Genomic DNA, 144,179 nt, shown 5'->3' with positions numbered 1-144,179 from the left:
CTCGTGAAGCAACACAACATGTGCCATAACATACCCCTGTGATGCCAACAGCTATAGAGTCTAGTGTGCAGGTGTCTCAAATAAAAGAGATAGCTATTGTGTCTCAAGTGTGCAATTAGTGACTGCATATAAAAATTGGATTTTTAATTTTATTATTAAAGTTTGCATTGACAGTGAATAATTTTTTATTGCATAGGTGGAGCATTTTTAGAGAGGTCGCAACAACCTGTTCACACCAAGGAAAAAAGTAGGTTGTATAAACATTCATAGAAATGTTGAAGAGTTTTCATTGTGTAATTGCTATCTTTCAAAATTTGTTCAAGAAAAAGGTTTGGAATGTTTGCGAAGGAAATAATTGACTTTGCTACAAGTCTTGAAACAAAAATATTGGATGTGTCAAACTTGCCAATAGTTACCTACTCATCATCCGGTAGGTGTCTCCTAAAAAGTGGTTTTTATCTGTCGTGTGGAATAAGGTTAGGCTTGGTCTGTTGACAAAGTGTGGTGTTGGGGATTATTGCAAATAGTAATGGCAATCGTATTCAGGTTGCACATTTTAGTTTGGACAAGACAAAGGAGAAAATGAAGGATGCCTTATTGAGCATTGTCAAGCCACAAATTGTAAAGAAATTCCTTTGTCCGTTCGTGATGGGTCGGCCGTTGAGTTTGCAGTGAATGAATTGACCTTATTTCCACCATCCAATACTCATGTGCATGGACTTTCAAAATTTGAAGTGCCGCATTAGGAAAAATGGAAGTATGCCAGCTTGATCGACTCGTGTATGCAACGGCCGAAGACAAAGACATGTTTCGGGTTGTCTATCAAGCTGATAATTATGCCATGGTTCGTGACATCTTGGGTGTTTTTGGGTGTTGTTGGATAGCATGAGGACCATAGAAACGTAGAAATCTTGGTTCATGACATCTTGGGTGTTGTTGGATAGCATGAGGACCATAGAAACGTAGTGTTATGCAAGACACCAATCTACAAGAAACAAACCATGATTGTGTACTCATTGTTAGTCTCCGTAATGAGGAAAGAGCTGCCTTCATTGACACAAGCCATAGAGTTTCCAATGGATGACACTTGGTTTGATACATTGGAGGAGGAGGATTAGACAAAACAAGAAGATGGCACACCATTACGATGTATACTTGGCATTTTGAAACTGAAAAAATGGTATCACAACTTTGTTTGACCATGTTTGGTTTTGTAGGAGGTATGGAATACGGGCATGACTTTGTTTGGCAATTTTTTGCACAGTACACAAACAAGCATGATGTTGTGGTCTCGTATGAAGGAGAATCTAGGGCATTGGCATTGTTGGGGAGTTAGATGGGTTGAATGGTTACAATATTTAAGAATAATGAGGAATTTGCCACAAAACTTTGTTCCATTTTGAATCTGCAATCCCTTCGCCTTAGAGAAATGCATGAGCTTGAAAAAAGGCACGTAAATGAGATGGATCTTGCAACAAGGTAAGCATCATTGGTGGGGCAGAAGCCAAGAATCATGCAATTAGAAGCACCAGCCCATGCCTTAGAGTAGGAATGTCAACCTGAGCCCAGCAATATGCAAAATGTGGACTTTTTGTAACTCAATGAAACGGTCGCTTTTTAGAGTTGTGATGTAATGGAAATATGTTTTTGTCAGGTTGTCTACCCTTGTAATATATGGATTTCTTGTCTTCTTAAAGCTTTTAGCAAATTGTGAGAAAGAGAAAGTCTGAAAGAGATAGAGGGAGAAATTCAAACGAAATGGAGATAGAGAGAAATTCACAGAGAACGAGAGAGAGAGAGAGAGAGAGAGAGAGAGAGAGAGAGAGAGAGAGAGAGAGAGAGAGAGAGAGAGAGAGAGAGAGAGAGAGAGAGAGAGGGAGAGAGAGAGGGAGAAAGAGAGATAGAGAGAGAGAGAGAGGACAAAAACGATTTGAGAAGAGACTGAAAAGGGGGATGGAGATAGTTATGTGTGGCTTGACTTTTTAGACTCGTGCAAATAGCTACTAGATTTTTCTTGATTGGTGTAGCAGGTGCACACAACTAGATAGACATATATTTAGAAATAAATAGTTTGTAAAAAAAAAGAGCAGGAGAGTCAAGATTACGAGGAGAACACCTCTAGAGAGCTTTACAAAATTATTGTGTGAAGCATGCTATTAGAAATAGAATTGTCGAGTCAAGATTTTGGGGCGAGCTTTTGGTGAGAGCTTTTTTAGGTAGTTTACCATTAGGTTCAATTTCCATGAAATCTCTCTCTAAATCTCGCTCCAAAAGCTTGCTCCATACCTCAACTCCCTAAACTCAAGTGCAGCTTTAGATTTAAGAGCAACATGGCAAGTCATGCCTAGATACTAAGTGCAGGTAGATGTCCAAGAAATTGATTTAAGTTGTTATCCAAGAATTTGCACAGTTCAGCAAACCGTATAGTTGGTACACATGTAATCAAGATTGTTGTACATGGACTACATCGGTCAAGTCTACAATAGAGATACACAAATGGTAAATCACATGGATCACTCAATTGAAGCAAACCTTATTGAGGAACCAAGTCAAAGGGAGTATCAAGGTCAAGAAAGAGCATTTTACAACTTAATGTTAAGAATTCTATAAAATAGTACCAACAATTTGGCGAGCCAAGAAGCTGAAACTTCTCAACAAGGGCTTTCTATGGATGAGCACATTGAAGTGCCACCCATTATGGTATACTATTTAGATTATGGAAGAAAAGGAGGACATTATTTAGAGGATTCTCCCAAGAATCCAAACAACAAAGACACATCAATTGTGGAGCAATGCAAAGTACAAACTGAAATGTAGTTATCAATTTAAGTGCACCTAACCCTCTATAGTTTTCCTCTCTCCTCTCCTCTCCTCTCTCTCTCTCTCTCTCTCTCTCTCTCTCTCTCTCTCTCTCTCTCTCTCCCCATAGGATATGGAGAACCACCTTCAAAGCTTAATAGAGTAGTGCTAAGGTGGAAGCTACTAGAGGAGCATGGCAAGCCCCAAGGTGCAATGTTGCACAGGCTAGACAAGGTGTACGTGTGGTTGAGAATTATTAGTAAGGCAAAAAAATGAATAAGAGAGAATATTTATGATATGTATAGTATCTAACTCTTATAATTGAGAGAGATAGATAATGAGGGCATTGAGAAGAGGAAGAATGACGGCTTGAGATACTCAATGTGTCAGAAGCCTAATTGTTGAGTGATGTCGATTTTTAAAATTCACAAAAGGGTAACATTCCTTGAGATGGTGTCTATTCATCTCTGAGACTCTTAAAATTATCGAAAGCCTAATTGTTGAGCCCTCTTCTCCACGAGAGAGAGAGAGAGAGAGAGAGAGAGAGAGAGAGAGAGAGAGAGAGAGAGAGAGAGAGACAGAGAGAGAGATTAAGAGGTCATAGTACTCTTGAATGAAAAGATCAGTTTGTCTTACGTCCATGTTACACTAGGGCAGGGAAGCGAAGGCCATGCGGAGGTGGTAGTCAGTCATTTGTAGATTGAAAGAAAAAAGTTGGCTTCCACCCCTTATCAGAGGGATGGCCTCGTACCCTCCTCCAAGTTCTCAAAGTAACTTCAAAAAGTGCACGTGGGAGTTCATTTTAGAGGCGTCAACCATGATAGCAGACAACGTCTAAGCTGGAGGTTTAATACACAAGTTCTAGTGTCATTACTAGCAAAAACTTCAAATTTTGACCTAAGAACCGAGAGAAATCCAATTTTTCCCTTATTTTCATCCGTTAGAGAAAATGTATTTTTCTAGCCCTACTCTCTCTCTCTCTCTCTCTCTCTCTCTCTCTCTCTCTCTCTCTCTCTCTCTCTCTCTCTCTCTCTCTCTCTCTGTAGTTGAAAAAAAACATTTCTCAAAGGGTGTGCCCGATGCGCGAACCTTTGTGGAAGGTTTTTTAAAAATACACATTGTAGTGCTTTAAAAAAGAAAATTTTGTTCACTTTTGCAAATAGTACAAAGAGTAGATATACCCATGCATGCCTGGAGTAATCATCAATCAAAGTCACAAAGTAAAGGCAATTTCCCAAGAACGGAGTTTGCATGGGCTCGCAAACATCACTATGCACAAGTTGCAACCTGCATGTGGCCCTAGCTGAACCATCTTTAGGAAACTTCGAACGTTTCATCTTACCGAAAATATAGCCTTCACAAACATGTTTGACAGGTGCTTCAAAAGGCGGTAAAGAAGCAACCATATCAAATTTTTGCAAATGCAGCAAACTAACAAAATTCAGGTGACCAAAACGTGCATGCCACAATTTTCTCATCTGAAAAAAGCCTTTAAATCTACAACTGCATTTGCAAAATTCTACCCACACTTGTCATACAAACTGAGCTTATACAGTCCACGACATAAAATGCCAGATGCAACAATTTTATCACCAAAACTGAGATCATGTATAGTACATCTATCATCCACAAATTTGACTACAAGACCAAGTCTAGCAAGTGCAGATACGGACAAAAGATTCCGCTTGATCCCAGGTACATAAAGTGCATCAACAAGTATGAAAGAACTGCAATTTGCAATAGTAAGCACAATCTTTCCAACCGCCTTTACCTAAAATTCTCCCACTAAAGGCACACCGCCTTTACCTAACATTCTCCCACTAAAGGCTGTGTGCCGATAAGTGGTGAGAAGACTAGCCTACAACTAGTATATACAAGAGGTGAGAGAAAATGACTCTCAACCTATGCCCACTGGCTCACTCCAAACATGCTCTAGTGTAGATGCAACATGCATACCACTAGGGCTAGAGCTACGATGACACTCATGATGCAGGTATGGAGTGACGACCTGCATGGCTCCACAATGCACAATGCCAGTGTCAGTCATCGCACGACTGACAACTCCCACTGCAAATGCACCAACCGCATAAGCAAGATCAAGTCTCGAAACCAAAAGGTCAGACATGAGAGACCTGAAAGCCGACAAAACATGCTCTATGTGTGTCAACCTATCCCTGTCAACAACCTCAGTGCCATATGCATCCTCATCAGGAACCCTGACTATGCATCACCATGTCAGCATCCTGTGGCAAAGGCATATCTGCTAAGAATGACTGCAAAACCAAAAAATCAGCACCACTGCAATCACACACAACTGTCTGAAGGACACTGTCGCCCTCAAACGTATCAGACGCATCATAGAACAATGCATCGGTCTCTGGCTCAACTAATGTCACCTCAACTAATGACTCGCCAAGCTGTGCATCCCCAGAGATACCACTGTCTGCGTGAACGTCACCACGAGACAAATGCACAATCTGCTCTCCATGCAGCAGAAAAAATCCGCAAAAGAGACACGCCTCATCTCTCGCTCCAAACATGGTTGCAAATACAAAGAGACTACACCGCCTCGTGTGTCAAAAATATGCAAAGGGTATACCAGACCACTCCTAGCACCTCTGGCTATCACCAGTGATCCCTTATGCATCTGAAATGACTGCTCTCCAAAGAGTACACAATGTCCACTACTCTGCAAACTGATGCACTGAAATGAGACTCTGACTGAGTCCTGGTACATAACGTACATCTCGTAGCGTAAGCAATGCATCTCTAGGTAAAGACATGCATACATCTCCAACACCCTCTATGTCATATGTTGAACCATTAGTAAACTACACACAACCAAGTCTCCCACTAGAGAAAGAGCAAAACAAATCACGATGTGGCATCGTGTGAAAAACTGCATGCTCTTCTAGTAGAAAACGCATAGACAATGTGCTATCCCAAGACACAAAGTAGTCTGAAGGCAAGCTAGACTCAAAAGTGACATGCCCGTCACATGCATACTCTCTAGCATCTGTCACACTATCACCATGCATCTGCCTCTTTTGCTGCCTCATACGCCTGAAGCAATGGCACCTAATATGCTCCTTGTGGCCACAATACCAACATGTAAGTCGTCGTGAACAAAAATCGCCTCTCATGGCCATGCCAAACAATGGCAAACAATGCTCGAGATCACAAAACTCTCCCACCTAAGAGCAAACCACTATCTCAAGTAGACAAAGTGAGCAAACTATTAAGCTCACAAGTCTCTACAAAAGGCAAACAAATTTGACAAAATTTTGGTAGAGTCTCACTTGTAACTGGAGCAAAAACTCAATAGTAAACCGCAAATGGAAACGAATGTAGTCGTCTGGAATCACCTCACAAAGTCATACAAAGAGCAAGCACGCTCTAGTCGAAGTACCACTCAACGGAATATTGACAAAACCTGTCAACCTGTTTGGATGCGCATAAACAAGTGCTCAACTGCGAGCATCAACCATGCATCCAAAATACTTAGCCATGATGGCTCCACATCTGTTCCCACATAGAGCATACATCAATACAAAACCATGTGCCGAGAAACTGCATACGGATGTTTCTTAGTCCAAGGACCACATCCCAAATCAACAATTGTAAGTTAAATCAGCACCCAATGGACTCCACAATGTGACATACATATCCCCATACGCAATCTACACAACGATTTGTAGTATACAAGCCCTTAACTGTCAAATCTTTTGTGTCTCAAAATAATGCAGGTTGCTGCAAAAAATTTAGAGATCAAAATTTCAAGATTTTGATATCAACATTGCATCCGGAACATCGACAAACCCTAGGGTAGACCCCTAGATCATATAGATCTGAGTCCGAGTGTGCAAGATATGCAAAAACACTCTTTTCAGTCAAAAAACGCAGCAAAAACTTGTTGCTGCTGCAGAAATTTCAGAGGTCAAAATCAGCTCAAATGGACATTACCATTGCGTCTGGAGCATGCCAAAACCCCAAGTTACACCCTGACCTTGCATAAATCTCATTCCGTATGCAAAAGTTATGCAAAAAACATTGTTTTGGAGCCCGAAAAATGACCTGCGGAAATGAAAATCTGTATTCTTCCTGCAAATATGATTGAAAAAAAGCATACACACTTGCAATACACTCTTCCCTCAAGCTTGAGAATGCCCCTCAAGCTTCCATGAGCACAGATCTGGTGGTTGCTCACCGATCTCAAGCTTCCACCGAAAGCAAGCTCACCATAGCCAAAAGCTCACTTCTTTGTAGCACTCCATCTGTCTCACGAAGCCAAAGATTTGATACCAATTGTAGTGTGCATATGCGGTGCACGTGCCCAAAAAGTGCAAAGGGGAAAGAGGGAGAGAGAGAGCACGACATAGGATGTGGGGTGGAGCTCCCAAATCTCATTGTGTGAGCATCATGTGAGAATGTGTGAGAGCTCCTTATTCTTTGTATGTATAAAGAATAAGGAGACAAATGTGCAGCCGAACACTCACCGACGGACACGGGCAAAGCACGGTGAGGCACATCGCCTTTACCTAACACCAACTCCCTGAACAGGATAAAAGGCATTGTTGGCACAAGTAACTGAATTCCCATGAGGGACAGAGAGGTGAACAAATCATGATGTGAGGTAATGTGCTATGTAGCACCACTGTCAAAATACCACACATGTGAATCTGCAGCAACTGACATGCATGCATCATGGGCAATAGGATTATAAGTGCTCTTTGCACTGAAAGCCCATTCTACATCAACATCAACATCACAGTCTCCTTTCGTAGAAGACTCAACAATAGTTGCATTTGTAGTGGAACCAGCAAGTAGTGGAATGAGCCTCTTTCTTCTTAGCCTCTTTGGCCTTCAACTTAGGTCATTGCTTGATCAAGTGATCATTAGCTTTACATTAATTGCAATGCATCTTCTTTTGTCCTTATCACTAGAATTTCCAGACAAAATGATACCAGTAGAAGCATTAGGAACATGTGATTTTCCACTCACAAAAGGACCATGAGAAGTGGTCGCATTACTGTTACCACCTTTTCTTTAAGCAGCAATAAAGGCATGTTCAACTGCATGTTATCTAGTCCTGTTTTTTCTTAAAAGCCACTCTTGTAATAGCAATGTGCATAATGCATCAAACTTGACAACTTCAGGATTTCCTTGGGTCATAAGTCTCCAAGTACATAGCAAAAGTCTGGTAAGAATCTGGCAAGGCATCAAGAACAGTCTGCACAAGGGAACTTTTTAAAATGACTTCACCGAACGAATGTGGGGAGTAATAGTGCACTGCACAGACAACGCAATCAATGCATCAGCCTGCGCATCTTTTACATCCCAACAAGATTTTTATATCGTAGGCAAAACAACTCTAACAGCAACAAACCTTGCAGCAAGACCTGCAACATCCTCAACATCGCCTACATCCTCAGAACCATGATGTATATCAATGCCCTACACAATATTCTAGACGCCCTTTGACACAAGATCATATAAGCCCACATAGGGTAATTGTCCCCATCCAATCTGTCCTAAGCAGCAAACATCTTGAACACATATGTGTTGTTGTGAGCCATGGTAAATGCCACACTTGATGTGAAAACTTCCCGAAAAGAGGAGAAACGAGGCGAGAACAACACATGCTATATAGCACAAACCTTAGAAGGCTGTCACGGACCTGTTATGCAAAAAACGGCACTCACATAAATTCTACAAAAATGACAAAATAGCTTGTGTAGTACTACTTGTAGTGGAAACGGAGGTCGAAATGAGCCCGAATAAAAAATCTGAGCAGACAAAGCTCTTTGAGCTTATCCAAAATATTTGTTGACCTAAAACGCTCGCCAAAGCTCATTGAATTCGGAGAAAGTGAGCAGGCATGTGCTGAAGCTGCTGATGACTAAGCTCGAGAGGACGCAACCTGCTCTAATACCAATTGTTGAAATTAGGGTTGTACGAAAACACACACAGCTTGGAGAAGATGAAGGAAGCTCAAGGCACACAAGATAGAGAGTGGATTACTTAGTGTGCAATGGAAAGATAGATAGCCCTAGAATGATGGGCGTAAATACAATGCACATGGGAAAAAGCATCCTAAAGAGGGAAAAAATACCTCGGCGGTCCTAAGTGTGTTCACGCACATCACTATCACATGTATATGGTAACAAGTAGAGAGAGTATTACTTAGTGTGCTGTGGAAATATAAGTTAGCCCTAGAGTGATGGACGTATATGCAATGCACAGGGGGGGAAAAACCTCCTAGTGAGGGGAAAAATGCCCCGGCGGTCTTAAGTGTGTTCACATACATCACTACCACATGTATATGGTAACAAATCCCTCCTGGAGTGATGCAGTTAACGAGAGTTGGTACATAGAGTAAAGGGAAGTGCCATGCCCTGACGACATGATCAATCCACAAAGGGGAGTAGGCCCAAAGCTTTGAAGAAAGCTTCGAACTTCTCACGAGACAATGCCTTTGTGAAAAGATCTGCAAGGTTGTCATGTATTGGCACATAAGCCAAGTTGATCTCTCCTGTTGAGAGCCTCTCCCTGGCAAAGCGGTAATGCACCTCAATGTGCTTTGTGCAAGCATGAAAAACTTAGTTCCTCGCAACTGCCAATGCGCTCTGACTATCAGTGTGAATTTCCAGACGAAATGCTGCCAACAAAAGCATTAGGAACATGTGATTTTCCACTCACAAAAGAACCATGAGAAGTGGCTGCATTACTGCTACCACCTTTTCTTTGAGCAGCAATAAAGGCATATTCAATTGCATGTTGTCTAGTCCTGTTTTTTCTGGAAAGCCACTCTTGCAATAGCAATGTGCATAATGCATCAAACTTGACAACTTCAGGATTTCCTTAGGTAATAAGTCTCCAAGTACATAACAAAAATATGGTAAGAATCTGGCAAGGCATCAAGAACAGTTTGCACAAGGGAACTGTTTGAAACGACTTCACCTGCAGAAATAAGTTGCTCATTGATATCCTTGACACCAGTAAGGAAAATGTCCATATCATCTTCCTCATGCATAATCTTCAATTTCAGCTCTATACGTAGCAATGCAATTTTAACCTCTTTGCGACTTGCATAAGACCAGCTAGAATATCCCAAGCCTTTTTTGCAGATTTCGTTGAACAAATGTGGGGAGGAATATTGCAGTGCATAAACAACACAATCAATGCATGAGCCTTTGCATCTTTTACATCCCAACAAGCTTGTTATGTCGTAGGCAAAATAACTCTAACAGCAGCAATCCTTGCAGCAAGACCTGCAACATCCTCAGAACCATGACGTATATCAATGCCCTGCATAATATTCCAGACGCCCTTTGACACAAGAACATGTTGCATCATATAAGCCCACATAGGGTAATTGTCCCCATTTGATCTGTCTAAGCAGCAAACATCTTGAACACATCTGTGTCGTTGTGAGCCATGGTAAATGTTGCACTTGATGTGAAAACTGCCCCGTGCTATATAGCACAAACCATAGAAGACTGTGAGGGACCTGTCATGCAAAAAATGACACTCACATAAATTTTGCACAAAATGACAAAATAGCCTGCGTAGTACTGTCTGTAGTGGAAACGAAGGCCGAAATGAGCCCAAATCAGAAATCTGAGGAAGTGAGCAGGCGTGTGCTGGAGCCGCTGGCAACTAAGCCTGGGAGGATGCAACCTGCTCTGATACCAATTGTTGGAATTAGGGTTGCAGGAAAACACACATAGCTTCGCGAAGACGAAGGAAGCTCAAGGGACACAGTAGAGAGAGTATTACTTAGTGTGTTGTGGAAAGATAAGTTAGCCCTAGAGTGATGGGCGTACATACAATGAACGGGGGGGAAAAACCTCCTAATGAGGGAAAAAATGCCCCGATGGTCCTAAGTGTGTTCACACACATCACTACCACATGTATATGGTAACAATATCTAGCATTGTTGTCACCATGTATACATAAGACTGCCAACCGTTGAGGAAAATAGTTTTCAACATATGACTCGGGAGAATCTTCTTTGCTAAGTCACACGTATGCCGACACTAGGAATCTCAATGTCTTCCTCCCCTGCATATTAAAACAATGCAGAACCTTCTAAATGTATGCTTTCTTAGATAACATAAGAATCCTTTGTCTAGTCCCGTTCAATCGCATACCAAGAAAGTAACTAGCTTTTCCAAATCCTTTGTTAAGATTTTTGACTCAACATCTGCTTTAAGTTGGAAATCTCGTGGGTGGATTTCCTAGCTGTAAGCATGTCATCCTTTGCTAAAAGTTTTGACTCAACATAGGCATAGCAGTCATGCATCTCCTTGTTCTCTATTATCCACAAAGTATAGAATAACGTGTTAGCGATGGGTGTTAGCAAGGGGATGGGTAGCCGACAATGTCTAGCCGCTTGACCATAGTGGCCTTCATCCCAATAGTATCACCAAAACTCACATCATACAGAATGCATATGTCATCCACAAACTTGGCTACAAGACCAACTTTTGCATGTATAGACAAAAGGTTCTTCTTGATCCTAGGCACATACAAAGCATCCCAAAGTGACGAGTGTGAAACAACTACCACAATCTTCCCAACACCCTTGACTAGATAAGAGGCATTATTGGGACACATGATAGTATTCCTGTTAGGGATGGTCTTTACAAATCACGATGATATGTATTGTGGTTAGTTGCACCACTATCAAAGTACCACACATGATCCATAGATTCTGCAATGCATGCATCATGAAGAACATATGAATTATATTAATAGTGTGCACTAAAAGCCCATTTTGCATCCTACACAACAATTGTCGAATTTTCATTGGAAGCACCATTTGCAATGGTTGCATTTGCCACTTCCTTTTGAGCCTCTTTAGCCTTTAGCTTATGACATTTCTTGATGAGATTATCATTTGTCCTACAATAATGACATTTCAATTTCTTCTTTCCTTTATTGCCCGACTTCTCACGGTTATTGTCGTTTAAAGAAGCAACGACTATGAGGGAAAGCTTGCCACTTGGAGAAGCATTGGAGGTGAAAACAGTGATATTCTTCTTTTGTTGTGCAACCACAAATGCATGTTCAAAATCACACTACGTAGCCCTTTTTTTGGATTGGGCTTTTTTAGAAATACAAGATAAGACCATCAAAATCTACATCATTGGGTTTATTCTTTGTCACAAGCCTAAAGGTGGAGGCAAAAGTCTGATAAGAATCTTGCAAAGCATCAAGAACTGTTTGCACAATAGGACTGTCAAGAATGACCTCAACAATGGCAATTAAATGATACTTAGGATCTTTAATTTCCATGATAAATGCATCAATATCATTCTCCTCATGCGTAAACTTGGACTCTATGAGACGCCTAGAGCCAGGGAGCCGAATGCTCCACCCAGCCATCCCTTTCTATTCTTATAGAAAGGCCCCACACTGGTTCCCTGCTAGGCCATGCCTAGGCCCTTGGTCTCACATTACTCCCCCTTGCAGAAGCATTTTCGTTCTAAAAAAAAAATTGGAGTATTTCTTCTTCAGAATACTAATATTTTTCCAAGTGATACCTTCTTCAAGTCTATCTTTCCACTTAACTAATGCTTTTGGCGATGCAAATGATGACAAGTACGCAAATCATAATAGTCAAGAATGCACTGAGGTTCATATGATTAGTGTGGAGGTTCAATGAAATCAACCAAAACTTGTTGACCAACTACATTGTCATCTTTATGCAAGCGTTTACATAAATGACTTACATAAAAAGCTAGATGAATACAAGAGTGCACATGTAAAGGCCGTATCTCCAACTCACTTCAGTATTTTGAATGGGCCACAATATCTAGGAGATAACTTAGCTGTAGGAAATTTTTAAAGACTTTTTGAATGCTCTCGAACACATAACTATACCTCTTCACCTTCTATGAAAGTGACTTGCCATTGTAGCATATTTCTTGTATCTGTCTTATGCTTATCAAACATTTTGACGAGCAATTTTTATATGGTCTTGGATAAAGTTCTTGACTTTTTGAATTTCCTCGATAGCCAACCCAATCGTAATTGGTGACCTAGGTTGAAAACCATACATAAACATGAAAGGATTAAACCAAGACATAACATGCTTTGCACTATTATAAGCAAATTCTAGAGTAAGGAGATAATCGTCCTCAATCGGATTGCTTTTTGCTAATGTATGCTTGTAGCATGTCCTCTAGCACTTGATTAATTTGTTCAGTTCAACCATCCATCTCTAGATGATCTACAGTACTGAGGTTGAGTTATGCTCCCAACCATTCAAAGATAACTCTCCAGAAGTGACTATTAAACTTTGGGTCACACTATTGCTAGGCAATCCATGTAATCAATACAAATTGTCAACAAATAACTTGGTTAAAACTAAAGTTTTAATGGTGGACTTGATTGAAATAAAACTAAAAAAGTTTAGTTAGCCCCTGTCTACAATCACCCATACCAAGTCATTACCTCATACGATGGTTTGTAGACCCACAATAAAATCCATAGAGATATTCTCCCATTTACCATTGGCAATCTCTAAAGGATGTAAGAGACCTCCTACCTTCAAGCGATCTACTTCGTTACCTTGGCAATGACATAGTTTTGAACATATCTATGTAATCATGGCTAGCAAAACCATTGTCGTGCGAGTTCATAAGTCTTCTTTATAATTGGGTGCCCTACGCTTGGACTATCATGACATTCATAAAGAATCCCGCACCAAATGTCTGCGTCCATCGATACACAAACTCTTTCCTTGTGGAGTAGGTACCCACCGTGACTGGAAAAGTTCTTTTATCTAGTCAATTCATAACTCAAAAGAGGAGAAGTGGATGTAGAGGAAGTAGACACACTACTAACATTGGAGCGAGAAGGATCCCTTTTTTTGACATGACTCCACACCTTGGAGTATGCATCATCATGCTCCCTTTTGCCCTTAAGAGACTAAAAAAAACTCACTTTTAAGTTCGGTGAACAAAAGAGACCTAATCTCAGGCATTTGATTGAGAGCATGACCTCTTGAAGAATCTTAACCCACTTGGCCTTTCAACCCTTCAAATAAAACTATTGTGTAAACCATTTTATACTTGCATGGTCAAACACTATTTCAAATTGAGCACCCATACAAGTATTGTTGCCACTTTTTCAAACCGTACATTATTGCATATAGCTCTCTTTCATAAGCATAAGTATTCTACCATGCAGAATCAAGTTTCTTGCTTTCAAAATCAAGTGGCCTTTTCTCTCTCGAAGAACTACTCCAATAGCTTGATTGTTGGCATCTATCTGAAGCACAAAAGGTTTCATTGAATCCACAATAGCTAATATGGGTGTAGTAGCTAGAGCAACCTTAAGTGAATCAAAACTTTTATATTGATCCTCTCCCCAATGAAATGCTTTGCCCTTGGCTTTCAATTGGCCCATCATAGGAATAACAATTCTTGCATACTTTTTAACAAACTTGCAATAAAAATATACAAATCCTATGAAAATTTGGAGCTCTTAATTTTTTTAAGGAGGAGGTAATTCATGGATGGTTTCCACTTTGAATTGATACATATGAAGGCCTACGATAGAAATTATATACCCCAAATAATGAATTTTGGTCTTAAAAAAATCACAGATTCTTTAGCATATAATTTGTGTTGCCTAAGCAGGTCCAACACCTACTTCAGATGTTGTAAGTGCTCTTCCTCAGATACACTATAAACTAGGATGAAAATCAATAAACCTATCCATGAACATCATGAAAGTAGCTGGCACATTGGTTAAACCAAAAGGCATAACCAGAAATTCATAATATCCAAACTTGTTCACAAAGTAGTTTTACATTTATTAACAAGTCAAATTTGTACTTGATGTTACCCTGATTGGATATCTAATTTTGTAAAAATAAATGCATGGGTGAGTGTATCAAACAACTCATCTACCCTTGGCAATGAATACTTATTCTTAATTGTAACCGTGTTAAGGCCATGATAGTCTATGCAACTACGCATACTACCATCTTTTTTCTTCACCAATAGAATGGGAGAAGCCCATGGTGAAGAACTACATTGATTAAACCCTTGATTGAGATAGTTAGCAAGATGATGTTCCACCTCAATAGCCTTAGAATGACTCAATGTGTAAGGTGGTTTACAAACACGCTTACTACCTTCAACCACATCTATGATGTGTTGCACAGAATGTGTCGGTAGTAACCCAAGCGATAACTTGTGGAATAACATCATTATATTCCACCAAGAGTTCCTTAAATTTATTTGCAACATTTGCTTGTTGTGATGATTGAGAAGGAGGAGAGAGTTATAAGAGGAAAGAGAAGCATGGCACTGAGGAATCTTCAGATATAATAGAATCATTATTAACATTTGATAACAAATGACAGAAGTCCTTTGGAATAAGAATCATAAATGCAAAAAAATCAACTTTGGATTTAGCATCTAAAGTCTTCTTCTTTGATGGCGCATGAACATGAACGCCCTGAAGATGCGAGAAAATATTTTTCGACCTATAATTACCTCTTCTAGGGTGAACATGAATGCCATGAAGATGTGAAACAATATTTCTCAACCTATAATTACCTCTTTTGGGGTGATGTCGTCCACCACTTTTGTGAGAGAGTAGTTGAGAAGTTAAACTAATGTAGCCACAATTCCATCCCAAAATGAAGGAGGTAGAGAGGTTGATGCAAGAGAGAGTGTGTCATCTCCATCATTATCTTGTGTTTTTTGTCCAAAAAACCATGTTGTTGAGGAGTGTAAGGTAGAGAAGTTTGCATGCCCTTACAAGAGAGAAATTAATAAAAGGGTATTGATTTCCCTCCATTGTTAGTTCCCAAGATAGAAACTTTAGAGCTAGATTGGTTTTCAACTTGACTTAGCCAAATATGAAAGGGAGAGAGATAAAAAAAACAATTGCGGCAAGTCTTAACTTTAGTGATTGCAAACTAGAAGAAAGAATATACATGGCCACCCATGCACCCCATTACAGATGCCCTTACCTCTAAACCTTGAGCATACACATTGCTACGCTCCAACAATCAAGGACTTGAGGCTTGATAGCCATTGCTGGCTAAACAAAATTGTATATCTAAAAATTGTAGCTTGTTTTTAGAGTTTTTTCTCTATGCATGCTCCCCTTATAAGTTTTTCCATCAAGTTTTGAAACCAACCCAAGTACATTTGTTAGCAATTAAAAACCACTTTTTGATGGTTCTAGTCTCAAAAAAACATGATGGAATCTCCAAAAAAAATATGAACATCATTCATCCACATTCTCCTAATTACACGCACATGTTTGGGTCATATGTATGAAATATAAAGTACATAATGATATTTAATTCTCATAGGCAAGAAATATGACCTAATGCGCAATTGATTTTTGTGTGCATGTGAGTTGATGTGGATTAGGACTCATTCACTTCAATCTACGTTCACTCTACAATAAAGCATAAACTCTATTTAGCTCTTAGTTCATAAAAAACCTCTCATAAACCTGGAAAGCTATATATGTAATAAAGTAGATTCTATTTTATCCAAAGCGGAATTTACCTCTTATTTTGAACTTGCCTTTTGAGTTAAAAAAAACTCTCCATTTTTTATTGAGCTTTGAGAGAGAGTGGGGTCCATATTGCCAGTATCTCCTTTGCCATCAAAGATGTTTCTTCAAACCTTGGAAAGGGAAAAGGGAGGCTTTTGAAACAACTCTGAAAAATAGCCTACTACTCTATATTCTGCTCAAATCAGAACTGGATCAACACATCCTTGAGAAATTTGAAAATGATGAAGCAGTTGATCTTTGGAGAGCCAGACTCCCTCCTCCTTCCATGTAAGGACATGGGTCCTATGGGCAAGGCCACCGACAAGGCCGGACAATGTGTACGCTAGTAGGGGGAGGCTATAAGATAGCACTGTTGGCTGGAGACTAGCACACGCATTACCACTGCCCTTTCACTGGTATCCGAGCTATTTTTGGAGAAGATGAAAAGCGGGTTGCATGTGCATGCGACGTGTTGCTTCTCTCCCACGTTCCGCAGATAGCGACGTCTCCTCGTGAAGCAAAAAGAAAGCAGGCACAGTTTTCTGTGAGAAGAACACACAGACAGACAACGACTATCGCGGCCCCATCTACGTCCTCTAAGGCAGACGACCAAGGCAAACTCGACCAACAACTCGATGGCACCGAGGCTTCGAAGGCTTCCGCTGGCACCGTTGGCTACGCGCGTAAGAAGGCCCACTTAACCCTTGCATGAAGGAGGGTTGAACCCACCCCATGAGGGTAAGAGGCCAACACTTTACCATCAAGCTATTGACCCTTGTTGTGTATAACAAGGATATAAAGACGGCTATGGAAACAAGTCTATCTCTTAAAGGCAAGGCCTATAAGTGGTGGATGACATTTCCAATAGATGCTCGTCCTTCGTCTTGGGCTGCATTTTGAGCTTCTTTCTCCAAAGAGTTTTTGGACTCCAATGAAAAAGATTAGAATTGGTTAGCATGGGATGCCGCATGTCTGGCCTCTCTCTCACACAGTACCTTTCTAAGTATCGGGAAATCTTATTAAAACTAGAAGGTCTAAATGAATACCAAAAGATACGGGGTTTTAATAGGAGTCTTGACAAAGACTATCGTCTTCATGTCAAGACCCAACATCCAAAAACTTTGGAAGAAGCCATCAGTCATGCCCAAAGATATGATGATGACCAAGAGAGGAAAGGAAATGTTCCCTACTCTAAGAATACTTTTGCTAAGAGCAATGTGGCTAAGAGCCAATGGTGAGGTAGATCTCCCACACATTCCAAGAGGAATAAGAGAATCTACCTCTCCACGCCCACAAGAGGCTAAGAAGCCTAAGCAATCACGAGATACTCCACGTGGGTCTCTCAGCACTGCTGATTTTGAGTGTGCAAAGAAACACAATTTGTGTTTTAGATGTCTTTCGGACCAACATAACAAGAAAGATTGTCCTCTTTTGCAAGGCAAAGAAAAGGCCATGCACACGGTGCAATGCCTCACATTAAGTTCATCTCCTAAATATTGTGTTGTAGAGGTTCTTCATATGGAAGAAAAACACAAGTGTTGTGTGCCTACTTCAATGTGGTAGTCCACCTTTGGCCCCCATGATTTGATTCGCATGCATGGCACTATTAACGGACAACATGTTCTTATTTTAGTGGATGATGGTGCAACTCATAACTTCTTGAACTATAAGCTAGTCAAGAAATTGAAGCTTACACAGACTCCCTGCTCTCACAAGTATGTGGTGGAGCAGATGTCTAGGAATGATAAAAAAGTATGGGACATGGTAGTTCAAGGGGTTGAGCTTATTGTTCAAGATCATACGATGACCCTTGACTTCCAAGTTATGAACATGGACCGTGTTGATGTAGTTTTAGGATGGGAGTGGCTGCATGGTTTATGAAACACATTGCACACTAGCTATGAACACAACTCCTTATCCTTTATGGCCAATGGTAAACATGTGCTTTTGCTTAGTGAGAAAAATATACCATCTGCACCTCTTAATATGTATAGCCGAGCTTTCTATTTTGCAGAAAGCAGATTTAATAGATGAAGTCTTTTTGTGTTACTGCTTGTCTCCAAGTCTTGTGAATTCTCAAGAGCAAAGTGCAGTGAATTCTAGTAATGGTATGCAAAGTGCAATGAATTCTACTGATAAACAAGTGTTAACAAATCTAACGAGCAAAGTGCTCTCAATTTTAATTCTATAGAGCAACGTGCAAGTGTTGTAAAACAAACATTACAGGAATTGCAAGATTCTCCATTCCAACATAACTCTAATTTACTTTCTCCTTTTGCACGGCAAAAGCTGACTCACTTACTCACGGAGTATAGTGATGTGTTCTCAAGTGATTCATCACCGAGTTTACCCCCTACACGTGATGTGCAGCATGGCATAGATGTCTTGCCATGCACTAAACCGGTGAGTAAACCACCTTATCGTATGAGTGCTAAAAGAAGCCAAAGAGGTTGAGAGTCAGTTGGCTGACTATCTTGCTCGTGGTTTCATTAGACCTAGCACTTCGCCTTGCGCGTCACCAATTCTATTGGTAAAAACGAAAGATGGTACTAAGAGTATGTGAGTAGATTATCGCGGATTAAATGCGATAACCATCAAGAACAAGTATCCTCTACCTCGAGTGGATTAGTTGTTTGATCAACTCCACAAAGCAAGATACTATACAAAGCTAGATCTTCGTTCAGGATACCACTAGGTACGTATCCTACTGCAAGATAACACAGTTCGGGCATTTTGAATTTTTGGTTATTCCTTTTGGTCTAACCAATGCTCCAGCTACATTTATGACACTCATGGATAGTGTCTTACGTCCCTATCTTGGAAAATTTGTTGTGGTTTTCCTTGATGACATTCTCATTTACATTAAGACTGAAGATGAACACATAGAACACTTACGATTAGTTTCTGAATAGCTACGCGCTCACGTGCTGTATGCTAAGCAAAGCAAGTGCGATTTCTTTAAAACACAGATACATTACCTCGATCATGTGATCTCTTATTCTAGCATCAAGATGGACACCGACAAGGTCGCTGCCATTCTTTGATGGCCACATCCCAACATGGTTGAGGAGCTTCAAATATTTTTAGGCATGTCTGGATTTTATCGACAGTATATCCGTGACTATGCCAAAATTACTACTCCTATGACGGATCAACTTAAAGCAGAAGGTGACCTTTTCTTGGGAAGAAGCCCAAAAACGCAGTTTCAAACAGCTCAAGGTAGCTATAGCCACTGCTCCCATCCTAGAAATCGTCGACCCACTTAAGCCGTTTGTGGTAGAGACTGATGCTAGTGATAAAGCCATTGATGTGGTACTTCTCCAGGAGGGAAGACCTATAGCCTTTGAAAGTAAAAAGTCAGATAGAGCTCAACAGAATTATTCTGTTTGTGAGCGAGAGCTCTATGCCATAATGCACGCTTTACGAAAGTGGTGACACTATTTATTTGGTGCCGAGTTTGAAGTAGTTTTTTGACCATGAGAGTATTAAACGGTTTACTACTCAAGCAGACTTGAAGGGCCATAAAGCTAGATGGGCAAAAATCCTTCGAGATATTGATTGTAAGCTACGATATAGCAAGGGGTGATAAATGTAGTAGCGGATGCACTAAGTCGGATGCCTCAGATTAATTCACTTGCTTTCACGAAACTAAAGAGTGGATTTTTGGAGTCATTATGTAGCAAGTGTGCACACGATCAATCATATGCTAAAGTGTGGAGTGTAGTTTTAAAAAGGGATCCCTCACACTCACATGTCTCTGAACAGCCAGATCAACATGTCTCTGCACGCGCAGATAAAAACTCCAACACACAGAGCTCCACCCCTACTCAGGAAGAGCTAAGCGATGGAAGAATTTTGCCATTGACGATGGCTACTTACTCCACAAAGGTAGAGTATGTGTGCCAAAGGACTCAGACACTAGGCGCCAAATCTTATTTGAGTGTCACGATAGTCCAAGTGCTGGTCATCCAGGTATTCGTAAGACGTATGCCTTAGTTCGACGGCAATTTTATTGGCCGGGCTTACATCATGATGTCCAAGAGTACGTACTAAACTGCCAACAGTGCCAAGTTAATAACGGTTGATCATCCAAAAACGGATGGTCAAACAGAACGAGTTAATCAAGTGCTAGAGGATATGCTACGAGCGTACATTAGCAAGAAGCAAACCAATTGGGAAGACTACTTACCTATATTGGAATTTGCTTATAATAGTTCAAAGCATGTGACTACAGGGTTTAGTCCATTTATGCTTTTGTATGGATTTCAACGTAGATCACCCGTTACGGTGGGGTTGGCTAAGGAGAAGATACAGCAAGCGAAGGATTTTCTCCAAGACCATTTTGACATGCTTCGAGTTGCTCGACAAAATGTTAAGCAAGCTCAAGATCGATATAAGAAATACACAGATGAGCATCGTCGTCTTGCTACTTTCGAAGAAGGAGACAAGGTTTTTCTCAAAGTTCCGGAGCATTTAGAAAGTCTGAAGACGGGAAAAGTTGCTAAACTTTCACCATGCTATTGTGGACCGTTTACCATTCTCAAATGTATAGGTCAAGTGGCCTATAAGTTAGCTCTTCTAGAGCACTCATGAGTTCATCCTGTTTTTCATGTTAGCCATTTACGAAAACAGCTAGGACAGAATGATAATGTCATTGACATAGGTGTGTTGGTTGACCTTATCGCACGGCCAAGCATGAGCTTCGCACCAGACATCATGTCAGACGACAGGTGTTGGTAAAATGGCTAGATAGAGATGAAGAAGGTTCTACATGGGAGAATGTCTCCGCACTGAAGAACCGTTTTCCTACGTTCGTTTTCGAGGACGAAAATGATTCTCCAAGGGTGGGGTAATGTAAGGACATGGGTCCTATGGGCAAGACCACCGGCACAGTCGGACAGTGTGTATGCTAGGGGGAGGCTATAAGATATTATGGTTGGGTGGAGACTAGCACACGCATTACCACCACCCTTTCATTCCAACTTCCCCAACCTGCCTAAAAACATTTATGAGACCTTCTGGACAACTGTCACCCATTAGCCTTTTCATGCCAGCCAAATCAAATAGATTCATGCATCCAAAATGAGCTACAATAGGTCCACTCCTTAAGAGAAAACCAACTAGTTTTCTTTTCCATTCTAAGATTTCCAAAACCTGCAAACAAGGTCATAATCCTTGGGGGTAAAGTTAGCATTAGAAATCAACAAATCTCAAATGAGAGTCCATTCCAAGCTTTGTACTCTTTCAGGTGGAATTATTGAGTATTTCTTTTGATAAGTACTACCCAAAAATCTGAAGATGACAAAAATCCATTCTCTTGCTAGCTTACTAGATAGGTGTCCAATGTTCAGAATGCCCAAACCTCCAAATTCCTTGTTTGTGCAACATGTCTACGAGGCCACTTTGGGTACTTTGTTTACATATTCAAAACTAGCCCAAAAAAATCTTATAGCCAGGGTAAAGGTCTATTAGCTGGTATTGAGAGGGCATCCAACAAGCTAGAAAATAATCAAGAGAAGAAAGTAGATAGTGATTTAATACAAAAACCCTTGTAGAGAGGTTAGGTTGGTGGTTCTGCCAGGAAAATAGCCTTTTTTTGAATTTATCAAGCACCTAGTTCCACCTCTGACTGAGAAACACCTTAAATCCCATGGGGATCCCTAGTAGCTTGAAAATCTGCCCATCCACAATAGGCTTGCAACTAGCTTGGATTACAATGTCTGGACATGTACCCTTAGAAACTTTGAATTCTGTATTTGAATGGTTTAAAAAGAGGTTTAAACATTCCCAAAAAAATTCAAGTGATTGAGCATCATTTCTAACCAAGGCATTAGTGTCATCTGCAAATTGTTGGAGACACAGTTGGCTAGAGGAGACAGAGGACAACCTTGCGTGATGGACTTATGAAGAGAGGAATTGCATCAGTCAAAGTACCATTGACATAAATTCTTGCAGAAGCATTTCCAAACAGTGAGTGCACAAATCTAATAAACCTTCTATCCAATCCCATATCCTGCAAACTCTGAAGAATAAGCTCCCACTCTATTCTATCATATGCATAGTCAAAATCAATCTTAAAGAAGATAAAGCCCTGATCTATTTCTTCAGCACACTCCATGCCTTCCCAAATGGAGACGATGGCATCCAAAATGTACCTTCCTTTAATAAAACCTTTCTGTTCTTTGAGAATGAACTAATCCATGAGAGGACTTAGTCTTCTAGCCAGAGTTAGAGAAAAAATATTATAAACAGAAGTCAGACATGTTATAGGCCTCCGATTTGACAATTTCCCCTTGAGCCTTTCTTATGACTTAGCTTTATCACTCCAACATTAATTGAAGGGGATAGAGTTCGAAGAGCCATGGCTTCTTGCCAGACTAACATAAAAAAAGATACCAAAAAGTATTTATACAGGGAATAGAATTCATTAGGTATTCCATCCAAACTTGGGGGTTTGCCAATTTCCAATGGTTTCTCACCCTCTATTAATGGAGGATCTAACAACTTTGCCACATGAAGAGACATTGTTTTTTCCCTTACAGAAGCAATCTTTGCTCTAGCAATACTTTATTCCCTATTCCTCAGACGGGGATTAGAGAAACAAGTGCTGAAAATGTTGGAGGTGCCTCTCATCGCTTTATCATAGATCCACCTACAAATTTGTAGCTGGTGGGTCTAGTGGGATGTTACCTCGTTTGGCTTGCTCCTATGGAGGAACGGACCTCTTGGATGAAAGGTATTAATTTTTTTTTGGGTGTGTGTGTGCAGCTTTGTAGTAGTCGACGGTCGCCCCTTTGCGTTTCAGTCGTTGGTGATTAACAGGGGACTTGCAAGGTAAAAGATACATGTGGCCCGTGGGGGTCGTCTCTTCCCTGTGTTGGGTCACATACTAACTTTCGAGCCTGCCTCTGCTGCACAGAGATTTCCCTTGTTCAGTTGTTCCTCTCTGTGTTGGATTTGTCTGTGCGCGCGCGCGCTCTTGGTGAAGTTCCTATCATACTCACTTTTCCTTCCTCGGATCGATCGCATTCGCCCTTCACAGCTGGTTTTCTTCTTTCCCCTGCCTCTTTCACTCCACAGATCCTCTTATCGCAAACCATATTTCGTGTCGTTGCCGCTAACTTCAACCCTAATTACGCTTGCAAACCCTACTTTTTATTGGGCTCTGCAATTTCGTTGCCTTTTGAGTGCTGCGGAAGTGCAAGCGTTGGGTTGACCATTGGATTGGATTCATAAAGCTGCATCACGGCCTCACACTTCAGCTTGGCATCGAGAGGTTTGCAGAATTCCGCAGCTGCAACTCCAAGGGCGATTTCTTCTGTGCAATCCTACCTCAGAAAGATGTTTTGGCGTATGGCAGGGCTGTCAACGACCTCCCCTGTAAGTTATAGTCGTTTGTTTTCTTAGAAACAGGTCTGTTTTGTACCATCATTTAAAAAAAAAGAAGGAATTCTTGTGGGCCTTTGTGCCGCTGTATGTAGAGACGCTTGGTGGCTTTGTTAAGGTCAGATCTAAATTCAGGTTGTGCCCAGCCCATTTGATTTTTTCGATTGATTGTTAAGGACTTTGGGGGTGTACAATCATTGTTTCATCACGAAGTTTGGATCTTCTCAGGAATCTTGGCCTCCTGCTCAAAATCGAAGAGTGATTAGCAGTGCTCCATTGGTAGTGTTATTTGCAGCATACCCACTGGTTGTCGGCAGCTTACCTCACGGAGTTTGCTGATGCTCTTACAGTCGCTTGGAGTCTGCTTGATCTCTTAAGCAGCTTGTTGTTTTTTTGCATCATGTCAATGTTAACACTGTTTTCCCATCCTCATGTTATTAGTGCAAGTGTGCAGCTGATCAATATAATAAATCCTTGGAGACTTTGCTCCAGATTTTGCATTTCAGGAATTTTAATGAATCTGTTTGAAGGTCTAAATGACCTATGAGACACATTCATGTTGATAGAAGCAGATTATAGTGAGGTCTTCTAAAGCTCAAGACGGCTTTTTACCTATGAGACACTTTATGAAACAATTATGTTTCTCTTAAAATCAAATGAATCAGAAAACAAGATAATGAAGGATAGTATCGACTGAATAGAGAGGTGCATAGATCTTGTACAAGGATTATGTGTGGAAATGGATCACTCGTACATTGCTCAGAGTGAGTGAGGATGTGATTTAATAAATGCAGATGCGTCCAAGAATTTCACCCATATGTTGGTCTTAGACGATAGGCCTGAAGTAGGATATCACACATTCGATTAGGAGCAAAATATTCCCAAGCTGTTTCTAGATTCAATGTTTTTGCTTTTTAGCCCAATTATGTCTTTTAAAGATGTCGTCAATCTGTGTCTTATAAAAGCCTGGGGGACAAGGGCGGGCTAGCATCTCATAAGGTCATGAATCAAAATGTTTTATGGTGAAGCCGTAAAGGTTCAATTGGTCATGACAATGATTGAAGACGGATATTTGTTACTTGAAAGATAATGTGTGTGCCACTATACTTATCTTTCCCTTCTTATCACTATATGGAAATGAAATTGCGACAAAATGTTTGCCCATCTCATATGCTTCTCAGAAAGCATGTTTTGGGACAAGAAATATCTTAAACTCTGGTGATTTATGTACACTGTAAAATTTGCACCAAGCAAGTAATGCCTCCATTGAGTCAAAGCGTGTATCAGTGCTAAGAGCTCCTTGTAAATTTGTGCAACCCTCTTTGGTTGGGACACATCCTGCTTTGGTAAGCAATGACATGGACATCCTGCATTAAGACCGCTCCTAGACTACTTCCATAAGCATCACAAAAGATTTCAAATGTGGTACCTTCAATACTCTGCTCTTCATCTCTCGTGGGTCGACTACTCGAGTGAGGGCCCATGGGTCATATTTAAAGGCCCTTGGCCTCTAAAAGCAATTTTCATGAAAAGATAGTGTCTCTAAGAGGTACCCCCTACACCTATATAGGTACAAAAATTGGTTGTACAACCCAGCATCTGCATCCCACGACCTAACAAATAGGGAAAAGAACATAGGAAAAGGGCAACAGAGGGTACTAGTGCCTGGGAGAAAATATCCCAGGCCTATAAGAGCTCTGAGCCTATATGGCCATGAAAGGAACCAAAAAACCAAATCCACATGAATGGAAAATCCCGATATGAGAAACTATCTCACTTTGGTGGGGCACAGCCACAGAACAGCCCTCACTTCCTATCACCTCTTCCCCGGAGATACCGGGAGTGACTCGACAAATCAAGAGAGTGCCATCACTCTTAACACCCCCTCTCAACTCCTGGAAGGAAGATGGACAAGGAAGTTGGAGTGAGCAATTTACAAACTTTAAGGTGAGGATTTCGTGGACGTGGATATTGCAACAAGATTGCGAGATTGAATAATACGTGGCCAGTATACCAGTCAACCACTACCCTTGAGGGAAGTACAATGCCCTTCCTTTGGAGAAGAACCTAGCTCTAATAGGAATCTTCTAAACTCAACCGACTCACAAGTGGCACAATGAGTATTTGTGGGTTGCTGATTTCTCTAAGAGATAGCATCAAAATTGAGGGTAAAAGGCATAAACTATGGTATCGGGATCATTTCACAACTCACAAATGCTCCACCCTCGAGGAAAGAGTCAGAAACTTGCCCCTCTGGTTACATACCACATGCCATAGTCTCCAAGCTACTACAGGAAGTCCAAAAAATGTTGACAATCGAGGCTATTGAGAACATAGCAGTCACGGTACGGGATGGGACGTTTAATGCGCGGTGTATATATGCGTACTAGACCTATTTTTGAGAACCAAAAATAGAATATGTCAACTTTTTTAGATTTGATACTTTATTAAGGACAAATGAAGCGGGTCATGCACCTCCTCAATGACTCTTCAACGTTTAATTATAGCATACATAAACAAGCACCATGAAGCTCTAAAACACACTTGATCAACTAGCAAAAGACCTTAGAATAGAATACGTTTTGAGCAAAAAAACCATAGTTACCAGGGAACGGACCGGACAGGGCCTGGAACGCCAGAACGGCGTTACGGCTAGTTGCAATTACCGGGAACGTCCCCGGACGGACGGGCGTTCCAACAGGTCGAACAAAACCGGAATGGGCAGGGTGGAACGGGCCGAAACGGAAGCAACGGCTAGAAAAAATGGCAGCCTCCAGGGCCCAACGGTCATAAATGAGCAGCCCTTAGGGCCCAACAATTGTTTTTTGGCATGGGCAGCCTTATAAATTGCTCCCTCTTCCCCCCATTCCTTCACAAATGCAACAAGCCTCAAGGCTCTCTTTCTCCCTTGCTCTCAAGCTCTACCCTCGCCGCTCGGGCCTCAAGCTCTCAAGCTCTCTCCCTTGGGCTTGCCCTCGAGCTCTTTATCCCTTGGTCTCAAGAGGTGAAGCCTCTTCTCTCAAGCTCACGGAGTCGAGCCTCTCTCTCTCAAGCTCTCTCTCTCTCTCAAACCCTCAAGGATCAACTCTCTCTTTCTCGGATAATCCATGGCCTCTTCTTCTTGTACAACCCCCTCCGTTCATGCGGGCAACACTCAAAAGGTGAAGGAATGGTCGTGGTGGGATAAAGTGACCTCAGAGGGCACCTTGTCGGCAACGGGAGGTTCTCGTGCATGGGCATGCAAGCTATGCTCTTACACGCGGAAAGGGGGACATGACAAAGTGAGGGCACACTTTCTTCGAGTGTCGGAACATGAGGTGAGATTTTGCACCAAGGAAACATTGAGAAGAGGAAGGAGCTTGAGGAAAAGGATCGGCAATTCAATCATAAAGCCAAGGCCGCACTCAAGGGTATCGACCCAAAGACCCTCATTTTCCCTTCTTCTCTACTCGGTGCCGGTGGCGGTGGATCTTCGTCGGGTCCAATTCATTGCCAAAGGACCCTTGCCACCTCTTGAGACCCAAAGAAGAAGGAAGAGGTGGACGTCATCGTGGCCCGATTCTTCTATCACAACTATATCCCATTTGTTGCGACGAAGTATGCTTTATCGATCTTCTCTCTCATTTCTTCCGTTATCTTCGTTTCTGCCACTATGATCTTCAAAGTTTAAACCATGAATAATCAATTATCATACTAACCTCTTCTGTGTGTGATCAAAATAGGTCGGAGTATTAAAAAGTTATGGTGCAGGGGATAGGAGAGTATGGCACCGGCTATGTGCCGCCATCTTTAGAGGCTCTCCGAACCACTTTGCTCGATCGAGAGAAGGCGATCGTGGAGCAAGCAACACTATATTCAACGACTTTGGGCAAAACACGGCGTTTTCCTCATTGCCGATGGGTGGAGCGATACAAGAAGAGATCTATCCATGGGCTCGTTGCATACTCGAGTGGAGAGATGTACTTTGTGCACTCTCATGATGCCACCGAGTGGCAAGTCGGTCGATGTCCTCTCTGCAGAGTGGACAGCCGCCATAGAAATTATCGGTGAGCAACATGTGGTGGCCTTTGTCGTAGATGGGGAGGCATCAAACAAGGCAGCATCAGCTATTGTAGAGGGCCACTATTCGCATGTGACTGTGTGCTTTTGCATGGCACATTGCTTGGAACAACCTTCTAAAAGACATTGGTAAGCTAGAATGGATCGCTCTAGTCCTTGCTGATGCAATGAAGATTATTACTTTCACTAACAATCACAACTTGGTTCGGAGCGAGTACCTCAAGAGGTCGGGTGGTAAAGTGCTTCTAAAGTATTCAGACATCTATCTGAATGTCAAAATGTGGGTAGACAGGTTTTCATCAGTGATGAGTTCACCACCTCCCCCTATGCAAAGACAGTTGCAGGGATTTTGTGCAAGGAGAAGGCAGAGGATCTTGAGTTCTGGAAGGAGCTCAAGAGTCTAGACGCACAGGTAAAATCGGTGGTTCATTTGCTTCGAGTTGTGGATGGCATGGACCCTTGCATTAGCAAGGTTTATGAGGCAATGGATCGCATGTTCAAGCAGCTTGTACAACTTGAGCCGGATACAGAGCGATATGAGGAGATCCATGCGCTTTGCAGCTCGAGGTGGAATTCATATGCCTCTCCTTTGCACGGGGCAACGTACATGGTGGATCGAGAGTTCCAAGGTGCAGGGCAAGAGACAGATAGAGAAGTCATGAACCAATTTATAGAGATCTTAAACAAGATGGTTCTAGACAGAGATGGGCGACGCATTGTCAGAGATCAAGTTGAGACAGTACAGAGAGATACGGGGGTCATTTGGCAGTCCCGATGCTCAGATTGATCGCAAGAAGATTGGTTCAGTGCTATGGTGGGAGGACTATGGCTATGATGGTGCTGAGCTTTAGATTGGCGATCCGTATTTTCAGCCAGTCAGTTAGTACCTCATGCTTGGAGCAATTGTGGAGTATCTTTAGCCTCACTCAAGAAGAGATACCGGCTTGGATAGGAGAAGGCAAATGAATTTGTCTTTGTCAGCGCAAATTTGAAAATGCTTTGCAAGAGTGCAGGTAAACATAGAGATTCTTTTACATAGTGGGGGATGGAGCAAGAGGCTCCTATGGCAGGTGAAGATACAGAGGCACCGACACGTCATTTCATCCATGGCTGAGGTTGAGCTGGGCCTATAGCTTGATGATGAGGAATAAGAGGATGTGCATGACGTATAGCCGTCTATACTGATTGGGAGGTTTCTCACGCTAGTGACACTTGAGTCTTGAGACTCGAGAGTTGAGACTTCAGGACTTCCATTATCCATACCTTTTGTATTGAGGCTTGCCCTATCACAAACTGGTGACGTGGCAGGCCCCCGGACACTCTGAGGAAGTGCGCTGACAGGCTGCAGCGGAATATCCGTCAGAAATCACGTTGATTGAATGCTGACGTGGCGGCCTGGATTTCGGGCCACAAAGTACGCTGTTGACGTGGCAGTCCGTACGGAATTGCACAAATTACACTGGCTGCTTTTAACAGCTTTTGGATGAGAGATTTTTAAGAAATTGCTTTTGGGACATAAAGCTTTTGAGTTAAAAGATTTTGGGGCTCCTCTTTTGGGCATCCCTTGTACCAATAAATAAGTGGGCTAGGCCTCATGACTCAGAGTATCTGGACGTAGAGTCTGAGAGTGAGCACGTGCCTACTCTCTTGTACTTTGAACACATATTAATATAAAAAGGAATACCGAAAGGGGCGCCACTCTTTGCGGCCAATACCTCTGGGCACGGAACTACGTTGGGCCATGTCGTCTTTGTGAAGTGTTTTGAAGCGAATCTCTGTTTTGTCGCGATAGAATCTTGACTTGGGGTGTCCAAGTTTGTTACAGTGGTATCATAGCATAGAAAGATTCCTCTTCTATGGAGGATCCGATTTTTTTTGCAGCGCGCATAGCTTTTGGGAAAGAATCTTCGTGTCCCGACCCCGGACTTATTAGCCACTCCCACCCTTCATACATCGTGCGTCGGGCGCGCCCCCGTCTTCATCGCTTTGTCTTACAGGGCATAAAGCCATAAAGAATCCCAGATTACACATGGGTTCTCATGAAGAATCTGAAAGAGATGACACCTCTGAGCGGGAAGGCAAAGAAAAGTTGAAAATCCAGCACGGAAACTGAAGAAAAGAATAAAGCACGGAAACTGAAGAAAAGAATAAAGATTTGGGCCTTTTTTTAATATTTCAGACAAGTTTGCCAGAAAGAAGTACAAACGTCAATTGCATATTGGCATATGTGTGAATAGATTGATTAAGTACTCCAGGAACCCGAGATTGGCGAAACACCTGAAGGATTACCTGATTGATAAGATTTACTCGAGATAGCATGTGGCCATTGCTTCTCCTCTCAGGTAGGGAGGAAAGCCGAAACGACAGACGAGTGCAGAAAAGCGGAACCTGGACTCACAGAAAGACATGGACAAGCACTCTTGAAAAGCAGCACTTCTACAGAGCCAACCAATATGACTTCCTCGAAGACAAGAGCAAGAAAACAAAAGAATTTAAAGAAAGTGGACAATTGATTAAATTTGAATCCTTTTCTGGGTTTCGAGATGCTCCGAGGGCTTTGGCCTCATTCAGCAGTTTGACATAGCTTTCTCTGGAGGGCATTACTCAGAGCACCCCAGGATTAGGAGGGCTACATCTTTTTTCAAAGGAAATGCTCGAACATGGTGGTCCACTCTTCTTGTGAGGAAGGAAGCTCCTGTTACATGGTTGAAATTCAAAAGGCTCTTTATTTCTTCTTGGCTGATTCGGGAGTATGAATGAGATATACGAAGTGCTTGGAATCATCTTCGAATGACCAAGGGAGATTCTTTGAACGCTTTTTGCGAGAAATTTTGGAACTCTTTTCTACCAACCTCTTCATTTAAGGTCTCGTTTAAGGAACAGATTGAGCAGTTTTGCTGCGCACTTTCTACAGAGATCCGAGAAAAGAAGCGTGGACCACCAAGTTCGAGCATTCCCCTTATAGTAAGAGGCAGCTCTCCGAGTGCTCTGAGTAGTGTCCTCCCGCAAAAGCGATGTCAAACTGTTGACAAAAGACAAGCCTTCGAAGCATCTCTATATCCCGAAAACGTGTCAAATTTAATTGACTGTCCACCTTCCCTAAACTCTCGGACCTTCTTGCTTTTATCTTCCAGAAAGTCATATTGGTTGGCTTTATAAAAAATCTTCTTTTTTGCATAAAAGTTGTTGTTGTCAGAGTTTGAACTGTCTGTAGACGAGTCCTCTGTAGAACTGTCACTCACTGGGCGAGATTTAGACTTCTTTGTCTTTTTCTTGCCCTTTCCGAAGCGTTGTTTCTTGCTTCGCTTTTTCCCTTTTTGGTCTTCTTCGCTCGAGTCAGATGAGCTAGAAGAACCGTCAAAAGAAGAAGAAGAAGAAGAAGAACCGGATACTCCTTCGAATACACGCTTCTTCTGTTTCTTTGCCTTTTCAAACGTCGACTGACGACCCAAATAGCTCGAGAAGCCAATGCCTTTCTTCTGCTCTTTGCCGTGCTTTTTAGCTTTGTTTTGCGTGTCAAAAAGCTGAGCAATCCATGCATCAACCACCTCTTCTAATTCCTTCTTTGAATATTTCTTGTGAGCTTGAGAGCTGGTTTGGGGGGGGGGGGGGGGGGGGGGGGGGGGGGGGGGTGGCTTTCTTCCACTGCGCATGCACTTCCTGAAAAGAAGTCTCGCTCATATATTTTGCAAATTTTGGGTCCTTCGCAAAATTGAGCATCATCGTTGTTGCATCGCCGATCAATTGACGACACTCCATCTCTCGACGCTCCGCCTGAGTAGGCCGAGGCGGGCCATACTCCTTGCCGGAATCTTCGTTGTGATCCCTTGCCGCATCTCCGGATGTAGAGGGAGTCCACTGATCCTTGCGTGAAGCCATAGGTGCCGCGGAAATTTTTTTGGGATCGGATTTTCCGTAGAAGAGAAATTGGCCATGCTCTGATACCACTGTAACAGACTTGGACACTCCAAGTCAAGAATCTACCGCGACATCACCAAATAACCACTTCAAAACAGTTCATAGTTCACAATTGATTGAACACTTGCCCGACGGAGTTCCGCGCCTAGAGATATTGGCCCCAAAGATTGGCGCCCCTTTCGGTATTTCTTTTTGTATTAATCTGAGTTCAAAGTACAAGAGTGCGGGCAGGCGCTCACACTCAGACTCTGCATCCAGATGCTCTGAGTTGTGAGTGGCCTACCCACGTATTTAAAGATACAAGGGATGCCAAAAGCAGAGCCCCAAAAGCTTAAAAGCAAAGGCTCAAAAGATTGTGCTTTTTTTTTCTCTCTCAAGTTCTCTCTCTTTCTTGCCCTGAAAATTAAAGCAAAAGAGTTCTCATTGTCTCTCTTTCAATTTGCGTGGGAAAAGCAATGTCCAAAAACTGCCGTATAGCCATCGTAAATTCCGGCGCAAATTTCGGACGTCCGTATTGTTGCCATGTGTCATGCCAGGGTTAGGGTTTTTGGCAGATTTAGGATTTCAGCAGAATTAGGGTTTCTGCAGGTTAGGGTTCGGGCAGCCACGTCATCACTTTGTGATAGTGGCAAAGACTGGTTGCTGATGGTAAACCCACACCTTCTTGGGATAAGCTCCGGCGTGCTATTCGCAAGGCGTTCGAACTTGCCAATGCAGATTTTCATGCCCGGTTCTCTCTTCGCCGCCTGAGCCAAACAGGTTCCTTGGCCGCGTATATCTCACAGTTCCAAAGGCTAACTCTGGAGATAGAGACCCTTCGTTCCTCTGATAAACTTCACAGCTTTATCGACGGACTTGAACCCAAACTGAAGGACGATGTGCACAAATACAACCCTACCACCTTGGATGCTGCAATTGCCTATGTGGAGCGTCTTGGCGATATTTGGCACCCTATATGGAATTTTCTCCCTGGTGCCATGTCTTCTAACAACGCTCGCTTTTCATAGCGCGATCGCAGAGACAACTATAGACAAAGTCAGCAACATCAATCTTAGTTCAGACAGCAAGCAACAAAGTTTTATTCAGCTTCAAGGTTCTATTCTCAAGATCGACAATCTCAAAGCAAATCTTCTTCAAATGCTCCACTTGATCGTGGTAAAGGACGTGATTTTTCTCAAGATCGGCATTCCAATACTCAGCAAGGCTCTTCGTCAAATGCATCTTCAACTACCAAGAAGGATGGTTTATGTACAATTTGCGGTGGTGACCATAGATGGTATCAATGTCCAAAGAAACCAAATCCGTCTAATTTGATAAGAAATTCCAATGCGGAAACATTATCGAATGTTGAACAACCAGATTCTGCTAAGGATAAAGGAAAATCAGTGGTCAACACAATTCGTGTCTCAGAGGGTACGACTATTCTTATGAAGCATGCTCAGTGCAATTCTTCAGTTTTGGAGCCTCTCTCAAAGCAAGTTTTGAGTCTATCAATGGTCGCTCCATCAATATTTTGGTGGACAGCGGACGCTCGAATAATTTTGTCAGCACTCAGATAGTTCGACAGCTTGGCTTACCAATCGTAAAAGAAGTGCCGATAGACCTGCAAGTGTCCTGTCCAATAGGATCTGTGGTGTCTGTAGTCAAACCGTCTGGAGAAAATTGGGAAGCCCAGGAACCGTCATGAGATCGGAAGCCTGTCAATGCATGAACTTGCAACCCAAGGTGGCTAGGTGGCTAAGCTGCGAAAAACTCCAGGAAGGCCAGATGTAGCAATTTGCGCCGTAATCGTCCTCTGAACAAGGAAAGCCAGACTAAACAGTTTGCACTGTAGAAGCTATCGTAAACTGGTAAGTTGCAACAGTCATTGGGAGACTGCATGGACCACCACTGGATGGTGTCCTGTCAGTAGGTAGGGTAATCCAAGATGAGGGGAAAGCCAGACTCAACAGTTTGCCATGTGAAGGGCCTTTGAGAAGAGGTGTGGTCAGACCAAGCTGTCTGCACCGTAATCATCCTGTAGAAGTAGGGAAGCCAGACTGAGCTATCTGCGCAGTGAATATTTTCTGAGAAGAGGAAAGGCTAGATCAATCTGTTTGTGCCGTTTTGCCTCCTGTCTCCAATCCTCCGGTGTCAACCAAAACAGAACCCGCACCAACGATGCCACCAAACCGCATCTCGGTGTGGCTCTCAATGCGAATGAGCTGGGAGTGGCCTACTGCCTAGGTCGGGGGATAAGTCTGCTGTAAGGTTACCGAGGGTGAGTGTAAGCAACTTTGAAGGTAGCAATACAAATGATCAGAAGTGTAGAAGAGCAACTGCACTACCATCCAAGCCAAGCTCCAGGTTACTCAAAAAAGTTGCATGATGCCTGATCTCCCGCATCTTGCGGGTAAACTCTCCAAGAGAGTCCAAAGCATTGAAGTCCCACTCCAGTCTGTTGATCCAAGCTATGAACCTGTTGAATAAGAGATCCAAGATCCTCTCCCTAAGTCCATGTAGATGCTTTTGTGTAAGCAAGTGATCTGACATGTCGAGGTCAAGTGGTAAGTGTTTGTCCACCAAAAGATGGTGGTGTTGTAACAGACTTGGACACTCCAAGTCAAGAATCAATCACCACAGCACCAAATAACCACTTCAAAACAATTCACAGATCACAATAGATTTGCAGTGGCCCGGCGGAGTTCCGTGCCTAGAGATATTGGCTCCAAAGACTGTGCCCCTTTCGGTATTTCTTTTTGTATTAAAATCAATGTCAGAATACAAAGAGCGGTTAGGGTTTCACTCTCAGACTCTGCGTCCAGATGCCCTGAGAAGTGAGGCCCTCACTGCGTATATAAAGATTACAAGGGATGCCCAAAAGTAGAGCCCCAAAAGCTTTCAGTCAAAAGCAGTTTCTCTCTCTCTCTCAATGAGAGCAAAATAAAGCAATCCAACTCTCTCTCTCTCTCTCCTCCCAATTCTTTGCATGGTTAAAAGCTCCCAAAAAAAACGTTGCTAGTTGCTTTTTTTTTAGCCTCCGCAAATTCTGGGAATCCGTACCTGTTGCCACGTGGCACTGGTGACAGCTTTTTAGGGTTTCCAGCCACTTAGGGTTTCAGCCAGCAATTAGGGTTAGGCCTATGTTTTCAAAAATTAGGGTTTTTGGCAGAAATTAGGGTTTTCGCTGTCGATAGCCATGTCATCACTTTGTGACATACCCCCCTCTTGAAAGCATTGTAATTGACCGTGATTACGCTTGCAAAACCGACAGAAGCCATAAACCGTCTTAGCAGACATTGACTGTTAGTGCCTAGGTACTAGGAACACACATCTAGCACATGTACCAAATCGACAGTCACATCACACGACATCACATGACATTCAACATTCATTCGGATCTTAGACCATGATTTATCGGCAATGTAGCTAGCAATCACATCTCGGTCCAATCGAGACCTCATCGATGTCCGATTGACTAACCCCTATTGCAACCATGTCTATTCGAGATCAATCAGACCAAAATGCTGCAGTCATCTCGTCTATCAGTTCCTGCACTTAAAAGAAGTCAAGGACAAATCAATATCATAGTCAGGAATTCCATTTTGTTAAAGTCATACATTAGAATACTGTCAGCTTTCAGTATCCCTGAAGCTCAAAGAGACATGAGTGACTCTAGTATCTAAACTAGTCTTGCTTGGTGGGCCTTGCTATACAACATCTATAGAATATAGCAGGACATACAAATTGACATTTAGCATCTAGCATTGGAGCATGACTAATTTGGCAAGGGCCACACTGAGTGAAAGGGATATTTATCTGAAAAATGCTATAATGTTTATGGGAGGAGACATACATGCTACATGTAAATTCTTGCAAACAAAAAGTATTTCAAAAATAAAATTTTCATCGAATCTCGTCTATAATTATACTATATGCCTCTTTTATGTCCAAATATTGCTCATTGGTCTCACGAATAGAGAGGGGATACTATTGATTTGTGGTTGGTATTTTGAATTGGTAATAAATTGTAGATGCAATTCTGCTACTAATAGTGTCTTGTTGTTGTTGCTCCAATGGCAAAAAGCACCCAATAATAATATAGAAGTGAGGATAGCAGGAGTGTATATCATGTGTCTGTCAACCTCGTTTATCGCTATATATGTGAGGTATGCCGCCATGCAGGAGAGACATATTTCTAGATTGTGAGCAAAGATGTCATGTTGCATGCTCCAATCTTTATACAATGCAGTAATTTCAAACCATGACCTAGCATATGGACGATAAGTTAGTTTCAAGTTGGCTACAGTTTGCTCCTCAGCTTATTGACACATGTTGGAGTGTAATCTCCTAGGTCTTGAGAACTTCATACTAACACCTAGTATGGAGAAACGAGGACATATATAGTATGGCATCAATTATTTAGACACCTAGTATGGTATCAATTGTTTAGAGCTGAAGTAAAGATGCACAAGGTGAATTAAGAGTTGCGTGTGTAACTAATATGTACAGATGTTGATCGACATTGAGTGTATGGTTCTGAAAATGAGATCCAAAGAAACCGAAGCAAAGGAAATAGTACGGAAAATTCTTAAAAAACTAAATAGATAAAGCATGAATAAACTGCAAAAATAAATGAGGTGCTTTACTGACCTGCAATGTTGTATTGCTGCTTTTCGATTGTTCAATCTAGTACATGCCGATATTTGAGTCAAGCTACAAAAAAACAATGTGAATAGTTAAACATATCGTCTTGCAATGAAACGTCACAAACTGAAAGTGCAAAGCATATGGTGCACGTCATACAGAGGTGCCATACAAGAGTATGGTGGAGAGCTGGCTCTGTGGTCTCTCCAAAAATTTATAAGAAACGGAAGCCGTGCCCTGCCCCGCCCCGTAGCGTTTATGTGTTGCGCCAAGCAAACGCATGCGCATGGAAAATTGGATGCAGATAACGGACCTTGTAGTGCTGTCCAGCTGGAGTCGTGCTTGCACAATTGGAACATGCAGTGTTGTGAATATATGTCCTCCCTGCCATACATAAAACACGCAGATGTAGCTTTATGTTCTATGTCCTGTGATCAGTATAATCTTATCTCTGTGTGTGTGTGTGTGTGTGTGTGTCTTGTAAGCTACTTCGATCATCAATTATATCTTCTTACCTCGTTGATGACTAAGCCACGTTATGTATCGTGCTTCCTAACTGCACATGATAATAAGCATCTTGAGGTCAACATCCTCATAGCAGAAGGCACCATATTCAGTCCGCTCATCAATAATCCAAACACGCAGCTGACGAACTACTATTATGTGACGCTCATGGACATTAGTACGGGTGGCGTTCCACTCGATATCATTCACCTTCAAAATAGAGCCAGAAAGTGGCAGGGACGTTGTCATATTTAGTAGTTTTATGAAGCCCGTACTACCTTGCATTCAACTGCCTACTAGGCATAGTGGCAATCTATGACCAACTAGAATTTGTAAATGCCTAATCTTATACTACTCAACACATCAACCTGCGGTTCAATGCAACATGACGTCGAATTTGTCAGTCCATTTGACGTGTGCTATTTCCAAGGGGTTTCAATCAGGTCTCAATCGAGTAGCAATTCTCTTCAACACTGCTCGAAGGTGAGGGTGGAATGAGTGTGTTTTTGTGGCCATAGAGACGATATACTCAAGCTCGTCACCAAAAACTGTAATAGATCTATTGATTCTTTTGACAACGATCTCACTTTCAAGAGCAATAGATTTGTTTTTTGCATTGAGCATCTGCTTCTGAACTTCCATGAGTCTCGTGCTTTGAGCAATAATGAGAAAAAATAAACTCTAAAGATCCAATAACCACTTTTCGCGTGCAGGGGGCGCAACAACCATCCATTAGAAACTAATGTTTCTAGTCAAAAGATGCAACTTGAAGGCTGTCAAGGTACAATTCCTCCAAAAGATGCAGAAGCCAGTGCTTACGACAAAGGGAGGTACTAGTAGTTATGTTAATGATACAATTGAGGTGGCGGCATGAAGCCTGCGAGAAATCTAGCCCTTTTTTGCATACAACCAGATTCCATATGTTTAGTCCAATCGATGTCATCGCCACTACCCCACGTGGCCAACTCTTCTTCTCAAGCGCTAGCGGCCCTCTAACCCTCAATACCCCAACCAACCTTGGCCAGACAACCCTCCTTGAATTTTTGCCGATGTAATGGATCTTAGGCCATGGTTACATGAGGCTTAGTTTCTAGTTATTTGCACTAGTTACTAAGCCTCGTTTCTGGTCACGTGGAAATAACTAAGCTTGCTTATTATACAACTATGTATGCCATAGCCAACTATGCAGATTATGGCATAGTTGCCAAACATGAACGAGAATGATTTTAATGTGCACCCGCCAAGTAGAGTTACTCCAGCTTTGCTTCAAAAGGGCCACCCAGAGCGAAGATTCCATAACGCGCTCGCCACGTAGGGCATGCAAAAACGTGCAGCTTTATGGTTGCGCTCAAGTGTTATCAAATTCTATCGTGTCACTGGCCAATCGATCCCCTGCAACGTCAAGTTGGCAGTGCTGTGGGTACCGGCAGCTCTCGCGTGACCACAGAAACGTTCAGCTACATGGGGACCAACAACCTGACCAAAATCTTGTTTGGGGTTGATGCGCTCATGTCTAGGAGATAAGCAACCACTAACATTCCTGAATGAAAAGGGTTTCAGAGGAATGGGTTTTGGGTAAGTGCAAAGTATTTATAAAATCATAATTGGATCCCATGCCCTTGCTTACTACTCCTTGATTAAGAGCTTTGTGAATATTTGCATATACTTTGTCCCTATTTGCGTATATTTTTCACAAGCCATAGATAACCCAAAACCCTTGAAAATCAGTCAAAAGAAATAGATACGGCCATGGATCTCTCTCTCTCTCTCTTTGTCTCTCTCTCTCTCTCTCTCTGTCTCTCATGGAACATGTATGTTCTAGTGCTACTGAAACAGAAGATATCAGATTTCAATTGATGATCAATTGGCATAATCTGGAATCAAGTCAACAATAAATAGATACGGCCATGAATCTCTCTCTCTCTCTCTCTCTCTCTCATGGCACAGTTCTATTCTAGTGCTATTGAAACAAAAGATATCATATTTCTATCGATGATCAGTTGGCATAATCTGGAGTCGAGTCAACAATAAATAGTTACGGCCATGAATCTCTCTCTCTCTCTCTCTCTCTCTCTCTCTCTCTCATGGCAGAGGTCTGTGAATCGGCCATGAATCTAGTGCTACTGAAACAGAATCTGGAATCGAGTCAACAATAAATAGATACGACTATGAATCTCTCTCTCTCTCTCTCTCTCTCTCTCTCTCTCTCATGGCACAGGTCTATTCTAGTGCTACTGAAACAAAAGATATCATATCTTTATCGATGATCAACTTGCATAATCTGGAGTCGAGTCAACAATAAATAGTTACAGCCATGAATCTCTCTCTCTCTCTCTCTCTCTCTCTCTCTCTCTCTCTCTCTCTCATGCCAGAGGTCTGTGAATTGGCCATGAATCTAGTGCTACTGAAACAGAAGATATCAGATTTCAACCGATGATCAATTGGCATAATCTGGAATCGAGCCAACAATAAATAGATACGGCCATGAATCTCTCTCTCTCTCTCTCTCTCTCTCTCTCTCTCATGGGACAGGTCTATTCTAGTGCTACTGAAACAAAAGATATCTTATTTCTATCAATGATCAGCTGGCATAATCTGGAGTCGAGTCAACAGTAAATAGTTACGACCATGTGAATCGGCCATGAATCTAGTGCTACTGAAACAGAAGATATCAGATTTCAATCGATGATCAATTGGCATAATCTGGAGTCAAGAGTAAATAGTTACGGCCATGTGAATCGGCCATGAATCTAGTGCTACTGAAACAGAAGATATCAGATTTCAATCGATGATCAATTGGCATAACCTGGAGTCGAGCCAATAATAAATAGATACGGCCATGAATCTCTCTCTCTCTCTCTCTCTCTCTCTCTCTCTCTCTCTCTCTCTCTCAACAAACCTGTGAGAATTGCGAACTGTTGTACTGCTGGGAGCGAAGCTGTGGAACCGGTGTCACTGCTGCGAACTGCTCCTAGCTGCTGAACCTGCGAACTGTTGGAACTTCGTACCTACAAACCTGCGTAACTGCTGAACTGCTCCTAGTTGCGAGGGCAAAGGTGATGGCTGCGACAGTGCGCGAATTGTTGTACGTGCAGCGCTTTTATTTTATTACTTGGCTTTTTCATTGATAGCATGAAAAGCTCCACTGAATTAATGACACGTGGTGTCTTGTGCGTTCAGATACGTGGAAAAGTACCTTTGGCTCACCAAGTAATCAAGGCATCTGTTGAGAAAGGAGCGGAGTGACTCCCCTCTTGTGCATCCCATTGCATTAGATCTTCGGCCAAGCTGAATTCCGGGTTCCGTTTGGAGTAGGCTATGCTAAACCAAAAGCATCGAGGTAAAGTTTCACAATCTGAGGAGTATCTGCTAGGTCCTCCTCCTCCATCCACTTCGCATCCAATGCAAGATAGTTCTGAACTTAACCAAGAACCGCCTTCGGACTTTACCTTAAGTCTTCGTATCTTTATGTGCCAAAATCTGTTTAGGAACAAGGATCTTCTCGTTTTCTTCCACTTCGGGTTGCTCATCAGGCTTCCCATCATCAGACATATCACCCTTAGAAGGTTTCAAGAGACTCACATGGAATGCATTGTGAATCCTCCAAGTATCAGGCAGTTTCAATCGGAAGGAGACATCATTTATCTTTTCAGTGATCTGGAAAGGTCCATAGTATCGCATACTAAGCTTTCGAAAAAGCCTCTCCTTTCCTTTTTTCTTTCTTAGGCGTGCCTTCTCAGAACGTAAGAGCACCCAATCATTCTCCTTCAATTTCAAATCGCGACGATGGCGATCTGCTCCCTTTTTTTGTCGTTCTTGAGACTTCTGCAAAGTCTCGCGAACCTTGGCAAAAGCCGTATTTAAATCTCGCGTATATTCATCTGCTTCAAAGATCTTATCTTTCGTGCTTAGGAAGGGTGGAACCTTCGCAGCACCTTCTACAATCTCAAATGACGCCTTCCCCGTCGAAGAGTGTATCGTGTTATTGTAGGCAAATTCCTCAACAGGTAAGTACTTTTTTCCATTGAGTCTTCTGATCAGAGATATAAGACTTCAATAAATCTAGAACCACTGAATTTGCAATCTCAGATTGCCCATCAGTCTGCGGGTGGGACGATGACGAGAACTGCAACCGCGTGCCAATGTTCTCTCAAATTGCCTTCCAAAACAAACTCGTAAATTTGGGGTCTCTGTCGGAGACAATCATCTTAGGTATGCCATGTAATCTGAAGATGTGGGCCACAAACAGTCTCGCTAAGTGATCCGGCTTGACTGTTTTCTTTACTGGAATGAAATGAGTCTGTTTGCTAAATCTGTCAATACAGTCCAGATACCATCGTGACCACTCTGTGTTCTCGGGAGATCAAAAATGAAACCCATTGCAATACTTTCCCAGGGGCGGGTGGGTATGGGTAAAGACTGTAACAATCCCTGTGTCTTATACCTGTCAAACTTGACCTTCTGGCATACTAAGCAACTGCGCACAAACTCTTCCACATCCTTTTTGAGTCTCGGCCAAAAGAAATCTCTCTCTACCCCCTTCATGGTGGTAGCAATGCCGCGGTGACCCGTAAAAGGTGGACAGTGGCATTTAGTCATAACCTTTTATCTCAATGGTTGTGTAACGCACAACATAGTCTTTCTCATCAAGTAGCCTTCCCGAAGGGAGTATTCAGCTACTATCTCCCCATCCCGTATCCGTGTGAAAATATCTGCAAAATCTGTATCTGTGGTTGTCACAAATACGAAAGCGTAGCTGCTCACTCAGATAAATATCATGCGGAATTTAAGAGAGACAATTCATCATGACGAGTAGAGAGAGAGAGAGAGAGAGAGAGAGAGAGAGAGAGAGAGAGAGAGAGAGAGAGAGAGAGAAAGAGAGAGAGAGAGAGAATTGACACAGTATTGGGGACCAGAAGATGGGCTGGTCCCCCCCCCGTCAAGAGTATTCTTTATTCAGGGAGAGTCGTATACAAGCACAAGAACCCGAGGAAACTCCTCCGTTCTGTAGTCTTAGACCCGAAGGTCGTTCTTTCCCGTAAAGGGCTTGGGCACAAGGCCGTTCCTTCCCATAAGGGACTTAGGCGCGAAGCCGTACTTTCCCGTGAAGGGCATTCTCGTGAGACGGGAGATTCTTGCAAAACAAACCACACAAACACGCGACAACAATTCGTATGGCGAATCCACAATAGATACCTGTCGCTCTTGCGCGGGAACAGCGACTTCCTTGCTTCGTAGTCTCGCAATCTCTTGCGGCAGAGTCTTCTCTTGCTGATGTTGGTACCTCCCGTGAGCGAGGGCATGTGGTGCTTTTATAGCTCCCTGGCCACGGCACGAATAACTGCTCGCGTAGAGATCGCGGCCATTTTTTTATATTTTTTATTTTTATGGCGCTGTTCTACCCGAAATAGGGAGAGAGAATTCGTTGGTTGGTTTTGTTGCTTTATCTTCTAAGTGACTGCCCGCTTATTAAGTGGGCGGCCGGCATATTTTAAAATTGGTATGAACCTGCCCTAAAACTCAATAAAACCTTATAAGTTAAAACCAATGCATTTAACAACACTTCCCGGGCGTCCCTGGATGCAACCACATGCACAGATGCAATGCAAACATAGATTCCTCGCAGGAAAGCGTCTGCCTTCTCGTGATTGTTCCTACTTTTCGTAAAAAGCTTCATTGAACCCATCTTTATTCTTGTGCTTGCGTTCTTACGCGTATTTTCTTACTCAGTTCGGATTTCCTCCTTAGACCTTTAGTGTGTCCCCTTACCGATGAACCCGTCACCCATCTTGTGACTCATCAGGGACCACCATTACCTGGTCTTCTCCCACCGAACTAATAGGCCAACTCCTTCACGGTGCTTCTTGTCACCCATCATATGACACACCAGAGTTGTCCGTTTCCTGATGGCTTTTCTTACAGACCTGTGATTCCTTAACTTATCAGTTAACTTGTGCACATTTCTTATTAAAGTCCTAATTCTAGAAAATAGAAATTAGAAACAAAATAGTCAAATTAGTTTCATCCCTCTCACTTATAAACAGTTGTCCTCAACTGTAGAGGTCCAACTGAATTGTCGGGGAGAAACCGGAAAGATTTCAAATCTTACTCAATGGTGAGTTGAGCTAGTCCTTTCTCAAAAGAGAGCTTAAAAATTAATTTAAATAAAATTCAAGAATTCAATACTTACCTTACCGGTTCATGTCCTTTCTCTAGTACCTCGAGGATATCCTTCACCATTCATCAAACTTACGAGCCATGTAAGAACTCGTCATTCGCGTCTTTCCAACAGATTGGAAGTTTCCTTATCCGAGAATCTGTTAACTCAATTCCACCTTCTCAATCCCGAGAAGAATAATCCTCCTAGAAATCAATCTAGGCATCTGTCCTTGTGCATAATCCTGCGCTGTTAGTCCAAAGGGTATTAAAGCTCTTGTGTCCTCCCACATAGGGAATGCACAAATCATAAGAGTATTAATTTCGATATCTTCCTTCACAAACAAGGTCTTCGATCACCTTAAAGAAGGTTCTTGTTTCGGGCCGTCGCTCAACGTAGGCGAGCGGTTCCAATCCGAAGATTCCTTGTGCACGACGGCACTTCCTTCCAATCTTTTCCTCCTGTAAGTTATTACCACTAGCAGTGTTCTCGTGACGCCTATTAGCGTCTCTTCCTTGCAGAGGCCATCCTTGCAAGCATCTAGGATTCCTCGCAAAATCTTAGGCAGATAAAATTCTAGCCATACCATTCTGTGAACATAAGTTCAAACTTGGCCCACTTAAGGGTGAACCTGCTTTGGATCTCAAGGATGTTCTCCCATATGTGGTTAAGGTAATTCTTACCATTTTAAAATGGTTGGCAAATTTTACTCTTACGAACATAATAGTTCGAATTTATTCCAGCAGCGTGTAAATGCTACTTGACTTGCTCATGGAGAAACATATACTGCAACCAAAAGTTGCTACTGTAATAATAAAAGCACATAGCGTACTCAATAATCAACGACCATCAGAAAACCTCTTCTCTGTAGAGAATCCTTCTACCGAACACATCTCAAATAGAGATTCTCGTGTCGGAATATCCTTGCGCATAAAAAGGCGCTCAAGAGAGTATAACAAACTCTCGTCCAGTTCCTTGGCATAGGTCTGCATCTTCGTGTGTTATCCATGTACCCAAAGGTGTACATAATTCTTAAGCTGTGTTAGAGTTTTGGTGAACCTGGGAAATTACCTTCCCTTCATAAGATCCTTAGAGCGAAGACGCTCAACTTGACGATCCCTTGGCTCGATCTTAGAGCAAAACCCGCTCATTAAATAACTAGGATTTCAATCCTTGGATTCCTCGAGCACAGGCCGTAGTCGTCGCTTGTTCCTTCTCTCATAAAGAGAGTGTTCATTCATTTGTGCGAAAAGCACTATCACGTCCTCCCTGACCGGGTAGGGGGTGTGGGCTTAAAGAGTATTCAAGCTTAATGAAAGCTTTTCTTTGCTTGGAATCTCGGAATGGTTCCTTCCTTTCTGCCGTCCTACTCAGGGCATGGCATCCCTGCAACGCTTTTCCGACTCTGTTTCCAGAGTCCTGTTCCTGCAGAGTAACTCCGCTTTCTTGGACACGAAGTCCTTTCCTTGGGAATTTCAACTTCCGGATCACATCTTGAGAGTCTACCTCTCTTCAATCCGTGGATCTGCTTCCCGAACGTGGGTACGAAACCCTTGGGCTGATCTGGCTCTAGTTCCTCAGAGCACTTTTATCCTGCAGAGGCTCATGCCTTCCTCTGCTCCTACTCCCTCACGAAGAGGAAGTACACCTGCAATCAAATACTTAGAGATCATAACATAAAAATCGTACCTTCAAAGTCACGACGCTCGTAACGCAACTCGGTTCTGGAAAAAGCAATTCCCCGGAAGAGATCTCTGCATAGAAAATCCTCTCTTCCAATCCTACACACAAAAGAGGTGTGTTCTCGGGTTCCTTCTCGTAAATCAGCCTACTCTACGACGTTTATGGGCTGAAAACAGAGAAAAACAGCAGCTTGTTGCGATGAAAACACGCTCCGTAGGCACTTCTTCGCGAGGGAACTCGCGCACTGGGTCTTGACGACATCTGGTACACTTGGGGCAGCCATGGGCATCACCGGCAACGTCTTCTTTACGGCTGAAATCTGCAGCAGCATCTCTTCCTTGCAAAGATTGGTCTTCCCTTACCGGGTAGGGAGTGTTGGTTTGTAAGGTACTTAAGCTTGATAAAAGTTGTTCTTTGCTTGAAAACTCAGAATGGTTCCTTCATAATTTCCTACCTGCACTAGCAGGCAATTTGTTGGAGAACTACCGGATACCAGATCAATCATGGGTCTTCCGGATGGTTAAGCAAAGTAGTTCATCGTATAAAACAATGTTCTGACTCAACCCTACTCTCATAAACACTCGAGAGTGATTGTCCTGGTTAGACACATGCATATGTCGTGCATAAAAGCAATACGCATTTTATGAGTTCCTCAAAGATTTAACTTTGATCAAAGATCTGCCCTCTCACTTAAAGTTTGAGGGTCAAAAATTCAGGAGTTAGATTGAGTTCTGTTACTCCAAACTTTCTCCGGATAGCAATGTATCCTTTGAGGAGAGGTAACAAAAATTCATTGTTTCTGTGTTCAATGGTTCTCGTCCCACTGCGGGGATTGTATTTTATGTACATCAAGGTGTACACTTTCAGCTTTTATTGTTGACTCCACCATCTGCTGCAAAGTATCTTGCAGATGGGTTTACAAAATTTGGGCAAAAGTCCTTCGTTAAATTTGTTCATCTTTCCTTCCTCAGAGAGGATCAAGAATGGACCTACCTTGGCAAGAGTGAACCACTACTTGCTTTGGCTCGCTTGTGTTCCTATTGGGCAAACCAATCCCAATCTTCTTGAATGCCCTCCTCAAAGCGTAGAGGAAAAAAAATTTGTCGGAGAATTGAGCCTTGAATTGTTGTGGTAAGTTCCTTGCAGAGCTGTGGTATACCACCAAGTACTTGCAATCCCCTGGAGGTGTTTGGTCACATGCCTCACCTTCGACACTTCTCAGAAATTGCCGTTTGCAAAGGCAACTTCAAACTGTCGAATAAAAGCAGTAGCTTTCAGGACATCTTCCCTTCCGTCAACAGTATCAAGCTTGACTGGAGTGTTCCTAGGTCTAGAGACCTTCTTCATATCCTTCCCGAAATGACGGGATTTCTTGGCTATGGTTCTCGATTGATGTTCATGGATATCTTCTGGGTTCTGAAGTATCTTGAGCATTCCGCTTCTCAGATTCTCTAGTTTCTTGAGCATCATGCTCTTGTCGCCTTCTCAGAGAATCCCAAGTCTTGTGTCGCCTTTTTGCAGAGAGAAAAAAGAAATTCCAACTCTGCGAGTTTTTCTTGCAGGACTTAGGTTTCCGCCTGCTAACTTCTCTCTTGGCTTGTCATGGCTTCTTCCCGTATCTTCCCAGAGTCGTCCTCGTTTACAGAGAAAGAGAGGAGACCATGCTCTAATACCATTGTCACAAATACGGAAGCGTAGCTGCTCACTCAGATAAATATCATGCGGAATTTAAGAGAGACAATTCATCATGACGAGAGAGAGAGAGAGAGAGAGAGAGAGAGAGAGAGAGAGAGAGAGAGAGAGAGAGAGAGAGAGAGAGAGAGAGAGAGAGAGAGAGAGAGAGAGAGAATTGACACAGTATTGGGGACCAGAAGATGGGCTGGTCCCCCCCCGTCAAGAGTATTCTTTATTCAGGGAGAGTCGTATACAAGCACAAGAACCCGAGGAAACTCCTCCGTTCTATAGTCTTAGATCCGAAGGTCGTTCTTTCCCGTAAAGGGCTTGGGCACAAGGCCGTTCCTTCCCGCAAGGGACTTAGGCGCGAAGCCGTACTTTCCCGTGAAGGGCATTTCCGTGAGACAGGAGATTCTTGCAAAACAAACCACACAAACACGTGACAACAATTTGTATGGCGAATCCACAATAGATACCTGTTGCTCTTGCGCGGGAACAACGACTTCCTTGCTTCGTAGTCTCGCGATCTCTTGCGGCAGAGTCTTCTCTTGCTGATGTTGGTACCTCCTGTGAGCGAGGGCATGTGGTGCTTTTATAGCTCCCTGGCCACGGCACGAATAACTGCTCGCGTAGAGATCGCGGCCGTTTTTTTTTTTTTAAATTTTTATGGCGCTGTTCTACCCGAAATAGGATTCGCTGGCTGGTTTTGTTGCTTTATCTTCTAAGTGACTGCCCACTTATTAAGTGGACGGCCGGCATATTTTAAAATTGGTATGAACCTGCCCTAAAACTCAATAAAACCTTATAAGTTAAAACCAATGCATTTAACAACACTTCCCAGGCGTCCCTGGATGCAACCACATGCACGAATGCAATGCAAACATAGATTCCTCGCGGGAAAGCGTCTGCCTTCTCGTGATTGTTCCTGCTTTTCGTAAAAAGCTTCATTGAACCCATCTTTATTCTTGTGCTTGCGTTCTTACGCGTATTTTCTTACTTAGTTCGGATTTCCTCCTTAGAACCCTTAGTGTGTCCCCTTACCGATGAACCCGTCACCCATCTTGTGACTCATCAGGGACCACCATTACCTGGTCTTCTCCCACCGAACTAATAGGCCAACTCCTTCACGATGCTTTTTGTCACCCATCATATGACACACCAGAGTTGTCTGTTTCCTAATGGCTTTTCTTACAGACCTGTGATTTCTTAACTTATTAGTTAACTTGCGCACATTTCTTATTAAAGTCCTAATTCTAGAAAATAGAACTTAGAAACAAAATAGTCAAATTAGTTTCGGTGGCATACTGATCGACCATATCCTCGAAGCTCCTATGATGTATCGCAGAAATAGCCAGAACTAACGGCTTCCGAGACAAAGCATTTGCCACCACATTCTTCTGTCCCTGCGCATGGACAATCTGGAAGTGAAACTGTGACAAGATGTTCGCCCACCGCATCTGCTTTTCCGAAAGCTGCTTCTTTGGCAAGAAGTAGCGCAAACTCTGATGGTCTGTAAAGACAGTAAAATCTGCTCCGAGTAGGTAATGCCGCCACTGAGTAAGAGCATGGATAACCGCAAAAAGCTCTTTCTCATATATCTGTGCTGTCATCTTCGGCCTAGAGAACAATCGGATCTCGTAAGCAATGACATGGCCTTTTTGCATCAAGACCGCACCTAGACTACGACCACAAGCATCACAATATACTTCAAATGACTTCTGCAAGTCCGACAAAGTCAAAACTGGTCCCGTAGTCAATTTCTCTTTCCATGTCTGAAAGGCAGTCACCTCTGTGGATCCCCACGAGAAAGGGACTCCTTTTTGTGTCAAGATATGCAAAGGGGAAGCAACCTTTGTAAACTTTCGTATGAACCGCCTGTACATTCTTCAAATCGGGCCAATCACGGATAGTCTCTATCTTGGCCGGGTCCATTTGCACTCCTGCTGAGACAATGTGTCCCACAAAGTGTATCTCTGGTAGGAAAAATTCGCTTGTCTTTGTATTAATCACTAACTTGTGATCTCCTAATGCCTGAAAGACCTGAAGCAGATGATCTGTGTGTTCTGCCTCATTCTGGAGAAAACAATGATGTCGTCAAAAAAAGTGGCAACAAATAGTCTGTACTCTCGAAAAATCCTATCCATCATCCGGTTAAATGTCGCAGGAGCATTGGTTAAGCCAAAAGGCATCACCAAAAACTCAAATAACCCAAAAGTTGTCCGAAAGTCTGTCTTGTAGACGTCTCCCGGCGCGATTCGGATATGATGATATCGACTCTTCAAGTCAATCCTGCTAAAGCAAGAGGATCCCTGTAACCTGTCGAGCATATCATCGATCCTAGGAATCAGAAATCTGTTCTTGATGGTGATTTTGTTGAGAGCTCTATAATCGATGCACATTCTCCAAGATCCGTCTTTCTTCAAAACCAACAACATTGGAGAGCAATACGGTGAAGTAGTAGGCTGGACAAGACCCTTTGCTAAGAGGTCTTTCACTTGGTTCATAATCTCTTCATTCTGTGCTCGGCTCACATGGTAAGGTGGCCGGTTTGGTGGTGTGCTTCCAGGTATCAGATCAATGGTATGATCTTCATGACGAGCAGGTGGTAACTCTCCTGGTAGGCCCTCTGAGAAGCAATCGGCGTGAGAGTGGAGAAAATCTTTGGGTTCTTTATCAAGTTTAGACATATTTGTCCTATCCTTATCGCTCAATTCTTTCATAAAGATCGAGTAAACAAACAGACTGGATTTCATTAATTTTGAAATGGCCGAAGTTGATACAATAGGGACAGACTCGCCCTTCAGTTTAATATCAAGTACAATTGTTCTGCTCTTTTCTGTAGTCAAAGTCACTTTTCTCGCCCGATAATCGACCACGTCGTTGTTCTTGCGGTACCAGGAAATCCCTAAGAGAACATCACAACCCTCCAAAGGCATTATGAAGAAGTCCTCATGCCCCAAATACCCCTGACAATGCAACTGAAGTTTACCAATGACAGGTGTAATGGCTACGTCCCTGCCGGGTGCCGCTAGAACTGCCTCCGCAAGTGGTCCCATCCGATCGGGAGTGATCCTGAGCCGCGCCGCCAATTCCGGTGAAATGAAGTTGGCCTTGGCTCCTCCATCAAAGAAAATCAGGGCCTCTTGATCTTTCACTTTGCCCCAAGCTCGGCAAAGTTCTGTACTCTCGGCCATGGTGTCGGGATCGGTACCCACACAATCTGGAACCAGTCCTGTTTTCATCTTGCCTTTTCGTCCACGTTCCTCAGCTGCTGTCGAACTCTCAGGCCTGTCGCCGTCCTTATCAGTCTGTTCTTTCAATGCCTTTTTAGGGCACTTCGCAGAGATGTGTCCATGTTCCCCGCATCCAAAGCACTTCCCCTCCTTGATGAATCGAGCTCGCTCGTGAAAAGTAAGCTTGGGTCGTGCATCCTTTTTCTCTGGGTTGCTCTTTTTCTTTTTACTTTCATTCCTAGAAGTCTGTTCGGCTCGTTGTGTCATGGCCTCATTTGTGGGGTAGGTCAGGCTGCCAGAGTGAATGGCAAAGCCCCGCTTCGCATGACTCATCAACTCCTGAATAGAAGCTGACTTTTGCTCCAAGCAGTGATCTCGGATCTCTGTAGGTAGACCCAAGGTGAACCGCTCAATCTGTTCTCTGAACGAGATCTTCTTTAATGAAGAGGCATCCGAAGATGGTTCCAAGCAGCTCGTATATCTCGTTCATATTCTTGCGTTAACCAAGAAGAAATAAAAAGCTTCTCAAATTTCAGCCATTTAACTGGCACAGTCTTGTTTAAAAGAAGCGTGGACCACCAAGTACGAGCATTCCCCTTAGAGTAAGAGGCAGCTCTCCGAATCTTGGAGTGCTCTGAATAGCGTCCTCCCGCGAAGGCGATGTCAAATTGTTGTATAAAAGACAAAGCCTTCGAAGCATCTGAGTATCTTGAAAAAGTATCAAACTTGATCGAGTGGCCACCTTCCTTAAACTCTCGGACTTTCTTGCTTTTATCTTGGAGAAAGTCATACTGGTTGGCTTTGTAAAAATTCTTCTTGTTCGCATAAAAGTTCTCATCATCGGAATCTGAGCTGTCTGTAGACGAGTCCTCAGTAGAACTGTCAGTCTCTTGGCGAGATTTAGCCTTCTTTGCCTTTTTCTTGCCCTTTTCGAAGCTTTGTTTCTTGCTTCGCTTTTACCTTTTCTGTCTTCTTCGCTCGAATCTGAAGAGCTAGAAGAACTGTCAGAAGAAGAAGAAGAAGAACTGGGTACTCCTTCAAATCGAACACGCTTCTTCTGTTTCTTTGCCTTGTCAAAAGTCGACTGACGACCCAAATATCCCAGGAAGTCAGTGCTTTTCTTCTGCTTTTTGCCGTGCTTTTTGGCTTTCTTTTGCGCGTCAAAAAGCTGAGCAATCCGTACATCAACCACCTCTTGTAATTCCTTCTCTGAATACTGTGATCAGAAGGTTTCTTGAGAGCAGGTTTCAGGGGTGGTGTAGCGGTTTTCTGCCACTGCGCATGCACTTCCTAAAAAGAAGTCTCGCTCATATATTTTGCCAATTTCGGATCCTTCGCAAAACTGAGCATCATCTTTGTTGCATCGCCGATCAATTGACGACGCTTCATCTCTCTTTGCTCTGCCTGAGTAGGCCGAGGCGGGCCATACTCTCTGTCGGAATCTTCGTTGTGATCCCTGCTCGCATCTCCAGATGCAGAGGGAGTCGACTGATCCTTGCGTGAAGCCATAGGTGCCGCGGAATTTTTTTTTGGGGATCGGATTTCCCGTAGAAGAGAAATCGGCCGTGCTCTGATACCACTGTAACAGACTTGGACACTCCAAGTCAAGAATCAATCACCACAACACCAAATAACCACTTCGAAACAATTCACAGATCACAGTAGATTTACAATGGCCCGACGGAGTTCCGTGCCTAGAGATATTGGCCCCAAAGACTAGTGCCCCTTTCGATATTTCTTTTTTTATTAAAATCAATGTTAGAGTACAAAGAGCGGTTAGGGTTTCACTCTCAGACTCTGCGTCCAGATGCCTTGAGAAGTGAGGCCCTCACCGCGTATATAAAGATTACAAGGGATGCTCAAAAGAAGAGCCCCAAAAGCTTTCAGTCAAAAGCAGTTTCTCTCTCTCTCTCTCTCTCTCCAATTCTTGCGTGGCCAAAAGCTGCCAAAAAAACGTTGCTAGCTGCTTTTTTTAGCCTCCGCAAATTCCGGGAATCCGTACCTGCTGCCACGTGGCACTGGCGCCAGTTTTTTAGGGTTTCCAGCCACTTAGGGTTTCAGCCAGCAGTTAGGGTTAGGGTTTCTGGCAGAAATTAGGGTTTCTGCTGTCGGTAGCCACGTCATCACTTTGTGACATGTGTCTTCTCTAGGAATGTCGGAATCCCATATGTTATGAGCATGGTCATATCTCGTGTGAACTCGTGTGATGAGTGCATAGGTGTGTCCATAGCAAACCACATGGCACAAGTCACCTCCCCCTTTGGAGTGCGCAACCGCCGAATGATGGCTGGAATGAATGGATCTCCCAAGGATCATACGCCCGTAGATGATCAAGGAGGAAAACCTCATGCTGATGGTGGAGCGTTGGTCCCATGGAGAGCTTGAAGCTGCTGATACCATGTGTACTGGCGACTGATACCATGTGAGATTGTGTGTGTGCGGAAAAAAGAGGAGAGAGAGAGAGAGAGAGAGAGAGAGAGAGAGAGAGAGAGAGAGAGAGAGAGAGAGAGAGAGAGAGAGAGAGAGAGAGAGAGTAGACACAAACGCTATGTGTGGAAGAGGGGGTGATTAGCCCATATATATGAGTGCCCAATGTGGGCGCTCAACTCAAGTGGGCGGCTGGTCTCAAACTTGGGCGGCCGAACACCTATGCTATGGGTGGCTAGCCTGGAGACACTAGCTGTACAAGGAAGTGCCCTAGACCTGTGTGAAGCAGCATAGTGGTGTAAATCTAACAGAAAACACATCAAAGTCTGGATTTGAAGTGTATAGCTTCCTCATATCATCAAAGTCATGATGAAACACTGTTGTGACGGTGGAAATATGTGGCTTGTGAGATAGAGCATTTGCAACCACATTCTTGTTGCCCTCAAGATATACAATGTGGAGGTGAAACTATTATGAAATGTTTGCCCATCTCATCGGCTTGTAGGACAACATCAATTGAGACAGGAAGTACTATAGACTGTGAGGATATGTGTGCATTTTAAATTTAAAGTCTACACTCAAGCAAGTAATTCGTCTACGGACTTAAAGCATGAATCGCTTTTCCTTGGAATGACACATATAGGTATATTTTTTAGTCGTATAGTGTACATGCAGACTTCATTGTGAAGTTTTCGTCCGAGTTACGACCAATGGATATTGTGCTGATTCTTTCTATCTTTTGTGGTGCGTATACCCTATGAACTACCTCGTTTTTGTGCTAATTTTTCCATTTTAGTGCTTCTTTTAGTGCTAGGCTTCAATATGGTTGAGTTTGCCCTTGATCTCCGGAGTCATGACAGAAACTTAGTAGATTGAACTTTGTGTTGATGTGTGCTCATGTGTGTGTGCATGTGTTGTGTTGTGTTTGGGAGCGTATGTGAGTACCTAGTTCTACACCCGCTATTGGGCATTGACGACATTAGTGGGGATGTCGGTTATTTAGTCAATACTATGCATGATGGAGCTGATGGCTATATTGTCTTTTGGGTGACTACCATGGGTCTATACCTTGCACTTACGGGTGAATCTGGGCTTATCCTGGATTCATCTAGGTCGCTGTATGTGTTGATGTCTGCTCAGTGTTGAACTTTGTGTTGATGTGTGCTCATGTGTGTGTGCATGTGGTGTGTTGTGTTTGGGAGCATATGTTAGTACCTAGTTCTACACCCGCTATTGGGCATTGACGACATAAGTGGGGATGTCGTGGTATTTAGTCAATACTATGCATGATGGAGCTGATGGTTATATTGTCTTTTGGGTGACTACCATGAGTCTATACCTTGCACTTTCCTTTAAGGGCGAATCTGGGCTTATCCTGGATTTATCTAGGTATATATAGATCGCTGTATGAGCATGCCTTGGCATTTATCACTCATGTACCATGAGACCTTGCAACTATTTTAAGAAAATGTAATACATTCTGTATTATCAATTAAACAGATCATGCTTCATAAATTTTCACAAAAGTAGGCTTTGATGGAAGAGATAAATTGCTCATTTCTGAACATTGCATCTAGTTTTCTAACTTCAAATCGTTTTAGGTGGAGTCGTTGCTTGACAGAGATGGGTTTACACTTGAAGAGCTTTTGGATGAGGATGAATTGATTCAAGAGTGCAAATCGTTGAATACCCGCCTAATAAATTTGTATGTAACTTTTTCCGTTTCAGTGCTGATTGCCAATTTGTAGAGGAAAATACCAATGTTTGATCAGTTATGGTCCTTGTGTAAGAAGATTTCTTTTGATGCAGCCTTAGAGGAAAGACGCAGATTGAACAGCTTGTAAAGTATGTTACCGAAGAACCACCTGAGAAAGCTGATAATAAAAGGGCTTTCAAGTGAGTATAATTGTCTGATATTTTGTAGATTAGTACAGACCATTCAAACCTTCATGCTGGACACTTCTGCAGATTTCCTTTCATTGCATGTGAGATCTTCACGTGTGAGATTGAGGTTATAATCAAGACGATGGTTGAAGATGAAGAGGTATGTGTTTTGATTGATCACTATCTTTTGAGCAATGTTTTCTTGGCTAGGCATAATTTCAAATTTGTCTTTGCTGTCATGACCTTTGACCAAGCGTACTTGATCAAGTGTGTGTTTTACACCTACCCCTGGTCGGCTGATTATGTGAGTACGGATCTCATAGCTTCTGTCAACTCTTAGACACGGCGAAGATAATACTCTTTTACTAAAGTAAAGGTTGTCAAGCTTTGTAGAGTATGCTTATTGTTGATGTACAATTCTTCATTCTAGATCCTTACATTGTAGAATCTCAGTCTATTTTGGGGATTAAAAGATTGCACCTTATGTCCATGTGTTTTGTGTAGCCCTTCTCTTAGTTCATAAGTTTATACCTTTTTTGGCTTGATCAAGTTATGTATAACTTTTACCGTGAACTTATTTGATTGTATCAATACTACATTATTTCAGTCATCACGTTATAACCTCTATTATGTGACAAACAGATCACCATACAGAGAACAATGCCCAGTTATAAATGTCTGCTTTAACATTTGATTCTACTTCTAAAGTCACTCTGTTTTGAAGACTATGAGCTTTAGGAATAACGCACTGCTATTCATTTTGTCTGTCTTGAGGAAGGTCTCAATTTTTAATTTTGGTTGAGCAAGAAGCCATGAAGTTAAGGTAAATGTAGTGCAACCTCTAGCACCAATCCTGCATATTATGTTGAATTTACAGTAGCACTAACAAATATGCTTGTTAAAATTTGCATTTATCTCAGTTTGCTTGCTATTCCGTTCATGTGACGTGTTCCTTCAGCTTTCACATCAAACATAACTTGATCAGTTGTCCTCTTGAAAGAATTCATACCAAGAACCTTTTTTTTTGGCAGTTGATGGACTTGCTATTCTCTTTCTTGGAACCAGATCGATCCCACGGGACCCTGCTTGCTGGATATTTCAGCAAGGTTTACAGTTCAAGGCACACTTCTTTCTGGTTCAAAGGCTTTAATGCAATTGCAAGCATGGCCCTGATATTCAAGTATTTTGTTTGCTGATGTAGGTGGTCATTTGTCTTCTACTGCGGAAGACAGCGGCAGTGATGAGGTACTTACAGGTGTGTATAATTTATTAAAGGTACCCAATCTTGTGGCTATAGACAAATTGCATGTCCACATACCTGCAACTTATACCTGGAGTGACAAAGTCTTGCTTGATAGTTTATATCTTAATGCAAAAAAGAAGGCGAGAAGATAAAAGCGAGATGCGCGTAGATGGCAATGTTGCATTATACAACTGTTAGTTGAAATGTTCTCCAGTAACATGTTCATCTTACAAAAACCTATGTGAGCAAGTAGCGGTACGAAATCAAGCAAGATGCAAAAATAAAATTAATAGACAGATTGTTGTGTTTGTATACTTGTGACTACCTTTTGCTGCCGTTTTTTTAAGGTTAGCAATACATCATCTGGAGATGATGGAATGGGAATGGGGCAGTACGGGGAATATGGCCACAGGCATAGAAGAAGAACGTATTGGCATAAAAGATATTTAGCTCCATGCTGTAGCTAACTGTAAACTAGAAGGCTTTTAACTTTAGTAGCCTAAAGTATCACTTTTGTGACAATTTTTAAGCAGCTATTAGTTGTTTTTGCATGCTCACAATGTATCCATGTGTTTGAAGGATTTCAGATGCACCACAATTGCGGCTCGTATGACAAAAAGAACAAGAGTTGACAAAAAATCCAGAAAGATATTGCTTTAAGTTTTGGCTAGAATGGAACTTGAGAGGAAATGCTGACAGTTGAGAGCTCAAGAGGCTCACGGCTCACCTTGATGGCAAGAGGGGCTAGATCCTTGAGCGTTAGGGAGATGGATGGCTTGAGCTGGAGGGAGAGGGCACTTTGAAGGCTTGAGCAAGAGCGCAAGAGGGAGAAATTTCATTTGAGCAGTTGAGCTCGTGTGCATTGAGCAAGTAAGCTTGAGCAAGAGGGATATTGAAAGATGGTGATTGTAACTATTTTGACTATAGTTAAATCAATGAATTCCATCAAGTTTTCTCAACCGGGAAATTCCCGGTGCGGTCGCTAGTTGTGGAGAATTTCCTGTGTGTTGGAGAGATTAGTTGTAAATAAGTAGTCGGACTCGGTGGAGAGCGTGCAAGTACAAGCATGATTTCTTGTGATTGTAGAATGAATCATTTTTAAAGTTCTTTTAAGGCTTGTCCATACTCGGGGTTGCTCGATACAATTTATAATGTTTTTCTTGCGCTGAGGTGTTAGGGAATAAAGGCCTAAGTGCCTTGTACTTACTAACTTATAAGTTAAAAGTCTTATAAGTGAGGGGGCCCAAGTGTGAATGGCCCCCTAGTCACTTACTCATATACTCAAAGGTCAAGCCCAAAATGAAATTGTGACTTCTCCCAGATTTTTCTACGAGCGTTCTCTCTCTCTCTCACGTTTTCTCTCTGCGTGAGCTTCTTCTGCGCCACCCTCCTCTTCTCCTTCACTCTCATTGCATAGGATAGCAAGTGGGCTCTCTTTCCTGCTCCCCCACACATGGTATCAGAGCTTTAGGGTTTCCAAGAGAGCCATTTTCGCAACACAGATCAGAATTCTGTTCTTGCTCGTTGCGGGAAGGATATTCAACCGTTTTCGATCAACTCTGTCGCGAAGGGATCCTCTCTCCGTGTAGAATCGACCTCCGGTGACAGTTTTCCCAAAATTAGGGTTTCAAAAACTGGCGAACAGCAGCCTATTTCTGCTGAAATTGACCAATTTCGGGGTCAATTTGATGCAATTTCATTAGGGCAAGTCTCACAGGTCAATCTTACAGGGGTTTCCACCAACGAGGTTCTGAAAATTCAGCAAAACAGGTGTTTACAGGTCTGATTTTTGCCCCAAAACAGGGAATTTCAGCAAGCAAATGATGTATACACCTTGTGGAAACCTTTGGTAAGGGTTTGGCAGTGAATGTACGCCGTTTTGGGGTGATTTCGCGTGAAATTTGCTCGCTGTTTTTCTGTAACAGCAAGCTGTTTTTTGTCCGATTGCGCACATTTGGGCGTGTTTAGGTCGGCAAAACAGGGTTTCAGTGTTTGTAATCTCACTCAGAATGGCTTCTAGCAGTGAAAGTGGCAATTTGTTGCACATTCGCAAGCTTGAAGGGGCCCATAACTTTGCTATATGGAAGAAGCAATGTTATAATGTGATGTTGCAGAAGAAACAGGCGAAACCTATTAAGTTACAGGGTGTGAAACCGGTTGATATGGAGGTTGAAGAATGGGAAGAAGTGGACGAGTTGGCTCGCTCCACGATCATGCTTTCGGTGTCTGACAATTTACTCTTCAATGTAGAGAATGAGCAGACAGCATGGGGCATGTGGAAGCGTTTAGACGAGTTGTATGCACAGCAGAGTGCTGCCAGTAAAGTGTATTGGCTTAAGAAGCTTATGGATCTCCGCATGAAGGAGGGCACGCACATGTCAGTGCACCTCAATGAATTCAATTCTATTTTCAGCCAACTGACAGAGCTGAAATTCACGATTGATGAGGAGTTCAAAGCTACTTTTCTGCTATGCACATTGCCCGAGAGTTGGGATGTATTCCGGACAGCTCTTAGTAACTCAAGTGCGTCACTTAAGTATGCAGATGTAGAGAGTTCTCTCTTGATGGAAGAGATGAACAGGAAGAACACCACAGGTGGGTCTTCTAATGCATTGCACTTGAGAGGCAGGTCTCAACAGAGGGAGAAATCTGACAGTAAGGACAGGGCACGCAGCAAATCTCGTAGGAAAGATGTTGTGTGTCATCATTGTGGAAAGAAAGGGCATTATAAACGGGAATGCTATGAGTGGAAGAAAGAGAAGAACAAGGGTGCTGAAACTGTTGCAAAGGACAAGGGAAATGCCAAGAAGAGCACTGTGTTGATTGAGGAAATCAATGTTGCTAGTAGTTGTGACAGTGACAGCAGCACTGATGTACTCAATGCCTCTTGTGTGGATGCACATACCCTTGCTATGGGTTCTGATGTGGACATTCATACTTGGATTCTTGATTCAGGTGCCTCCTTTCATGTAACACCTCACAGGGATTGGTTTACACAGTACTCAGGTGAGGTGCAGGGCACTGTTTATTTGGGAGATAACTATGTATGTGACATTGCAGGTATTGGCAGTGTCCAGTTTTCCTTTGCTGATGGTATGACTTTTGTTTTGCACAAAGTGCGCCATGTGCCACAACTCAAGAAGAGTTTGATTAGTACAGGGCAGCTAGATGATGCAGGCTATCACACCACCTTTGGTGATAGCAAGTGGAAAATTTGTAAAGGGGCCCGGATTGTAGCCAAGGGTTGTAAATCGGACACTTTGTATCCTTTGCATGTATCTAGTGTGCGTGACCATATTGTCGCCGTAACCGAGCAGCCAAGTGTTTCTTTGTGGCATGGCCGGTTGGGACACATGAGTAAAAGAGGAATGGAAACTCTGTCTCGTTGTGGCTATTTGCTGTGTTTGAGGTATGCTGATTTTTCTCACTGTGAGCACTGTATTTATGGTAAGCACAGTCAAACACCGCACAAAAGGTCTCTTTCTTTGAAGTCTGACAGGTTAGACTTAGTGCATTCCGATGTATGTGAAATGCCACAGTTGTCCTTAGGGGGAAAGAAATATTTTGTCTTGTTTATCGATGATGCTACACGTAAGGTGTGGGTGTATCCAATACGTGCTAAAAGCGATGTTTTGGATACTTTCAAGAAGTTTCTTGCGTTTGTTGAGAATCAAACTGACAAGAAGCTTAGGTCTTTGCGCTCAGACAATGGGGGGGAGTATGTATCAAAAGCATTTATTGACTTTTGTGCTACTAAAGGTATTAAAAGAGAGCTCACGGCTCCTTTTAATCCCTCTCAGAATGGAGTTGCAGAGAGGTTGAATCGGACTATCCAAGAGAAAGTTCGGAGTATGCTGTCACATGCTGCATTACCTCATGGTTTTTGGGTAGAAGCTGTGCAAACAGCTATTCACTTGATTAATCGCTCACCTAGCAAGGCTTTGGGTGGAAAGGTGCCTGAGGAGGTGTGGTCTGGCAAGCCACCCTCATATGCACATTTAAGAGTGTTTGGTTGTGAGGCCTATGTTCACATCCGAAGTGAACTGCGCACCAAACTAGAACCAAAGTCTCATAAATGCATTTTCCTAGGATATGGTGAGGATGGTGAAATGGGGTATAGATTATGGGATCCCGCATTACGGAAAATTGTACGCAGCAATGATGTCATCTTCAATGAGAATTGCATGCACAAACAGCCCACAAAGGTCGAGGAAGTGCGCCGGGTTGTTTTTCGTGAAGATGTTACATATGGACAGCCAAGAAGGCCCAATGTTCAGCAGCCTTTACATGCTGAAAATGGTGCTGAAAATCAGCCATTAGCTGTTGAAAATCAGCCCCAACAAGTTGCCATTGATGCACCACAGGTAGGGGAACAGGTTGATGCTCCTAGACCGCCCGTTGTTGCGATGCAACCGGCTGAACAGCCTGCTGTTTTTGATGGTTTACAGGCTGAAAATCCACCTGTTATGGATCATTGGGTGCGTAGGTCTACTCGGGTGACAAGGCCCCCCGATAGATATGAACCGTCTTTGGACTATGTCATGCTTACTGATTGTGGTGAGCCGTCTTGCTATAAAGAGGCTATGCAACGGGAAGACAGTAAGAAATGGTTCAAAGCAATGGTTTCGGAAATGCAGTCTTTGGAGAAAAACCATACATCGGACTTGGTTGATTTGCCTAAAGGGCATAAGGCTCTGCCATGTAAATGGGTTTACAAGACCAAGGTCACATCTGATGCTTCTTCTAAGTACAAGGCACGTTTGGTTGCTAAAGGGTACAAGCAAAAGCATGGTGTGGACTTTGATGAGATTTTTTCTCCTGTTGTAAAGCTTGCCACATTACGTCTTGTTTTAGGCCTGGTTGCTTCTGAAGATATGGAGTTAAAGCAAATGGATGTCAAAACAACGTTTTTGCATGGCGATTTGCTTGAGATGATCTATATGATGCAGCCAGAAGGTTTTGTGTCAAAGGGGCAAGAGAAGAAAGTATGTAGACTCTTGAAGAGCTTGTATGGTTTGAAACAGTCTCCCTGTGCATGGTATCACAAATTTGATACATTCATGAGGTCTCAAGGATACAAAAGAAGTAATTTTGATCACTTTTTGTATATCAAAACGGCAAGTGATGGATTTCTTCTATTGCTGATTTTGTATGTTGATGACATGCTTATTGCGGGTAAAAATGTCACGGAGTTGGATGCATTACAACAAAGCCTAAAGAATCGCTTTGACATGAAGGATCTTGGTGATGCTAATCATATTTTGGGCATGCGTATCTCTCGAGATAGACCCAACAGGCGTCTGTATCTATCTCAACGAGATTATGTTAATAAGGTGCTACATCGTTTTCATATGGATGGGGGAAAGGCACTTGGTACTCCGCTGCCTCCATATGTAAAACTGACTGCACATGACTGCCCAAACACAGATGATATGCGGGCTGAAATGGCCAAGATTCCTTATGCATCAGCCGTTGGCAGTTTGATGTATGCTATGGTTGCTACACGTCCGGACATTGCATTTGCGGTGGCAGTGGTAAGCAGGTACATGAGCAATCCTGGCAAAAAGCATTGGGAAGCAGTGAAGTGTATCTTGAGATACTTGAAAGGCACTAAAGACTTGTGCATTTGTTTTGGGAAGAGTGAGACATCTGTGCATGGCTTTACAGATGCAGATTTTGCTGGACATCCAGATTGCAGGAAGTCTACCTCTGGATATGTGTTTACATTCACAGGAGGTGCAGTTTCTTGGATTTCTAGACTGCAAAAATGTGTTGCTTTGTCTACCATTGAGGCTGAGTATGTGGCTGCCACTGAGGCATGCAAAGAAGCTTTGTGGCTCATGCGTTTGGTAGAAGAGCTTGGCATTAAGTCACCGGTTCCTGTGCTACACTGTGATAGTCAGAGTGCTATTATGCTTGCAAGGAATCCTGTTTTTCATGCCAAGACAAAGCACATAGAGGTGAAGTATCATTTTATCAGGAGTGTGCTTGATGACAAGAGCATTACACTTGTCAAGGTGCACACAGATGACAATCCTGCAGATCTTTTGACCAAGAGTCTTCCAGCAGAGCGGTTTGCATATTGCCGTCAGATGATGGGTGTTGGATGAGTAAGTGCATGATCAGCTGATGTATCATAGTTAGTTGATTCTTTGATCTCCCAAGGTACATTGCCTTTAGGTGGGAGGTTGTTAGGGAATAAAGGCCTAAGTGCCTTGTACTTACTAACTTATAAGTTAAAAGTCTTATAAGTGAGGGGGCCCAAGTGTGAATGGCCTCCTAGTCACTTACTTATATACTCAAAGGTCAAGCCCAAAATGAAATTGTGACTTCTCCCAGATTTTTCTACGAGCATTCTCTCTCTCTCTCACGTTTTCTCTCTGCGTGAGCTTCTTCTGCGCCACCCTCCTCTTCTCCTTCACTCTCATTGCATAGGATAGCAAGTGGGCTCTCTTTCCTGCTCCCCCACATGAGGGACCTAAGGCTGGATAAATCTATCCTGAAAATGCTTTTTAATTTTTGGTCACAAATTATTTTTGTTGTGGAGTCAAAAATGACCCCTAGGTATCACAAGTTTGTGACGGGACATGCTCAACTGGGAGGACTAGCTGAGAGGACAAGGGGTTAGAGTTAAAAACTCTAACCAAGAAGAACTTGAAGATGTGGCCGTGGGGCCTAGAGGGGTTAGGGTTTGAAAAACCTACCCCCCATGTTGACGTGGCAGGCTGTATGGATTTTCGTGATTTGCGCTGGCTGTTTTGGCAGATTTTGGCGCAAGCTTTTGGAGCAGGTGCTTTTGGTGCTAAGTGCTTTCAGAATTGATGCTTTTGGGGCTTGGCTTTTGGGCATCCCTTGTATTATTTATAAGGACCCTTGGGGCCTCACTCTAGAGAGCATCTGGACCAGAGTCTCGGAGAGCTAGATCCTCGGGGAGTTGTACCTTTGCGGAACAATAATAAAGAGATATCAAAATGGGCGTCACGTCTTTGGGCGAGTGCATCTGGGAAAGGAACTCCGCCGTTCTATGTGTACTCTCTCTCTCTCTCTCTCTCTCTCTCTCTCTCTCTCTCTCAGAGGAGATGCTAAGAGAGCTAGATGTTGTAGAGACGAGCCTGTCCAGACTATCACACGATGTGGAATATACTGAGTATGGGCGACACTTGATAGACATGGGCACCGCACATGGATTGGCCATCTTGAATGGCCTACAGAGATTTCCTGTTGCGTGAGGTTTTACATGCTTCCCACACAGACATGGAGCCAGCACAGTGGATTGTGTCATGGCACAACCGAATCTCATCTCTAGTATCCAGGATCTCACAGTTGGGCCCAGACCGGTCGGGGTGGCAGTGGATCATGCTCTGGTGTCGATGACCATCTCTTTCCAGTTCAATGTAGCACACAGGCCACGGGTAGCAGCCCCTACTCGCTACACCTTCACACGGGAGACGGATTCTGTATACATAGACGTGATCTACAGATGCCTATGCACTGAGGACCCGGGGCGACCTCTGGAGGAACTAACTACTATACTGACACCGACATTACATGATGCAGCAGCAGAGGCATACCCACACACCCAGCCTGAGCAGAGACGCCGATCAAGGAGCATGCCTCAGAATAGCTGGTACGATGAGGAGTGCCGCCAGACTAGAGACAGACTTCAGAGGGAGGTGCTTTTGGGGGACGTCACTCACAGACAGTCACAGATTGACTTCCGACGCCTGGTGCGGCGGAAGAAAAGGGCTTTTTTGGCTCGACTCGAGCAGGATCTATACCAGCTATTCTTGAGTCAGGACTCGCGTGAGGCATGGCGGCTCTTTCATGAGCAGCCCCCCCCCCCCCCCTCTGCTATTTCCTCCACGGAGACCTGGGGTCAGTATGCATCATCTTTGTACACAATACCTGGACAGCCGCTCCTTCCCAACCCCCCCCCCCCCGATCCATGCCCACACACATGTGCTTTTTTCACTGCTGAGATGGTGAAGAAAGCTATTGACAATGAGGACTGGGAGAGCATATGATCATGATGGCTTAGTCGCTGAGCATTTCATGCATGCCAAAGACCTACTAGCAGAGCTTATAGCAGTTATGTTTAACCGTGCCATGTGTGAGGGCCTACCGGACACTTGGAGCCTATCTATGATCATACCTATCTTCAAGTCAGGAGACCCCATGGAGCCTGGGAACTATCGCACTATCATGATTGGACACACACTGGCACGGTTGTATGCATCCATTCTTGAGCAATAGCTGAGTAGATGGGCAGAGAGGGAAGGAAGGCGTACAGTTGGGCAGGCAGGGTTCAAGAGAGGCTTCTCTACTCTTGACCATATCTTGACACTCAAGGCCATCATCGAGGAGGGCAGATCTCATGGGAGATGGATCTATTGTAGCTTTGTGGACTTCCGCAAAGCTTTTGACACAGTACCCAGAGCTAGATTGATGCGCAGATTACAGGAAATGGGAGTACCCATAGAGCTCATTTGGGGGATCATGGCATTGTACAGATCAGTAGTAGGGCATGTACGCACCCCTGAACCCTGAAGGACTTTCTACACCGGTTCACTCCACTATTGGGGTGAAGCAGGGCTGCCCGCTCTCTCCTACTCTTTTCGGTATGTATATGGATGAGGTTTCTGACTACATTGAGAGCGATAGTGATAGAGGTGCACAGCTGGTAGGGACATGGATTCCACTTTTGTTATATGCTGATGATATAGTGTTGATCTCCGAATCTCCAGAGGGAATGCAACGTCAATTGGATGCTTTGCATAGGTTTGCCCACGAAAGTGGTTTGTTTGTCAACCTTGGTAAAACCAAGGTTATGGTGTTTAATACCACCCCACAGTGGATCAGCACCTACATTCACATACGGCCAGGAGACTGTGGAGTACACAGATGCTTACACTTACCTTGGAGTGGTTTTTAGCGGACCTGCATTCTCACTCAGAAGAGCAGCAGAGACCAGACTGACTAGAGTCCACACAGCATTGGGTAGATTAGAGAGGATGTGTTCGCAGGTTCAGTTTCAGGAGCCTCGGACGAAGCTCTGGCTCTTTGACACTCTGGTGGCTTCATCATTGCTTTATGGAGCTGAGATATGGGGACCTTCAATGGATCACCACGGGAGGCCGGAGCGCACAGATGGATGGGGGAACATGGAAAAACCTCTCGTCTCTATGATCTCGCGGCTCATTAGAGCCAAGGCATCAGTACCACGGGCCATTATCCGAGCAGAGCTAGCGGTCCCCCCACTAGTGGTGGAGGCGCTCACCAAATCAATCTCCTTCATAAACCGCACATGGGAACTTCCTAGAGACAGATATGCTCGCATAGCACTTGGGTCCTCTCGACAGTTAGCCATGCAAGGAGATACAACATGCTGGTATGGGGAGATGGCATCATGGTTTCAGGCACATAAGTTAATGTCAGCATTGACAGGCTGCCACCATTCCAGTACTCATTGGCTGCACCATCTCTAACTCTTACACAGTCAGAGATCACCAAGCTCATCCGCCAAGACCTGACCCAGCTAGACACCAAGAGGACATGGATACAACCAGCACAGGAATTGGGCACGTAGATGGCTTTCTACAGAGACCACCTTCTCCAGCTTACGGAGGATGGTTTTGTGACGAGACCCAGATACATGGACACCCACTTGTCCCATGGGATACGATGTGCTATTGGCCAGTTACGCACATCTTCTCACCAGCTGCGGATTGAGACTAGGAGATACAGCGGAGTACCAGCAGAGGCCAGGACATGCTCCTTGTGTGACATGGAGCCTAAGACAAAGCTGCATTATACATGCCGCTACCCCGTCTACTACGAGATACGAGGCCGCTTCCATTGCTTGTTCAGAGAGGGTTTTGGACCACTCTTAAGAGTCATGGGATACGAGGATCAGAGATGCCTGGGTCTGTTCTTGCTCGAGCTACGTAGACACAGAGATAGCCTGATGAGTGGCGAGGCTAGCCAGTCTCAAAGACGGATCACAGACTTCTTCAGAGCAGACATGGGACAGCCGCAAGAGCCACTCCCACAGCAGAGATCCCCCTCGTCTCACACCAGAGGCACACTGATCGATCGAGCGACTGAACTGGGGAAATCCAGGTGCCCACGACTGTGGAGGACCATACAACATCGACGGAGGTTACGTCAGAAGATTCGGAGCACTCTGGCCAGACATGCACGATGCTCGGTCAGACTACTAACCATGGAGGAGATTGATGAGATCCGCCAACGATCGATGCTAGATCTCTTGCGATTCAGCATCCCAGCAAGCCGCCCATTTTTGCTTAGTTCACATCGACCAATCTAGGATCCCATAGTATATATCTTTGTTCTGTACTGTAGTTATTTTGTTACTCTGACTTTGTATCAGATCCACCACCTTGTAACTTTCTGGTCTCATAGGTCACTATGGCCTTTTGAAGACGTTAATATAACATTTCATTTCATTTCATTTCTCTCTCTCTCTCTCTCGCTCTAGTCAAGTTCAATTATTTGCAGATTTTGCTCGTGTGTTGCTATTGATTGCTCACTTGGAGTGTCCAAGCTTGCAGTAGTGGTATTGGAGCTCAGAACTATTCTTCTTGTACAGAGGATCCGCAACACACATGGGTTCTCGCGGAGAATTCGGCAGAGGACTCAGGAAACACCCATCCGGCGGTTAGTGTGCGGGGAGATGGAGAAAAGCAAGAGTCCCACTGTGGGAACAAAAGAAACCAATGGAGATTTTGGCAAATTTTTGGCACGGAATCTTGAAAGAGCGGAGTACAAATGACCCAAATTTTTCTTCATCATTTGAGCGTTCTGATAATTTGTCGGCCTCTAGCTCGAGTGAGGATGAGAAAAAGCGAAAGAAGTGGAGAAAAAGCAAGAAAAGCAGATCCTTGAAAAAGTCTAGAAAGCACAAGTAGCAGTTCAAAGGAGGAGATCTCGTCCTCTTCTCACAGTTCAGACAGTGAGAAAAAGAACAAGGAAACCAAGGAGTTCAAGGATGGGGGTCAAGTAGTCAAGTTTGACATGTTTTCAACCTATTAGGATACCTATTGAGCCGTCAAATTCATACAGTAGTTTGTCGTTGCCTTTTTGGGTTGTCGGAATGCTCCAAGGTACGAAGGGTGGCATCTTACTTGAAAGGAACCCACATACATAATGTCACGTGCACATCTAACCCTACGTACATGTGAACAAGCTAACTCCTATTTCTAGGGTTTAGGACAGCCTAGGCAGTGTTTTGGTACCCTTGTGAGCGTGTACACAGGACTTGCATGCCGAGTCACTTTATAGTAGTTGCATACCCTCTGATTGCACGTGAGCACAACCAGTGTCTGCTAGGTGTAGGCATTGGGGAGTGCTCCCATGCAAATGCAGTAGTACCCTAACCTATGTATTTTCGTGTGTGTGAAGTACCTCTTATAAGTGAGTTTATTAACTCCTCAATAAGTGCCATTTTTAGAAATCGTGGGAGTTTTAGTTGCATTGCCCGACTCAGCTTTATTTCCCTATTTAAGTGAGCATAGGGGTCACTTCTCAAGCATAAGTCAGTACCCTCGCTACAAGCACCAAGTACCTATAGTACCTTAGCATCTCTGGCGTTTTTGCATGAGATAAGGCCATGAGCACCAGCGTTTTCAGTTTTCAGCCATAACCTTGCCGTACCGTCGCATATCCAACCATCAATACCAGCCTTTTCAGTTTCATCCCAAGACAACAGATCAGCCAATATTTTCAGATTCAGATCTAAGATCAGCGAGCATTTTTCAGTTTTCAGTCCATCGCCGACATCGGTGACAGTAGATCAGCCCATAGCCTCGTCACAGTCGTAGACCCAGTCAGCATCCCTAGCGTTTTCAGTTTTCAGCCCTTAGCCTCATAGATTCAAGCATTAGTAGCAAGATCCCATCAGTATCTCAACATCTAGGACCATTGTATCAACATTTGTGCAGTCTAAAGCAAATACCTCTCTAGCCATAGAGAGGGGGGTTTAGGACCCCATCTGGTGTTAGTCTCCTTTCTCTCTTTCATTCAGAATCTTCACTCACAGTATCATTTGCTAGGTATATATATCCTTTCTCTTTTTCACTCAGAATCTTCACTCACAGTATCATTCTCTTCTCTCTCTAGTCCTTGCACATCTAAAACCGGCCCGTACACTCGCTATAGTGCGGTAGACTTTGGCTTTTAGCCAATCTTTACTTTGATTAACTTTATTTGTACTTCATAACACAGAGGAACTTCACGAATAAGCTTGAGACTAGAATTCAACACTTCAAACAAAGCACGACTTGGCAGCTAGAGTGCTCCCAATCCCAAGTAGACAATGACACCGCGTTGGCCCAAAGGTTGGGCCCCCTTTTGGTATTTCTTTATTCCAATTAAACTATGGAGAAACCTGTGAACTCCTACGTGTTGTCCCACTTTTATTGGGCTGAAAATGGCCTATTGTAGCCCAATTTGCACAGCATAACGACAGTAGAAGGCTTCTCAGATAAAATCCCCATGAGATAGGTGACTTTCCCAGTGCATTAGAGAGAATTTACAGCACACTGAATTCTTTGTTTTTGGCCTCTAAAATGCACTAGAACACCTGTATGACTATTCCTTAGCTTCCCCGAAGCTCCTTGGACTGTGAGGCAACAAAAACGGTCAAAAGCCTAAACCTGCTGTCACAACCCAGTGACGTGGCAGCCCGTGTACACACACCCCCTCCCCTTTGGCATGGACAGTCCCGGAAAAACAGGCACGCTGAAATGATGACGTGGCATGCCGGCAATTTGCGGCGCAAAACCCGGAAAAGCTGACCTGGCATGGCTGTACGGAACCCCGTGTTTGCGGTAGCAGTACGACAGCTTTTGGCTACGCTATTTCTACGAGAGAGAGAGAGAGAGAGAGAGAGAGAGAGAGAGAGAGAGAGAGAGAGAGAGAGAGAGAGAGAGAGAGAGAGAGAACGCTTTATTTACTCAAGAAGGCTTGAGAGTGGAATTGCTTTACGTTTGAAAGCTTTTGGGCTTTGCTTTTGGCATCCCTCGTAAACCTTTATAAGTGTGGTTTGGGCTCCCATGTCACGTGACACATCCAACCCTATGTGTCCGTGGACAAGCTACAACATGACCAGGGTTCAGTTCAGTCAGTCAAGTCTAGAATAGGAAGTGATCTGGCACTTTTGTGAGTCTGTTCGCAGACCGTGCATGTCCAGAAACTTAGTATAGATGCATATCCTCTGGTTGCACACAACATGATCATAAGCATTCCCATCAGAATCCATTAGAATCCTTCAAGGGAATTTTCTAGTGCATTTAGCCTATTTTACCTGTTTTTGACATTTTTCACTTATTATTTTTAAGTGACTTTTGTTGGAAAGTAGGTAGGGCAAATTGAGTAAGTTTGTATATAAGCAAACCTAGGTTAGCACTAACTGGCAGAAGAGGCAGCAGGAGCACTCGCTCAACAGGCAACTTCTCAACAGAACCCCCAGACGCCCTAGCGTTTTTGCTCCACAGCAACCACCTAGCGTTTTTGGACCAGATCAGCCAACGTTTTTGCTTTTGCAGATTCCTGGCGACAAAAGACTCAACAAGAGACCTAGCGTTTTGTAGTAGCAGGCCATCCGGCGACAACAGAGCCATTTTCAGCCCTAGCGGTTTTGATATGCAGATCAGCCCAAGCGTTTTGCAGATTTACCACGACGGAACATCAAGAACCACCAGCGTTTTCAGTTTTCAGTCCTTAGACACCGCAAATCAAGTCCCGAACCTCGTAGATCTCACCTTCCCGCAGCAGTTCCTCGCCGCATGGTCAGTTTCCGCAAGGTTTACAGTTTCAGCCCGGAAAACGCAGATTTCAGCATCTGTGTTTTCAGCGCGTCGTCGTGGCATCGTCGTCATCGACATCGTCACCGACATAGAGTCAGAATTCAGTAGATAGAAGATTTGCAGATTTCAACCCTTAGAGTTTGTAGATTTCAGCCCGTCTCGTCGTCGTCGACAGTGTCGGCAAGTCCAAGCATTGTAGAGATTTGTGTAATCATAAGTAGACCGCTCTCGCCATAGAGAGTGGGGCCTTCGGAGGAGGGTTTGACAACATCTCTGGTGTCGTATTCTCTTCTCTCTCTATCTCTTAGTCTCATACACTTTCACGCGTAGTGTCCATTCACTTTGTTTGTGTCCATTGCACTCTCTCATTAAGAACAAAAGGCTCTCCCTTCCATAAGAACAAAAAGGAACCTTGAGCACAGTTCGGAGCACTCATCTTGAGCAAAGTTCAAACATTCATTCCGCTGCACCTTACATCCCACTTTTGAGAGCATCTGGATGCGGAGTGTGAGAGTGAGACCCTCCCACTCCCTTGCACTTTGAGCACAAATTTTAATACAAAAAGGATACCGAAAGGGGCGCCAATCTTTGGGGCCAATACCTCTTGGCATGGAACTCCGTCGGGCCGGTGTCGAATCTAATTGTGAATTGTTTTGAAGTGAATTCCGGTCGTGTCGCGTTAGATTCTTGACTTGGAGTGTCCAAGTTTGTTACACCTGCAAAAATACACAGCAGGTTGTAATTTTTTGTTTTGGGCTCCATTTCGCGTGCCGGTTGCATCTGTGGGGGCTACTTGCCCTTTGATTTGGACGAGATTTCTTGCGAAAAATCTCTCCGAATCAACCTGTACTTGCGGGGGATTAGGATTCAGCAATTAGCTAATCCGGTATCTGTGCAAGAGGCTCTTGCCGCGAAGGGGATAGAGGTGCTGAAGAGCGGCATCATCGTGCTACATAGAATAGAGGAGAAGGCAAGCTTTTCATTAAAGCTATAAACTTGCACCCACTATCTCTCTCTCTCTCTCTCTTTCACACACACACATTGTAGGCACTTAATGAAGAAGAAGGCAGTCTCAAATCAGCCCAAATCAATTTTTGGCGCCCCCTCCCAGCTAAGGTGTTTTGCAGAATTGATCTAGAGCCGCCAAGTGTCCCCTATGCCCTTTTGAGATTAATTCCTAGTACCCACCAACTTGTAAAGTGTTGCGTGGGGCCTAAATGACTTTGAACTGAGCACTCGGATTATAGTTCATTGTTGCGGGAGAAACTCTTGGCCATCGACCGTTTCACGTTGGCCATACATTGTCCGACCATTTGTGACCAACAAAAGGGTCCCAAAAAATAAATAAAAATCAAGGGATACTGTTCCTTCATCATTGGCATATTGTTCCTTCATGTCATCAAGCTCATGATGATAAGGAATTGACACAGCTGAAATTTGTGGCTTTCTTAAGAGTGCATCAGCCACCACATTCTTCTTGCCCTACACTTGATAATCTGAAACTGGAACATAGAGAGAATGTTTGCCCATGGCAAATGCTTTTCACTGTATCAAGAAGTATCACAAGGTTTGATGATCTGTTTGGACAACAAAATCTCACCTAGCAGATAGTGTTTCCAACTTGAAAGCCCATGAATCACAACCAATAGCTCTTTCTCATAGACTTGTATAGTCTTTTCTGGCCCTTTCAAGATTCTGCTTTCATAGGCTACCACCCGACCAACTTGCATTAACATTGCACCAATACTATTGTCACATGCATCACATTGGACAACAAATGACTTCTTGAGGTTTGGTAAAACAGTTACGGGACCCGAAGTCAGCTTTTCCTTCAAGAGATTAAAAGTTGAAATCCCTTTTTGTGCCCATTTTGTTATGCCATTGAGGATGATTTGCAGCAAACCCTCAGTACTGCATGACTTGGTACCAGCTGAGTTTGACGCTTATCCCATGATGATTGAGGCATTTTTTCAGACAGTCGGGTTATTCATAGAGTTAAGAGTGATGAGCAGTGATAGAGATGGGATCAATGTGAGGGCTTCGGAGGCTTTCAGGCATTGGCTGCCCAGGGGAGGAGAGACACACGGTATGCAATAGAGGTGGTTTGCATGGCCTGGATATGGAGAGACTACCACCATTTCAGTATGATCTACATGCTCCACATATAGGGTTGTCTGATTTGGAGAGGAATCAAGTTACTAGATGTAATTTGATGCAGGATTATGTGACCCACTGATTCCATTGCCCACAAGATACGAAGATGAAGTGCTACAAAGATTATTTCTTACAGATAACAGAGCAAGGGCTCACTCAGAGACCAGGGTATACACGTCGCATGCCATGAGGAGCACCATTAGCCAGCTTAGAGTATCTCGAGGTGGAGACTGGGCAGGCAGTTGGCATACCCAGAGAGAAGAGGACTTGCAGATGTGCAGACTAGAGCCGGGTATACTACGAGATCAGAGGGAGATATCACTGTCTCCTTAGGGAGAGCTTTGGACTGATCAATGGCATCATGGGATTTGAGGATCAGCGATGCCTCGGCCTCTTCTTGCAGCTTGCTTAGTGTATTGCAGAGATAAGTCATAACGATAAGTTGGAAGCTGGCAAGTTCATGCCAAGTATGTTCTGAGCTTTTGGGCTTGTGTTTTGACCAGTTTTTGAATGATAGTGTGCTGGGGAGAAAAGCTTCAGCCATCTGTTTATCTTATAATATCTATTTATTTTCTCACAGGCGCACCAAGAAATCTTCAAGAAATTGGTGGATTTGATTGGCATCACATCCATTATGGAGGTCAGGACTCTGGAATTTTAATTTCTTGTTCTTTTACTTGCACTAAATGGTTGTATGCATGTGTATGGGTGAGTGGTTCTTAATTCATTTTGCGACAAGCATTCACATAGAGCAATCTCGTTTTGCCTCCCCTTCCGCAAATTGTATATTGGCTTTCTGGTTCGTTTTTCCATCTAATAAGGCAGAAGGGCCATGGTTTATCCTGACGTGCTTGATACATACCAGGTTCTTATACGACTTGTGGTAGTAGATGATATTGATCATTCATTCCAAGAGAATCCCCTGAGATGGCTAGTGGAAACAAGCTTGCTTGAAATGCTTGTGGATAAATTGAGCCCCCCTGTAAGCTTCAAGTACCCAATTTGTAAACAGTTTATTGATGGATTGATTGGCCATGCACTGAACTTGTTTTGATTGCTCAGAACTCTTCTGAAGCACGTGCTAATGCTGCGGATACTCTTTCAGCTGTCTCTCGCTTAACTCACTCCGAGTTGGCCACAAAGCTTTCAAGTCCAAGGTTTATTTCAACTTTTTGTAAATGATATCGATTAATCTGTTTTTGGTCTGTTTTCCTGTTTTTGTCCATGCGTGTGTTTTTGCCTTTCAATCGATAATTGGATTGATTTTATGTCTATCCTATTACATGCCCATCTGCTGGTATAACCAAAAGGGTAACGTTTGAAAAGGCTGATTTCCGGTTCTTTTTTTGCCAGTTTTATAGAGAAATTGTTTCGTCACACTTTGGAAGATGAAGACTCCAGATCCACACTGGTTCATTCATTGACAGTTTGCATTTCTTTACTTGATCCAAAGAGGTATGCGATGGCTGGACCAGGCAGAGGCCAGTACATACCAGATTCTTTCCCGACTGCCACACCAGAGACCATTAATGGCATGTTGCAGAGACTTGGTAAGTACTGATGTCTTTGTCTTGTCGCATGTGTTCTTATCATAGGGTGTGTTGTGCTAATCAAGGGTCAAGGTTTTTCTTTTATTTTTCTCATGCTTTTCCGTGTTAAAAAAAGAGGGGTGTGGGGGGAGTGTCTGACTACCTTACCTCTTAACTAAAGTAAACCTGAAGGTTGCTGAGGTATGTGAACTTACAAATGATATCTAATTGATAGGTGGCTTGCTCAAGCTGCTCAATGTGGAGGGTGATGAGGGAGTTTTACCTACTACATACGGAGAGCTTCGTCCTCCACTTGGCAGCCATCGTCTGAAGGTCTTTGGATTAATAGCATCCTGCTTCTGGAGTTTTTTGGACCTTTGTGAAGTTTGAACCAGGACTTGAATCTATGCACATGCTTGTGATTACAGATCGTTGAGTTCCTTGCTGTTTTACTTCGTACGGGTGGTGAAGGAGCCCAGCAAGAGTTAGTTAACCTGGGTGCGATTCAACTTATATTGAATCTATTTTTTGAGTAAGTGAATGGCTGTTTCAGGTCAAGTGTCTACAATTAGCTGGCACTTTGTTCTGCCATGTTATCATTTTGGTCAATTTGTGCAGTTACCCTTCTCATTTTATTTTTTTGGTCAACTCGTGCAGTTACCCATTCAATAATCTTCTGCATCATCAAGTGGAGAACATTGTGACCTCTTGTATTGAGAGCAATAACAAGATGCTGATAGATCATCTTTTGGTGGGTTGTGGCTTGGTGGGAAGGCTCTTGGAAGCAGATGAAAATCCTTTTGTAACTGGGAGTGATACCAAGGTTCTTACTTAACTCTCTTTCTCCAGGCTCATTGTATTTTGTAACTGTGCTGTGGCTTCTGGTTGGCTTTGGTTTGTTCTATCTACCCTCTAAATTGCGGGCATACGCTTCGGCAGTTCTTGTTTATTTGGTTCAGCCGTTTTTCAAACCAAGTGTTTGTTTTTCTGTTATTATCAAGCAGCCCACAATCCCAGCACCTGGTAAAGCTCCTCCAAAGATAGGAAATTTGGGCCACCTTACAAGGATAGCTAACCGTCTCCTCCAAGCTGCCAATAACAACTCAGACATTTTGGCGCATTTACAGGTGCTTCAACCAACTCAACCCTGTGGACATTGGCAACAGTGACTGGAGAATTACTGTTTACAATATCTGTACTCCACCATATTTTTTCCTCTGAATGATGGTGTTCTCTCTCTAACTCTCTTGGTGTCCTCTCTCTAACTTTCTTTCATTCTCCTATGCACCAGGGAAACGCTAAATGGGTAGAGTGGCAATCAGATGTTTTGCAGAAACGCAACTCTCTTGAGAACGTCTGCCAGTGGACTTGCGGGTAATTTTTTGACGAAATTTGTGTGCGCTCAAACATGAAGGTGTCATTGGAATATAGCGGTTACTTTTCCCAATCTGAAATGGTATCGAGGCTGGGGCACCCTCTTGTCTCTCTCTTGCAAAGAAAATAGGTTCTACTAAAACACCTAGAGGGCACAGAGCTCAAGGCCAAGCGCTGCTTACAATCAGAGGAGTAACCCTAGAGATTAAACACAAAAACATGGCATAAGCATCCAAGCAATAATGACTGGATAATCTATCAGGAGCCTGATGTCAAGGGCACACCCAAAATGAACTCTGCATCTGTAAATTATAATCATCAGAGGTGGAACTTTGTGTTGATGTATGCTCATTGTTTTTTGTGTGTGTGTGTGCGTGTGAGTGTGTGTGTGTGTGAGAGAGAGAGAGAGAGAGAGAGAGAGAGAGAGAGAGAGAGAGAGAGAGAGAGAGAGAGAGAGAGAGAGAGAGAGAGAGAGAGGGGGGTAGTACAATAAAGGGACCAGATATATATAAATAGTCAAGCCCCGCTTAGTAAATGCCAAGGATAACATCCATCAACCAATTACAAACCACCCATTACCAGAAATACACAAGCTCAATCCATGATTGTCCTCCAATTACCAACACCACCCTGTCTTACCTTAAAAGAGGTTAATCCAAAGAACCTAGTAACCATAAGGTGTATCAAGAGGGCACCACGTGCCAACGGAAAAGGACAGATAGACTTTGCACTTCAAAACAATGAATTGAAAGAGATGCACGACACACGAGACACAGAGTGGCGGAGTTCCACCCCAAGAGAGCAATGGCCCCAAACGATGGCGCCCCTTTCTGTATTACTTTATATTGCTTCAACTCAGTACAACGCCTTTCCTCTCTGCTTTACATCTCCACGCGGGAGCATGGCACATATTTAAAGGCCCCTTGGCCATGATAAAGAGTTTACATGAAAAGCATCTGGTCTCCAAAAGCAAACCTGCACGAATTTGGGAATTCCGTACAAGTGCGACGCAGCGTGTTTCGCGGAAATGTTGGTACAATTTGCCATGTGAGCAGGTGAGTGCAAAAACCGGCTGATTTGTATAGCCCTCCCATGTCATTATATTTTACGCAAATCCTTTGTGTGTGTGCGCTTGCTTTATTTTAATGGCTTGGGCCCCATTGGACGGGGAGGTTGGGAAGACTTTCTCTACTTGGGCCACTCGACGAGGATCAGTAAGTTGGTGATAACTTCTTCTGCTACTTCTAGGGTTTAGGTGTCTCCGACCTTGGTTGGGATGTGCAAGTTGGCTAGGGTTAGGTATGGGAAACCCTAACCCGTCGGTCTGCAGTGGCTTGACACATCATGAGTTTGTGACATCCCCCCTTCTTCAAAGAAGAGTAAACTTCTGCGATTACGATATAAAAACTCAAGTTAGCTCAAAAAATATCTGAGGGTCATTCCGAGGGATATTCGGTTTTCTCATTCTAGATTGGAGATCTTGATATTCTGGTGTAGCAAAATTAGCCATCACACCCAAACCGGTAACGTGTGTCTTGATGCACTAAAATTACATACCTATTCTGTGACGAAGCTGTCGCCTCCTCCATCTTTCTCCTTTGTTCTTGGTCACGTCGACAATAATCACTCTCCTCACAGAGTAAGTTTAACACTCACAGAGTCATAGGCACAACACAAAAAGGACTAAGTGAGCTCCAAAAGGGGCTCTCCTTTCCTATTAAGCTTAATGCTTTGGAGACCATCTCTCCACATCTACATCATCACCACAACTCGGCAGCCCGCCATGTTTTACGAAGAGAAAGAGAGAGGGGAAGGAGAAGCGTGAAGGATCCTTTCTCATCAATACTCCAAAATACAACTACTAGGAGGTGTTTTTGGGGTGCCCAACGAAAAGGGGCCTTTCCCATGCAAAATTTCCCATCCTTTTGTTTGCCAAAAGTCTTCTAATAGGGTCCAAAGTTAGGGTTCCCTCCCCCCCCCCCCCCCCAACAAAAAATAAAAATAAAAAAATTCCCCTAGTGCATGTGTGTGTGTAATATTTTTAGCTACGGCTATAGATAAATGAAAATGATTTTTGTGCACTCAAAATGAATTTATAAATTTACCAATTTGTTTTAGACAGGTAAATTTTCCAGTGCAATGTGCTCATCTGGAACTTTTATTCGTGTCCGGATAGTATGATAAGTAGAACAGTAGCCGGACACATTGCAGAACAGTTCACAACAAGCACATGAATTAGATGGTGTCCTAGTTCACTTCGAAAATCTATAATTTATTAGTTTTCGCGGTGGCCGTCTACGAAGTGGCCGGCCTGACAAGAGCCGACAGACTGAGTCGGAAGAAATATGAAATTGACCGTGTTAATCATGTCCGAGACTGGCCAGAAAATTGGGATTTAATATCCGTTTTTAAGTGTAATGGACCTTATAAACATAGTGGCCGGTCAGTTTGAACATGGCCACATTGAATAAACTTAAAAAAAAACCAACTCTAGCGTCAGGAAACTCCAGCAACCACCATTTTCTATTTTGCGAACTCTCTCTCTCTCTCTCTCTCTCATGATGCGCCAAATGGCCAGAGAAATCACACACAAGGCATAAAAGCAGGTAGCGCTATCATTGTGGGGGCTTTGCATCAGTTTGCACTCACACACGGAGCCTCATCTCAGTTCAGCCCATTCTCTCTCTCTCTGGATTTGCTTACTCTAAAGTTCGTGTAGGTTGCAAGGAGGCTATGAAACCTACGATGCAGGCAGTGCAGAGAATCTCCTTCGAAGGGGTGATGGGGGGGGGGGGGGGGGGGGTTTCTATGAAGAGAAGATGCGCAAGTTTGAAGCTGGACTCTAGCTAGTGCTTCTGAAAAGTATTTAGCTCTACCCCGAAAACACTCTTCAAATTATGATGCAATCCGCCCTCATAGCCGGAAACTTGCATTCGAAAGGAACTCTCGAAAGCAGGTTTAGTACCTTTCATGCAAAGCAGAAAGCTCTCACTACTGACTCCTGAGGCAGAAACCTCCACACGAAAGCGGCTTTCAGATCAGTCCAAAGGCACAGAAAAGAAGCCAGAGGGAGCAAAGAAAAGGAAATTCCTCACTCCCTCTTAGTTGAAGGCGTACTTGGAAGAGAGCGGAATTGGACATAGACTCTTCGGAGGGCAGATTATTTGGAATGTGTAGAGCATTGACCTCTTCTATCTAGGGTGCTCTAAAGCAGTTAGATCTAGGCATTGGCTTAGATCTTGATTGTTTTGAACTTGAGGAGGTTCCCGGTAGTCAAAATATCTGCCTCATATGTTGGTGTCAACCATAGGGAAGGAAGGAGTCCCATCCGTGCCAGTGGTGCTGGTCTATTTAGCAGTAAAGTCAACCACTAATGTAGAGCATTCCCTTTGAGAAGAGAGGAGGCTTTGTTTTATTGTCGAGGCTTTATGAAGTTGCCTTCATAAAAAGCTATGCCGAGTTGATCATGACCAAGTTTTTGACTTGACATTTTGGCCTCCTGCTTTGTAATGATTATGACCATGTTTTTGAACTTGACATTTTGGCTTCCTGCTTTGTAATCTTTTCGACCCTCTTTGGAGGCAATTGATCATACGCATTGGGTCGTAGGAGTGTGTTGCCCTCAGTGCCGAAAGTTGTACCGAAGGTTGGAGGCATCCCTCCTCCATACATGCCACCGTTTCCATCTTGGTAGAAACCATAAGGATATCCCTCCAAGCATTGTGCCATAGATCCCTTTAGTAAAAACCAAGCATCCCTGCACCATATGGGCCAAGACCACCTATCGTATGGTCCACAAGCTCTTGCTCGACTGGGATTGAATCCTTCTAGAGACATCCCAAACTGACTCTTGGCCGCCATATCTAAAAAAGTTGGATTGATGCTGAGGTAACGTGGATAAGGAGGCGTATATCCTTGCATCTGATGAATGATTTGCTGCTGCTGTTCCCAATCGGCAACAACATTGGTGTCCTTCTTGTTCATAAGAGACTTCCAAGTCAAGATTCTACCGCGACACAATAGAGATTCTTCAAAAACACTTCACAAAATAAAAAAAAAGTCGACACGGCCCGACGTAGTTCTGTGCCCACAGGTACTAGCCCCTTTGGGTATTTCTTTCTTTATTAATCTTTGAGCAAAGTACAACCGGCCCGCGGTGCTCGCTCTCAAACTCTGCGTCCAGATGCTCTGCAGGGTGAGCCCCTTGGATCACTTATAAAGGTTTTACAAGGGTTCCTAAAAGCAGAGCCCCAAAAGCATTAAACTTTAAAAGCAAGGAGCTTCAAAAGCATCTTCTTTAAAATCTGCCAGCCAAAAGCAGTCAACGATAGTTGCAGAAATCCGTACGCACTACCACATCAGCAAGTCAATGCGAATTGCAGTATTCTGTAGAGTTGCCGCGTCAGCCAGTCAACGCGAATCACGAGATTCCGTACAACAGCCAGTCAGCGTGCATTGCGGAGATCCGTACTGTCACCCAATCATCCCTTTGGTGTGTGTGTGTGTGTGTCCTGGCACTGCCATGTCATCAAGTTGTGACATACCCCCCTCTTGAAAGAATTGTAATCGCCCTCAATTATGCTTGCAAAACAGACAGAGGCCATAAACTGCCTTAGTAGACATTGACTCTTAGTACCGACGCACTAGACACAACATTTCTAGTACTTGTACAAAACGATAGTCACATCACAGAAACATAACATGACAAATCACAAAAATATTCATTCCAAATCTTAGACCATGACTGCCAGCAATTGTTTAGTAATCGCATCTAGATCTAGTCCGGACCGTAGTGATGCCCGATTAACTAATCCTTATTGCGATTATGTCAAAATGCTGCAGTCATTTCGTCTTTCAGTTCCTTCACTCAAACAAATCAAGTGAGAGTACAAATCAATCATTTTCATTTTCGGGAATTCCCTGTCATAAAGTCATAAATTTGATGTCACAAGATGGGCACCACATGCCAATAGAAAAGAACAGACTGAACAGACTTTTAGCCCTTGAATAACAACCGAACTGAGAGAGAGAGAGAGAGAGAGAGAGAGAGAGAGAGAGAGAGAGAGAGAGAGAGAGAGAGAGAGAGAGAGACGACACGCGGCACGGAGTGGCGGAATTCCACCCCAGAGAGTATTGGCCCCAAACCTTGGCGCCCCTTTCAGTATTTCTTTATATTGCATCATCAAAGTACAAGCCGCTACTCCAGACTCTGTACCTTCTCCAGGAAGCATGCCAGAGAATGAGCCCATGGCCTCATATTTAAAGGCCCTAGGGCCCAAAAGCAATTTTACATGAAAAGCCTTCAAACTCAAAAGCATTTGGTCCAAAAACAATGTCCAAAAGCTGCCAACGTAAATCATGGAAATCCGTACAACTGCCACGTCATCATGTCAGTGCAAAATACGTGCAAGCTGCTACGTCATGACGTCGGTGCAAAATCAGGGTTTTTCGTACAATTGCCACGTGATCATGTCAATGCAAAATCCGTACAGGCTGCCTCGTCATCATGTCAGTGCAAAATCGCGCAAATCCGTACAGGTTGCCACGTCAAATCTGTCCTTGATGGTGATTTTGTTGAGAGCTCTATAGTCAATGCACATTCTCCAAGATCCGTCTTTCTTTAAAACCAACAACTTCGAAGAGCAGTAAGGTGAAGTACTCGGCTGGATAGGACCCTTTTCCAAGGGGTCTTTCACTTGGTTTATAATCTCTTCATTCTAGGCTCGGCTCACACGGTAAGATGGCCGGTTCGGTGGTGTGCTTCCAAGCATCAGATCAACTTCCAAGCCTTTTAAATTTCAGCCATTTAAGTGGTGCTTTCATGTTCAATAAAAGAGTGGACCACCAAGTTTGAGCATTTCCCTTGAAGTAAGAGGTAGTCCTCCGAATCTTGGAGTGCTCTGAGTAATGTCCTCCAGAGAAATCTATGTCAAATTGTTGTATGAAGGCCAAAGCCTTTGAAGCATCTTGAAATCCAGAAAACGTGTCAATTTTAATTGACTGTCCACCTCCTTTAAACTCTCGGACTTTCTTGCTTTTATCTTCTAGAAAGTCATATTGGTTGGCTTTATAAAAAAATTTCTTCCTTGCATAAAATCTACTGTCATTGGAGTTCGAACTATCCGAAGACGAGTCCTCTGTAGAACTGTCTGAAACTGGGCGAGATTTAGACTTCTTTGCCTTTTTCTTGCCCTTTCCGAAGCGTTGCTTTTTGCTTCGTTTTTTTCCTTTCCTGTTTCTTCGCTCCAATCGGAAGAGCTAGAAGAACTGTAAGAAGAAGAAGAAGAAGAAGAAGAAGAACTGGGTACTCCGTCAAATCGCACTTGCTTCTTGCCGAGGCAAATGTAGATTGACGACCCAAATAACCCGGGAAGTCAGTTCCTTTCTTCTGCTTTTTGTCGTGCTTTTTGGCTTGGTTCTACGCGTCAAAAAGCTGGCTAATCCGTGCATCAACCACCTGTTCTAATTCTTGCTTTGTAAACTTCCTCGGCGTAGGAGGTTGTTTGAGCGCGGGTTTGAGGGGTGGCTCTGTGGTTTACCGCCACTGTGAGTGCACCTCGTCGAAGGAGGTCTGGGTGAAAAATTTTGCAAGTTTAGGGTTCTTCGCAAAATTCATCATCAACTTTGTCGCATCATTTACCAATCTCCGATGTTCCATCTCTTCAAGCTCCGCCTGAGTAGGCCGAGATGGACAGTACTCCTCGCGTGAATCTTCTTCATGATCCCTTCACGCATCTTTGGATGCAGAGGAAGTCGACCGTCCTTTGCTTGAAAGTGCCGTGTAAAAAGGATCGGATTTCTCGATAGAAGAGAAATCGCCGCGCTTTGATACCACTGTAACAGACTTGGACACTCCAAGTCAAGAATCTACCGCGACACGACAGGAATTCACTTCAAAACAGTTCACAATTAGATTCGACACCGGCATGGCGGAGTTCCGTGCCAAGGGGTATTGGCCCCAAAGACTGGCACCCCTTTCGGTATTTCTTTTTGTATTAAAATGTGTGCCCAAAGTACAAGTGAGTGGGAGGGTCTCACTCTCAGACTCTGCGTCCAGATGCTCTGAGAAGTGGGAGCCCAACCACACTTATAAAGGTTTACAAGGGATGCCAAAAGCAGAGCCCCAAAAGCTTTCAAAAATAAAGCAATTCAACTCTTTAGCCTTCTTGAGTAAATAAAGCATCTTAAAATAAAGCGCGCTCTCTCTCTCTCTCTCTCTCTCTCTCTCTCTCTCTCTCTCTCTCTCTCTCTCTCTCGCGTAGGAATAGCGTAGCCAAAAGTTGCCGTACTGCCGCCGCAAAACGCGTTGCAGAAGGTGGGGTTCCGTACAGCCATGCCACGTCAACGTTTCCGGGTTTTGCGCTGCGAATTGTGGGCCTGCCATGTCCTCATTTCAGTGCCTGTTTTTTTCTGGACTGTCTATGCCAAAGGGGAGGGTGTGTGTGTACACGGGCTGCCACGTCACTAGGTTGTTACATCAGTACCCTTCTTGCGCTTCTTCAATTGCTTTTTGATTGATTCTTTGTATCCAAAAGCTAACTGATTGATCTGGGTCTGAACCACCTCTTGAAGTTCTTGTTCAGTGAACATCCTCGGAGAAGGAGGTTTCTTGATTGCCGGTTTAATTGGTGGTTCGATGGCTTTCTATCATTGAGTATACACTTCAGCCATGGATTGCTGAAACAAAAATTTTGCAAACTAAGGATCTTTAGCAAAGCAAAGCATCTGCTTTGTGCGCTCGTCAACCTGTTGTCGACTTTACATCTCCAAAAGTTCATACTGTGTAGGCCGAGGTGGCCCGTGCTCATCTTTTGTTAAGTCGTTTGAATCTTCTGCGTTGCCTCCTCCTGCCTCGGTGGTTGCAAAAGAGGTCGAATGATTCTTTTCGGAATCCATAAGTGTCGCGAGAAAAGGGATCGGATTTCCCGGTAGAAGAGAAATTGGTCGTGCTCTGATACCACTGCCACTGTCACAAACTTGGACACCCCAAGTCAAGATTGTACTGCGACACAACAGAGATTCACTTCAAAACACTGCACAAAGTCAAAAGAGAGTCAACACGGCCCGGCGTAGTTCCGTAGGTATTGGCCCCAAGGACTGGCGTCCCTTTCGGTATTTCTTTTTATATTAATCTTTGAGCAAAGTACAACCGGCTTGCGAGTGCTCACTCTCAAACTCTGCGTCCAGATGCTTTGCTCAATGAGCCCCTTGGTTCACTTATAAAGGTTTTACAAGGGTTGCTAAAAGCAGAGCCCCAAAAGCATTAAACTTTAAAAGCAAGGAGCTCCAAAAGCACCTTTTCTAAAATCTGCTAGCCAAAAGCAGCCAGCGATAATTGTGGAAATCCATATGCACTGCCACGTCAGTCATTCAGTGCGAATCACGGGATTCCGTGTAGCAGCCAGTCAGCGTGCATTGCGGAGATCCGTACTGTCAGCCAGTCATCCCTTGGGGGGGTGTGTGTCCGGGCACTGCCACGTCATCAAGTTGTGACACCTTTACCTTTGTCTTGGCTTTAACGTGAGGTTTTACGAAGCAAGTGCCTTCCAAGTCTTTCCTTTCTGTGTCACTCTTCAACTTGTATTTTCTCAATGCGAGGGTTGCCCCCCCCCCCCCCCCCCCCCCCCCCCCCCCCCCCCGGGCCCAAAATCCCTTATCCTGCGTATGGGCGTGCTGTGCCAACTACACACACACAAATCTCATTAGTCATGCTGACGAGGTGGTTGATAATTTGTTCTTTCGAGTTTTTGCACCAGCATTTAGCTAGTAAAAAGCGTACGCAGTACATAGTACAATCCACCAACATTTGCACAGATAACACTTTTAGTGGACAGTTTCCTAGGTTGTAGAGTGAGCTGTGAGCTGATGGGTTTTCTGAAGTTCAGAAGGGTTCAATGGTCCATGATTTGTAAGCATCCCTTTTCCTATTCACTTACACTTTAGCATATGTTTCATTTCTTGAAGGCGTCCAACAACCGTGCGAGATCGGCCAGTGGACAGTGACGAGGATGATTTTAGGGAAAAAGACTATGATATATCTTCTATGGTTTCGAACAGTCGTGAAGCTTTTAGATATGGAATGTACGACAATGAGGATGGAGAGGAGGTATGAGTAACCCTTAATAACTTTTAGTTTTAAAGGGTTTTATGATGTCATGCATTTCACAGCAGTTTTTATTCTTTGTAGGGAATTGGCATCGTAGAAAGGGACGATGAGGTAAGATATGGCAGTTTATTGATTTCATTCTTTTCTGTGCAGTCTGTTTTCACATCTTATGCTGAAAATGATGACCTTTATCCAGGATGTGTTCTTTGATGATGAATCTGCAGAAGTAGTCATGTCTTCGTTGAGGCTTGGGGAGGAGCATGACAGGTTTGCTTTATTTTTCTTGATTGAGATTGTCAAATAGTGTGCATATGTGCACTACAGGGCAAATAGTTGGAACATGGCTTACGCATAAAATTGTTCAAGAGCTATGAATGTACATGATATTTTTGTCACCTATTCAGCTACAAGAAGCAAGCTGGGAACTAAAGGGTTTAAATGCATTGCAACTTGTCAATATCCTTAAGTTGATCATTGTCTGTCTTGGCTTTCCAGGTCAAATGATAGCTTCCTTTCTGGGCCCAATTGGTTTGCATTTCCTGATGACAGGCCCAACCAGTCTTTGGGATCCTTCCTAGTTTCCAACCCGATACAACGGTTTGAAGATGGGCAAGGAAACAGCGTGTCTTCCTCTAGCAGTGACGATGAGGTTGTAGTCGGTGAAGATGAGGATCTTGTCGATACAGCGACGTCGTCTGATAGCGCTTACTTTTCGGCCAGCTCTGCGAATGGAACTACTACAGACAATGCTGGTACTCTTGAGAGTATAGGAAACAGTCCTATAGATGACCTATCTTCAGGCATGGAGAAACTTGAAGTAGCAAATAATCTTTCCTTCTTCCACGACGAGAATTCCAATGAGGATTTGTTCTCGACGAGGCCACTTGACTGGGAAAGCTGGAAGGAGCCCTCCAGTCTGGAGGGCACCTCTGGAAGGATGACCTTCAGTGATAATAACCCATTTAAGGACGACTTGGAGCAGTTTGAAGCATGGGAAGCACCGGGCTCAATGACGTCAACAGAAAATGAGCTCAAGCGGGATGAAGCAGAGACCAATGAGACTGCCTCATCCAGTCCACTTTCTAATCAAGAAGAGGCGAAGGACGTGCCTCCGCAATTGGACCAGCAATGTGACAGTGGGGGTGATGGGTTTTCGAAACCTCTTTTTGATGGGAGTCCAAAGTTTGTTGGAGTGGAGAATGAGGGCACAGCAAAGGCTATGGAGCATGCTTTGAGGGAAGGGATTGTGGGGGAGGCAGGTCCATTACTACATCCAGCAAAGGGTATTACACAGATTGATGCTGAACCTAGGAAAGATGCTGATGCAGCCGGTGAACTGGACTTCACAGACGTTAATTACTGGAGAAGTGACTATAACCAATCTGTGGCTGAAGTGAAGTCTGTATGAGCAGCGGCAAAAGGGGGTGGGTGCCGATGCTTATTGCCTTCACTTAGGCCTCACTAACTTTAGAACTGAGCACGTGTTCTCCGCAGGGTAAGGATGGAGCTCTCCTCTCAAAGCTCTCTTCTCCTGATCTACGTGCATGTAGTTTGTTTAGACGAATTGTCCTCTTATATGCTCTCATTTATTGTGGGGCATGCTATATTGTGAAATCAAGGATTGGGTGCCCTTGTGTAAAAATAGCTCTTTTTCTTTATATTTCATTCATTTAGGGACATCCCTGTTTGTAAATGAGGGAGCTGATGTATTGGCAGATGGCACCCTGAGTTTCAGTTGCAAAGAAAATGGCTCAGAAAATTTCTTGATGTTTTGGTTATTGAGGTCTTATTGAATTCAGTTTCATTCATCCACAAATCTTTGCGTGTGAGTACTGTGCACTCAATGCATCAGATCCTGCAAAATGAAATTCACCATTCTCTTGACCATGAGTTCTTACTGTGACAGCTACAAATTAATGTTTAAAGGCGTCGTGATTTCCTAGGACTCTATAAAAAAATTCGAGCCTGTTATGGCGGTGTTTGTGTGATATATATATATATATATATATATATATATATATATATATATATATATATATATATATATATATATATATATATATATATATATGTGTGTGTGTGTGTGTGTGTGTGTGTGTGTGTGTGTGTGTGTGTGTGTGTGTGTGTGTACATATATGTACATATGTATGTATATATATATATATGTACATATATGTGTGTGTGTGTGTGTGTGTGTGTGTACATATATGTACATATGTATATATATACATACATATGTACATGTGTGTGTGTGTGTGTGTGTGTACATATATGTACATATGTATATATATACATACATATGTACATATGTATGTATATATATACATATGTACATATACACACACACACACACACACACACACACACACACACACATATATATATATATATATATATATATATATATACATATATATATATATATATATATATATATATATATATATATATATATATATACATATATATATAGATATATATATATATATACATATATACATATATATATATATATACATATATACATATATATATATATATATACATATATACATATATATATATATATATATATACATATATATATATATATATATATATACATATATATATATATATATATATATACATATATATATATATATATATATATACATATATATATATATATATATATATACATATATATATATATATATATATATATACATATATATATATATATATATATATATACATATATATATATATATATATATATACATATATATATATATGAGAGAGCTTGCTTTGATACAAACCGGTTAGCCAAAGCATCCATGCACTTGTATGATATGAATTGAGGGAAGGGTGGATTTTGCTGAAGGTTGGGAATATTTATCTCTTGGAAAATATGTAACATCCTTGCAGAATACAGGGCAAGTGCTAGTGACTCTCCTTTGTACAGCTCTTTTATAATGCTCATGAAGCACTTGCTTCAGGCTTCATGAGCTTCAGTACCAACAGCAGGCCTAGAAATGGTTATAATGCACCTGTTCGGATGTGGTTTCAACCCATGAATAAAAACTAGTGGCTTGGAAAAGTGTATTGGATAATTTTGCAATAACTAAACTGTGGTTTTCAATTGCGCACTTCTCCATAGTAGGGCAAGATCATCGGTCAAGGGTTGTGAGGCTTGAAGTCATTACAATAGCTAGTGCTCAAGTAGCAATGCAAATATTTGGCTTAAATGAAGATTGTGCATTGCCCTATTTACTTTGGCATTTGAACTGTGGTAAGCTTATTGGCAAATGGGTAGCGTGACTCGTAAACTTATTAGTAGTAGTGATTTAGGAGGTACACTTCAAGATTGGGATGCAAGAAGAAATGTAAGTTTGCCCACTTATGGTGTTCACAAAAGATTGACATCCTTTTTTGCTAACTCCTTTGCTTCTTTCATTGCTGAGAATCGAGCTTCCTTTTCAACAACCAACTCTTGGGCCTTGTGGTCAGTATCTCTTCATCCTAGAGCCTGTGGTTTTGTTCAGTGCAAAGCTATTTCTAGTTGAGTTCTAGCCTCTCCACTTCTGTAAGTTGAGCTTTTAGCAATGCATGCTTTTCTTTCTTAACCTTCACTAGGGCTTCATATTCCTAGGAAGCTCTCTCTTTAGGCCACATTAAGGTCTGCAGTTGGTCTTCCTCTTGTGGTTGGGGGATGGAAGAGCCATGACTCTATACGCCATGGGGTCTTTAATGAACCCCAAGATGTGGGATTGATAGTGCACAAACAATCGCTTGAATCTTGAGGTGAATGGAGGGCTTGCAAAAAGTCGTCGTTGCTAACCACCCCCATTCCAACCCATGACCACCTCTCTTTTAGCCTGACACCCTAACCACATGGGTATGAGCGTTTCCTTACACCTCTTGTCACTTCACTTGATCATAATGTAAATTGCCCCATGCAAAAGTAAACTTGGATGGTAAAAGTAAACTTGTATCCATTGGACAGATCATGAGCGTCACGAATCCCGTAGCTTGGTTTCATTCAAGGACGCGTGGTATATTGTGTTCAGGTTGGAAGAGGCTGAATCCTCTTGCACACTACCTTCATTAGGTTGATCTTTGTTGTAGTGGCTGACGTGGCCATTACTCTTGTGTTAGTGGTAGCCCCAAGTGTCTGGCCTACTCTTCTTGAGGGCTTTAAATTGGGACACTAGTTGAATTGTTTGCTTTGGATTTCTGTTGAATCACATCCTCAATTGTTGTCTTGGATGCTTCTCATTGCGATAGATGTAGCAATCCTGGGTGATCTTGTCCTTGTGGCTTGTGATGGAGTTTGGACTGAATGGCTTCCACCTCCTTTGGAGGTGCAATCTCATTCAAGAAGTTTTCAACTGGAGAGATTGACAAGGCTTGGGGGTAATACCAACTTTTTTGGGACAACCTATGACACTACTGACCCCTTTGGCAACTAGGTTGCGCAACACCTTGGTAAGTCAAGGGATGGATAACATACATGCGCCTATGTACTCAAATATCATTGATGGCTTGAAGTTGTTTTCATGCATGGTTTGCAATTTTTCTTTTACTAAAGAGACACTTATCACACCTATGACCATTGGTTATTACTTTTACAAAGACATTAAGGGATACTTTCTTGTATGAGCTTCAAACAACCACCCATATACAACAGTAGCGCCCACTTCTCAATGGTAAAAGACGATTGTTTTCCTTATATGAACTTGAATACCACTTCATCAAGCCACTATATACGACGTTTTCCCCTATGTCTCTAACTCTCCAAGTTAGGTTGGTATCTAATAGAACATAAAAGTGTCCTTTTAGGGTTTTGGGAAAAAGTTCAAGACTCCTAGTAGATTTGTCATTCTTGAAAGTCCTTTCTTCGTCTTAAAGCCGAAGACCACTATTAACGAGAAAATTATGTAACCCTTTAAATTCCTCACTATTTGGTTATGGTAAGCCTAAAAAAAAAAAAACTATTCCATTTTACAAGAATTTGAAAATTCTTCAGTTCAAACCCATACTAAGGAGTTTAGGGGTTCGCTAGGCCATCAATTTATTATTGACACAAACTTTGATGGTTCTTGATCAGAATATATGGTTTTTGAAATGCTACAATGTCTATCTTGCAAATGGACCTAAGGAAGAAATTTTCCTTATGATTGACCTTTTACCATTGTTTCTATGCCATAAGCCTTGTGGCCACTAGTTATGTACCTCTTTGACACACTTTGATGCTTTGCATTCATGCATAACCAGGGAAAATGCAAAAGTAGCAACACACACCTACCTAGGAGAATTTTGGACACATTTATAATGTACTAAAACTACACGCAATGAACTTCCACAATAAGGCATTTACAAGCCCTTGTAAAAATATTGACATATAGCCAAATTCAAAATCTATAATGAGATTTGGATATTAGCTACAAAGTTATCATGCTTCTCCTATCAAACTAGAAATATCAAGAAAATGTAGCTTTAAAAATGAGTCTTATTTTGCCAAAATAAAAAAACCATCCTAATGTTGCATTGTTAGCTATATGCGGTATTAGGTACCCTAAAACTAAAAGGAGAATAGGTAGATAATAGCAAAATCAAAATCACCTTTAGACTGGGGAGAGTTCCATAAATAGGCCATAACTATAAATACAAGCATTCCCTATTCCTGATGAGCATTAGAACATATTGAGAGCTACCAGATTTAACTTGATAGCATTCTAGACCTCACTAAAACAAGTTTAATGGTGGTTTGTTGCAAAGCCTATGGAAATTGGCAAAAATCAATGCACATTTTTTTACGCATAGTTTAGGCTTAAAAAACATTTGCAAACACAAGGTAAAAGTTGGAATCCATAGCTCCAATTTTTCGCAATGCATAAGACAAATTTTTGAATATAAAACACTTGAAAACTCATCCTCCATCCCTTTGAATAATTTAAGAAAGTTGCTTGCCTTAAGAGGACATAAAAATGTTCCATCACCAATCTAGTGTTAGAAACAAATAACTTAAATATAGCATTCAAGATCTAATATAGAAGACTACAAAGATGTACATTGGTAACCGAAACATAGATAAACTACTTGGCAAGCTTCTTAACTATCCACTATTCCTTATAGATTTGTTGGAAAAGATTTTGCCATCTCTACCTTCACCATTTATATATAAGTTATCTAACACATATTCACGTTTAGCAAGCTCAAAAATCCTAGTAGAAGTGCTCAAACAAGAAATATCACCACAAAAGGTTTCAAAATGTTAAAAAGCATGAATACCACATGGTGTCTAATCACAACACGAGATGGGGAGGAGGGTCCTTCTCTCCGCCACTCAGATTATGACCTGACAACCATGTGGGACTTATTCAAATAAAAATATTGAATTGTAGGCCTCCTATTACATTTGTAAGGCACCTGTTATGAGGAAAAACCATCGTGCCTGAGAAAAATCACTCGTCAGAAAATAAAAAATTCTCACCAAAATATTCCTTTTTGTTCGAATATTGTGGCTTGACGATAGTTGGAAAGTGACGAAAAAAGGACAGGTTGGTGGCTGGTTGGCCGGTGATCGGAAGTCTACGGCCGGCCCGTGGCCGAGTCTACCTAAGGACGGCCACACATGGGTGCATTGGGGAGTTCTACTTGAACTTGTTTACACAAGGGTGACTCCGTCTCTCATGAGAGAGGGCATCCCATTTTGGCCTATGAAAGAAGGCGTCTTCTACACACAAAGATGATCAAAGTGGTGAAGGTTGTAAGGTGTGTGGGAGTGTGTGCGAGGTGGTGAAGAGACAATGAAGCGAGGTCCATTGAGGGTTACTAATCCCTTTGTAACTTCTAATTTGAAGTGCAAAATCATGAAGTGGCTGCTTCCCATGGACGTATCCCACACTTGAGTGAACCACGTATATCGTGTGCTCTCTCTCTCTCTCTCTCATGAAAATTATCTCTCTCTATTAAGTAAACCACTCTAATCTCTTCTTAGCTACGATTTAATTCCTCACAATTGGTATCAGAGCGGGGTTTTCACTTGTAGCTAAAATATCAAAAGAAAAACCTTTCTTGAATTGAGTGGGAGTGATGGTAAAGGAAGGTAAGCTCAAGATCAAGAAGTTCAATGGCAAAAACTACCAACACTGGAAGATGTAGATTGAAGATTACGTCTATCAAAATGATCTCTATTTTTCGCTAGGCAGTCTTGCAAAGAAACCCGCAACAATGGTAGATGAAGCTTGGAATGTCCTTGATCAAAAGGTGTTGGGAACAATTCGGCTATACTTAGCGTCAATAGTGGCCTTCACATTTCAAAGATGAAGACCACGGAGGGCTTGATGAAGTCTCTTGACGGCCTCTACGAGAAACCATCAACATCCAATAAGGTATTTCTCATGAAGTGATTGTTCAATCCAAAAATGGCAGAGAATGGTTTGGTCATAGAACACATGCATGACTTCAACACCAACATAAGTCAGCTTCGATCGGTGAAGATCAACTTCGATGATGAAGACTGAGCTCTCCTAATACTATCGTCTTTGTTAGATAGTTGCGATAGCCTTGTAATGGATGTAAGTAACTCAATTTCTGGTTCAAATACACTCAAGTTTGATGATATTGTGGGTGTTCTCTTAAGCAAGGAAATGCGGAGGAGAAGCACATGTGAATCATCAAGTGCTGCATTGTCAGTAGAAACGAGAGGAAGACCGAAGGAGATGTTCACGAACAAAAGAATTCGTGATCGCTCAAGGTGGAGCAAGTCACACACAAAGTCAGTCCTTGAGTGTTGAAACCGCGGCAAGAAGGGCCAAGTTAAGAAGGATTGCTAGTCCAAGAAGAAGAAAGAGTATGAGTTTCAAGACAACAAGCCAACATCAAAAGTCAATGTGGCAGGTAAAGTGGAGCAAGACGCTCTGATTCTTTCATTAGACAATGTGTCCAATGCTTAGATAGTAGACTTTGGGACTTCATTCCATGCGACACCCCACAAGCAGTATTTCCAAGATTACACCAAAAGTAATTTTGGGTATGTATACTTGAGAGAGGATGAAGCTTGTGAAATTATCGGCAAAGGTACAATTTCTGTCAAATTTGCAAATGGAAATGAATGGAAGCTTAAATATGTTAGGCATGTTTCCTCTTTTTTAAGAAATTTGATCTCTACAAGTCAATTAGACGATGAAGATCACAACGTTGCATTCGAAAACAAACATTGGAATGTCTTGAAAGGATCTTGGGTGGTTGCAAAAGGAGATGGTGGATCCACTATACTTGTGTATGATTAGTGTGAAATCTTGAATTTGTGCAACATCTACGAAAGTTTATGGTTTGGCATGGCATTATCAGCTTAGGCAAATGAGTGCCAAAGAAATACAAATCCTTCAATCGAAGAGGCTTCTACCATCAGGTTTGAAAGAAGTGGACTTGGAGTTCTATGAGGACTGTGTTTATGGTAAACAAAAGAGGATAAAATTCCTAAAAGTAGGAAATAAAAGAAAAATAAAAAACTTGAAGTGGTTCATTTTAATATATGGGGTCCTGCGAGTACAACATGCCTTGGTGGCTCGTTGTACTATGTAACATTCATAGACAATACAACTAGGAAAATATGGGTTTATGCAATGAAAAATAAATTTGATGTGTTTTTAATATTTCAAAGGTGGAAATCCTTTATGGAAAATGAAGCAAGTACTAAGCTAAAATGCCTCAAATCCAACAATGGAGGAGAGTATTGCAGCCAAACTTTTGAAAGCTTCTGTGCTACCAATGGAATTCGAAGGTAGAAGACAATCCCAAGGATACCTTCACAAAATGGAGTTTTGAAAAGAATGAACATGACAATCATAGAGAGCGAGCAAGAAGCATGAGGTTACATGCATGCTTGCTCCTCGAGCTTTGGATGGAAGCAATAAGTACATGTGTGTACTTGGTTAACCAATCACCCTCAGCAACATTTAATGGAGGAGTTCCAGAAGAGGCATGGATAGGTAAATTGGTGAATTATGCATTTCTGAAAGTGTTTCGGTGTGAAAATTTTATGCACACAGATAGAAGGCTAAAGTCAAAGCTAGATGTAAAGTCAAAGAAATGTTTCTTCATTGTCTAGGACAAGCGGACTTTGGGTATTGCCTATGGGATCTTGAAGATGATAATATTCTTAAGAGTAGGGATGTCATTTTCAATGAACAAAGTATGTACAAAGATTACTTGAAAAGAAAACAAACAAAAAGTACATGTGGTGAGTACATGGAGCTTAAGGACAGTGAAGACTAAAGGAGTGAAAGTGGTGACAACTTGCAACAATGTCAACTAGATAAGGAACCTCAACTTATGCCCCAAAGATCTACAAGAGTAAGTAGACCTCTAGAGAGGTTCATTTCTTGAATTATCTCTTGATTTGAGATTCTGGAGAGCCATAGTTAAACAAAGAAGCCATGCAACACGAATGCGAAGAAGAATGGAAGAAGTAAGTACATGTGTGTACTTGGTTAACCAATCACCCTCAACAACATTTAATAGAGGAGTTCCAAAAGAGGCATGGATAGGTAAATTGGTGAATTATGCATTTCTGAAAGTGTTTGGATGTGAATCTTTTATGCACACAGATGGAAGTCTAAAGTCAAAGCTAGATGTAAAGTCAAAGAAATGTTTCTTCATTGCCTATGGAAAAGCGGACTTTGGGTATCGCCTATGGGATCTTGAAGATGGTAAAATCCTTAAGAGTAGGGATGTCATTTTCAACGAACAAAATATGTACAAAGATTACTTGAAAAGAAAACAAACAAAAAGTACATGTGATGAGTACATGGAGCTTAAGGATAGTGAAGACTTAAGGAGTGCAAGTGGTGACAACTTGCAACAACGTCAACTAAATAAGGAACCTCAACTTATGTCCCAAATATCTACAAGAGTAAGTAGACCTCTAGAGACGTTCATTCCTTTCTTCAACCATCTCTTGATTTGAGATTCTGGAGAGCCAGAGTTATACAAAGAAGCCATGACACATGAATGCAAAGAAGAGTGGACGAAGAGCATGAAAGTAGAAATAGACTCATTGCATCACAACCAAACATGGGAGTTGGTTGATTTGCCTAAAGGTAAGCGAAAATTGCAAAACAAACAGGTGTACAATCTGAAAAAAGAAGAAGGCGAGAAGTAGAGGTACAAGTTCAGGCTTGTAGTAAAGGGATTTTCTCAAAAGAAAGGTATTGACCTCAATAAAATATTTTCTCCTATTGCAAAAATGAATTACATTAGGCTTGTATTAAGCATTGTACCTGCTCATGACTTAAATCTTAAGCACATGGATGTAAACACGTCGTTCCCTCATGGCAACTTGGAGGAGGAGATTACATGCTTCAATCAAAGAGGTAAGGAGAAAATGGTATGCAGGTTAAAGAAGAGCTTGTATGGTCTAAAGCAAGCATCAAAACAATGGTACCTAAAGTTCAATCGATGGATGCTCGATCATGAATTTAGAAGATGTAACTCAGATCACTGTGTGTACACAAAGAAATTGAGAGATTGAAAATTTATCATTCTAATGTTTTATGTTGATGACATGCTGATTGCAAGTGCTAACATGTAGGATATCAAAGACCAAAAAGAGTTGTTGTCTAAATCTTTTTCAATGAAAGATTTAGGTGCTACAAAGCGGCTACTTGGTATGAAGATATCAAGGGACAATATGAAGAAGACACTAAAGCTATAGCTAAAGGATTACATCAAGAAGGTACTAGAAAAGGTTTGCAATCTACACCTTTAGCTAGTCACTTTAATACTAACCAAGGATATGTGTCCAAAGACAGAAGATGAGATAGTCTATATGTCTAAAGTTCCATATGTTGCAGCGATAGGTTCTCTATTGTATGCTATGGTCTAGACAAGGCCAGCTATTGCACATGCAGTGAGAGTTGTGAGTAGATTCACGGATAATCCACATTAAGAACATTGGCAAGCTGTGAAATAGATACTTCTGTATCTAAAGGGGACAACCACAAATGCTTTGTGTTTTGAAGGTACTAACATTTTCTTGCAAGGGTATGTCGAAGCAAACATGGCAGGTGACAAAGATACTCGAAGGAGCACTACTGGCTACTTCTTCACAATTGGAGGCACCGCAATAAGTTGGGCTTTAAATTTGCAGAAAGTGGTCCCACTTTCTATCACGGAAGGTAAATATGTAGCTCTTGCGGAGGCAAAGAGATTTTGTGGCTTCACACATTCTTGGAGAAGCTTAAAGACAAGCAAGACAATTGTGTCTTGTATAGTGACATTCAAAGTGCCATTCATCTTGAGAAGAATTAAGCCTTTCAATCAATGACGAAGCACATCAAAGTTAGATATCACTTTATATATACTCATTTGGAAGAGTGCTTGGAAAGGTGCACACAAGCGAGAATCTTGCAGATATGTTAACAAAGGTGGTAAACAAGGAGAAGTTGAGATTTTGCTCATCTTTACTTGGCATTCAAGAATAAGAAGCCAAAATGGAAAGATTTGGTGTGGACATTTGTCTCCAAGTGAGAGATTATTAAGATGGAGTCTGATTCACCCCTTGTAATTTTTATTCTCACATTTGTAAGGCCCTCGTTATAAGGAGAAGCCATTGTGAGTGAGAAAAATCACTTGTCCAAAAACCTAAAATTCACGTCAAAATATTCCAATTCAATGGCCGATGGCTGCGTTCAACGGCCGGTGGCTGAGTTTTAGGCAGACTTATCTAGCTAAGGAAGGCCGCACATGGGCGCATGGGGGATTTCTACTTGAACTTGTCTACACAAGGGCGGCTACACACGACCATCTCTCATAAGAGAGGGCATCCCATTTTGGCTTATACAAGGAGGCCTCTTCTACACACAAAGATGATCAAAGTGGTGAAGCTTGTAAGAAGTGTAGTGAAGTATGTGTGAGATGGTGAAAGAGAGTGAAGCAAGGCAGGAGCTCCATTAAGGGTTGCTCATCCTTTCGTAACCTGATTTTAGTTTCAAGTGAAAAGCCATCAAATGGCTACCTTCCCATGGACGTAGCCCACACTTGGGTGAACCACGTGTATCATGTGTGCCCTCTCTCTCTCTCTCTCTCTCTCTCTCTCTCTCTCTCTCTCTCTCTCTCTATATATATATATATATATATATTATCTCTTGTGTGTGAAAATTATCTCTCTCCATTAACACTAGGTTGGTAACCTAACAGGACATAAAAGTGTCCTTTCAGGGTTTTGAAAAAAACCTCCAAAACCATAATAGATCCACTCAAGGCCTACTACACATGGAAAAAATAAGAAACTTGTAAAATTCTCATCTTTTGGTCACACCAAGCCTCCAAAGTTGATGGACCAGTACATTTTCATCAAAACAGTCATTTCTTACGTTTTGTTGCATAAAAATAAGATTAGGGATTTTTGTAGGACTTGAGATAAATTCCCTAGTTAACTTCGATGGGTTGGTTATCAGAACATATGATTGCTTCTCACTCACTATTTTTTGTTTTGCCAAAAGAAATAGGTACAAAAAAGTTGAATTTTTACCATTCTGCAAACCTATCATCAAAGTTTCTATAGCCACGCTCAATACAAATAATATATGCATGTTTTCTTAGTTCCCTATTGTCCTTTAGGTTCATGAGGAGCCATGGAGCATGTCAAAAGAATAATACATCGCTTACCAAGGGGAATCTTGGGGACAAAGATGAAGTGCTAAATACAACAAACATGAAAAAACTGGGTTCAACATTATGAGTTGTAGAATCCCATAGAAATTATTCAATAACTAGCCAAATTTGATCCTTATGACTAGATATGGTTACTACCTACAAAATGCATGTAGTTGTCACAAGAAACTAACAATATTGAAAAAGCTATACTTGATATACTAGAATGTTTCGCTTTCTTCTATAATTGCAAAAAATCAACCATCGTTGTCTACTATGCAAAATAGGGTATTAGGTGCCCCAAAACTCAAGGAATATTAGCTTTATGTTACAATATGCGACATAGAAAATCAAAACTACATTTGGATATCATGAAAGCCACCAAAAAAATCATAGAAGAGCTAAAATTGGCTAAAAAACAGGATTTGACAATTTTTGTAATTTGGTCATAACTTACAACTTTAACATTTATTTCTCCCTAGAAGCATCAGGACATGTTGAGGACTACTAAAGATAGTTCTCTAGCATTATAGACCTCACAAACATGAATTCTAGAGTGGTATAGTTGCAAAAATCCAAAAACAGGACCCGTTTTTTTCACACAGTTTAGGTTGTGAAATGTTGTGCAAGGACAAGGTTAAAGATGGAATTGATATTCCAAAAAAATGTCGCGTTTTTTTCAGCTCATGAGACAAATTTCTAGACAGATAGCACCTCAAAATCCATTTTGAAACTCTTGAAAAAATTCAAGGAAAATGGTCACTTAAAAGGACATAAAAGTGTCTTAGACATAAAAGTGTCCCATTACCAACCTAGTGTTAAGTAAACCACTCTAATCTCTACTTAGCTATGCCGTACTATTTCTATCAAGATGCACCGCAATGCGAGGAGAGGGAGTCTTCCCCTTCTTCTTGTGTTGTTAGTGAGACCATCACATGAATTTATTAGCTGTGCCGTACTATTTCTATCAAGATGCATCGCAATGCAAGGATAGAGGGAGTCTTCCCCTTCTTCTTGTGTTGTTAGTGAGACCATCACATGAATTTATTTTACATTAATCCTACAATTATGGAATTATGATGCCAACTTGATGTTTTTTCACATTTCAATTTCAATAGTACTTATATCAAAATTTCAAATCTTTTTAAAACCATAAACTTAAAACATATGAATATTTGTAAGCTTTACACATAACTATTCAGTGCCAATTTTTTGGATTCAAAAGGGTTCTTAGTATCCTTTATATCTACTTGAAATAAAATGAATAATTTTTTTTTGAAAACTCACATATGTGAGTTAGATAATATTAAAAATATCAAAAAATACATGCCATGACCTGCTCACAAATCGAGCCAGGGTAACCATAAGTCCATACAGAATAAGCAAAACAAGACTACCAAACACCAAGAGGTTGCCACGGATTCCAACAAGCCTGCCACGCCCGGAGGAAACCCCCTCAAGATGTCCAAACATAACCAACATGAATCCACATGATGAGATTGCCCGAACAAGGGAGGCAAGCCCCGACCACAAAAAGGATCCCATACCATACTCATAGATCATACAAAGCATCAAATCATCTAGCTAAAGCCGCATTGAGGGCGAGGCCCAAATCCCCATCACTTGCAGAGCGTGTACAGGATGCCACCAGGGAGCCATCTCTGCCATCTACAAGCTCCAAGTCCAGTACAACCCTCCGTATAGCTGCAATAAAGCAAATCGAAAGATAATGAACCATACCATTTAGTAGGAACCAATGTCACCACCGAAACATAAGCCACGCAGCACAAGAGTCCGAGTCCCTAGATCCGCCAGCCATACCGAGGCTGGCGTTAAGGGGGGCCACACCCCTTCAACTACCACTTGCCAATGCCACCATGTGAGTGTTAGGTTTCATGACAGTGGCCCGTGGTCGGTTTGGCCGGGCGGCCGCCCATTCTCATTATTTGGCTATAATGGAATCAATAAGGAGTTGAGTGGCTACTCCTCTCATAAGCTCCACCAAAACCCTATGTGTTTTTTTTCTCTCCCTCTCTCTCCTTCCTTCTCTTGCATCCTGCACATCATTCCCCACAAGTGGTATCAGAGCCTAGGAGCCTGTCGGCATCCCCTCCCCATCCTGCGTGTGCAACGACCCCAAAAGCAAGCGCGGAATCTTGAGAGCTTTTGAAGCTCTGCAGGAAATTCGCAGCACGGAGTTGTGAAGCAAGATTTTGGAGAGCATTGGAGAGCAATCAAGCAGGTTGGGACTTTGCAACGCTGTCAACAAGAGCAGTATAGGAGTAAAAGCGAGCACAATCAAGCGACGTTTGGGAGTACTATAGTTGAAGGCATTTTCCAGCAAAAAGTCAAGTTTGTCTAGCAACAAAATCGAGAGCAGGGTTCTGAAGGAAATCGAGGATTGATGAAGTAGTGAAGCAAGTCGGGCTGCAATAAAGCAAATCGAACTGTAGCGCTAAAGTTTGGGAAGAGATTGGAGCAGATCGGACAACTTGTCAAAAGTGCCTGGAAGTAAGCGTTTGCTATGAAAGATTTGGGTGATGCACATCATTTTCTTGGTATGCTTATCAAGAGAGATCATAAATGTGGTATACTTGAACTCTCACAGGAAGAGTATATTCACAAGAATTTGGGGGGAGTGGCAGTTCTTTGCTAATGCAATCACACTTTAATTGTTGCAATGTAGGACTAGAGTCTGGTGTATACGAAGGTCTCCCACTAGACGAGCACACAGCTTCCTTACTGGAATTGGAAACTGCATCATACTCTGCCTTGGTGGTGGAAGTCGAAGTGCAATTCTGGAGACATGGTCTTCAAGAAATTACCGCTCCATCGAACAAAAAATGTAGCCAGATATGGATCGCTTAGTGTCCACACAACCCGCATAATCCGAATCAGTGGATCCATCTATGGATGCATCACTGTTCCCAAAGCGTAAGCACTTGCTGGTTGAACCCTTGATGTATCACAAGATGTGCTTCGCTTCTTCCCAATATACCTGCTAACCACTCCCACTGCATATGCAATGTCTGGCAGTGTGCTAACCATGGCAACATGAGATTGCCAATTGCCAAAGAATACGACACCTTTGCCATCTCTCCCTTTTCAGCATCCGATTTGACACCTTTTTGCCTGGATTTGCCATATACCTGCTAACCACTCCCACTGCATATGCAATGTCTGGCAGTGTGCTAACCATGGCAACATGAGATTGCCAATTGCCAAAGAATACGACACCTTTGCCATCTCTCCCTTTTCAGCATCCGATTTGGGACAATCATGCTTGCTAAGTTTTTTGTATGCAGCCATTGGGGTACTCAATGCTTTCCCCCTTGCATATTAAAACGTTGCAAGACCTTGTGAATATACTCTTCCTGTGAGAGAAAAAGATCCGCTTAACTTTCTTCCTATGCATTGAACTTGGGCTATGCATAAATTTACTCACCTATGAGTTTGCATAATGAACATTTGGCCTCATAATGCATACATGAATAACGTAACCAACAGTCTATTGATAGAGTGTGACATCAAAATAATCTCCAGCATCATGAAGACCAAGCTTCAAACCTATCTCCATAGGAGTAGCAAGAGGCTTGCAATCCTCAAGGATGAATCTATGCAATATTGACTCAATATACTTTGTCTGACACAAAGCAATATCTCCATTAACGTGCTTAAATTGTATGCCCAGATAACTATGCAAAAACCCCAAATATGACATCTCAAAAGAGACATTCAAATTAACCTTAAATAGTAATATGTCCCTCATTTCATCTGAGCAACATGTCATCAACATAAAGCACAATGATTAAAAAAATTACATCATCTGCACCTTAACATATAAAGAGCTCTAAATTGGAGTATTCAAAAAACCATGCATAGCCAAATAAGCATGAATCATCTCATACCAAATAGATGGAGCTAGTTGAGCTTGAATTGCGCATTAATCACAAAAAGTTACAAACAGCCCCGACATATCCTTTGCACAGTGAACTCCATAAAAAATACATCATAGGGGATGCTTCTCCACAACTATTCTTACTTCTAATTTTTATTCCTTCGACAAAGGAGATTCCACCAGCATGTTTTAAGAATCGAATTTGTCCAGAGGCTCACAGTTCTTTTGAAAGAGTAACTAATTTCTAGATTGCCATACTGCCCTCAATATTGTAGCTCTTACTATGCATATATAAGTCAATAGATCCTCATTGTCAATGTGTTTAGAGCCCATAGCAAGGCCGCTTCTGAAGAAGGGGGTTTCCAGATGTGTGAACACCCACCTGCAGAGCAGACAGTGCCCATGAAGTTTTTGATTTCGGGACATCCCCAAAACAGGGGCTTGAGGGTTTCATTCGGGTGCTTGCATCTGACATAAGTACCTTCGGCTAGCCCTCTTGCTTTTGCCTTATCTCCGTTTGGCATGAATCCAGAAAGAACCTTCCCATATGTTTCCAACTACTTGAGACCATTTGCTTGTAACCCACTTTTTAGACCAAATCTTGTTGAGGTGTTCGATCCAAGCCTCTAAAGAGTAAAGCTTTCCATAAATCGATTTAGTTTTGGGCGAGCAAAACAGTCTTTCTCCATGCCACTTCCAATATTTCCAATCCAGCGGTGTGGAGCAGGGAGGAAGGGTTAGGTGTGAGATTTTTCCAAGTAGTCTTTCGATGAGGATTTTCTCTTGGAGTGAGAGATTGCAGCATAGCTTAAGATGCTCCAAGGATTGCCAATCCCCCTTTTGAAAGTCCCAAAAAGAATCCAAGGTGACAAATCCCTTATTATTAAGATTTCCAACTATTTCTATCCAATGGTTATTGTTAACCCTCACGGCTCACGGACACCCCATCACCTACGACGGACGTGTATTATGTATTTGGTAGAGTCAGGTACTGGGCTTGTCGGACCAATAGGAAAAGGGTAAGAGTGATCGCCGATGAGAGGCGCACTCTAACTGGGACATTCAAGGGATTAGTTGGCTAAGCATGGGCACCCAAGTGTGAATGGGGTGAGCTCATATAAAAGCCAACCTAAACCTAAACCTAAAATTAGTTGGCTAAGCATGGGCACCCAAGTGTGAATGGGGTGAGCTCATATAAAAGCTTAAACCTAAAATTAAGCAAGGGCCTTGCCTAACACTGTGTGCAATAGAAGAGTGCTCTTGGTCCATCTCCATCTCCATCTTCTTCTTCTTCACCTCCTTGTGTGTGTGTGTATGAGAGAGAGAGAGAGAGAGAGTGTGTGTGTGTGTATGAGAGAGAGAGAGAGAGAGAGAGAGAGAGAGAGAGAGAGAGAGAGAGAGAGCGATTGAGCATTGCGGCGGCACGACGGCGGTGAAGCGGTTGAGCGCGGCGAAGTGGCGGCTCCTTCTTCTTCGCGACGAGGAATCCTCCACGGCAGGAGCATAGAGCGGTGAGTGACACACCATTGCCCTCTTTTGAGCTTACTAGCTAAGCTAGTTGTGTGCTTGGAGCCGTCTATGGCTCGCACGCAGTGTTAGGCAAGGCCCTTGCTTCGACAGTGCGGCAAGGAGCGCACATTTTTGGCGCCGCTGCCGGGGAATCGCCCTACACTAAGCCCAAGAGGCACTTTGTGCTTCTCCTATGAGTTGTTTGTAGTAGGAAAGAAGAGGAAGAGGAAGAGGAATGAGTTGTTTTTCTGCAAGTTGTTAATTTCTTTATTGTCTGCAAGTTCTGTGATTTTTGCATAATGTTGCGTTTTCTATTCGCACACAGTCTTTGCACAATTAGTAGTCGTTAGCTTGTTCGCAGTGAATGAATAAGTAGGAAGGCAGTTAGCAATTTCTGTTTGCACATAGTCTGTACACAGTTTTCTGTCAAGGTTTGCCTGCACACAGTCTTTGCACAATAAGGTAGTGAGAGAGGAAGTAGGTGGACAGTTAGCTCACTGTCAGTAAGTAGTTAACATATTAGTTAATGGTTAGCAGCACTGTTAGTAAGTAGATAAGGTAGTGAGCTGTCTGTGAGCTGTGAGCTGTTGACTGAGAGGTTAGGTAGGTGTTGACAGTGTGTGTGGCCAAGAAAAGGCCAAGAAAGGCGATCGTCGCCTCAAAAATAAATAAATAAATAAATATATATATATATAAATAAAAAATATTTAAGCGTGAGTGACTAGGGGGCTACACTAAAATTTTGATAGGGATCGGGATCCCAAGCCCAAGCCCAGGCCCAGGCCTCAGTCCTCAGTCTTATGATATATACTAGACTCACTCTTATATATATACCCTACCCCCTCAAGAGGGAATGAGAGCATGTGGGGCAAGTCCTCCACTCTCCTCCCTTCTCTTCCCACTTACACCCTTAGACTTTCTAATTTGGGCCTAGTTCCCTACTAGAAATTGACGGTTTTAGGGATTCCGAGGGCATAAAGTGACCAAACGGAGGGCTATAAAGCACGGCACGTCCCTCTGACCGAGACGCTCGTTTTGAGCTATCATACGTTCTATTCTATAGCCGGGTCAGAAAAAAAGGACCAAAAAATAAAAAAATAAATAAATAAGAAAAGACTTGGGTTACAAAACACCCAAAATTACTAGGTGAGCAGCCTTCACGGGCACTCACTTACACTTCTAGGGGATCCAAGTCATATGAACCTACGCTCTGGACGAGGGTTAGAGCACGAGCATATTGGTAGTGCCTCCATTTACGCGGGCACCCATTATTCCTCCACCCTAGGTTCTGGACCTTCGGCTGGGACTCAAGGTAGCGTGACCCAAGATCCTCATATCGCGTCTAGTGATTCTTCCTCTGACTACGAAGTCATGGAGGGGTATCCTACACCAAACCCTGATAGTTCAAGTCAAGACATGCATGCCATGGGCCCACGGCCCGGGTCCAGCGTGTTTAGCCGCTTAAAAGAGACCCTTAGTAGAGCTACTCGCTCCGAACATGCGGTTAATGAAATAAATGAAGGGAGTGGGGAAGTAAATTCGTCATTCATGCCTAAAATAGACCCTATGCTTCTTGAGAGTGTGCATGTGAATGTTCCATCCACTGCACCTCCTGATCCTTTAGGACTATCTCCCTCTGAGGTTCTACTACCCGATGGTAGGTGTCTTGCCGAAGTGCAAGAGATCGAACGCTATATGCAAGCAACAAGGGAGAGGGAAATTGAGAACCTACGAAGGCTAGAACAAAGTCGAGCCCTGAAAGCAAAGGCTCCTATGACAACAATCATGCCAGCCAAGCAACCGAGTGCTCCCAAGGTAGCAGTCACGGAGGGGCAAGCGATGGGGAGCAATAATGATTCCACTTTGAGGGAAACCTCCAGCATGCCAGGCCTAGATGGGATATTCCTAAACGAAAATTGGGAGTATGACCTACAAGCATAAGCTTTAACTGATCGGTACACAGGACACACCTATCATGTGGGTTGGTTAGATGTTCTACAATCCACATCGAGTGCTACTAGCATAGATGAGCAACAACAGAAAGTCTGTGATGTCCTCCATAGGATTGTCGAGTTAGAAAGACAGAACACAGGGATCAACATGCCTTCAACAGGCCTAATGAGATTCTTGGATACGGGAAAGGCCAACCAACCAACCCTATCACAAATGGAGACTCCCTCAGTGAGCCCCATTGATCCTCCATATGTTGTTTCGCCAGGAGCCTCAGTACAATCTGAGCCCACAAGTGGCAGCTTTACCTTCCCAGATCTAGCTCATCTTTCTGTTAATGACACTACGGCTACCATGCATATCCCAGTGGTGAGCATGACAAGAAGTACACCATGGAGTTCATTTGTTAACACTGCGCCGATGCCTAGTAGCACAGTGCCCCCAACTATACCTACATGTATGTATCAATCGTGTGCACCTGTCGTACCTCAACCTCATGTAGCTCCTACACCTCCGATTATTCCAAGAGCTTACAATCCACAATGGCATTATCCAAGCTCTTATACAAGTGGAGCCATGCCATTTAATAATAACATGCCATATCAGGCACCCCCTATGCCTAGGGCCACACCTGTAAACTTTGGACCACCGTCTGGTACACCACCATACGAAATATGGGACCCAAGAGCCACGCGTATGCCAAGGCCAAGGCCAACTCCCATCTCACATGTGGTTCCAGGAGCACATACACCCATTATACCTGCTCAAATAGGAGATTTGGCAGCATTTGCTCAAACTATCGGTCGCTCTATTGCGGAAAACATGCGTAGTGCACCTGATAGAGAGCCTAGGAGCAAGGCAGTTCAAGTAGCTAAGCTCACACAGAAATTCAGTGGAGACGGAGATGCTAGAAAGCATATGGAAGTCTTTGAACATGTGTGCGATTCCTTGGAAGAGCACAATGAGCTACATAAGTGTAAGGCTTTGAGTTTGACCCTAAGCGGAAAGGCTGGAGATTGGTATAGAACCTTAAGTGTAGAAGAGAAAACGATCTACTCTACTCTTAGGAGACTGTTCTTAAAAGAATACATACGAGAGGGAGTACTTTGGGGTGTAGCCTCTCAGCTCCAGAAAGCCCAACGAGAAGAAGGTGAATCCGTGAGAGACTTCATTAGTCGCCTAAAGAATTTGAATTCTCGATGCAATCCAAACGAGCGATTCAACAACAACCAATTGCTCGATAGATTCATTAGGGGACTACGACATGAAAGTATTTATAATGGCCTAGTCATTAGAGGTATCACTACTTGGGAAGCAGTCACCATGAATGCAATCCAATTGGAGGATAATTTAATGATTGCAGGAGAAAGAGTGTCTGCCGAGCCGAAGTCTAGTAGCTCGCAAGCGTCAGGGCATGAGCCAATGAAGATAAAGCCAATCGTGAAAGAGCAAACGATATCTGAGATGACTTTGGCAGATCTCACCAAGGCCATCCAAGAAAGCCTTAGGGGTAATCGTGCTCCACAAAACACTCATATGTATCCAAGAAGGGAGCAACAATGGTGCTCAATCTGCTTGGGCCCACATACTACGAGTGAATGCCCTACTTTCAGAGTAAAGTTTAACGGGACTTGTAACGCGTGTGGTAGGTATGGCCATCAAGCGAAGGATTGCCTAATGCTTAAACGCATCATGGAAAATAGACCGCCTATAGCTTGGGCATACTCACCTCGAGTTCCTGCATTGATGCCTACCCCACCCATGGAGCAACAATTGCCATTACAGCACATGGTCCCTAGAACCCAAAATGTGGTCCAAACCACACCGTTGCCACCTCCAGTGCTAGGACCGCAACCCCCTCATCCAAGAGTTACACCTATGAACCAAATAGGTTGCGAGTCATCTAGTACTTATGTAGATTGCGAAGAGGACATAGACTCTAGTATCACCTATGGAGTCGACATGCTTGAGGAGTGTCCCATGTACTATATGGAAGACCATTGGGGACAAATCAAACCGGTATATCAAGCTACTGCGCTAGCAGCAAGAGGCCAAAACATTAATAGTTTTGCCAGGAGACCACCTCTTCAGTGCTACGAATGTGGTGGACCATATCGAGTAGCTGAGTGCCCCATTAGAATGCAAAAGAATGCTGCACTAATGCAAACAAGTCAATGGAGTGCATTGGCAATGACAATACTCACTTGTAATCGTTGTGGCATAGATCATTTGATTGCACAGTGTCCTAACAATCCAAACGCACCGAAAATCACACCATTGAACATAACAGAGATTGTTGATGGGACACCACCAACTATAAACATAGCACCAGTGAATGCACTCACATGGTCGATGCTCCAAAAGCAAAATTACATCCTCGAAGAGAGAGATGCTGCATCCATTGGCCGAGCGAGAAAGAAGAAAACACGAAGAAAGAAATCCCTTAATGCTTCTAGCTCAAAACCTAGTTCATAGACTAACATAGGGACAGGAGAGGATCCCGTATATATGAATGACCCTGAGGATGACTCAGATTCGATAGAGACCACGGAGACCAAAACTGTTACTACAAAGGAAAAAGCCAGTGAGGAGGATCACGAGAGGGAATTACGACGAACACCAAAAGAGTATTCAAAGTTAAACCACCCAGTTGCGAACCCCCAAGATAAGCCATGAGAGACAAAAAATGAGGATTGCAAGAGAAAGATTGGAACTTATCCAAACCCAACAGTGGAAATTGAACGAGTCCAACAACTGAGGGGTTTGGTGGAAGAAACTCAACGAACATTAGAACCTAAACCCAAACATATCCAGATATCGGACACAGTGTTTCCCACACAAGTTCAACCTCACAAGAACTACTGGCCGTTAGCTATACCCAGTATCATTCGGGAAGAGAGTGAGGGTAGGACATCTGAAAGTGGACACACACCTTTCCTACTAGAGAGAATGTTTGGTGAGGGAATGCCCGACCCCCTTGAGGAAGTGGAGATTCCATCTTCACCATTCTCTTGTCAGGGTCCTACGTCCCACAAGATACCATCAAATGTTGCCAAATTGTGGATTTCATGTCTTCAGAAGTTAGAACCACCATCATGTCCAAACTATATAAAGACCCCGAGCTAGTCTCAGCTCTTCGAGCCTTCCTCAATGGAGAATTACAGGCCGGATTACCATAGTTTGCACATATGAACAAACCTGACTCGGTAATGAATGACGAGGAACATTTAGCACCACCATCTGACCTAGCGGGACATGAATCTGTAATTGAAGTACCCGTTAACAAGTTGGGGCAATACTTTGAAGGTGATGAATCTAATGCTACTCTACCAATCACTACTAAAGGATTAACTGTAAAGGGGGTCCTTGACGGTGGTGCGGGAGTCAGCATGGTGACAAAGAGTTGTTGGGAGTCTATGGGGCGACCTCACCTTGAAGCCACAAGCGTAGTGGCAAAAATGGCTAATGGATCTATTGTTACGCCTATTGGAATGCTAAAGGATCTCAGGATCAAGGTCTTGGGACACAAGGTAAGGCAGACTTTCATTGTTATGGATTTTTCCAAGCATCCTATGTCATTTGAGATGATCTTAGGGCGTCCATTCATGAGGGAAGCAAAAATGGTGCATGACTGGTCCAAAAACCACGTCTACTTACAGTTCCAAGACTCTGTCATTCGAGTTGATCTTTTAAGTGGTCGAACGCATCCTCTAGGAAATAAATTCATCATTGATAATCGATCAGACACAACAATTCACTCAGCTCCATTACAGTATTGTTACACGTGTAACGAAGACACGGATATTGGGGAGAACTCTCCTTATATGGATATCCTACCCGGAATGGCTGAGTCAGACAATGTCGATTGGGTGCACCTAGCGGCAACTATAGATACATGGGGAGCTAGAGGAACAACCTGGGTAACACCAGATGGGGAAGAGATACCACACATTGCACCAGTAAACATGTTAGGTGTAGCGCATGTAACATCCGATGATAAGAAAGAGGCACACCTACCTGAGAGTGAAACCGATGATTCCTCAAAGGCTTCAGGCCAATACACATCAGAAACGGAATCTCAGGGAGAAATGGATTCAGAACCTGAGGAAACATCGAGTGAACCAAGTATAGAAACTGAACACTCAAGGCCTAGTACGACCATCTATGGTAATTTATATGAGAGTGAAGAAGATACAAGCGAAGACCTATCAGGTGAGTCGAGTTCAAACATTTACCAAAATCAAAACCTTAACAAGAAACAAAGGTCATATAAGAGACGACGATATCGAGCAAATGTGAGAGCTAGGATAAACAAGGAAAGATCTACTGCAGAATGGCTTAGCTATCTAGGGGCATGTGATTCTCATCGAAAGCTAGTAGACAATTGGGGTGAACATCTCCAGAGTGTCATGTGGTGCAGCCCGCAACCCATTGACCTCGCTCAATTGGAGGTTACAGAGCCGAAATTGAGTCGAACTATAAGAAGACGTCAAAACCGAGAGTTAGCTCAACAACAAAAGGAGGCAGAACTAAAAGAAAGGTCTCTGTCAGGACAAGAGCCTGCTGACTTACATACGGCTCCTGAACATTTTAAATCTTATACCACGGGGGAGCGAAAGGTTGTGTATGCCAAAGCCCAACGAATACCTACCAATGGAAGCAGTGGAGTCTATGATGGTCCAGCGGTAGTTAAAGAGATAGAATTAGCAGAACCAGGTGAGGAGTCTAAACCAGTCTTTATTGCTAAAGACCTTACCGAAACTGAAGAGGCTGTACTTAAGGAGCTCCTCAAGGAATACAAGGATATCTTTGCTTGGACATATCATGACATGAAGGGCGTTCCACCTTCTGTGGTGCAACATACAATTCCCATGATCAACACTGCTAAACCCGTCCAGCAACGACCCTATCCAATGAATCCTAAGTACGCCAAAATTGTACAAGAGGAGATTGAAAAACTTATCCAATGTGGATTCATATACCCTATTGAGCACTCAGAATGGGTTTCTCCAACAGTCATTGTGCCAAAAAAGAATGGGAAACTAAGAGTGTGCGTGGACCTCAAGAAAGTCAATGCAGCCACTAGGAGAGATCATTATCCCTTGCCATATTCAGAACATGTGCTTGAAAGAGTTGCGGGCAAGGAAGCTTATAGATTTTTAGATGGGTACTCTGGTTACAATCAAATCACAATTGCATTAGAGAACCAAGCTAAAACTGCTTTTATCACAGAGTTTGGAGTGTTTGCATTTCGTGTTATGGATTTTGGCTTAACGAATGCCCCTGCTACATTCCAATGATTAATAAACACCGCGTTTAAAGAATTTCTATGGGAGTTTTGTGAAGCTTTCCTAGATGACCTTTGTGTTTATTCTTCTTGGGAGAAGCATTTGTTATATCTACGAAAAATATTTGAAAGGTGCAGATTTTATCGCATCTCATTGAACCCTTTCAAATGCCAATTTTGGGTTAAGCATGGAGTCATTCTAGGGCATATAGTGTCCAAGAACGGGATATCCACAGATGAGAGTAAGATTAAAGCCATTGCCGATTTGCCACCACCTACGAACTATAAAGGGGTTCAAAGATTTATGGGCCATGTTGGTTATTATCGAAGGTTTATTTTAAACTTTGCCGAGATAGCGCTTCCATTGTACAAGCTTCTTATCGAGTTTCACTGGACGGAAGAATGTCATCAATCTTATGAGTTATTAAAGAAGGCCCTAACAAGTGCTCCAATCCTGTGAATACCTGATTGGAATGTACCTTTTCATGTGCATATTGATGCATCAAATTTTGCTATTGGGTGTGTTCTAACTCAACCAAGAGAACATAAATTGGACTACCCTATTAGCTTTGCAAGTCGCCAATTAAATGATGCCGAGATAAACTACACTACTACAGAGCGCGAAGGTCTAGCTATGATTTACGCAGTAAAGAAATTTCGCTATTACCTTCTTGCTACCAAGTTTGTGTTTTATGTTGATCATCAAGCATTGCTATATTTGGTAAACAAGCCGTGTTCAACAGGTCGAATTACACGATGGTTGTTAATTCTTCTTGAGTTTGACTTCACCGTTGTTGTGAGGCCTGGGAGGAAACATGTCATGGCGGATCATTTATCTCGTATCCCTAATGGCGAAGCTACTACGGGGGTTGATGATGAATTGCCTGATACTCCTTTGTTCATTGTTGAGACAATGCCTGAATGGAGTGAAAAGATTGTTAACTTCTTAGTTAATGGTTTTCCACCCAAAGAGCTGCGAAAAGATATAGCTCGAAAATTAATCAAGGAATGCGAACCCTATTGCTTACTGGCTGGAACTCTCTATAAGAGAGGAAAAGATGATGTTCTTAGACGCTGTGCCCGCGAGGATGAGTATTTATATATTCTACAAGAGGCACACATGGGCGTAGCTGGTGGTCACTTTTCAGGAAAGTTGACTGCCCAAAAGATCTTACAGTCAGGCTATTGGTGGCCCACTCTGTTTAAGGATGCATCACTTTTTGCAAAGGGATGTGATGAATGCCAACGCTTCAAGAAGCCACAAAGAGGGGATAGGATGCCTCTACATCCCATCAAGGTAACCCAACCATTTGAAAAGTGGGGCTTAGACTTTGTAGGACCGATTAGTTCGGCTGCACGTAATACGCAATCACGATATATCATTGTGGCTACCGACTATGTAACCAAATGGGCTGAAGCAAAAGCAACACGAAAGGCGGATGCAAAAACAACAGCTAAGTTCCTCTTTGAGAACATTATCACACGTTTTGGATGCCCCTTTGAACTTGTGAGTGACAATGGAACTCATTTTATAAATGAAGTAATAAAAGAACTCACATCAAACTTCATGATATCTCACCACAAGTCTACACCCTATTATCCCCAAGCAAATGGCCAAGCTGAGAGTACCAACAAAACTCTCATCTCCATTTTGACAAAGACAGTTGAGGCTCATCGCACTGATTGGGACCTAAAGCTTACATCAGCTTTATGGGCTTATCGTACTGCGTATAAAGTTGCTATTAATTGCACACCGTTTAAGATGGTGTATGGCCAAGAAGCAGTTATGCCATGGGAGTTTGTCATTCCTAGTCTTCGAGTAGCTTCTCAAGAAGGTTGGGATGGTAACCCCTTAGTGGAGCGATTATATATCCTGGAAAGGCTAGATGAAGAAAGGCAATTAGCTGTGCGAAATGCTCTAGTGGAGAAGGATAAGAGAAAGAAGTGGTTTGATAGCCATTTAAAGGATAAAGACATCAAGGTTGGTGATAAAGTTCTTATGTACGGGGTACGTAATGAAAAGAAGAAATTGAAATACGCTGGTAAGGGACCATATCGAGTGTGTGAAATTACCCCGCAAGGGACCATTCGTGTGGAGACTCTAGATGGAGTTGAAACCATTGGATTCCTTAATGGGAGTAAATTCAAAAGATATTATGATCCTCTAAGCCAGGAAGAGTTGCAAGCCATCCATCAAAAGAAGGATGCCAAGGAACAAGCAGAGCTTAGAAAAATCCAAGCAAGAGTTGAGGCTCGAGAACGACAACAACGTCTTAGACGCCAATGAAAGGCTAATCTGGGAATCACACAAGCATTTTTCGAGGACACAGATGACGACTCATTAGAATCTGAGCCACCGCTACGATACCCAATTGAGCTAAATAGCCCCTATGGGAAAGTACTATACAATGCCTTATTAGATACGAGAGATAAACACAATTTTTTATCCTATGGAGTTTGGTGTCAATTAGGGAAACCGACCCTATCCCCGAGTACGATGCAAGTCAAGGGCATTAATAAAAAGAAAACTCCTATTCTTGGAGTCCTTCAGACCCCTGTTGTCTATGACAATGGAAGCATAGTGCAGAGGTTTCTAGTCATGCCCGTGGGAGCTATGGAAGGCAACGTAAACCTGGGACGCACGTGGATGTTGGCAACCAAATGCACTATTGATTGGGATATTGGTAGTGTCACGACGCGACCACCGACTCTTATCCCTATCATTCAAGCAAAGTCACCTACGTTGCAAACTCTAGCAAAGTTGAAGGATAGCCAACATTCACAAGCCAAGGTGGTTAACTCGTCTTTGCCGGCTACCTATGAACCTAGCACTTCAACACTTGTAGTTGCAGCAAGCAGTAATATTGCAAGTACTCAACCTACACAACCTAAGAGTACATATCAATGGGTCCCCAAGGCCTTACTTCCAACTACCTCAACCCTCCCATCCATTTCAAAAAAAAATTTCCCTGGACAACCAAGAGCGCGCTCTAGGAGATTCAAGACCAAATCACGATGGATTCCAAAACGACTATTAGAAGCCCAACGCTACTATGATGGAAATGAACAAATTTGGGTACCTAAACGTAAAATGTGTCCTTCCCTATCGACAACAAACCCATATGAGTCAAACAGTGTAACACTAAAGCCAATGGCAGACCGTGGGAAGGGAAAGATCACAGAATGCTACACACCTAGTCCAAAGCTAGTTTGGGCTCCAAGGCAAAACCAATTTATTCCACCTAGCTCAGGAAGGGGGGAGTTCCATGAAGCTTCTAGCTCCTCATGTATATACATCCATAGAGGTAAAAGCTTCTACACAGCCTCCATCTATAGTAGTGGACCTCCATGAAGTTACAAAATTAAAATGATGAAAATGAACAAACAAAAAATCAAAGTGCCACATTGTAAAATCTTAAGCTGGAAGAGAAATCTCAGCTTGATTGGGTACTTCACTCACATGTATCGCCTATGGTACTAGAGCCCTAGAGGTTCCCAGTATGGGCGCTTTTTCTTGAAAAGCAAAAAACCCAAGGCATACAAAATAAGCACACACATCAAAATTGAATCATTGTGAAAAGAATTTGGGGGGTCAAAGAAAAAGTAATCAGTCAGGCGATGATTTCATGAGAAATTCCTTTTATGGTAGCTTAACTACAAGGTCTTCTAGATATAGCCTCTAGTCAACCCTCTAACATGAATACTTGGCTCTCACTATTAAACAACTTAATTGACCACAGAAAATTAAGAAGCTTACCCATGGTATTAATATTCGATCTCTAGTGCCTTTCGACCGTCAAATTAGCGACCCCAGACTTGTTTAATTTTTTACCTTTACATCTGTTTATGCATTTGATTACATTGCAATTTAATGTTCATTGCAATTTTTTACCTTTACATCTGTTTATGCATTTGATTACATTGCAATTTAATGTTCATTGCTGACAAATTGTTTGAAATTCTTTTACCAATCAATTTGTCTACCTAAAACTGCATATGCTTATTAATCACTTATGAGAATGCAATTGCTATGCCAATGTTGTTTGATTTTGCAGTGACTGAAGAAGGCTGAGGACATTCATCTCAAATGCTCTTCCACCTCGACGAACGAGCTTCAACTCAATAGCTTCCGAGGACGGAATCTACATCAGGAAGGGGGGCATGTTAACCCTCACGGCTCACGAACACCCCATCACCTACGACGGACGTGTATTATGTATTTGGTAGAGTCAGGTACTGGGCTTGTCGGACCAATAGGAAAAGGGTAAGAGTGATCGCCGATGAGAGGCGCACTCTAACTGGGACATTCAAGGGATTAGTTGGCTAAGCATGGGCGCCCAAGTGTGAATGGGGTGAGCTCATATAAAAGCCAACTAAACCTAAAATTCACTCATTCTCTCATTTGTGCAATAGAAGAGTGCTCTTGCTCCATCTCCATCTCCATCTCCATCTTCTTCTTCTTCACCTCCTTGTGTGTGTGTGTGTATGTGAGAGAGAGAGAGAGAGAGAGAGAGAGAGAGAGAGAGAGAGAGAGAGAGAGAGCGATCGAGCATTGCGGCGGTACGACGGCGGTGAAGCGGTTGAGCGCGACGAAGCGACGGCTCCTTCTTCTTCGCGACGAGGAATCCTCCACGGCAGGAGCATAGAGCGGTGAGTGACACACCATTGCCCTCTTTTGAGCTTACTAGCTAAGCTAGTTGTGTGCTTGGAGCCGTCTATGGCTTGCACACAATGTTAGGCAAGGCCCTTGCTTCGACAATGCGGCAAGGAGCGCACATTTTTTAAGGCCCAATTCTTCCACAATATGGTCCCAAGGAGACGAGTGTCTAGCCGTACCCTTCTAGTACATGGGCTCTTTCTTCCACATGATCGCATCAATAGCTTTACAACATTTATCAATAAATTTCCCAGTAAAACCTCCTGATTGAGACCTTACATCGCAAAGGGGAAGAAGTCTATTGTATATGCTGAGGTTGGGCGTGAGCCACCTTTAGACCTCATGCGGGCTTCCATTACCATTTCCCTGCCATACATGTCCAACTCTTCTCATAATTGACAAGGGTGCTGAAAAATTTAGCACATAGCCTAAAGCCAGATCAAGAGTAACAAGATCAAAGATGTTCAATCCACCTTGAGCTTTTAGTTTAGCAATTTAATGAGCTGTCTGCAATCAATTTATTTTTCCACAAAAATTCCTTGATTGGTTTCAAAAAAGAGTTCCAATTTTTGGGACAAATGTAAGAATAGTGACTTTATAAGGTTATCTACCGGATGAAGAAGGTACTAAATAATTATTGAAGCTCTCGAGTGGAAAGAGCATTTGACTGACTAACTTGAGTCTCGACAGTGTGCGTCCAACAAGGTGGCTATGCGCTTTCGTTACAAGGCCTAAGGTGTGTGCACCACACACGCCAATAGAATACGTGGAGAAGCTGCCTTTCAAAGGCTTGTTTCAGCGCTCTCTGATCTCTCTCTCTCTCTCTCTCAAACACACACGCGCGCGCACACACGCACACAGCGCTAAGCATGGCGTCAGCATTCTGTGTCCAGAGCTCCGTCACCACCTCGGCCTCTTCCCTGCTCACAAAATCAAGTTCTTTGTCTCAATTGACACCGGCAGTTACAAAGTCGCAGGTAGGCTGTGTGTGTCTGTGTGTGTTGGGGCGATGGATTGTACTTCGGGTTTCTTGTCGGTAATGTCTCTCTGGAAATTTTCACTGCAGAGTTCCTTCTTCGGCACATCCCTACCAGAAGCAGGGCTTGTGAGCGGGGCGATAGACAACAGTGCGTGCAAAGGAAGCTCGACAATACGCCTTCCTGCGGTAAGACTTCTCGTAGTAGAGCGTGAACAACATGCATTCTCAGCATTCACTTACATTGCAACCTGAAGAAGCATGACCAAAACGTGAGTTTTCGAGTGTTTTTTTTCTTGGTTGTCATCTATAGCCCATCTGGAGCAAAACACAGAGGGCCACAAGATGTAAAGCGTACATAGTGGAACGAGTTGTCGGTGTTATCCTTGGCCATTCGTTGACGATGTATAACTGTGCTGGATGGTCCAAATGGAAAAAATGGATCATCTTATATACTACTGCCTGTGTATAACTGTGCTGGATGGTCCACATGGAAAAAATGGATCATCTTATATACTACTGCCTGGAAAAAATGGATCGTCGTACACCGTCGTGCGCCTTTACCTTCAGGGCATCTTCAAAAGATTCCGATTAATGCATCTTTTTTCAAAATAGAGGGCACATACTACTGCCTGTGTGTGAATTGGGTGGTCGACGACTGACAAGCGGACCCATCCAGTCCTGTAGGCTGGTTGGTGATATTTGTTGACCAGCTAGGACCTATATGGCACTAGCAAATGCCCTTAAAAATTTTAAATCTTTAAAATCAAGGGCATTCACAAATGCCACACGGGCACGAGCACTCAAAATTTGACGGGATGAGTCCTCCACAGTTGTCCGAACTAGTGCGCTAGGGGTTCGGTCACTTTGATTGACCAGCTATTGTTTAGGGACCACTATTGTCCATGGGCCGAGGCCCAACGCTCAAGGTTGTAGGGCTGAAGTCCAAGCCTCTTGTAGCAAAGATGTCATTTGGGCCTTGTAACTTTGGCATCCTAAGCTCTTCTCTAGACTCTCTCTCCCCCTCTTTTCTTTCATCGAACATGTCATACAAGCCTTGTCAAAAGTGGATGTCCCAAGTGCTCTCCTTGCATATAAACAATTAGAGGTCCTCAGTCCAATGGTCATGCCATCTGTAGCCAGCTACCCCTAACCATGACTACTAGGACATTCTTCGTGTCGTGATTGTTGTCTCTCCTTGCATGCTACACCCCTCTTGTCCGCTAAACTATAGGAATGTGCTCCCTAGGATTGTCAATCATACAGTAGGTTTTTGTATGGAAAAATACGGTGTATTTCAAATTATATCATACAGTTTGGAAAAATTAAAAAAACTCTTTAAAATCATAAAAAACATTTGCAAATTACCTCATGAGTTAGGGCTATACCTAGGTCTAAATTCAAAGGGTCTATCAAATTTATGAAAAATGACCTAGGGAGTGGGCACAAAGAGCAAATACTCAAGGTACAGCTACAAGCTTCTCCTTGCATGCTACACCCTCTTGTCCGCTAAACTATAGGAATGTGGTCCTTGGGGTTGTCACTTTACAATCATACAGTAGGGTTTTGTATGGGAAAATACGGTGTATTTTAAATTATATCATACGGTTTGGAAAACTTCTAAAAAAACTCTTTAAAATCATAAAAAACATTTGCAAATTACCTCATGAGTTAGGGCTATACCTAGGTCTAAAGTTAAAGGGTCTAACAAATTTATGAAAAATGACCTAGGGAGTGGGCACTGGGCACAAAGACCAAATACTCAAGGTACAGCTACAAACTTCTATATAAAAGGCTGGACCGTATTTGTATAAGGGCCGAATGAATGTATACTGTACGATCGTACAGTTTGGGCAGCCATACGCCGTAGGGTTACTCCAAGGTGCTCCCTCTCCCACATGGTGATTTACACTTGAAATGAGAGGCATATGAACGTGTATCATTGGTTTATTATATGAATACCGTAGTATGTGTAGCATATAATGCAACTTAGGATGATGAAAACCAAGATCAAGAGGGTGAGGCCGGATTGGGAATCTAAAAATCCCAAAAAGAACATACTATTGTGTGTTTGTTGTAAACGAATCTTTTAATGGAGGGAAAATTTGTGGGCAAGGAATGTCTCAGTTTGCAAAAGACATGGGCAGAGTTAAGAGGCTTTCATATGCCCTTGCTTCCATAGTCACATGGAACGGCAAATGGGAACGGGGGACGGTATAAAATGCCATTCCCTGTGACTACATAGTCACATGGATTGATGACCGGAATGGAAAATGGGAACGAGGAAGGGTATGACAAACCCAAAATTGGCCATTCCTTGTGATTTACTGCATCTCATGCCTGGAATTTTTTCTCCTGTGAGAGCAACGATAATTCTCTAGTGAAGCCATCTTAATTTGGGTAACACATCTTTCCAAATAAGACTCTTTAAGATTTCACAACAGCTTCCCAAATCTGGAATAGCTAGGGAGGTGGAGTGCAATGTGCAGAGGTAGTCGGCCTTGTGTGAAATTGTTTTCAAAAAATCATGTAGTTCGTCAAGTGTTTTGGAAACTCCACAAGGTAGTAGAAGATGTAGGACTCTTGCTTAATTAGTCTATTAGTGTTTGTATTGCCAAAAGCCTTGATAGAAGATTCATCTTTATGGCAATTGAATCGATGCCTCCTTACCATCTGCAGTGAGCTTCTGATAACTAGAGGATTCAGATGATGTATTTTCTAACATGCCTTAGGATAACTGTATTTACCAATGAAGATACCAACAAATGGCAGAAGCCCAGATGCATGCAGTCCTGTGCCATAGAGTTTGACATCGGCAATTGCCAAAACTATAGAATTAGGGTTTTCCATACGCATTTGCCAATCGTTAGTACTCAAATGGTGGAAAGTTTAACCTTTCAGCAATGCAGTGTCCCCATAATACCGGCATTGAAAATCAAAACAGCTTCTAGTTTTTAGCAGGTCGTTTGCAGGTTTGGATCGCTTGCTCAAGCGAATCAAACCATGCTCAAAAGTGGCTGAATATCGATTCCACGTCTGCGCTTCATTATTTGACCTACTTGATGTTTGAAGTGCTAACACCTCAACTTGTTCTGAACAACTTATATTGCTCCGTGGGCAGTGCTTGTTATTCTTATCAATGCCATTAGCTTTCTTTGGGGACAATTACATTGATATCCACTTCACTGCCAAGCGAACAGGAACCAGAGTTAAATGCTTAATTTTTTTTCGAGGTAGAGAAGTGTAGTAGATACTTTTTTTTTTGTTTTTTGTTTTCCTTAAAACAACTTACTACAAGGGCCATTGGGGGAGGTGCTTATCCCTTCCAAATATTAGCCATGAAACATGGTCGGGCAAGGGCGGCGTACCATCGGGCAAGAGCCACGCGTAGGCATCACCATGGCCACCAAATTGATGCACCACATGTACTGGGAGCAACGAAGAGAACTCGTAGCAACAAGCTAGGAACCTCCTCCTTGGGTGACCCACCCCAGGAGGAGGATGCACTAGAGTGTTCAAGGGCAAGAGCCATAGCAACGTGAACATGAGGTCATAGGAATCTCAAACTCTGAGCGAGCTTTTTCGAGCGAGTTAGTGAGAGGCACTTTATCAAAATACACATAGCCAAGAGTTCCTGAAAGTTACTCATTTCTGTAAATCACTCATTTTTTCACTTGAGAGACTAAATAAATTGGCCCTTGACCTCCTAAAGATGGCGGGTAAATTTAAGAATGGATATGCGAAGGAAGAGGTAGGTAGTTGGCTGCCGCTTGGACAACTTAGCCGAGGGTGTGAGGCCGTCCCTATGACAAGGGGTAGAGGCTAACTTTTTTCTTTTCATCTATGAACGATTGGCTACCACCTCCGCATGGTCTACGCTTCCCTGTCCTAGTGTGACATGGGCCTTAGACAAATCGCTCTTCTCATTCAAGAGTACTATGAACTCTCACAGTCTCTCTTTGGCTCTGATGGAGAAGAGGGCTCAACAATTAGGCTTCTGACTATTTTAACAGTCTCACAGATGAATAGATGCCATCCCAAGGAATGTTACACTTTTGTGAATTTTAAAATTCAATATTGCTCAACAATTAGACTTTTAACACATGATGCTTATGAAGCACTAATTATCCCTTTTCTCAGTGCCCTTGTTACCTATCTCTCTCAATTATAAGAATTAGATACTATACACATTATAAAGATTCTCTCCTCCTCATTTTTTTGCCTAATTAATAACCCTCATTCACACGTATGCCTTGCCTAGCGTGTGCAACATTGCATCTTTGGGCTTGCCCTAATCCTCTCGTAGCTTCCACCTTAACCTACATTCATGAGCACATGTGCAGTATGAGAGAGAGAGAGAGAGAGAGAGAGAGAGAGAGAGAGAGAGAGAGAGAGAGAGAGAGAGCATATGTGAGGAGACAGAGTCTTGTGCGCTATGGTCAAAGAGAGAAGAGAGCGCATTTGCAACAAGAGAGAAAGAGCAAGGAGATGTGAGAGGAGAGATAGAGAGCATGCGGCATGTATGTGCCCTACAACTCTTGGATTCAAAGCCTCGTGAGTCACGTCTCTTGAATAAGGATGTGAAGTAAAGAATTGGCACACATAGATCACTCCCTATTAGGCTTTGAAGGTGGTTCTGCATATGCTAGAGAGAGAGAGAGAGAGAGAGAGAGAGAGAGAGAGAGAGAGAGAGAGAGAGAGAGTATAGAAGAAAACTAAAGACATGGTCCCTATGTGGCATGCCCCCCTTTGCTGCATCCTTGACGTTGAGGATGGGGCTCAAACTGCACCACATAGGACACAATGGGCCCATGCCATATAAATATTCGCTCGGATTTTGGCTCGCTCGGAAAATGTTGCTTTGTGTATGGTAAGACAGGGTGATAGTAGATACTTCTCTTTCTGTTTGTTTGTTTTTTCATGATCTTTCGTTTTTGGGTGGTCGATGGTGCACTAATAAATCTAATATTGTGTGCGTGAAGTTGCACTCTGGACTTAGGCTTAACCTCTCAGGTTACTAAGCTCAACCTCATTAGGCTCATCCTGATTACTTGTTATGTGCTCTTTTAGTACATGAGTAATCATTTGAAGCTTGACTCAGTGGCACATTCAGTGAAAATCTATGATTCAGAGTGTATTAAACTCTAGGCCGTTTTCACTATCCACAGAATGTTTCCATCCTTTTGACAGACTTATGACTTAATGGGTTGCTGAAAATTTGCAGATCAGAGCAAGAACAGCTGGTGCCAGCAAAACCATTGAGGTGGAAGTTGATAAGCCGCTTGGGCTTACACTCGGGCAGAAGTCCGGAGGAGGTGTTGTCATAACAGTAAGTTCGATTCTTATCAGCATGATTGCTAGTTTGCTAAGATTTTCTTAGTTAAAGATGGGAAAATCACATTCTCTCCACGGTATAAACATGTAGCCGAAGAGCTGCTACTCACATACAGGAAGGACTTCTGCACGATGCATGAAGTTACATCTTGTTCTCTTTGCAGGCTGTTGATGGAGGTGGAAATGCAGCCAAGGCGGGCCTTAAAGCAGGTGATCAAGTAATCTACACGAGTAGCTTTTTTGGTGATGAGCTGTGGCCTGCTGACAAGCTGGGTTTTACCAAAACTGCTATCCAAGCCAAGCCAGAGTCTGTCTACTTTGTCGTCAGCAGGTCTCTTCTCTAGCATTGATTGGTTTTGCTTGAGAGTTAAGTGCCCTGTAATTCATTTCTTGGGATCTCTTTGCAGAGGAGCTGAAATTGATGTGAAAAGGCTGCCCAAACGACCAGCCCCACCTCGCTTTGGCAGAAAGCTGACAGAGGCCCAGAAGGTTGTGACCAATTGCTACATGCGATATGGGTGTCACATAATTCTGTGTGAAAATGCTTGAGCTTTTGGTAGTCTGTGCAGTCAGTGTGTGTAGTCATAGCATGGGAGTTCAACAGTGGGTGTTTTCAAAATCCCTATTTTACATTGTTTTGGCATACAGAGGGGTCCTATTGAAGGGAGTACTTAAAGATTGAACATTGAATAGGATAAGGGTGTGTTGTATTCATGAAAAATTTATAGATATAAAGGAGGCTTCATACATATATGCAATGCTCACATTCAAGTTAATTTCAGCATGCAAAATCATTTAAGAGAGGAAAGTTTCGCTTATGTTCTACGAGTAATTATGGACACCAGACTTAGGATGGATGGAGAAACCGTGTGTGGGTTTGTTGTAAACTTCTGAGGTTTTTAAACTGGTAGTGTAGAGGTAGTGGTTTTTCTCTTTCGAGTGGACATACAGGCTGTGTGTGCCGGTGGTCAATGTTAACCATGTGTTTTCGTTGTTCTCTCAGGCTAGAGCTACACACATTTGCCTTGATTGTGGTTACATCTATACATTGACAAAGCCCTTTGATGAGCAGGTGAAGTATTCAGACTTCTTTTTTCAGTTGCAATCTTCTTTTTGGCAGGCAAGCCTGAACATGACAACTTACACGGGCAAACACAAAAGTGGTTGACCCCAATTTTTGCCCCCCGCCCCCCGCCCCGCCTTTCTCCTGCCCTCCCTTCTGCACGCGCATGCATACACACACATGCATGCACGCACACACAAATGCTTGGGTGTGGGTATCCAAAGGGCTCAATGCTTCATGTATCATCGCTCACTTTCATCTCAACAAGATTGTAGCCATGCATTGGTTTCATTATGAGGATCTGTGTGTCTAGTATCAATTGATGATAATTTGCCACTAATGGATGGTATTGGAAAGCAGCCCGAGGGATTCAAATGCCCACAGTGTGCTGCTCCTAAGAAACGGTTTGCAGAATATGATCCAGAGACTGGCCAGGCGATTGGTGGAAATGCCCCGCCCCTTTCTGTAATTCTAGGAATTTTGGTGAGTGTTGCTGCTATTGGAGCCCTTGTCTTCTACAGCACTCAATGAGACTCCTTCCACTGTACAGTTACATTCAACTCGAAAGCTTCAGCCCAGAAATGAAGCCAGTAATGGCCGCTACAACATGGGATTGGATAAATTTTTCACCCCGGATCCTGTTGTAGCTCTGCCAATTGTATCTTTTGGTCTTCTTCCCTCTTGCATTGTAGAAGAGCCGAAGCTGGCTTTTTGTATTATGATTGGCATTTTGTGTATTAAACCTTGTGCTTTCTTCACATCCGGGCTATACCAGTGTGTATGTAGAAGAGGAAGGGTTGGTTGTAGGAGTGGGTTCTTGATTTGGTGGACATAATCTTATAATGTGCAATCATATTGTTCAGTGAATCAAATGCAAACAAATTATGCTACTAGTTGCTGCCAAGATGCCATCCTTCCAAACTCGAGTGCTCAGCATAGAAATGTTAATATTGAAGCAAGTCGAAAAGCGGTTGAAAATTCTTGGGAATCAGAATGAACACTTTCCAAAACATCTAGTCCAGATGCACCAACAGCTTGAAACTCAATGGACGAAAAAAGGGTTAAACCTGAGAAGATAATCAGTGCACTGCTGATATAACTGGCCTGCAATTAACTCATTGTGCCAACTTTGAAGTAACAAAGTGATGTCTATTATCTCCTTTAAAAGTGGTGCAGAAGATCGTATGCCAGAGGAAAGATAATGACGATGTAGCTTTGTTGTCAATCCATGCCCTACTTGCCACCCTAGCCAGCTAGAGAGATATCTTTGCCTTGAGAGGAAGTTGAACAATACATCTCTCTACAAAGTAGCAGAAAAGTTTAAGCCTTGTTGGCCATCCAATGCTTTCACCCAATAGAGGCTTTTTGTGTTTTCTTGCCTACGGTGAGCAACCAGCAGGGCAGGGAGCACATGAAGTGAAGAAAGGGCAATCACGATATTGCTCCCGACTACTTTGATACTCTCAAGGATATGAAACTCATGCCACATTCTGTGAAAGGGAAGAAGCTGGCTGCATTGTAGTACCTAGCCTAGCCATATGGTGGAATTGTTGTTGAAGGTGTTATTTGCCAAGCCATGTAATAATTCTAGGTATAACAATCATATCTAATTTTAGAGAGAGAGACTATAAGTTGAAAAATTACAACCTCTTGCCATGAAAGCACCAACCATGTGAGCAAAGAGAATTGCTGACATTTGAATGGCTGATTTGTACTTGCAGTATGCCCTCATGGTGCCTCAATTAGCCTTGCCTTGTTGTGGGAGATGTGTCTTGGCATATGGAATACTTAGCAAGAGAAACCCATGTTTACATGGAATCAATAAAGATATCAGGCTCTAACCCCTAGCTAACATATGTGTCCATAAATGTAGAATAGTTGCCCCACCCATTCTACTACATTCTACTAGGGGTGGACATATGCTTCCATAACACCGAAACCATCTATCTTTGACTATTGGCCAAGTTTGTAGTTAATGGGATGCATTTCATAGTATTGATGCGGTAAAGGGATTGATGTGAATGCCAAATATGATTGAGAATGATAAGACGCGGGGGGTTTTGTTTGTAAATTATGCTAATTGGATGGGATTCAACTTTTTGATCGTGTCAGATGTCTCCTTGCTCCAATCAAATCTAGAACCACAATTTGCTCCATTTAGGTCAGTTTTATGATTTTCGAAGAACTGCATGTCAATTTGATGCAATGATGAAGGATTTTGGGGATTTGTGGTTCAAAACTAGAAATTGGATTGAATTTATCGAGATCAGGTTCGAGCACAACTTTTTGCGCAAGGTATATATATAGGAGTATGAACATTCCATAAGCGTCACAAGCATCGGATCCAAGCTCTTGAGTTGAGCTATGCTGGCCGACTTTGGCTTGGTGAGTGGAGTTTGTAGTGAATAAATGCTCACAGACTCCTTATTTATATTTGATATAAGAATAAGGTTAGTTGTGAGTTAGTATGGGTGTGTTCGGCCGGCCATATTGACCGTTACCTCAACATCCCACATAACGGCCGATGTGGCTTAAGTGGAGTAAAACAAAACTATGTACAAAAACCTGTTTAATTGTGAAGCATGACATTGACTTCACCCCACATAATCTCTATGCAATGTGAAATCCACTCCACAGGTAAGTTCTTTTGCAAGGTTGTCATCTACATGAACCTTGACAAGTTCAATTTCCTTATCTACCAACACATATTGTATGAAGTGATACGTCACCTCTATGTGTTTCGTTTTGGAATGAAACACGGGATTCTTTGCCGAAACAATGACACTCTCACTATCACAATACAACATTAGAATCTGATGGCCCTTCTCCAGATCTCTTACTAAACGTGCCAATCACAATGCTTCTTGCGTCTGGCCTCTGATGCTATGACATACTCATCCTCTGTAGTGGAAGAGGATCTACAATTTTGAAGATATGGTCTCCAAAAAATAGCCCCTCTAGCAAATATGAGATGAAAATTTCTTGTTGTTTACATTCTCTACATAATCTGTATCTACGTATCCAACCACAAATGCATCATTGTTCCTGAAGTGTAAGCACTTGTGCATTGTACCTTTCAAGTACTTAACGATATGTTTCACTACATCCCAATGTTTCTTGCCAAGGTTAGCTATGTAATGGCTCACCACTTCCTAGCCTTGTACCCACCATAGCATACATGAGATTGCCCACTGCTAGCATGGGGGTACTCAATGCCTTTCCCCTGCATATTAAGGCGCTCCAATGTCTTCTGAATGTACAACTCTTGAGAAAGATCAGGAACACCCTTTTACCTGTCACACTTGATATGTATGCCAAGAAAGTGACTATCCTTTCCCAAACCGCTCATGGTAAATGTTTGACCTTGCATAAAAGGTTTTGAATAATGAACATATCACGAATACTACGTTATTATTCATGAATACTCAAATAACTCTTGAATTTTTTAGTAGTATTAGTGTATATCGATTGATAAGCTTATTGATTGATAGCTTATTGCGATAGACACATTTTTTTGATTTGAAAAGTGTTTTTGTTCAAAAATTGTATGCACTTAACAATCAAATAATTCTAAAGCTATTTATATATAAGAATAAATGTATTTCTTTTTCAAATATACTATCTAAGAGTTAACTCTATGTACTAAAAAATGCCTTTAATCACTATGTGATAAAGACATTTAGTGAGTTACTTTAATATGTCTAAACACTACACAAAAATAGAGATAGATTATGATGAAACTTTTATCATAATCTACTATTTTATGTATATAAAAAATGGAAAGAACTCAAGCTCTTTTCTATTTTCAATACGTGTAGACTTAGAGCCAAACATTTAATTACTACTCTTGATATTTTCAAGGCATCAAAAGTAGTAATTTTTTCCTCAAAAAATCAAAACATCTTTTGCTATTTTTTTTCTCTTCGTTGCACCGCTTGGGGTTGGCTTTGCAGTTTGAGTGAAGGTGAGCTGTATTTCGAAGGCAAAAACTTCTACGTTATAGTATTTTTATATCGATCGATAAGGTATCAATCAATATATGAAGCTTTAAAAAAATTTGATGTGTTACCGAATCATACAATCAAATAATTTGAAAAAATATATTATACACCCATTATTCACGTATAAAACATTTTGCAAATAATGTATCGTGCAACCTAGCTCAACATTTGCAATGTTGTGAGTGTGCTTCCCAACGATTAGCAAACGACATGTAATTCAAAATGAATAAGTGATCCATTGTTGAGATTCTTCTCGTACAAGTACTAATTCTTGTGACTATGTTTATATCGATGAGATTGCATGAAAATATTGAATTTCTAATACCATTGTCTAGAACGTTGCCTTGAACCATACAATGCTTTCTTGAGTCTACATACAAGCTCTTCTCTACTTTGCTTAACAAACCCTTCAGGCCGCTTCATGTACACATCTACCTCAAATATTCCATGAAATAAAGTCGTGTTCATGTTCATTGGGACTAATTCCAAGTTCTTAGTAGCTACTAGTCCAATTCGTGTGCAAAGTAGTCATCTTGACCACATGTGAAAAGATTTTGGCAAAATTTGTACTTTTTTGCTACTTGAAACCTTTAGTTACGAGTCTAGCCTTTGTAGTCAGGATTTGGATTTTTTGACATATACTTTTTCTTGTAAATCCATTTGTAGCACTGTCTGCCTGTAGGCTATCTAACTAATTTCCAAGTCTCATTATTGACAATCGAATTGTATTCTGGTTATATTTCTTGCTCTCTCTTGTCCTTATCATCCATTTGTATGGCTTATTGAAAACAAGATGGTTTGCAGTCAATCAGCATAAGATAATCTAGACCTAGCTAAAAATTCTTAGGTGGATTAGAGGCTCAATTAGAGCATCTCAATCCATGACTGCTACTCTCGACTCTCTCTGGAGTGTTGCTAGTGGAAAAATCCTCACTAAATTTCTAATTTTTGACTAAATCTGAGGCAACATTCTTGAATGTGACTCTCATGTACTATACCTCTTTGATAGGCTTCTTATGCATTGACGGGAGCAAAGCGAACCCCGAACCCCGATGGCCTCTAAAACACCGGGGACCGAATGGCGCGCCTCGAGCCTGTCATGGTAAAGCAAACAGGGGGCACCACCTAGCTTCAGCGGCTAGAACGCAAACAACACACCACCATAACAAAGTTTTCATCCAAGAGAGATGGATGCTTGGGAGTAATGATGAAAAGGAAAGGGAATGAGATCAAGAGAGAGAGAGAGAGAGAGAGAGAGAGAGAGAGAGTGAGGGAGAGGGTATAGCGGCTTAGTACTTAGGCATCACAAAAGGATGGCGAATCCGCACACCCTTCACACATACACAAGCTCACTCCAAAACACAAGACTAGGTGGCGATTCCGCACACCTCACATGGGCAAAACATTGGAAGAGAGAGGGGGTTGACCTTTTGAGTGGAGGAGAGGAAAAGAGACACACGGCGGGGTAACAGTGAAGAAAAAGGAGGCAAGGTGGGGATGGGCTACCCCGTAGGCATGAGGTGGCCTATTTTACCTTTCTCATATATTTACATAATCATACTTTATTTTTTTCTTACTTTTTCCAATGCCTTTTATCACTCCCTCCCTAAGAGGGGGTTTTCATGGGGTGGGGACGAGAGAAGAGGGGTATGGGAGCTTGGCTTGTGAAAACCCCCCATCATTAGCCCTCCCCTTTTGGCTAGAGGCATTCATGTCTCTAGCTCTGTTTCTTCTTCCGCTTAGCTGTAAGATCCGATATGGAGTTGCCTTCTGAACTAGCCATTCCATTCGGCCATTGGTGAGATTTCTGGGATATTCATGAATCTGTAACAGGTCTGAGTGATAACTTGTTCCTTGGAATAGTGTCGATTGATTCAAGGGGAAGCCCATGGCTTCCAGAACTTTGTGCCAATGTCCTCCTGGATCCCAAGTGAAAAATAGGATCATTGTTTGCAGTGTCCGAACAATAAAATTTGCATGCCAAATTGGGTCAAATTTGTAACCACCAGTAGCGAGAGGGGAAATGAGAATCTTGGCTCCTGCAAAGACAGAACTGAAAATTATGATTCCCAAGAGTGTACCAAGAATCCACCATATATGGCCGCCTTGTTGGTGTGGTGAGCTCAAGTTGTCTTCAGAGTCCTGCTTACTGCTCAAACATGTGCTCTTCTTCAAGTTATACCCATGCTTCTTTTGGGTGTGCTCAAACATGTCAGCTTCCTTTACTGATGCTAATAGCAAGCCACCTACCTTGCGGCTTAAATTCAAGCGTAATCCACTTACCTTTCTCCAAAGAGAGGATGCACTATTTGTAAAAAATTTTACCAAATTGGGAATGAGGTCTTCACTCTTGCATTCTATCAGCCTTTTGTCTATCCATGGCTCCTTTGCTCTTATCTCCTTGCTGATCTTCTCTCTATATGTTATAACGGCTAGCCATAGCCATAGGTCTGATGCATCCCATGCAAACACAATGCTGTGTTGTGGAGGAGTTTGGAACATCCTTAAAAGGTTGGCAACATATTGATCATCAAACTTACTATGAACATCCTCACATAAACTGGAGGCATTACCCATCTCCAAGTTTATAACACCCTTCAGTAGACTAGAGGCATTACCCATCTCTAAGTCTATAACACTACACAATAAAGTCTTGCTCGGCTGCCAAGCCTCTGGAGCAATAGCCAACTCCAAACCTTCAGTTTTACTTACCTCTTCGTTATGGTCCTTAAGTGAAACTGCCTTGATGCAAGATTCCTTTAGCTTGCTACACTGTCCTGGGTCCATGGTGGTGCACAGGCTTCCGTTTTCAAAGCCCTCCCCTTTGCTTGATATGTTGTCCACCTTCTGCAAAGCCTTGCTAACAGGCTGGTTTTCCTCTTCTCTTGTATCTTTCATGACCTTTGCATTCCTCTTACTCTGACGAGGCCTAATCAACACTTTACACCTTCTTATCCTTACTGCCCAATGCTGTCGATTGATCGCGTTGGTTCCTATTTCATTCAAGGTTAAAGATGTACTCACATTTGTAACACAATTTTCTTGACTTACCTCCCCCACCTGGGTAGCATCTTTTGATTCTTTAACCTCTTGTTCTATTGCTTGAGTTCTTTGAATAGTCTTCTTACTTGATCCTTCTTCTGTTATACTCATTTTGACCTCTTCTGCAAGACTAATGATACTTGGTGTGCGGGTACCAATTGATGGTGGGCGTAGGATGATTGTAAGTGGTGATTGTGGTGGTGGTTGCATTGGTGACTGGCGTCGAATTGGTGTGGCCAGCTGTGGTTGCACTGCTGGTGGTGTGATTTGAACAGGTGGGATCGGTTGCCTGAGTGGCGGAGGTCTTGCTCTTGGTCGAGAGATCTGATTCTGTCTCCCCCCTCTATTGAAATTCTGCCTCCTCGGGTGTGGGCAGTAGTACATTTCATGGCCATCTTCCCCGTAGTTGTAACAGTGGTACTTTGGGTTCTGCCTTCGTTGTCCTCTTCCTTGTTCTGGGTTCCTACCAGGTGTATGCCCTTGCTGCACCAGATGCACAGATAAACTCTCTAGTTGGGTGGTGATGCGACTCAGCAGGTCTTGCTCTTCTGATGCCTCTTGTGGTTGGACTCTATGATTGGATGTTGCATTCACTGGGGTTGGTTGGGCCGAGCTTGTTTCCTCTGACTCGTTTACTCTTGCTTGCATGCGTAGCTTCTTGTCTTTAAGGCGGGCTACTTCGACTGCCAACTCATATGTTGCAGGAAACCTTCCCTTCACCTTCTCTCTAAGCGACGACCATAGACTAGCAATGAAACGGTCCTTCTTTAGGAAATTAGGCGCTCCTTCACCTTCCTCCAGTGAGGCAACCCATCTCTCCCATAAGTCCACAAATTTGGACTCGTAGGTGGCATACTCCAGCAGGCCTCCCTGCTTTAATTCTGTCAGTAACTGCCATAGCCTCTCCGAGGTTGTGCCTCCACCAAACCTCTTTACAAAAGCAGCCATTAACACATCCCATGCATTCTTGGTGGCCTGGGGCAATGCATTATACCAGGACTTGGCCTCTACTTTCATTAGTAGAGGAAAAATTCTAAGTCGTGAAGCGTCGTCATCTTTGTTGGAGACGATACAAGCAATGTCGAAATCATCCAAAAAGTCGGTGGTGAGATCCTCTCCCTTCTTTCCACTGAACGTGGGGAAAGAAACACTTGCCATGGTAGTGACTTAGGAAATTACAAACCTCTTTTTTTTTTACATTACATTAAGAATAGCGGCTCATAGCAGCTTTTTTACAGGGGTGGGTGGATAGGTTAAAACAAGATAAAGATAGAAACATTAAAGGAATGATGGTAATCTAATATGGGGAGAATGATAGGGTTCGGAGAATTGAGGATTTCTCCTAGTACCGCCGCACCGAATAGGTGTACGATCTTCTGTTGGTAGAAGACTTTCCTATCTACATAGACATTCACATGCATATGCTGCAAGAATCTGAACGGGAATGCCGTTGGCCCGTTTTCCATCATGCACAGAGGATGAAATAATTACTTATACTCTTATCGTGCCGGTGTTGATGAGTCGGCACATCCACAAGAGGTCGTCGCCTTTCATGGGCTCTACCTTTCCTTCGTTGCTCAGCACGCACGGGGTGATGGCGACGCGTCTGACCACTCCCAGCCTCTTGGCTAACAACAATTGTAGGTAATTTCCGTAGTCGGCGTGTTGCATGAATTCTACTCCATTCAGTTGCAACTTGTCCCCAGCCCACTGGGTTTCTCCCGTGGTAGAGAGCTTCTTCAGGATAAGTTGTATAGGGAGAGGAGGAAGATCCTCCACTCTCTTTCCAAAACAGCGAGAGCAGTAGCCGAACCACTCTTCTCTAGGACATGGGAATCTTCTTACCACTTCTTCTTCCGGATTGTCAAAGTGGATTGGTAGCACTCGCATGCGTCGTGCAAATCGGTAGGCGACCTTTCGCCACTTAGCTTCAGATGACTTCCTCTTTGGCAAACTGGGTACAACCCGGCTTTCTGAGCTTGAAGCACTTGCTTGGCCAGATGCTTCTCCCTTCGGGGTCATGTGTTTCCAGACTGGCTTATCTTCTCCTTGCCTTTGGCTCGAGCAGCCCCTTTAGGCCACTTTGGAGTTATAACTTTGATTGTAGTTTCTTTAGGGAAAAGAGGTCTCACTGTTTGCTTCCCTTCCTTGATGTGAATGACTTCTTTGCGATGAATGTCGATGTAGATGACTTCAGCCCTTTCATTGCCTTCGTTGCTGGCACTCATTGACAGTGTGCCTTGGTTGACAACAGTGATGGCACTTCACCGACCTCCCACCTGATGCTCTCAATTTATAGTTAGAACGAGCGACACGAGATGGAAAATTTACCTCTTGAATGCTGACGACACTGCAGCCTGGCAGTAGCACCTCAATGAAGGCGGCTAGTGCCTCCTTAGTCTCTTCTTCTTCCGTCCTCCAGTTAAAAAATTCCTTCAACCATTCGTCCATGATTGATAGTTGGAGTCACTTTCAGCATTGTAAACTGAAGGGTCTTAGAAAAGATCCTCCGTGGGGGCACCAAATGACGGGAGCAAAGCGAACCCCGAACCCCGATGGCCTCTAAAACACCGGGGACCGAATGGCACGCCTCGAGCCTGTCATGGTAAAGCAAACAGGGGGCACCACCTAGCTTCAGCGGCTAGGACGCAAACAACACACCACCATAACAAAGTTTTCATCCAAGAGAGATGGATGCTTGGGAGTAATGATGAAAAGGAAAGGGAATGAGATCAAGTGAGAGAGAGAGAGAGAGAGAGAGTGAGGGAGGGGGTATAGCGGCTTAGTACTTAGGCATCACAAAAGGATGGCGAATCCGCACACCCTTCACACATACACAAGCTCACTCCAAAACACAAGACTAGGTGGCGATTCCGCACACCTCACATGGGCAAAACATTGCAAGAAAACATACTCACAAAACCTCAAGCTTTATTTAGAGAATTAGGCGATGAAATGGGGAGCATAGGGTAGGGGAATGAGAAGGGAGAGAGTGGTAGAACACATGGCGGATAGGTGGGAGTTGATGGCGAAGACTCGCACGAGGATTATGGCCATCATCCTTCATTTAGTTGCCCTTCATCTTCCATAGCCAAGGGTGTAGAGGTCATGCTCAAGACAAGCATGGTGATTGCGGTGATGGTGATGGTGTGGGTGTGTGTGTGTGCACTAGGCACACACAGTGCATAGTGTGTTCTTTGGTGATGTTGTGTGTGTATTTAGTGTGATGGTGACCCCTCTTTATATAGGGGAGGAGGGGGGAGAAATTATAGAATTTAAAAATGAAGAAATCATTATCTACATAGGCCATGTGACTGTGGGCCCCACTTGTCTGGCTGTGTGTATATGTGCCAGAACAGCAGTCTCATGAGAGAGAGACTAAGAGAGAGAGATGAGTTGATGAAAAAAAGTGAGAGGTGACATGGAGAATAAAGTAATTACAAGAGGGGAGAGAGGGGAGTGTGTTCAGAGGTGAATCTGTGTGCAGATGTGTGTGAACACAAGAAAAATCAGGTAACCACCGGGTGGGGATGGGTCTGTGGACACCTTTTTCAGTGAAACTGAGTGTGTGTGAGTGTGGGGGAGGTTATTTAGCTACAAGACAAGAGACATGGCACCCTTTAGAGAGAGAGGGGGGTATTTGGGTCATGGGATATGATAGGAGAGAGAAAGGGGGGGTGGGGTATACTATTTTGGAAGATAGCATAAGTTGCATGTGAGTTAGGGTGCATTATTGGTGAGTTAGAATGCATTATTGGTGAGAGGTGGGGTAGCTTGAGGGGAGAGAGAAAGGAGAAAGGACAAGGGGAAGAGAGAGGGGGTTGACCTTTTGAGTGGAGGAGAGGAAAAGGGACACACGGCGGGGCAACAATGAAGAAAAAGGAGGCAAGGTGGGGATGGGCTACCCCGTAGGCATGAGGTGGCCTATTTTACCTTTCTCATATATTTACATAATCATACTTTATTTTTTTCTTACTTTTTCCAATGCCTTTTATCACTCCCTCCCTAAGAGGGGGTTTTCATGGGGTGGGGACGAGAGAAGAGGGGTATGGGAGCTTGGCTTGTGAAAAGCCCCCATCATTAGCCCTCCCCTTTTGGCTAGAGGCATTCATGTCTCTAGCTCTGTTTCTTCTTCCGCTTAGCTGTAAGATCCGATATCGAGTTGCCTTCTGAACTAACCATTCCATTCGGCCATTGGTGAGATTTCTGGGATATTCATGAATCTGTAACAGGTCTGAGTGATAACTTGTTTCTTGGAATAGTGTCGATTGATTCAAGGGGAAGCCCATGGCTTCCAGAACTTTGTGCCAATTTCCTCCTGGATCCCAAGTGAAAAATAGGATCATTGTTGCAGTGCCACAACCTAGTAGACGGTAGCTCGCCTATGGAGTGAAAATCATCTTTTACATGAGAGACATGCATGGAGTAAAGAGCACCATACTTATAACCTTTGAGAACCACAAGATTAACCTTCTTAATCATCCAAGATTTATTCTCAAAGATTGTAGTGTACTCAACACCAACTTGACGTTTCCAACACCAAGTATATCAAGTACATAAGATTCTCCAAGATTCACTATGCCTTGAGTCTTCACATGGAAGCTTGCACAAGAATCAATGACTCAATTCTATGCTAAAGTGACATCTTGTGTGACAAGAGCATCCATGCTAAGACTTGCTATGAATATCAAAATATTTGAAACATTCTTCTTGGGAGACTCAACCACATTGATCTCCTCAAGCTTAACTTTTCCCTTTGTGTCACTGTCAGACTTCTTCTCATCTTGAGATTTCTTCTTGTCTTTTTGTCATGATCTATAATCCTTCTTCACACGCCCTTTCTTATGTCAATAATTGCATTCAACATTAGACATGGAACTAGAAGATTTGTCGTAGGAGTTATTACAATTCTTAGACTGGGCATGATCTCGTAAGTGTAACCTCGCTGCTTTTGTGAGCTAGCAACATATGCATCACCACCCTTGGTAGACTCAATGGATTTCTTTAGTGAACAGACTAACAAATATATTATTGTAGACCAACTTCCCCTTTGCCATAGAGTTACTTATGGCTATGCAGGAAGTGTTCCTCCATGAGAAAGACAGAGAGCATAATAAGAAGATAGACTGTTGTCCATTAGGAAGAAGATGGGGTCTCGGAGGGCCTCTTTATTTTCCATGAGCTTATGGAAGTGATTGACATTTTGACGAATAGGCGTACACCATGTGTGCAAGAATGGTGGGTGTGTAAGAGATGTGTAAGAGTGGTCAAAGGATGCACTTTTCCCCCCAAAAATGAGGTGGATAATTTTATGATTTTCGGCCTCCAGTAACTCCCACATATGATCTTCGATTTGAGCAGAGACCATAGATCTGCAATCTACGTGTTGAGCTCTCCATAGATATGCTACATGATATGGTTTTACCAGCTAGATTTTAAATTCCATTTTGGAGGGGGGGATTTTGAATTCAAATAAACTAGCTGTCTTGCTTGTTTGAACTCAAAAGCTGTCCTTTGATTACTTTTTTGATACTAAAGGTTTCACTTCCTTAAACTGCTAAATAAGAGTTCCTCTTAGACCCCATTCTCTTCCTAATGCAAAATCGAGTCCATGTGATGCCAATTGACCAAAGACTATGTTGAACTCATTTAAGTGCATAGAAACTATACCTCCTTCTCTCATACACAACAATCTCTCTCATCAAGCTCGATTTGCTCATATTTTTCATTTGGGCTCATTTCAGCTGCCGTTTCTACTACATGTAGTATTGCAAAAGTCATTTTGTCTTTTTTTGTAGAGTTTTTGTTAGTGAATTTTTTTGTAAAACATGTCTCTTACGTGCTCTAAGGGTTGTGCTATATAGCACTGGTTGCTCCTACTTCGTTTTTCCTCTTTCAGGATAATTTTCAGGTACAATCACTTGCCATGGCTGACAACAATACATATGTTTTCTATTGAGGAAAAATTGGATAGGGATAGCTACCCAATGTGGGCTTACATGATGATGACACATGTTCTTGTTTGAGATACACAGGCTCATGCATTGAAATTTGATTGCATTATCTGTGAAATGTACTATTACTCCTTACGTTTGCTCTAACAAAATTAGCAAAAAAGGCTTGGGATACTCTAGCTACTCTTTATGCAAGTCACAATGAGGCTAAAATTGCATTTCTTTGTAAAAAGTTGGAGTCAAAGTTTATGTAAGAGGAAGATGACATGGACACTTTTCTTGGTGGTATTAAGGATATCTATGAGAAAATCATTTTTGGAGGTGAAATTTTGATAGTTCACTTATACAGACTGTTCTTGATACATTGTTTGACTCTTACTAGACTTTTGCTAGTACTTGGAGATTCGTAACCCAAGGAAACCCTCAATCTATCAGGTTGATGCATTGTGCACATTTCTATATAGGAGCCACTTTTATAAAGAAAAGGGGGTAAACAACGTGAAATTGAACATGTTTTCAATAATGCAGCCAATTTAGTTCTTCTACACAACTCTTGATGGTCTTATTGCTACTGTCAGCTTGTCCATTGCATCTTGGATAGTAAGGTGTGGACTTCCAATGCTTGATGAAAAATGTTTCAGCTAGGAGCTGAATTGTTTTAGTTATGAAGTGAGTCCCTTGATCTGAAACTATCCCTATCGGGTAGCCATATCGACATATGTTCCTATTTTTCCAGGCTATGAACTTAGTTATATTGTTGGGAAGTGCCTTAGCCTCCACCCATTTGTTTGGCATACCATGTATCCATGAATATATACTTGTTCTTCTTGGGTGCGACTTTCTTGAAGGTCCCATAAAATCCAAACCACATTTCATGAATATTCCCAAGGGTTGAATGTTGGTTAGAAGTGTTATATCCAATGCACTGGGTCTACCCATTCTCTTGCAAATATTGCAATATTCAACATCTGATATCATACTCTACCACCATAATCCTGCTTGCAAAATTTTCTTATAAGTGATTTCTATAGAAAAGTGTCCTCCAAAACTGCTAGTATGTGTCTCACTGATTACTTGCATCCTTGCTTGAATAGTTACACATCTTCTCAACACTCCATCAATGCCCACTTTGTATAAAGATACAACTATGATAGTAAATTTTAGACTTCTAATAATGAGAGCCTTCCTATTGGATTGACACTAGTTTTTTGGTAATCAATTATATTATAGGAAATCATACACGTCTTGCCACTTTGGATCTAGTTCCTCAATTGTCATCGTCTCAAATAATTCAGCATCTATTGGTTCATCTCTCAAGGATGTCAATGAGATACTTATCGTATTTCTAGATAGGAAACCTACACTGTGGTGAGTCTTGCTAGGCTTATGGAAGATCTTGAAATCAAATTCCATCCATTTGATCAATCTTCCTTGGATGACAACCTTATTGATGAGATTAAGTAAAGCCTAATGATCAACATAGAAATGAAATAGATTCCCTAACATATAATTTTTGAACTTTGTGGCACTGAGTATCATTCTTGATGCTTCTCTTTTTGTGGGTGAATACATTTGCTCTGCCTTGCTGAACGTGTGACTGGCAAAGTATACTCGATAGTCAAATTTTCCATTGGGTTGGCCCAAATGAGCTCCCATTGCCATGAAAGTAGCATCTTCATAGATATGAAAAATAATATCCCAGTTTGGTTGGAAAATAATTTTAAGAGACTTGAAAATGGCTTCACATTCAACAGTCGACATAAAATTAAATCATTTTTGGGATAATTCATAGAATTTAATGTCCTTGGTTGCAAACATATGAATGAACCCTTGACAGAAATTGATGTACTTGAGAGACGAGCTGAGTTTAGATACATTCGTTGGTGCTATGGCCTACTACAAACTCTGGATCTTGTCTTAGCCATCTCAATGACATTTCTGCATGATACGTCCTAGTAGGTGTCCCTTCCAGATGATGAATACACTACAAGACATCAATTAATTACCGACGCCTGATTACCGATGTCATTGGTGGGCGTTGATATATGCACTGTTAAAATTGGAGGGAGACCCAATTTTCTAAAAAGTCAAAATTTAAAATTATGATGCCTATATTGATGCATATACCAACATGTACACGGACGCACATTTTGATGTCTATATCAACCCATATATGGATGCGCATTTCGACGCATATACGGACACACATTCCAATGCTTATATCAATGCCCACCTATAAAATAGAGCACGTGTGTTTATTTCTATGTTTTCACCCCATGTTTTCTCTTCTTCTCCTTGATCCTTTGGTGCCAATCTCCACCATAACTCCATATCTACAATGTTGGGGCTTACCCGACTTTGGATTTCCACTCACGCACCCTCTTGCAACAAAAAGGTAAGTGTTGTTTTTGAGGTTTATTAGAGATTGATTGTGTATTTGTGTGTGTGTGTGTGTGTTTTCTTGAACTTTTTGTGGCAATCTCTCAAGCTCTTTATGCTCTCATAAGCCAAATGTGAGTGCTCTATCTTTTTCTTTTCCTGTACACACGCGCGCACACACACACACACACACACACACACAATCACACACACATGCAAATAAACACATAAATAAATATACATACATATATTTGCACATAATTAAACACACTACACACACATATTTTCAAATAAAATATTAAAATTAATGAAAAAATAAATTAAATTTGTCATCTTTAAATTTTGACTAAACATTATCATATACAGACAAATATATCAAAATCTGTTTATCATAAATATTTAATTAAAAAAAATTGTTGCGTTGTTTTGGTTTAGATTTATTTATACTTAATTATTTTATATTTGTGCAATTTTATTTAAAGCTTATGCAATACTTTTAGGTTGTGACCTATCGTAGGTCAAATTGTTAATTATGTTAGCAATCTATGGTAATCAAATACAAAGTAGTTGTAAATATTAGTGTTAGGATGCTTTATGTTAGAGATCGATATAGGTTTAGGTTATAGTGTTAGGATTTACTTTGACCATCTTCGTCCATTTTAGAACTTGCTATTTAGGTTAGATTATTAGGGTTTGGTCGTCTTAATCCTTTTAAAACTTACTGTTTAGGTTACATTATTAAGGTTTGGCCATTTTAATCTGTTTGGCCATCTTATAGTACTAGTTTGATTGTTAGGAGTTAACCATGTAAAGATGGCTAAAGTTAGCTTTTGGTTGCATTAATTTGACTATTTGAATCCGTTAAGGGCTAGCGGTTCAGGGTTAGCAGCTTTGGTTTGGCCGCTAATAGTTGGGGGTCCATGTTAGATCGCGTAGGATAAAGTGGCTTTTGGTTTGGCCGCTAGGAGTTGGTGGTCCGTGTTAGATCGCTTAGGGTAGAGTGGCTTTTGGTTTGTTGGCCACTAGGAGTTGACGGTCCGTGTTAGATCGCCTAGGGTAAAGAGGTTTTTGGTTTGGCCGCTAGGAGTTGGCCTTGTAAAGGCGCTTAAGGCTGGCCATGTAAAGGCACTCTAATCGATTTAGGATCACTTTAATTCAGCCATTTCAGTTTGCTTAGATCTAACTAATTGGAGTTAGTAGCTTATGGTTTTGCCATCTCAATCCGCTTATATTAGGGTTGGTCATGTAAAGGCGATTAGGGTTGGCCGACCTAAGCTGACTTAGGATCGTATAAATTTGTCCATTTCACTCCGCTTATGGCTAGCTACTTATTAGTGTTAGTGGTTCTTGGTTTACACGCTAATAGTTGAACATGTTTAGTTGTTTAGGGCTGGCCGTGTTTGGCCGCTTAAGGTTATCTGCTCTAAATCCACTTAGCGTCGCATTAGTTTATCCATTTCAATCCACTTAGGGTAAGCAGCTTATGGTTTCAACTCTTCTTGGTTAAGATGTTTCAGTGCGCTTAGGGCTAGCCTCTCGAGGTTAACGGCTTTTGGTTTGGCCTCTCTAAATTGGCTTAGTGTTACATTAGTTTATCCATTTCAATCCGCTTAGGGTTAGCGGCTTTTGGTTTGGACGCTAAGAGTTGGCCTTGTAAAAGCACTTAGGGCTTGCAATGTAAATACGCTTTAGTCTACTCAAATCTAACTAATTGGTGTTAGTCGCTTAGGGTTAGTCGTGTTTGGCCGCTTAGAATTGGCCTCTTAAGGTTATCCACTCTGAAGCATCTTAGTTTTGCATTAGTTTAGCCATTTCAATTTGCTTAGGGATAGTTGCTTATGATTTTTGCTTTTCTTGGTTTGGCCATTTCACTCCGCTTAGGGCTAGCCGCTTAGAGTGTTAGAGTGTTAGGGTTTGTCCTCCTCTACATGCATTGTCATGTAGATGTGGGTGTGTACTTATGTCACACCCAAAAATATAGACATTGACCAGTAAAGACAAAAGTATAACATGGTGGTCCTGATCTCCGTGCACCTCTAGACTGAGGTGTGCCAAGATTGGGCCTGGATAGAGAATATGAGATAGTTTACGCTATGCTAATGTAGAAACTTTGAAGGGCTAGCGGCTTCTGGTTCGATCAATTACAATTGTCCATGCGTGGACGCTTATGGTGGATGATCTCAGTATGTTTAGGGATAGCTAGACATTTGTTCAAATTTATGTGTTTAATTTTATTCCATATTTACAATGGTGCCAAAAATTTTGTTCTTTGTACAACTTTGACAATGCTTAACCTACAATCTATTTATCGATAGGCTCGACACAAGTATCACAAATCTTATCAGGTAGATATATATATGACATACTAATTTACCCAAAAAGCCAAATTTCTTGTTTAAATTATTTAAGTGGTATTGACAGGTTGCTCAACAAGTAGATTTTTCCAGAAGGTCATATGCCCCCTACACCTGACGTGCTACCATACAGCTTCTTACGAACTTGGGGATGGATTAAAATTCATGCATGTCCTAATGATTGTGTACTCTTTCAAAATGAGTATGAGTATTTGGAACAATGTTCCAAATGCGGATCAAATACGTATAGAGAGGACACACAAGGGAAATTTATCCTTGCAAAGATTCTACAATACTTTCCAATCATTCCAAGAATAAAGAGCATGTTCAAGTGCAAGTATATAGCAGCTTTGATGACATGGCATCAAAACTCTATATCCACAAATGATGTGATGTGGGTGCCTGTTGATCCTCTTGCATGGAAGCACATAGAGGAAAGATGGCTTGCATTTAAGGAAGAACCTCGTTGTGTCCGTTTTGGTTTAGCAATGGATGGAGTGGACACATTTGGAATTTAGAGTTTCTCATGGAGCACATGGCCTATTTGCATGGTGAACTATAATCTTTTAGCGTGGTTGGCTATCAAGAAGGGTCATTTGTTATTGTCACTAATTATTACAGGGAAGAACAAGATAAAGAACATGGATGTTTATCTGGCACCTCTTATAGACGAGCTTCAAATCTTGTGGGTAGGGATTGATGTGGTTGACATGTCCCAACCGGTTGATCGATATGCCCATGTGAAAGGCATTCTCAAGTGGACCATGAACGATTGGACAAGATTTAGTGAGTGTTCAGGTAAGTACTTTGAAAGCCATATCTATATGCATTCTACAGGTGGTGCTTGGTCAATGCTTGATGCTTTTTTGTTTTTTCTTTTTTATTTTAAGGTTTGAGCTACTCGAGCAATCATCCATGTCTACTATGTGGTCCTCAACTTGACTTCTTTGGGCAAGTTAATTTACAACAAGGATGGACAATTTTTGCCAGAAGGACATGAGCAACAAGTGAAGAATACCATATCTATATTCAAGACTCGTACTGGGTGCATGTGATGCTTGAAAATAGCTTTTACTAGAGATGAAAAACTAAGTGGTCTTAAGTCTCGTGATTGGCATAAATCTTTACAATTGATCTTACCAATTGCCATCAAAGACTGCCTGACAAATGACATTAGAAACACAATTTATAAGATTAATGAGTTAGTGCATGGGATCTTATCAAAAGATATCAGAAGAGATAACATTAATATAGCTTGCTTAAATGCTACGGAGGAAGTGTATATGGTGGAGAAGCATTTTCCAGTAAACATTCTTACTATCTAAATGCATTTACTTGTGCATGTGGTTGATGAAGTTGCAGTAGTTGGGATGGTCCATTACATGTGAATGTTCTTCTTGGAGAGATTCATGAAGACTTTAAAAGGGTTTGTTTGTCAAAGGGCTTGCCTCGGGGGTAGCATAGCTGAAGGATGTCTTGTGAGTCTCTTGTTTTTATTAGTGAGTTCTTGGGTTCAATTGACCCAGAGATGCTCTACATGTGGACTTTTGAGACAAACGCAAGGGTAATCGAGGAGGAGCCATAGGGACGGGATATCACAAGGAAGATGGATGTCAAAATGTATGAAAAGGTTATGAGATTTTGTCTCCTCAACAAAGTGGATTGAGAATTATGAATTAGAAAAGCAACAATGTTTGACTGATCGCATGCAAATTAAGCGCAATTGTGCCACCAGATCATCTTAAGAGACTGTTAGAGTTTTCTACTGGATGCTGGCTAGATGCAACAATTTTTTAGGCAAAGCAAAATGGAGTATCGAGGGGATGCGATTGGCATGTATATATTGTACCTACAGTCTTTTATTTTTAACCACATGAAAATATTTTTAACCATTATTTATTTGTAACCACATGTCGTTCAGGTGGCGGCGGCTGTTGTGGGAGTGGTGCTACCGATGTGTCCACACAATTGAGAGAGCATCCACCTCTCTCTTCAGTAGATAGTACACCACTTAGCACACCATGTACACCTTGGGGATCACATGAGTTTGATCGTAGCAAGGTGTATAAAACCAAGTATGTGAGACCAGTTATAGATAGGGTTGAAAAGGCCACGCAATAGAGGCTCGACAGAAAGTACATGCCATCAAATGGATACGACCCAGTCTCCAATGACTGGATCCTGGACGTGGCTATTGCAACAATGTCACATCGTCAATCAGAGGCACGAGATAGATACAAGAATAATGAGCCAAAGCCGGCATGGTTGGATACAAAGGAGTGGACATGGATCATGTAAGAGGCGCAAGAGCGTCATGATAGGTTCTAATAGCAACAAGATGAAACCAAAATATGTCTGGAGTCTGTAGGATCATCTCATCTTGGGAGTGGAGGCTACGAGACTCTTAGACATGAGTTTGTAAGTGTCATACCCTATTTAAATAGAGTATGTATATATGTTTTTCTAATGTTTATTTTATGGCTAAGTGTTTATATTACAAGAACTTGCTATGAAGCATTCTCCGATATGTCAAGAAAAAATATGAATTCAAGCATGGGTTATCGGCTCATCTCTACGAGATTCAGGAATAGGGAGAGGTCATCAACTGGGAGGCATTACCTTAACGAGTATGGTTTATGTATATGTTTTCATCAAGTATAGTTCATGTACAACTAGTTATGGTTATTCTTTTGATTCATGTATACTTAGACGTCGATTGTGATTCTCGTTATATTCATATATGCTTAGTTTTGGTTTTGGCTATGACTATGAAAATTGTTATGGTCTTAATCATGACCATGGTTATGGAATTGTTATTTGGTTATGATTTTGAAAATTTGTTATGGTTATGGTTTCAAAATCGTGTGATGGTTATGGTTATGATTCCGAAATTATGTTATGGCTATGGTTATGGTTATGGTTTTGGAGTCATGTGATAGTCATAGTTATTGAATTCCTCTTTAATTATGGTTTTGGAATTGTGTTATGGTTATGATTTTGGAATCATGTTATGTTTATGGTTTTGGGATCCACTTAAGGTTATGGTTATGGTTTTGCAGTCATGTTATGAACATGGTTATGAAATTTCTCTGAGGTTATGTGGTATCATGTTATGATCATGGATATGGAATTTATCTTTGGTTATGGTTTTGAAATCATGCTATGGTTATAGTTATGGTTATGGTTTTGGAATCATGTTATGGTCATGGATATGGAATTTCTCTTTGGTTATGGTTTTGGAATCATGCTATGGTTATGGTTATGGTTATGGTTTTGAAAGATTATGACAATAATGGTTATGGTTTTGGAATCATGTCATGGTTATGGTTATGGTTAAAGAATCTGGTTTTGATTTTGGAATTCATATATGGTTATGGTTCGCCATTTTTGTGATGGTTATGATTTGTGAATCTTGTTATGGTTACGGTTTGTGAATTTTGTCATAGTTATAGCTCTAAAATCTTGTTATGGCAATGGCTACATTGTCAATATGTACTTACACGTCTGCTAAATTTTCAGGCAAAATGAAGGTGGAGTGCGGTTGCTTTTGCACTCTTCTCTTTGAGCAGAGAGGGCTAGTTTTTTGGTGATGATGTACATGTAGCACTAGTTGCTAGCGCTCTCTGCTCTTTTTTTTTTTGCACATTTTGGCATCGATATATGCATCTCAATATGGGTCGGTATACTCGACTTAATATAGATCGAATGATAGGAGTCCGTATTTTCATTGCCTATATCAACACCTTATATGCTGGCATTTATTTTGATGCTACAATATCGACAGTTATACCAACATCCATACCGATAATTGGGGATTTTAAAAGCACTTTATTTCCATTGGTATAGGTGCCGGTATGCGTACAACATGTTGTAATGATATTGACTTAAATGGATTTAGAAAGATCCTCTTCTCTTTGCATCTTTCGAATACCACCTTTGAAGTTGCCAGGAACTTATACAAGAACTCACTGAAGATCTCCATCATACTTTTTGAACGGTTACTAGAGCATTACATAACACCAAATGGCATAACCAAATACATTAAAGCTCCCATTCAATAATGAATATTGTTTTTGCTCAATGTTTTGGTGCTATCTTCCATTGCACCCATCCATAAAACTATACATTTCATGTCCAGCTATCTCATCCAACATCATGTTTATGAAGGGTAATGGAATGGGTCTTTAATAATCTAAGAATTGAGTTTCTTGTAATAAACACATATACTGAGTTTTTTGTTCTTCTTCCAAATTAGCACAATGGAGAATATCTAGTCATTGCTTGTTGCTTCAATGACGAACCCCACATTTATTAGGTTGTCAAATTTTTCCTTAACCTTCTTTACATAATTTGAATTCATCCTATATCTCTAGAGTTGTACTGGTCGTGCATCTGATTTCAATGGTATTTGATGTTGGCACACCTCTACGTTGACACCTTTCATATCCGTATGTTCCCAAGAAAAGACATCCAGATATTTCTAAAATAGTTTCTTGGCTTTTTCTTTGATCTCTGGTTTCAAATGCTCATTAATCTTTATTACCTTCTTAGGATCTAACTTTGAACCCAAATTCCATTCTTCTATTTCTTGATCATCTGATAATAAACAGTTTGACATTCCACCCTCTTTCCATCTAGCTAGTGATTCACTTTTTTTTTTGTGTGTATGCCTACTACATATTCATTGTAAGGGTTATTTGTACTAGATGAAGACTTATCTTACTCAACTAGTACCCTATTGCATTCCAGTGCATGTGAATTCTGCTGCATGTTTTCCATGTCCTCTCCATTTGGTCTGGTTTCCCTAGTTGTCTAGCTTTCACCTTCTCTTGAAGGCCTTCTGTGTACATTAGATGTTCCTTTTCCTTGGATGACCTCAGTAAAGTTATTTGGGTATTGTTATCTTTTTTGTTCTATCCTCTACTGCAAAAGAATTTAATTCAAATCTATTTAAGCTACACGAAAGATATTGATTGATGCTAACATCCATTCTATCTTTTTGGTCTTGGACATACTTCCTACATAACTCCTCTAGGTGCATTGCTCTTTTCCAAATTTTGATGTTACTGGTTTTGATCTAAATTCTTCTATTGGGCCCTTGTATGGTCAATCTCTGGTCTACATAATCATGTGTAGATCTTGCACTTCTTAGCTAGGGCCTTCCTAATAGCATGATGTACGCAACCTAGACATCTAGAACCACAAAACTAGTCTTAAATTTTTTTGATCTGACTCTAATCTAAAGGTTCTTGATCAAACCACTGGCTTGGAAAATCCTTTGGTTTGTCATCCTAATTCTAAAAAGAGTAGGTTTCATCTTATGAATCCCTAGTCTTTGCCTTGCATGCTCCCCCAAAATATTGACTTCAACACCACTATCTAGAATGACCGTGACAGTGGTTCCCATTGCTTTCTGACCTTGTAATCAATCTGAATGAGTGGTACTTTAATTTCATATAGATCGATTACCATTGCATCTAACTCTCTCTTCCTCTATCTTTGATGAAATTGGCAGCTTTAGATAACGTTCTTCTAATATCATCGGGTTTAAATAGTTAGCTTCTAGATTTTCTGACATACTTTGACATATATCTCATCTTGTTTGTTCCATAAACTGCTATCTAAGCTGGATGACCTCCCCTCTGGAAAACTTAGTGCTGTGACTTTGTTTGCCTCCTATGTGTCTTAGCTAATGGATCCTTCTATGGAGATTCAAATTGTTGCTACTAAATGTTTCTTGTCTCTAGATCTTGTGTATCAGCTTCCCTGAAGTCCACCTTGAATTGCCGTACCTCTTTCTCAGGATGCTCCTCTGAGCCTTTTGTTGGTTGTTAGTTTCTACTACAACACTTTCCTTACCAGATTCAAAACCTGGAATTTCCACTTTCAGATCTTTCAAAGTTTTAAGTGAAAGTCTTTGAATGGTTTTGGTCTGTGAGAATTCTATCCTCTCTGGATTCCCTTGCTCAAGATCCTAAGTGATATGAGCTATGAGCTCCCTCTTCTTCTGCC

General features: G+C 42.3%; 2 protein-coding genes across 2 annotated transcripts; both read left to right on the top strand.

The window, feature by feature from the left end:
* The first annotated feature begins 23,572 nt into the window (after positions 1-23,572).
* On the top strand, positions 23,573-84,885 carry LOC147438735 (uncharacterized). The gene is made up of 19 exons (XM_086484733.1): positions 23,573-23,715; positions 53,604-53,707; positions 53,812-53,898; positions 53,971-54,046; positions 54,918-54,992; positions 55,088-55,141; positions 71,690-71,749; positions 71,975-72,091; positions 72,172-72,266; positions 72,463-72,659; positions 72,874-72,971; positions 73,067-73,170; positions 73,296-73,461; positions 73,643-73,765; positions 73,930-74,012; positions 82,977-83,118; positions 83,200-83,229; positions 83,315-83,385; positions 83,614-84,885. The coding sequence occupies exons 1-19, from the start codon at positions 23,677-23,679 to the stop codon at positions 84,524-84,526; spliced, it is 2,634 nt and encodes an 877-aa protein (XP_086340859.1). The 5' UTR covers positions 23,573-23,676; the 3' UTR covers positions 84,527-84,885.
* Positions 84,886-113,788: 28,903 nt separating this feature from the next.
* Positions 113,789-121,195, top strand: ENH1 (rubredoxin family protein). Its single transcript, XM_086484732.1, has 7 exons — positions 113,789-114,041; positions 114,131-114,229; positions 119,265-119,369; positions 119,539-119,705; positions 119,782-119,863; positions 120,378-120,446; positions 120,798-121,195. Exons 1-7 carry the CDS (start codon positions 113,934-113,936, stop codon positions 120,966-120,968), a joined length of 801 nt encoding a protein of 266 aa, XP_086340858.1. The 5' UTR covers positions 113,789-113,933; the 3' UTR covers positions 120,969-121,195.
* Positions 121,196-144,179: the final 22,984 nt, after the last annotated feature.

Source organism: Adiantum capillus-veneris, chromosome 16 (genome assembly GCF_014529385.1).
Source record: "Adiantum capillus-veneris isolate H3 chromosome 16, ASM1452938v2, whole genome shotgun sequence".
In the NCBI taxonomy this organism is placed as follows: domain Eukaryota; kingdom Viridiplantae; phylum Streptophyta; class Polypodiopsida; order Polypodiales; family Pteridaceae; genus Adiantum; species Adiantum capillus-veneris.
This window is presented reverse-complemented; position numbering and strand designations above follow the sequence as displayed.

What these genes read in the sequence shown, in the direction of transcription:
- LOC147438735 (XM_086484733.1), top strand. Translation starts at nt 23,677, where the DNA reads ATGTTTTGGCGTATGGCAGGGCTGTCAACGACCTCCCCT. An exon ending in GATAATAAAAGGGCTTTCAA is followed by an intron (nt 53,899 to 53,970) that starts GTGAGTATAATT and finishes ACACTTCTGCAG; the next exon opens with ATTTCCTTTCATTGCATGTG. An exon ending in ACAATGAGGATGGAGAGGAG is followed by an intron (nt 83,119 to 83,199) that starts GTATGAGTAACC and finishes TATTCTTTGTAG; the next exon opens with GGAATTGGCATCGTAGAAAG.
- ENH1 (XM_086484732.1), top strand. Translation starts at nt 113,934, where the DNA reads ATGGCGTCAGCATTCTGTGTCCAGAGCTCCGTCACCACCTCGGCCTCT. An exon ending in GAGGAGGTGTTGTCATAACA is followed by an intron (nt 119,370 to 119,538) that starts GTAAGTTCGATT and finishes TTCTCTTTGCAG; the next exon opens with GCTGTTGATGGAGGTGGAAA. An exon ending in GTCTACTTTGTCGTCAGCAG is followed by an intron (nt 119,706 to 119,781) that starts GTCTCTTCTCTA and finishes ATCTCTTTGCAG; the next exon opens with AGGAGCTGAAATTGATGTGA.